This window comes from Vulpes lagopus, chromosome 4 (assembly GCF_018345385.1).
Source record: "Vulpes lagopus strain Blue_001 chromosome 4, ASM1834538v1, whole genome shotgun sequence".
NCBI classification, from domain to species: domain Eukaryota; kingdom Metazoa; phylum Chordata; class Mammalia; order Carnivora; family Canidae; genus Vulpes; species Vulpes lagopus.
In genome coordinates, this window is record NC_054827.1 from 59,487,873 (window position 1) to 59,604,842 (window position 116,970).

Here is a 116,970-nt window from a genome sequence, read left to right on the forward strand (position 1 = left end):
GACACTTCATTTTATTCATTTATTTATTTAAAAAGATTTTATTTATTTATTTGGGACAGAGAGGGTGGGGGTGGGGACAGAGAGAGAAGCAGACGCCCCGCTGAGCACAGAGCCCACATGGGGCCCAATCCCAGGACCCCGAGATCAGGACCTGAGCTGAAGGCACATGCTTCACCAACTGGGCCTCCCAGGCGCCCCCTAATTTTATTCTTTACTCTCCCTTAAAAAGATTTTATTCTTAAGTGATCTCTACACCTAATGTGGGGCTTGAACTCACAGCCGTGAGATCAAAAGTCACATGCTCCACCAACCCCGCCAGCCGGGCACCCCAAGACCTCACTGAAATCCAGCATCTGCATCCTGAGTGGCCCCTCACAGCCTCGTCCTGCAGATCCGAGGGGGCACCAGCGTTGCTCAGAACTTTGCCCCCAGTTCTGAGATGTGCATTTTCCAAGTTCAGGAACACACTTGGGGTCTTCTTGGCAGACACAGACATCAGCAGACCCCCACCCGCAGCCCCTGGAGCTGTGCCTGCCGCATCTCTTGGTGAACGATGAAAACCCAGGTTGAGTGATTATATGTGAAGCCCGTGAGGAGCACCACACATTTAGGCACCGGGAGAGCCTCCTTTACCGGGGAGGACACCGAGGCTCAGGAGTGAAGTCACTACCCAAGCCCCCCAACCCCCACCACTGGCCTCTGACCCTCACGCAGCAGGTGCTCCCCCACCAGTCCTGCCTGCCTCTCTGGGGGGCCCAAACTTTCCGTGTGCTCAGGCTGAGTGGATATTTCCTTAAGCAAACCCTTCATAACCCGTTTTCTTCTCAAGGATTCAAGTATTGAGTGTTCATGAGCCCAGAAAGCTGGGTTTACAGAACCCAGTTATGACCACAAGAAGTCCTGGGTGGGAGGAGGGAGCTGAGCAAACTCCCCGGACAGGTTTCTGTGACATTTGCAGGCGGTCGGGTCCGTATTAAGGAAAATCAGGTCTTCTAAGTATCTCCTAAGATCGCCCGCAAACTGGCAAAGTTAAGGGAAGAAGTAGGAAGATAATCCACCCTTTTGATGGCTCCCTGTGTCCTAACTGTCACTGACTCGCAGGACACACACACAAACCTCCCTGAAAGCAGGGGCCACGGGCGCCGGCGTGCCAGCCTCCTCGGCAGACCCACGTCCACAGTCACGAGGACCCCAATGTGGAAAGTGAGTGTGGATCCTCCGCGGTCACACCGAATGCCCAGTGTCCCTCCTGGCCTGTGAGTGCTAAGGAATTAGCACTTCTTTGTAAAAAAGGACCAAACCCACTGGGGCAGACTATAGCCTGAGGCCAGGGTGTTTCTGACCTTCTGGATGTTCCTGCCTTACGTAGCCAAATTCATAAAGGTGAATCCACAGGAAAATATGCAGGAAAAACTGCTCTGGCATCTCTCACTTGCATCGAAATTTCAGTGGCCTGGCCATTCCCGCAAAGCAGGTGTCCTGGGGTGGGGTGGCAACGGGGCTCACACATCAGGAAGAATTAAGAATTAAGAATTTGGGGGCAAAGTCCTTCTGCTCAGCGAGAAGCACCGCTGGGGTGCGGCTCTCCCCGTGGGTGGATCAATGCAGCCGAGGCACCCTGCGGTCGCCACGCGGGGGCGAGAGGAGTGCAGAGTGGGGCAGCCCCACCGCATGTCGCTGCACTGACTCACCTGGAAAAGACAAAGAACAATGTGATTTGTAGGTGGTTCTGATAGCTCCAGGCATCCAACTCTTCCAGTTTACGATACAAATCTTAATCATTAATGGCTAAGATGAAAAACAGCTGCCCCGAAGTTAGGAAATTCAAATGGGTTGTTTCCTGAGATCACATCATACAAAAGGGGTCTGTCCTGTGAGGTCCGGCCCCGCCTGCTCCAATGCTGAGCACCGTCCTGGTTCTCTCCTGCTCCGGGCCAGCTGGTCAGGGTGCAGGAAGCTCCCACACCCAATGTGGGGTTTGAACTTGTGGGGTTCAGACTTGTGACCCTGAGACCAAGAGTCGCTCAGTTGCTGACTGAGCCAGCCAGCATCTCAGCAAGATTACATTCTTAATAAAGAGGATGACCTCCAATCATGATGGCATTCTTCTGAGGAAATGCTAAATTCCTAAAGTCCTGTTTTATGATTTCTAGAAACCTGCTTCTAGGGAATCAGGATCAGTATGCACTTGGCATCACGTTGGAAGGCAGCCTCACTGCCCTGTTCACTGGACACCACCAGCTCCAGGAGGAGGGGTAGGAACGTCCTCTCTCCACGGTCTCCACTCACCGTGCAGGATGCTCAGCCTATTGAGCATAAATGTTGGTCGAATACTTGCTTGTTCATCTTATGAAAGTGATCTATTGAGTCAACCCTTAACTTGCTCCATGTATTTTAGAAATAAACTTGATTTATATGCTTTTCAAGATTCTCATGATAAAGAAGTTGGATGTGACTCAGCAACTTTGTGATAGAAAGCCACCTGTTCTATCCAATTCTCTGGCAATCCAGGGTGTGAAATGAGATGTGAAATGTGGTTAAAACCACAGAGCTGCACGTTGCCCACCTTCCTCCGATCGAGAGAGGAGGTTCCATATTTTGGGCCTGGTTCCCTGGAATCCTTGGTTTCATGAATAGGGCTCGTTCATTTTATGGATTTAGGTATTCTGGTATCAAAATCAATAAGGCCTGGCATGTGGTTGTTTTCTTTCTGAATTAGAGATGTTGCTGCCCGGTTTTGACGTCAACACATCACTTAGTCCCACAGAAGCACACCTGGAAGCTCTCTCTGTCTCTGCACTCTGGGACCGTTCAAAGGACATTTTGAACTCAAGTGTCTCGGAACAGTTTGATCCTATGTCCCCTGTGGGACCATCTGAGCCAAGATGCCTTGGAAAGGACAGTCTTCACACAGGGCTTGCAGCTTTGGTCCGACGAGTCACCTGGCACATAAGGAGCATTGAGGGCTGTTTTCATGTTCCAAATATTTTTTTTTAATTTTTATTTATTTATGATAGTCACAGAGAGATAGAGAGAGAGGCAGAGACACAGGCAGAGGGAGAAGCAGGCTCCATGCACCGGGAGCCTGACGTGGGATTCGATCCCGGGTCTCCAGGATCGCGCCCTGGGCCAAAGGCAGGCGCCAAACCGCTGCGCCACCCAGGGATCCCATGTTCCAAATATTTTATAGTTCATTTAATTCCCCTAACTTTTGCTTTCTCATTTTTATTCTGTGCATTTCTTGTACTTTCTTCCATCATATTTAGCTATATATTAGCTAAGAATTTATCCATTGTTATAAGGTTCCTCTCAGGTTATTTTTAGCTGATTTAATTAAATTGCATTTTCATCTTACAAATTCCTTCCTTCTAGCTTTACTTAGTTTACGTGTGCATGCATGTGTATACATGTGTGTGCATGAGTATGTACGAATGTGCGTGTACACGCGTGTGTGCGTGAGTGTACGTATGTGTGTGCATGTGCATTTGTGCACGTCCACGTTTTCCTGATGATTTCAGTTGAAGACACATTTACTTCACTTTCATCGGCTGCTACTCCATAACATGCCCTATTTTCCTCTGAGCGCTAAGTTAGTGGTATGCATTGTCCTTTGTTTTAACTCTATAATCTAGAAATAATATCATTGACCTCACGGTGTGAATGAATACAAATGCACAGAATCATCTTTCTTCTGAAATTTTGTATTGAGCCTTTCCATTATTTCATGTTACAAAGATAGTAAGGGGCACCTGTGCTTTTTTTTTTTTTTAATAGATTCTTTCTCTTCAAAGTTCCCTACACAACTGGATGCCATATTTCCTATTCTGTAACAATTCTGTTTTTCCTATCATTTGCCCAATTTTCTACTGGCATATACATTTAAGTAGTTTCTCATAACTTAAATAGTAATTAGTAAATAACCGTTAAATAATTTTAACTACTTGGAAGTGACTTGATTTTCGGGAGGAGGGAAGGCATCTGGATGTCAGTAAGATATTTCTTTAGTTACTTTATTAGGATTGGTTCTTGTTTTAATAGATTGGAATCCACGGAATCCATTTCTTCCCTGGGATACAATCACTCTTTAAATATATAGATCTATATCTTTAGTTCAGGAAAGTTTTTGTGAATTATATCTTTAAATATTTTTCTTTTCTGCTCAAACTTCCTTCTCTATGAGAGGGAGGCAGACACTAGTTACACACGCCCTTTCTTTGACTTCTTTTTTGTCTGACTTCTATGTGTATGATTTCCCCTAAAATCAATTTTAACTTTTTGTTTCTTAGATCCCATTTTGTGGAGTATTCTCAAACTTGCCATCCATATCCTCCACTCTCCGTTTTGTGACTCGGTTATGTTTTCCTTTTGCTCAGCCTGTGTTTCTGGCATCTGTTCCCGTTCTTTCCTCGACTCTGTCAATTCCCCTTTGTGCTCCCAATCCACTCTTTAGCTCTGACATCTTGGCTCTGTACTCTTATTTCAGAGAAGTGACTTCTCTGTGCATTTAGTCTTGTGTGTGGAGAACATCATGCCTATGATCTGACCTGTGTGTGGCAATCCTTTTTAGGCCTGGTCCTCCTCATGGTCATCTTTAACGACTGCTTCTTGGGTAGCAGGACGCATCATCCCATGATGATTTGAGTTTGATATGAGTGCCCACTTCTGCACGGAGGGGTCCATCCCACAGTGGCCAGGGAGCACGCCCATGACACTGGGTTTTTTGACTGTGGCTGGTCTGGGCTCCACAGAGTCTCTCTGGATCTCAGGGAACCCCCTGAGAACACACTGGAGCCCCATGCTCACCTGTCTTTTCACTGTGTGGCTACCCCAGCGTGTGTGTCTGTGTGGCTCCAGGTCTGTGGGCCACCAACAGCCTTTCTCTGGCTACCACATCAACAGATGGTTTCTTCAACAGATGGCTGTGTCTTCAACACTTGTGTTCCAAGGGGTTCTTTTAGCTGTTTTGTGTTGTATTCTCTTTTCTTCCAAACCAGGGGCCTTTGTGTGCTGTTGAGATTGGAGAACTCTGTGTGCTCTTGGAAATGGCAGGGTCCTCTCTCCTTTTGGTCTAATTTTCTCTGCAGTGGCCCCCACTTGGGGGCTTCTTGGTCATGTTCTGGGGCATGGATATTTCCTGGTGTCCGGGAAGATGGAATTCCCACTTCTGTTTCTCAGTATTTTTGTGGATCCCAGCTGTAATCAGAGGTAGGGAGCACAGAGATATTTCTGCCACCTTTACAAGCTGGAAGTCATGTGACACCTTTTCCATTATTAAGTAGTTCTTTAGTTCTGGCCAGAGCACACCTGCCTACCAGCTTACCTCCCCAGAGGAAATATTTATGCAAATCGACCTCATGATTTGGAACAGCAACCAGTTCATACCTTCCTTAGAACTTAAAAAAAACATTCTTGCTACAAAGAAGAGTGATAAAAATAATTTCTCATTTGCTTACCCCAGTGGCTTGTTAGGCAGAAATACCTGCTGAGGAATGACCTTTTGCCCTGGCCTCTTGCATATCACAGAATTGCTGCTTTGGAAGAGGAAGCTGTAGGCTGTCAGACAAAGCATGAATCTTTGACAGAAGTTCATCCAGCAGATCAGAAACGTCATCCAGGTAGTAATTCTGAAGCAAAGAAAATCAGATTAGTGAATGCCTTCAAGAAAACTGTTTTATTTTTCTTTTCCCCTCATTTTCTGAAGTATTTTATGATACTGACTTTAGATGGCATTGTGCTTTGTTAGAAAGCTAACTGGATCCTGGAGTCAGAGGCCTGGGTGCTGGGCCGGAATTCTAAGCTCTCTGTTCCCTGATGCCCCAGGTCACATACAGGTGTGCACACTAGTCCCTGACTCCCCAGGTCACATGCAGGTGAGTGCTGGGGTTCAGAATGCCCATATGAGGACTGTCCCGTGGATTTAAAGGCAATGAGGGATGGTAAAATATACGATAAAGAGTGAAGCCCTATAAAAATGCCCAAGATCACAATCGCACATGATTGGCTTTGGACCTGTACTGAGTGATGCCCAAGTATCAGTCACGGAGGAGTAGCCTGGCCTTCAGTGTGCTGCGGTCTGCTTTGATTTGCTTACATTCATGTTGGGGTGACTAGGCTCAGACCCTGTGCTAAGTCCTCATGTTTGGGGAGAAGTTTGGCCCTGGTGGCAGAAACCGAAAGCAAATGGTTGCTCTGCAGGGACAGAGTGTGGGGCGGGGGGGTCTGTGTTAGCAGAGGCCAGAGTCCTAAACCCCATCTTTCTAACCTTACAGGGTCATCCGAGGATATCATGAGCTAATGGAAGAGAATGTGCTTCTAATCTGCTAAGTGCTTTAGAATTTCAACTGGAAAAGCCACGGCTTTGCAACACTTGGCAAAGAAGCACAATCACACTTAAATAACCAGAAGCAACACTGTGCAAAGAAAGCATCGTCTGGATGAGCCATCGCGCTTGCCGGCCCAAGACCCACAGCTTACATGACTCTCAACCATCTCGGTCTCTTCCTGCTGTGGCCTTTCCAGTCCCAGCCAGGCCAGGGCCTCTGTCCGCACATAGGCAGTCACGTCTGCCAGTCTCACAACAGATTGGCTTTGAAAAGATTTCCTTTTTCGAGCAAGAGTCGTGAAGGAACCTCTCAGCTGGGGAGAATAAAAAAAAAATAGACAAATTTCACATTATCAACCAAAACATGGCTTTCCTAATGTGATAGACTATAAAATGGAGATTATAGCTGATGATGCTATTCTACCACCTTTTAATAAGATGGTAAGTGCTTAGCAAAAAAGTCAGGAAACATCTCTCATGCATTGAACTAAATTGCAACAAGATGAATTCAGTAATGAAAATGGATCTTATGGGCACCCGGGGGGCTCAGTCGGTTAGGCTTCTGCCTTCGGCTCAGATCATGATCCCAGGCTTCTGGGAACGAACCCCACGCCAGGCTCCCTGCTCCGTGGGGAGCCTGCTTCTTCCTCTCCCTTTTCCTTGTGATCTCTCTCATTCTCAATCTCTCTCAAATAAATAAATAAGATCTTAAAAAAAAAAAAAAGAAAGCAAAAGGATTTTTCTATAAAGGGTGTTTTCAGTGTCTAACAGTTGAGGACAAAGATGGTCAACACGTGGACATCTCCACAAGCAAACTTGGCTTCAAGGTGCTCTGCAGCCCCGCCAGGCTGGGGGCAGCTACCCCTGCCCCCTACCCCACGAGGCAGGGAAACGACCTCACGGGGCCTCTGCAAAGCAGCCCAGCTTGTTTCTTTCTCGACTGCAGGCTGAGACCTGTTAGGTCAAAAAGCCTGTGGGCACAAAACTCAAAGTTGTATGCATTCAACTGTTGTAAAAATAGTCCAAACAAGCAAAGTTTGAGCCATTTTGAGCCTGATTTGCATACTCTGCAGAACCTCAGGGACAGCTGTTTCCCAGGACTCCAAGACGCTGCTGCCCCTGGGCGCTCCGACTCAGCCTTCCCACTTGCTGCCGGGCGCCATCTACCCACGAAAGACACGCACGCTCCCCTCCACATCCCCCTGGCCTTCTCCCCCTTCTTCTTTTTTTTTTTTTTAATTTATTTATGATAGTCACAGAGAGAGAGAGAGAGAGGCAGAGACACAGGCAGAGGGAGAAGCAGGCTGCATGCACCGGGAGCCCGATGTGAGATTCGATCCCGGGTCTCCAGGATCACGCCCTGGGCCAAAGGCAGGCGCCAAACCGCTGCGCCACCCAGGGATCCCCCTTCTCCCGCTTCTTGATGGTGGCCCTGAGACACAGCCTCTGGATGGTCTCCTGCCACGACGCCTGTCAAGATGTGGCCACATAGAGCTCGTGTGGGTTACTGTCTCTCGTGGTCATATCTTTTTCCTGCATCAGCCCTAAATCCCTGAGCCCTGGCAACGGGTCAGAACCCCGCAGGGACGCCTAGGTGCTGAGCACAGGACACTGTCCATTCAGACAGCATATGTGGGCAGCAGGCTTCCTGCCCTCCCAGCCACAGGAGCCTATGGTAATGCGTCCCCGCTCCTGCACTCAGAGACGCCGGGCACCACCGCCCTCCTGCTCCTGATGACAAAGTCCAACACCTCATGATCTTAGCATGACATTCAGTGCCCGCCACACCTGGCTCCAAGCATCGTTCCCCAAACGACATCTGCTTGACCCTAAGCTCCATCATGGGCTTCACCACCACCTTTGTTCTTATGCTGCACCCCCAGCCCCCCACCCCAGCCTACAGATGCCACTCCCAGGCGTCTCCATGGGCTGGTCCCTCTCATCCGCCAAAGGCCACCTCAACTATCCCTTCTGCTGTGTGAGGATGTCCTGGTCTCCTCAGGAGGACGACATGGTCGCTATTTCCCTTGCTCTTTGAGGAAGCTTTAGTTAGGGTCTAAAACCACAGACAATTTGTGGAGCTCCTGAGTGGTTCAGTTGGTTAAGCAGCCAACTCTTGGTTTCAGCTCAGGTCATGATCTTGGGGTCGTGGGATTGAGCCCCATGTGGGGTTCTGTGCTCAGCAGGGAGCCTGCTTGAAATTCTCTCCCCCTCTCTCTTTCTCCCCTGCATGTACACTCTCTCTCTCAAATAAATATAATTAAATCTTAAATAAAGTAAAATTGCATACAATTTGCTAAAAACTACTGAACACTGGAGAAAAACAACAAAGACCTAAACAAATGAAGGTACAGGGATGCCTGGATGGCTCAGTGGTTGAGTGTCTGCCTTTGGCTTGGGTCATGATCCAGGTCCTGGGATCGAGTCACACATTGGGCTCCCCACAGGGAGCCTGCTTCTCCCTCTGCCTGTGTCTCTGCCTCTCTCTGTGTCTCTCATGAATAAATAAATAAAATCTTAAAAAAGTAAAGAATGAAACTAAACAACTTCCAAGAGAAACATAGGAGAAAACGCATGTGACCAGGAGGTTGCCATTCATTTTCAGATAGGACACTAGTAGAACTTATAAAGGAAGAAATTGATAAATTGGCCTTTATAAATATTAACAACTTCTACAAAAAAACCTGTTAGGAGAATGACAATGACAAGCCACAGAATGGGAAAAATATTCCCAAATCACATATGCAATAAAGGAAATGTATCAAAAATCTAAAAATTTCTATAATTCTTTGTTTATACACGTGTCTTCCTCTATGGACTGTGGACCGTGTCTTCCTATGTTTGTTTCACCATTGCCTAAATAGGTGTTCTTTAAGTAATTGTTGAATGGGCGCATGATTGAACAAATGAGTGGATGGATGGATGGATGGATGGATGGATGGAGGATAGGTGGATGGATGGAGGATAGGTGGATAGGTGGGTGGGTGGGTGGGTGGGTGGATGGGTGGCTGGATAGATGGAAGGAAAGATGGATGGATGGATGGATGGATGGATGGATGGATGGTAGGTGGATGGGTGGATGGATGAATAAGTCTATGGATAGATGGATGGATGGTAGATGATGGATGGATAGATAGGTGGATGGATGGAGGATAGGTGGGTGGGTGGGTGGGTGGATGGGTGGCTGGATGGATGGATGGAAGGAAGAATGGATGGATGGATGGATGGATGGAGGATAGGTGGATGGATGGAGGATAGGTGGATGGATGGAGGATAGGTGGATAGGTGGGTGGGTGGGTGGGTGGGTGGATGGGTGGCTGGATAGATGGAAGGAAAGATGGATGGATGGATGGATGGATGGATGGTAGTTGGATGGGTGGATGGATGAATAGGTCTATGGATGATGGATGGATGGATGGTAGGTGGACAAGTGGGTGGATGGATGGATGGAAGACTAGGTAGATGGATGAGCAGTGAGCAGGAAGCTAGGAACACTGAAAGAAACAAAGGGCTCAGGTCTGAACATTGTCAAGGTCTGAGTTTATGGTGTGTGTATGTGTGTGGACATGACTAGATTTGCAAGTGACGGATCAGTAGGAGGCTGGGAAACAGGGAGCCCCATTCCTAACGCAGCCCTGACCCAGAGAACCTGTCCAGTGAAGGCTAGCCGATAGACTGCAACCCTTATAAGGTGGGAAGATTGAAATAATAAGGCAAGTTAGCAGCAAGTGTGAGAGGAGGTTGGGAAAGAGACAGGGTGTGGCTCGGTGCCTAGAGGGCCGGGGGCTCCCTGGAGGAGGCAGCTCCCTGGAATGCTTGGTCTTGCTGGACCTGTTCAGGTTGCAGCCATGTCCAGCCCCTGCCCAGCACAGGGCAGTGGCCTCGGGGAGCCATGGCCACGTGGGAATGTGCACACGGACCAAGGAGAAGGTCAGCCCGACAGCAGGTGGATCCCAGGCACACCCTGACTTCAGAGTCTGGGCAACAGGCACGTACCATTCCCAACCATGCGGTGCTCATCACCATGAAGAGGGCCCCGCAGCACCAGGCTGGGGCCTGCAGGTCAGACCTGGAAAGACGGGACCGCGGGCTTCGGGAAAAGTCTGTGAGGGTGCCCGGTGGCACCGCACGCAAGTGGCTGTGCGCGGCCAGTGCCAGGACGCCTGCCAGCTGCAGGGAGAGAGACCGTGACCCCGGGCCCTGGGCCCACGGAGCCTGAGACAGGCTTGCAGGCTTCCAGGGCTTTACAGTAAAAGGAAGTTTGGAGAAGCAGTTATTGGAGAGTTGGTCATGTCATCCCTCGTGGCCTGGCTCCGCCTGGCACGTGCCCTCTGAGGCCCTGCTCACAGCCCCTTCCTCCCCGCCCCCTTCCCCCCTCCCCTGACCCTCCCCCAGACCCCCCCACCCTGCTCCTCCTCCATCTCCAGTGGGGAAGGGTGCCTATCCCTCCTGCCTCTCCCTGCCCTGTGCCCTTGCTGCTGGCAGCCGTGCTATCCCAGGGGCTGGCCCTGTCACCCACCCCGTGGCCCGGCGCCCAGCAAGGCCCCGGTAAAATAAACCACTTACGGAGCAAAGAGAGTTCAGTTTAGCTCAGGTGACATTTTATGGTCGGTTGTTGGCCTGGGAGCCTGGGGTTGAACCCGGGGCCCAGTGCGTGTGCACACGTGTGTGTATCTAATGCACCGGCACGGGACGGCCCCGGTGGGCGGACCGGCCATCGCAGCACCCTCCTCGGCTGCACCCCCCAAGCCCCTGCCACTCCCATTTCCCAGCTCCCTGTCCCGGCCCTGCACCCAGGGCCTCCCTACGAACACGTGGGCACTCCCTTCACTCGCCATTACTCCCCCGGTGGAATCGCGCGCCGCCAGCATCTGGACCAAGCACGTGCTCTCCCTGCATGCCCGTAATTTCTGGACAGTTTGGATTCTCTACTTAATTTGGACAAAATTTATTCATGACGTTCTGAGCTTTTTTTCTTAATTTTTTTGCACTGCTTGTATTGCTAAGGACTATAATACAGATGAATTTAATAGATGAGCTCCTCACACGTAACCTTTGGGCCTGGGCAGCCTCCAGGCACACACCTTCCATGCACTTCTGGAGGGAGAGCTCGGGGAACCGGCCCGCGGGTGTGACAGTGGGTTCAGGAGAGGTGCAGCCGGGCTTGAAGCCAGGTCTCCAACTCTTGTGTCAGCTTCTCCTGCCCCGGCCACCGAGCGTAAGGCCAGCGGGGTCTGGGGACCTGTGCTTGGTGCCCCGGGAGGCTGACAGCCAGACCACCTCATCAGGCCAGCTCGCCTGCACCCTCGTCCGCCTGACGACAACCTGGCTGTGGGGCAGGGTCGCCGGGGACCAGGTCGGAACCACCTGCACCCCAGAACGTGGCTAGCATCCCACGCAGGGCCCTGGCCCTCCTGATTCTGGGTATCAGCAGCCTGCCAGCGCGGGGCTGAACCCTGGACCCCCCGGGCATGGGAGCCAGGCTCTCCGAGCACCCACGCCTACAGGTGTGTTTTCTTCGGAGGCCCACTGAGGCACGATTCCGTGGGGAAGGGGGAGTAAGTAGCTCGCAAGTCGGCTTCGGGCAATCACAGGGGCGACTCTGGGTGCAGGGCCAGAGTCGGGAGCATCACTGGCGTTAGTGCCCCGCTCCTGCCTCGAGGAAGGACCCGGCCTGCCACACGGGGTTGTGATGATTTGGGGAGGGAATCACGAGAGAGCCCTGCGTAGGCTGCGTCCCGCTCGAGAAAGTGCCAATGAGAGGGCACGGCCTGCGCCCGCCTCCCGGGGAGACCTCTTACCGCTGCCGCGAAGGCGCCAGCGAGCGAGCGCCGCATCAGGAAGGAGCAGGACGCCGTGGTGCCCTGGACGCTGAAAAGGTGGATGCACTTCAGGGTCAGGAGGAAGGAGAGGGTCCCCTGCAGCCATGTCACCCTCTGAGACAGAAGGACAGAGCCAGTCAGTGGGTCACCCCAGCCAGCGAGGGTCCACGACGCCCGAGCACCTGCCAGCCCTGCTCCGGGGCCACGTCCCACGGGTGGGTGTCCACTGGGTGTGACATCTGCGGGATGGGAGGCGACTGTCTGCACAGCGGGAGCAGGACGCGGAGTAAGGACAAGTCGCTACGCAGCTGCCAGCCCGGGACCCTGACCGGGCCAGCTTGATGCAGGTCTGCACGGCTCAGACCTGGCCGGCTGCCCTGTCTGGGCCTCAGTTTACCAGGCTGGGAAAAAGCAGACACAAGAAGGGCCTCACGTCCCCAGGCCGCAGTCGGGGAGCACTGTGCACCGTGTGGGGGGCCGGCAGATGAGACCACGCTCGTGTCGGTCGGCCCCACGCTGTTCATGCCCCTGCCCACGTCAGGGGGGTCGCTCACGGACCAGCGCTCCGGTCTTTGTACAACTCCTTCCTGGGGGCCAGGCCCCCTCTCTGCATGGGGACGTGGGTGTCGGCCACCAGCCCATGGTCCCTGGAACTCAGCCCGGCCTCGCAGCCACGGCTCTGGGGTGGAGCCCAAGGAAGGCGGAGGAGCCATGGAGCCCACCCGCGGGGGGTGGGGGCCGGAGCAGGAGCCCGAGGGAACCCTCCCGGCAGGTGAGCAGCAGAGCATCCGCCTCCCTGCCCCCTGGAGCCTCCAGCCCCAAGGAGAGGCCGGGCTCGGGAAGGCCCGGAGGGGCTGCACCGCCCCCTGAACCTTCGGGGATGTGCACGAGTTGTCCCCTCGGGTGGCGTCATGGGCACGGCCCACAGAGTGGCCCCGGATGCCCCGCCGTACCTGGTTCCATGATGCCGCGAAGCTGAGGTCCATGGACCCTCGGAAGTGTCCTCTGTGGAGGCGGTCGGTCACTGCGCCCGCCACGGTGGCCAGGTGGCAGGAGGCAGCATAGCGGGCGAGACCAGCCCCAGCGATGGCGAGCTGCGAGGGCGGGAGAAGGTGCCTCAGGGGGCGCCCGGGGGGGCCCACCACGGCCCCCGAGGCTCAGCGGGCAAAGGGAGCGCGGGGGCAGCGAGGGGACGGACAGCGATGCCGTGCGGAGGGTCAGCACGCAACCAGAGGGACTGCCTGACGGCCGGAAGGACCCAGCACAGCGGGTGGCATGTCCGGGTGGGGCTTTACTGTCCAGCTTCTCCTGGGGAAGGGGACGGGACCGCTACCTCCAGCCAGCTCCCGGGTTCGCCCCAGTAGCTGCGGACGCCCTCCTGGGCCGCGCGGTGCAGCTGCAGGCACGACTGGGTCAGGCTGAGCACCAGGAAGGCCAACTGCTGGAGGAGCGGCAACGCGGGGGGAGAAGGAGAGGGCGGCGGGACTCGCGGGGGCCCACGCTCGGCGCTCCCCGTGGCCTCCCCACCCATCACCGCTGGGCGATCTGCCAGGTGTGAGCGCGCCTGGGTCAGGCGCACACACAAACCCTGAGTGTGAGCCGGAGGGTCCCCAGGGCCCGTCCCCAGCAGCTCCGGAGATCAAGCCGTGGCTTCTCAGCCCTCGGCCAAGTAGGGCCCTCGAGGCTCCCGAAGCCCGGCTATGCTCCCCTCCACGCCGTCGGGCCGTGCCCTCCCTCTCCTGTGTCCGTTCACTGAGCTGGGGGTGGGGGACACGGGGCACCCGGGAGCCTATCCTGTGGGGGTGGTGAGCTCCCCGGGACCCCCAGCTGGGGCTCTGGGGTAAAAACCCCTTCAGGACATCCGTCTGCCTCCTGGGGAGCAGCGGGGCACGGGCCGAGGTCTACGAAAACCAACCCGCTATCTGGGCGCCCACTGTGCCCAGCCGCTGCAGGGGAGCCCTGTGAGCCCCGGTCGGCGAGGGGCGAGAGGACCCACCTCGGGAAGCGCGAGGCGGTGCCACAGGGCCGAGTCACTGTGGAAGGCCACCACCGACTCCACCAGCGGGGCGAGGGCCAGGCCGCCCGCGGGGAGCAGCTCAGCGTGCAGGGCCACACTGGACAGCAGCCGCGTGGGACAGTTGTAGAGGACGAAGTGCACGGACACGGCACTGGTGCTGCCGTCGATCCACCCACCGGCCCTGAGGCCGCTCAGCGCTGCGTGGGCTGCCGGCCTGCAAGGTGGCACATCAGGGGGCCCGGCCGCGGCTGCGCACATGCCCCTGCGGGTGCCCGCCTCCCGCCGCGGCCTGAGGCTGGGGCCTCCCCTGCACACGCACATCTGGGGAGGTCTGGCCCTCTGCCTCCCGTCCTGGGTGCACCCACCCTGGCGCCGGACTGAAGCCCCCTGACCTGTCAGCACCCAGCTGCGGACCACGGCTGCAAGGTGGGTGGCTCATCAGGGCCACGTGGGAGAGGCCTGCCCTGCTCACGAGGCCCCTGAGGACCGGGAGGCCCATGAGCATCCGCGAGGCATGAAGCCAACAGGACGACGCCCATTAGGCTCTCTGAGCACCGGCCTTGGGCGGATTTGGGAGGAACGTGGCTTGCTGCTTCCGGTGCTCAGGGCCGAGGCCCGTCTCCGCCACCGCCTCCCCGCCCTGCCTTGCCCTGCAATGGGCCTGCCGCTGCCGCAGCGATGGACAAACGGACAGATGGGGCGGAGCCGAACTGAGCCCACCGACCTTGTGCTGCCCAGGCTGAGCTCCCATGGCTCCCTGGCCCTGCAGCCTCTGGAATCCCCAGGGGTCGCAGGCTCGGTCACCGGGGCGCCGTCGGGGCCGCCAACTTCGGGGGGAAGGTCTTCAGGGAGCACCGGGGCCCGGCTGGGCAGCTGCAGGAGAAACCACTGGTCGGAGGGAGAACCAGACGCTTGGCCCTGTGGCCTGGGGTGCCCGAGCCCCGGCGCCGGCTCCCGCACGGCCCACCCTCCTGTCCTGAGCTCCCGCTGAGCCCAGCGGGTCAGGGCTCGGACGTCGGGAGGGCCGCGCAGTGCAACACGACACATTAGTCCACTTTGAGGAAGCCGATGCCTGAGCAACAAGCGAGCCCGGGAGAAGGGAACCCGAGCGGAGCAGCTTACCTGGCCCGCGCTTCCGGAGGGCCGCCGCAGCTGTCTGATTACCAGGGAGCCCAGCAGGTAGCACTTGCCGCCAAGGGCCCGGGGCTGGAGGGAGAACAAAGGCGGGCAGGTGGGATGTCGCGCGGCCCCCACGGCGCTCCCCGCCAGCCGCCGGGTCAGCAGCCCCCCCCACAACAGGACGCTCTGCGGGATCTCAGCTCCCCTACGGCCTTTGCATCACAGCTGAAGGGCCACCTGGCCTGTTCCCCTAGACCGTGCCCAGCGCCGTCCCACGTGATGACACGGGGGCCTGGAAGCCCACGGGCCCTTGGGCAGCACGGGTCCACTTGCACATGCATTTTTTTCCGATAAATACAGGACAGGACTGTAGTCGTATTTCCTCTCCCTTAGGATCCTCTTAACCACACGTCTCGTCTCCAGCTTCCTTCATCGGGACAACACAGCAGATGGCACGTCTAACACCCGCGGCGTGTCCAGCGACGTGTCCTCGCTGAGGCTTTGGGTCCCTGCCCACCCCCCCGCTGGCTGCGAAGAGCCCGGTTCTGGGGGGAATGGAAAGTGCCACGGAGGGCGGCAGCCGCACCCTGCGCTCCCCAGAGGTCGCTGCATGGTGTTTGGGGGATGCAGGACAGAATCATTTTATTATTTTTTAAAACAAGGTAGAAAATGGAAGATAAGCAGGGAATAGGGCTCTATTCTCTGAAATGTGTAACTGGTCGCTTTTTCTCAGAATTTAGGGCAAGCCTGGCCTCTTGGTGGAAGCTTCCTGGATGCTCCCCCTTGGTCCTGGGCTGCCCTGTACCCCCGTGCCACAGCACTCTGTGTGTGGATACAGCTCTCTGTCCCCGTGGCCCCAGAGCTCCTGGGGACCCGCCGAGCCCTGCGCCCAGCCCGGCCTGGCACCTGACGAGGGTGTGCTGGGATGCAGCAGGGCCGCGCTGGGCCGAGAAGCAGCCAGGTGACCCACGGCAGGCAGCCGCTGGCCTACAACCTCGCGGTCACTCGGGAATACACACGGCAGGGGCACCGGGGGTGACATCACTCGAACGTCTACCTTGGTTTCAGCTCGGGTCTCGACTCAGCATCTGCTGGGGAGCCTCTCTCTCTTCCCTTCGCCCCGCCCTGTGCTCTCTCTCTAAAGCAGATAGATCTTTCCAAAAAAAAAAAACAACCACCCCAAACCAGAGGGCAGCCGGTGCTGCACGCTAAGCGCCCTCCTCTACGGCCCGGGTGCAGGCGGAGCCCACCTGAGCGCCCGGCGGGTCGGCCGGGGGAGCGCCGCCTCCATGCAGGCCGTCCAGCAGCGTGGTCAGAGTCCAGCCCCACCAGTCCGCCACACTTCCCAGGCCGCCCGAGGCGCTGCTGGCACCCCTGAGCACGAGCAGAAACAAAAAGCGATTATTTTTTCTCGCATATGGATTTGAAGTCCCTGCAGGAGTGAAAGTGAAGCAGCGTGAGGTCCAGCGTGACTCCGGGGAGCCCTTTGCCGGGAGCACCGCCCCGGGTGATGCCTCTGCCGCTTGCCCTGCTCCCTCGACCGCCTCTGCCGCGCAGGCACGGGGTGGCCAGTGCAGGGTGGGCACAGGGACAGGAGCAGAGGGCGGGGGCCGGGACCTCAGCAGGGACACGGCTCATTCACCACCGCCTGCGGGCACAGCATCGCCCTGCCTCTCCCCGGCCAAGCACCCGGAACAGCCGCCGACCCCGCGGCCAAGACGGCACGAGCGTCGGCCAAGGGGGCGCAGGCCAAGCAGGGGCCGCGTGCGCTGGGAGTCCGTGGGTGCCGGCCGCTTTCTCTCCAGCTCATTTCCGTTGCTCCCGTCAGATACCCGTTTCACCTCCCAACCGGGGGCTGCTTTCGGGAGCACCGAAGCCATTTCAGACTTGCAAAACGGATCATTTTTGCTCCCTGGGACGATAGGCTGGGGCCGCGTGCCCCCGGCTGCGCTGCATGCGCACGTCAGGAGCGCCAAGCCGCAGCCAAAGGGAGGACGAGAAGGCGAATCTTTAGAGAGCGGACCCGTGTCACCTCCTGGCACGCTCCCTCCCACGCGGCCTCTTGGGAAGGACCCGTGGTAGAGCCAAGGACGCTGTGCCCCTAACGTGTCCCCACAGCAAACGGCAGCAGGTCCCCGTGGGGGGGGTGCGGGCAGGACCTTCTCGGGGGAGCTCACAGCGTCGGAAAACAGGACGTCAGGGGGAGGTACGCACTCAGGTCAGCCCAGGTCACAATTCTCATTGTCCTGCATCTCCCGGCAGCCAACCCATGAAGGATACGCGGACTGTGAGCTGCTCCTGCAAGGGCTCCATCCAACAGGGGGAACGCGCCACCCTGAGCACCGGAGATGTAGACCCTTAAGGCCTTTAAGGCTACGTTGAGGCGGGGGTGGGGGGGTGGGGGGGGTGGTATTATCGCTTCCTGACACTCGCTCTCCACTGGAAGGAAGTGAAAGAAACGAAGGCTTGAAGGGAGACCCGGTGGGGGCCCCGGGGGCCCGTCGGCGAAGCGCCCGACTCTTGGTTTCAGCTCAGGTCGTGACCTCGGGTCGTGGGATGGAGGCCTGTGTCGGGCTCTGCGCTCGGCAGAGTCTGCTTCCCCCTCCCTGTGCCCCTGCACCACCCTGGGCGTGCTCTGTCTCAAATAAATACATAAATACGATTTTTAATAGGAAAATAAAGACCTGTGTGTGACCGGACACCACTGTCACGCCCAGACGGTGCACATCTCACGTCTCGGCACGTGCGGAGAGCAGGGGGTGAGCCCAACCCCCCAAGAATGTTCTCACTTTGTATTAACTAGAGCTATTAAATGAAACGGGCCTACAGAGCAGGCAGAACATTGCAAAAATAGAGTCGGCCGTGACCTCTCACTCGCGGCCCTCGGGCAGAGCGACGACTGCGTTCATTGCTGCTCTATTCGGTGGTTAATTTCTGCTTTACTTGGACTTTCACGAACACTTGATGGAGTCCAGGAAGACCTCAGAGGAAACTTAAATATGATAGAATCCGATATCGGGATCTTTTTTTCACAAAGACATAAGACATCAAGCGGCTCCACCACCTCACTTTGCAGAAGGGGATACGCAGCCCGGAGTCGACGGACTGGCCTACATCACCTGCTAATCGGATAAAACCAAGCGGGTCCCTGAACGACCCTCCCTGGAAGCCGACGCACTGTAAACCCTAAGGTGCGGTCGAAGCTTCAGGGTTCAGACCCAGGAGGGTGGAGGGAGCGTCGTAGCCCCAACCAGGACGCGCAGGTACCCCTGCCTGGTGGCCGGCACACCCAGAAGGATGGGGATCTCACATCGTGGTAGGAATTCGGGCCCATGCGCACCCAGGGGCAGCACCAGAGCGGCGGATCTCCGCACAGGGGGCGTCGCACAAATATTATCTCAGCTGCGGTAGTTCTGATCTGAGCGCCGAGGGGCCACGCTCTGCATGAGAAGTACGTCAGGTGGTGCTGACTTACGAAATAGGAGATAAAAAAAAATAAACGCTCAAAGCCCAGAAATAGCTCAGGTTCTCATTTCCGTTTTGCAGAGCCAGCGACCCAAACGGTCGCTTTGCTTTGTGCACGGTGCCCCCTGCTGGCCCGGGCCACGCCTCACGGGGGTCGGGGCAGGGCGGTGAGAGCTCACAAGGGGTCTTGGGTGGGAGGAAGAGCTGTGTCTGCAGAGGGGGAGGCAACGTCACCGCTAGGACGGTCCCCTGGGAGCAGCCGCAGCACCGGCTTCTGCAGAGAGTGCAGACTCCCGAAGGCGACATCCGGCTCCCACTGTGCTGTGGGGCCGTCCTCTGGGTGACTACGGGTCACCAGCCCTCTCGTGGGAGATGAGCAAATACATCCTAGGGGCCCCCGGGGGCTCAGCGGGTGAGCACCTGCCTGCAGCCCAGGCCGTGACCCCACGACCCCGGGATCATGACCTGAGCGGAAGGCAGAGGCTTCACCCCTGCCCCGAGCCGCCCAGGCGCCCCAACACCTACTACTAATACACGTGGGGAGAATCAGATGAGCTCTTGAGACGTAGGGACGTCCAGGGGCACCGCCCCTGCTTGAGCCGCGAGCCGCTTCTGTGACTCGCGGTCAAGAGCCCAGATCGCCTCCACAAAAAGGCAACTGCGACGAAATGACCCGTTTTGGCAACCGGACCTCGAAGAGCCTCCGAATTTTACTCTTAATCACTATTTCACTGCGATCAAGGGGAGACGCTCTGCACCCGCCCGAAGTCTGCAAAGCGAGGCCTCCTGTTAAGAGCTGGGGAGACGGGCCCGAGGTGACCTGACCACGTTGTCCATGCGTCACGCGGGGCAGTGCCAGAGCACCTCCCCCGGGCCTCAATTTTGCAAAAGTTAAACGTCGTGAAGGAGCCGATTAGATGACCCGGAGGGTCCCCGTCTCTGCCAGATTGTGTGCGACAGCAGACGCGCGGTTTGTTCCAGGCCAAGCGGCCCCCGCCCTGGACCCGTCTGCGCCGTGCACAGGCCTCTCCCAGTGCCGCGGCCCGGCCTGAGCAGCTGCCAAGCGTCCTACCTTGTAAACTCGGTCCGGATGGCGTGATGCAGGGAATGCGCATCCCGGGAGCCCGTCCCGCAGAGGATAAGCAAATGCAGAAGCAGCAGGAGGGTGAACATGCACATGTCTCTGAGAGAAACGAATTTTAAAATCAGCTGTGCGGCCAGACAAAACAGCAGGACCTGTTTCGGACCTGGCCTTTCAACGCCTTCAAAATCCCTGCACGAGTTTTTGTAAAAGGATCTTTTTTTTTTTTTCTGCGCATCAATGCCCAGGTTCCCTAGCACCATTTTAATTAATGAATTTATTTTTTAAGATTTTTTAAATTTATTCATGAGAGACGCAGGCAGAGGGAGAAGCAGGCTCCGTGCGGGGAGCCCGATGCAGGACTCGATCCCGGGACCCCAAAGGCAGATGCTCCACCACTGAGCCCCCTGGGCGTCCCTCATACAGGCAAGACCACACCACTTGGGGTCGGGTGTGCCCGAGGCATAATACCCGCTTCTTCCTCTCTCTCTCTTTCCGTTGGCCTTTGTCTAGGATCAACGCTTGCACTCGTTAGTTCATCAAAGGCTGCAGAAACGGCCCGGGCCTAATTCCAGCAGTTTGTCTTCCTCCAGGAACTCAACACGTCCTTAAGGAGAAATGTTCCCTCTCTCGGTACGTGATTTCACGGGGCTCGGTTCCTCACCGCCAGCTTCGTAAGAGTCGGTTCCCACGCATCTCCCGACACCTGCCGACCACATTTCTGGTGTCGCTGCGAACTCAGGACTTTGGGGACGTAGGATGAGCTCACGGTCACCACGGTCCCCGATTTCAGGTCGCATCGCCAGTGTTTGGCCCCGTGAGCCTCTCCAAAGGGGCCTCCGCACAGCTGGTCATTATTCCCTCGCTCACGACGTGTCCTAGGCTCCCCTTGTCCGTTTCCTGCCACAGACCTGAAGTCGCGAGGCCCAACGGCGCCCGTTTCTTTGTGGTGGAAAATGATATTTGTGGACCAGAATCTAGGTGCCACGGTTGCCAACTGGCCCCGGGCTTCTTTCTAGGCCTCTTCTTGGGGGATAGATGGAGGAAAATAATGGGTTTCCCTTAAAAACAAAACAACAGGGGCACCTGGGGGGCTCAGATGGTTCAGTGTCTCCGGCTCAGGTCAGGATCTCAGGGTCCTGGGATCGAGTTCCACGTCGGGCTCCCTGCTGGGGGGGTGGGGGGCCTGCTTCTCCCTCTCCCTTCACCCTTCCCCGTCCCCCGCTTACACTCTCTCTCTCTTAAAATAAAATACTTTTAAAAACCCAACATGATTTCATACCGATCCTTCTGATTCCCACTCAGGACTACAGGGTTCTGACTTTCTCGGACTCGAGTCTGCGCCTCCGCCGTCCGGCACCGAGGGCACGAGGAAGGCAGGCACAGACCCTCACCGGCTTCCTCCCATGTCAATGACCAACGCTTCCAACAGGAAACAGCTTTATGACTTTTTCTCTGTCCTTAGGGACCAGGCTTGTAAGGTCAAAGCTTTTTTTTTTTTAAGGTCAAAGCTTTTAATCTTAAAACAATTTTTTTCAGATTAAAAAATAATAATAATTTTATTTATTCATTTGCAAGGGGCGGGGCAGAGGCAGAGGGAAGGGGTGTGAAGCCGGCTCCGTGCTGCTGAGCGTGGAGCCCGACGCGGGGCTCGGTCCCATGACCCTGAGGTCATGACCTGAGCCAGGACAGGTCGGACCTCACCCACCCCAGTAACCGGGGGCCCAGGAGGCTCAGCTGCACCCGCGTGGGGCCGAGCGTGGGGCTGGACTCACGACCCTGAGACGGAGACCCGCGCTGATGGCACAGAGCCCCGGGTGCCCCAGTGTTAGGCTGTCTCTATCACAGGAGGCCCGGCGCCCAGGGCCTGTTGCGGGTTTGCAGCTGGCTCCCCGGGGCAGGTGCACCTGTGACCGTGCTGGGCCTCCCCAGGTCCCCACGGGAACAGCGGCGCTCACACCCGCTCCGCGTATGGCACCTCTTCTCCGTGAGCTCCCGCCCCGGCACAGGGCCAAGCATCCAGATTCCGGGGCTTTCAATTAGCGATTCCTCATCACATCCGCGTTAACTTTTTCTATGAGCCGTCCACTGGCTTCCTGAGTCCAGTTTCGTTCTAAAGACATTGTTGGTCTTTTTCTTTCCAATTTTTTTTTTGAGCCTCTTTGTACCTGAAGACGAAGCACTGTCGGCTACGATATTTCCCCGTCCTGCAACCGTTTCCTTACCCTACGTGCAGCCTCCTTTGTGACGCAAGGCGTTTGTTCCCTCCCAGGACTTGTACGGTTTGGTTTTCACGTCTAAACGGTTCTCATTCAGAATTAACCTGAGTATTTTGTGACAAAAACCTGCACTTGTTGGGTTTTCCCCGCTCCCCTCATGACCGTCTGCTGATTCCTCGTGGAAAACTCCCTGCTTTCCCCAGAAGCCGAGACGGCGCCTCCCTCGCTCACGGCGCTGTGACGTTCGGGTGTGGGTTTGGGTCGGCCTCGGGGCTCGTCTTCTGCTGCGTCCCCCGTGCATGCAGAGCCGCCCTCCCGGGGACGCCCACGGCCTAGGTCACACGGCCTAGGTCACACGGGGCCCCTCGCTCCACCTCCCGGCTCTTCCTGGCCGGCCCTCGCACTCGTCCCCACCGAGGGGCCTCAGCACCGACCAGACCCCGCCAAGGGCGAGCTGGGGGCGGAAAGTCGAGGGGTTGAGTGTGAGGTCGCACATGGAGTTCAGAGCTTGAGAGGACGCGGCGTCCTGCCGTCCCGCACAGATGACCCTGGGCCTCCCGGGGCCGCTCACGCTCCCTGCACAAGCTCTGGGCGACAGCCCCTGCCGAGCCCGCGTGTTCGTGCTGCCGTTCCTCCCCCGCGCGAGGGAACCTCTGCTGCCTTCTCCGCGCACTCGAAGCCGCTGAGTCTTGCGTTTTAGGGTTGCAACCTGTCACCTTACTAGGTTCCCATCGGTCTGCTCTTCTCGTTTCACTTCTGTGGGATGTTCTGAGCGCCAGGGAGCGGCTTCGCCTCCCGCCGGATCTGCTGTCACTGCCGACCCGGCCCCGCTGGCCCGTTGCGTCCCCTCCCCTGCGCCTGGGTCCCCATGTGCGCGCTCAGCTCCCAGGGGCTGCCACCCACCTCAGCGCCCACCGCGTCCGGGTCTGTCGCTGTAGCTTCTGTCTGACGGCGCTGAGCTGGGCAGCGGACGGTGGCCGTGCCCGGCGCAGGTGGCGCGCTCGCTGCCGGGCCGCCAACACCTGCGGACGACAGTGCGGTGAGCGGCGTGGATGTGGGCAGGGCTGCTCCCCTGAACCAGGTCGTGGGGGCATGTACAAACCCCTGCCCTGGGCCAGCCCTGCGGCCCATGTCCCTGCACAGGACAGCCCGTACCAGGCTGGGTCGGGGGCCCACACGCCTAAGGAGTCAGAAGCCCGTGTCCCGGGAATCACAGGTGCGGAGCCCGGGGCCAGGACACTCCTCCCTTGCAGCCCATGCAGCACCCTGAGTCCAATAGGGACAGGAGCCCGCCGCTGGGTGACGCTGGGTGTCGCAAGGTGCCACAGGGCCACGGGCGTCCCAGGCTTGCTGACCTGAGGATGCGACCTCTGTGAGAGACCAGCAAGGAGCAGACCCGGCCCCCACCCCCTGCACCAGCTACGGGGCAGGAAGGGGAGGAAAGCCCCAGAAGGTGTGAGGAAGTCAGAGCAGGGGTGTGACCCCAAAAAGGCTACACACACAATAGGAAATGCTGATGCCCCACAGCAGGGGCGGGGGGAGGGGGGGGGAAGCGGTGAGTTTCTTGTGAATCTACTGAAATGTAAATGACTTAGAAGTTCTCTAAGATCGTGGCCCAGAATTCTATTTCTCATTTATTTGCTTCCATATTTTAAAATAAGCTCATGTTCTTGATACTCTGGTGTCTTGGGGGGGGGTGTGGAGGTGAGGAGGTGGGTCCCGTGCATCCCCCATCGCGAGGCACATGCGAAGGAGCATCAGAAACTAAATGCACTCAAAGATGCAATTGAATCTGAGCCCGAAGAGTCAATTCCAAGGGGCTGGGTGAAGCTGGAAGGCGACGTGGACGGTGGCCTCACCTCCTCCGTCTGGCTCACACGGTGGGGCGGGTGGGGCCTCGCACGCGCTTCCAGTTCAGGGCCCAGGTCCTTGGTGGCCGCGTGCAGAGCCTCAGTGAAGAAGTGCGGGTCGTGTCTCCTCCTCCAGGCAAAGCCCAAGGCCAGGAGGCTCACCTGGAGGGAGAGGCCCCGACAGTGCATCCCACCTCCCGCGACCAGTCGGCCCCCCGGGATCTTACACGTGCCAGTGTCATCTGCCTGGGAGTCCCCAGCCGGCCACTCCCCAGGCCAGGCTGGGCCAGAGCCTCTGCTCCCCGTGGCCCTGTGTCCCTGGGTGAAAAATGGGTTGGAGAGGCACCTGCTCCCCACCCCCCGCCCCGTCCAGGGATGTGTGCGAGGACCAAGGAGCGAGGACCAACGAGCAGGCCCCAGGCAGCAGGGTGCAGGCCCTGCCCCCCGAGCTCCTCCTCATGCTCAGTCACATGTGAAGGGATGTAAGGATGCGTCACGCGTGGCCCCCACCCCAGCTGATGCAGCCACTCCGTGGGAGCCCCCCCGGCCCCCCTGCTCACCAGCAGCGGCTGCGTGACCAGCACACAGCACAGCACAGAGGCGGCCAGCAGGTACAGCCAGCGCACACACTGCGTCGGGTCGAACCTGTCCCCGGGAGAGAGCAGCTGTCAGCGCTGCCTGGCTGTGCGCAGGGACGGCAGGCCCATGTGTGGCGTGGCAGTGGGGGGGGGGGGGCGCTGTGGGGGGGGGCGCGGAGCTGGGTGCCCTGTCCGTGCCTCTGTGCAACGGACGGAGTTCTATGGGGAGGGGCGGGAGGGCACGTCACCCCGGGGGGCTGGCCGCAGAAGGACCTGGAGAGCAGAGGGGCGGGCGCTGGGGGCAGGGGCGGGGAGGCTCCAGGGTAATGAGGCTGATAGGGTTTGCATCTGCAGAGCACTGAGCAGGTGCCAGACGCAGAGCCCGGGATTTCATCTGCTTCTCCTAAACCCTGTGACCTGTGAATGTCCCCATTTCACAGCTGAGCAAACCGAGTTGCAGAGAAGTAGGGTTTCTGTTTGTTTTTTAAGTCCCCTGTCATCACGTGAATGACTTCGTGCATTTGAAGAAAAGTAAGAGTCAGGGAGAGCAGGGCGTGTCCCGGTTTTACAGCTGCCCCCCCCCCCGGGGCCCCAGGACACGCGGAGCCTCCTGGGGACCAGATGGAGAGACCACCGTGCGGAGGGACCGAAGCAGAACCGTGGTGCTGGCACGCCTGGCCTGAGCCCGGCTCCTCGGGTGTGAGGGTCCCGCGGCCTCTTGTGACAGGGGCTGCATCTCCGAGCCCACGGCCCAGCGGCCCCATGGGGCCTGTCGACACATCCCCCACCCAGGGCCACGGGAGGGAGACACGGGGACCGAACTGGCAACAGCCATCGGGGCCCTCACGTTGTGCCCCAGACATGCTGTGATTTTTTTACTAAGCACCAGACTCTCCATCCAAGGACCTGAGGCTACCTAAGGCCGTGCACGCTCACCTGTATCCTAGAAACGCCGTCCCTAGGCCACAGGCCACGGACACCATTCCGCAGAGGACCCATGCCGCGGAGCCCGACCAAGGCAGCAGGGCCCGCGGCCAGCGGAGCGCAGCGACTCCTCCAAACCCGCTGCTGGCTGCTGCAGGAGAGCAGGGAAGAGGCGTCACCTCCAGCCACGCGTGCGGCTGGCGCCCTGTCCACGGGCGGGCCATGGGTGTGGACGTGAACGGTTCCTGCGTGGCCGGGAAGGTTTCCAGAGATACGGACCCTTAATTGGCCAGACAGAGTGAAGCGGGGTGCCTGCCCCGCGTGGGTGGGCCGTGGCCAGCGGCATGCAGGCTGCGTGAGCGCGGCCCCACTGCCTCCCGTTCTCAGGGCACGGTGCTTCTTACACCCGGAATTCCCCCTCGGATGCCGACACGGTCTGCGCCCCTCTACAGGTTTCACTGTGCCCGTGAGGGAGGAGGGGAAGAAGGGGGAGGGAAGGGATGGAGGAGAGAATGGGGGGGAGCAAGAGATGGGGAGGAGGAGGTGGACCAGGAGAGGGGCGGAGGATGGGGAGGGAGGAGCAGGGGAGGGAGGGGAGAGCAGGGCCACGCAGAGCAGGCGGGTCGCTGGAGGCAGCCTCCTCTTGCAGGCCCTGGGGGGCACGTTCTGGGGAGCGGAGCACATGGTCACAGGCCCCCCAACATCTCGTGTCTGCAAGAGGAGGCGGCCGGAGCCCCGCCACTCAGGGGAGCAGCCCGGGGCACGCGTGGGGCAGGAGGAGGCCTGCGGCCTGGAGCAAGGAGCACCCGCCGGGAGGCTCCAGGCAGGACGCTGCATGTGCGCGGTGGGGCCGAGCTCAGTGGCTGTCCTCTCCCCGACCTCCACGGCCCACACACGCCCAGCGCACCTGCTGGGCTGCCGGTGCCAGTCGCCCTCCCGGCTCCCCGGGACGGGCCCGCAGACCCCCGCACCTCGGCCACCAGCGCCCCCCGGCTGACCCGTGTCCACACCCGCGCCCGAAGCCGGCACCGAGGACCTCGGGCTCCTGGAGCTGGGGGCTCGCTGCTCCCCCCGCAGGCACCTGCCCCCTCCCCCGCCCCAGGCGCCCGGTGCCAGCGGGGACCGGCTGACCCCCCCTCCCCCCTCCCCCTCCCCCGCGCCAGCCGCAGCTGTAGCAGGTCACCCTGCGGCACCGCCAAGGTGGCCCAGGAGCCGAGGGCAGTGGGGAGTCCCCTCCTGACCCAGAGACGCGACCAACCCACGTGAGCGCCCGCGGGAACGCCCGGGGCCCGGGAACCACAGCCTCGGCTGCCTCGGCTGCTTCGGCGGCGCCTGCTTCACGCGTGGTCCGAGCGTCCGGCCTCCTCGGCTTCAGCTCCCACTGCGGGGCCCCGCGTCTCCCGGGAGCCCTGGATGCAGGAGGGCCCGGCCCTGCACCCCAGCCCGACGTCACTGGACCCCGGCCCTGACGTCACCACGCCCCGCCCCAACGTCACCGCACCCCGGCCCAGACGTCACGCGCCCTGGGCCCCAATGCAATGCCACCTCCGGCCCTGATGTCACCCCACCCCCGGCCCCGACGTCACCGCGCCCCGCCCCGACGTCACCGTCTGCACCTTGAGCCCCGCGGGTCCCCTTCTCCCTCGGAGCGCGCTGGGCGGCGTCAGCTCCCAGGTCCTCCCGCTCCGGGGGCGGACACCCTGCACCGTCCCCCCCGGCCGCCCTCCTGCAGGCCCCGCTGCTCCCGGAGACAAGGCCGCCCTGCAGGGGACGGAAGAGGACGAGGCCGGGCTTGCGGGCTCCCTCCGGAGCTGGGCCGGCGTCTCCCGGGGACTCAGCCCGCGGGGCCCAGGCGTGGGGCGGGCGAGGCACGGGCAGCCCCGGGACCAGCTCCCCCGTGCCTGCAGGGGTGGTGGGCGCCCCAGGCTGTACGGGGTGGCGGCAGCCAACAGGGAGGGACCGGGGCCAGAGAGGAGCGGGGCGGCTGACAGCCCCAGGCGGGGGAGCGGGGCCCGGGGAGGGGGCGCCCGGCAGGCGGGGGGGCTGCAGAGCACAGGGAGCCACGCGCCCCGGCCGGCCCGGCAGGCCCTGAAGGACAGCAACGGGACGCTCGCCCGGCCTCAGAGGCGCCCGGGCCCAGCCGGACCTGCTCGTTGGCACGTGACCCGGGCTGAGCCCCGCGGCCCTCAAAGTGCCAGGCCCCCAAAGTGCCTCTGCCGGTGGGTGCGTGGCCCTCCCGACTCTGGCCCATGGCCCCCTGCTGCGGCCTCCACGGGGCTCCCCTGGGTCCGGCCTGCTGGGCCCTGACCCCGGCTCGCGAGCTCCATCCCCGCCCGGGCCTGGCCCACCGTGTCCAGAGAGACCCGTCAGGACGGCGACAGGACCAGGCAGCTGCCTGTGCTTACCTCGCTCGTCTTCCCTGCCTCTGCCGTTCCTCCACGGGGGTTGGGGCCTGATGATAAAGGGGTCCGATGGCAGTGTTCACCCGGGGACTCCGGGTTCTCTGGGAGAGTCTCCTTCAGGACACAGCCTCCCCGCATCCCCGCCAGGCCGGGCTGGGCTTCCCCGAGACACAGGACGCGCGGCCCGTGAGCCCTTCCCCGTGGCTTCCCGGCCGGGGCTTGGCGGGGTCGCAGCCTCTCCCCTTGCCGTTGCGGTGATTTCCCGGCTGCTCTCCACACCCACTCACCCGGAGCTGCCCCCACGAGTGGGGAGCGGGACCGGCAGGCATTCACGCGGGAAGGTCCACCGGGGTCCTGCACAAGGGAGGTGGCAGTCAGGGCGGGTGCCCCACGATGCAGGAGGACCGGGGAGCAGGGCGCGTGCACTGGCTGCCGTACCTGGCTGAGCCTGAAGAGCAGCGACAAGAGCTGTGCCCCGGGAGAAGCCAGCAGGGTGCCCAGGAGGCCCGTCCACAGGGACCCGGCGGCCGCAGCATCGGGGGCACTGAGGGCCCACACCAGCTGTAGGGAGGCGCTCAGGTCACCAGAGTGTGTCGGTGTCATCGCAGGGGCTTTAAGGTGAGCGCCCCGAGCTCTCTGCTGGATGTGCCGCCGGACGCCTATCTGAGGATCCCTCACCAGGGTCCCAGCAAAGGGGGGGCCCGGGAATGGCCGTGAGGTCGGCATAAGAGGCAAGTGTGAGTATTTCCCACCCCCCAAGAGTCGTGCTGCGCTTCTGCAGGAGAGCAGAGCCCCTAGCCCCCCCTCCCCGCCCCCGCCCGCCACCAGCCGCCCATGCAGATTCTGAGCAGCGTCTGCGTCACATGCGGCGCAGTCAGGCCACATTGCCAACCACAGGTGGGCATCCCCTGGGCAAGTGTGGCCCTCGGAACTCCTCCCTGCTGCTTCTGGCCGGAGGATTTGTAAAATCTGAATTAACTGCCAGCCTTATAAACAGCCCAGCAGCACGTTCTGGGAAGCCCAGGCTGCTGCGCCCCTCGGGGGCCCAGGAGGGCGTGCTGTGCGCTGCGGTGGTCGGGGAGAAGGCCCGCCGCCCAGAGAGCACCTGCCTGCACCCAGGCCAGCGGCCTTGCATCCCCCCTGGGCGCTCGAGGCACAGCCTCCCCCCGACCCCCCACCCCGCTTAGGCCCTCCTCCTAGGACTGTGAGCCCGCGGATCCCTGGGCTGAGCAGGAGTCACACCATGAGTCTGGGAGTCGGAAGCCACTTCCAGAAAACGCGGCGACCCCCACCTGCTCCTGTCCTGCCGCCGTGACCAGGGCAGTGAGACACGCGTAGGCGCACAGCAGGGCAAAGGCCACGGTGAGGCGCGCTGTGGGCGGGAAGCCGCTGGGGGAGGGCCGGCTGTACACGGAGACCCACACGTGGAAATCCTCCAGATACTCCGTGAACTTGCAGTACAAGAGCTGCAACAGACCGCGAGAGGGACGTCCGCTGACGCGGGGGGTTGCCCTGACAGCGGGAACCCCGGGGGGCAAGCAGCCATCCCGGGGTGATGCTGCTAGTCCACCAGCGGGACACTGGGCCGTGCTGGGTGCTCGGGCCCCCAGGCCCCCCCGCCTTGCGCCCGGGCCCTGCTGTGGGCTGGCACCTCCGAGCCCCGGGATGAGCTGTCGCTGGCTCCTGTGCCACCCCCGAGGGTCCACACTCCGTGTGCCCACAGGCCCCCCCGTTCCCAGCACGCTCCCCACGGCCGGGAGCACGCTGGCCACACGGGGCAGATGGGGCCACGGGCAGAGCGAGTTCCATACGTGGCGTTGCTGCGGCCCCTCGCGCTTCTGACCCTGGTCCCACCCTTGCTGCTTGCTGGTCATCCGGGGCCCGGGACACACAGGGCACCCGTCCTAACAGGCAGCCCCCTAGGCGCCGCAGGCCACGCATGGCCGTGAGTTCGGTGAATGTCCTCACGGGGCAAGGTCGGCACCGCACTCAGCGACTGCGGCAAGGGCGGTCCCTCGGCGGCGGGCTGCTTGCTGGGCGCGTCACACTAACCGCAGCGCGGGTCAGAGCGTTGCCGCAGGGGGACGCGGCCCAGCCCCGTGTCGCGCCGGCGGCCCCCCCACTTACCTTCCAGAAGCCGAGGCCCCGGCGCAGGCTGCGCAGCTCCCACGCCGTGTGGCCGTCCCGCCCGCTTGCCGACAGCCAGCACTCGGCGGGGAAGAGCCAGCTGTGCCCGGGCCCGGCCGCCAGCTCCTTCACCATGACGTGGCTCACGTACCAGGCCGGGGTGGGCCCACGGCTGTCGTGCCAGAGGCAGATCCTCCGCAGCGGGCCCAGCAGAGCGGGGACGCTGAGGACACAGCGGCACCAGGTCAGGCCAGGGTGTGGGCGGTGGGGCCTGGAGCTTGGCGATTCCCACCCTCGGGGGTCCTCAGGCATGTCAGCCCACGTGCGCCTCGCAAGGGACCTTTGGGGCCCCTCCAGAGCCTGGGGGATGGGCAGGGAACCCCACAGGCCCCCGGGCCCCTCAAGGCAGGTGCTTGGCTGCGCCGGGCGGGAGCACATGCAGCTCCTGTACCTGCCGGCCCCCCTGAGCCCCATCGCTCCAGGGCCTTCGTGCACCTGCCCCCAGCGTGGATGAGCCTGCAGGAGACCCCTCGGGGGGACAGGACCCTGACGCCCGATGCACCTGGGATACAAGCTCTCCAGGAGCAAGCGCGCCGAGGGTGGCTCCTCCACGCCTCGGGGCCCAGCGGGGCTCGATCTTGGGTCAGCGGCCCCACCCGTCCAGCTGCTCGGGCTCGGCATGGCCACGTGTCCGCTCTCCCCAAGGCAGGAGAGCGGGGTCAGGGCTGTGAGGAGCTGGGTCCCCCCCTTGCCGTGCACAGGGGGCTCCCCTTCGCGTCAGCACACGGGAACGACCGCGTAAACCCACGTGCGCGCTGGCGCTCCCCCCGGACTCCTGCCTTGGCCACCCTGTCCTCACGGGCCTCGCTCACCTCAGGACAAAGGTGTGCCTGGAATTCCTTTCAAACAGGGGCTGCTCCGGACAGTAGAGCTCCCGGGGTCCTGAAAGCCCGTGCTCCCCACATAAGACGATGTAAACCTCAGAGCAGAGACACAAGGGTAGGACTTTGAGGTCCTGGACACCACATACTACGCTGTTCCGGAACCTTCCGGGAAGGCCAAGGACCACAGCGCAGCCCTGCCCCTGGCCACTGCCCCGCGCTCTCCCGGGACAGACCCCGGAAGCAGCGCCTGCCCGCGTCAGCCAGATTCCAACACATTTGATCTAGAAAAGCCAGAGACGGCTGCTCGGGTTCACGGGGGCACATGCAGGTCTCAGAGGGAGAGGGCGGGCGCAGGCGCGTCGCCCTCCCGGGCTCACGGGGGCCGTGGCTGGGACCAGGGTGGCCGCGGGCCCTGCAGCCTCGCATCCCAGCCCCGGGGCTGCCCATTGCCCACTGGGGCAGCTTCTGTGGCCCAGAGACACGATTCTGAGGCCTGCAGCTCATCAATCTTGCCTCCAGGAAAGCCGCTTACTTATTTCCAGTTTTTAAAATCCTCCCCCATGGCAAAGTACAGCTTCCCTTGAGAAGTTTCTAGATCTTGTTTCAATCTGTCAGTCTCCAGTCTCGTGGAGCTGCTTTGGGGCACGTGAGGTGGAGGTTTAATAGGGCTTTTTGTGAATGGTCCCTGCCCCTCCCATGGGACCTCCCCCGTCATGCTCAGCTCGGATGCGCCCCGTGCACCGTCCACCTGCCTCACACGGGGCAGGGCGTGAGGGCTGGATGTCCGGGCTGTTCTCCACGGAGAAGATGGAGAGGGACAGGTGTTCGGGGCGGCCCCGCGGGTGCGGAGGGCTCACACAGGCATGAGCGAGGGAGAGTGGGACGGTGGGAGAGGAGGGGGACGCCGGAGCAGCCGGTCGGGCCAGTCCACCCTGGGCACGTCTGGGGCCATCCCTTGCGCCATCCGCAGCCTTGCACCATGCGGCTCCTGGGGCGACCGGCTCACCTTGGCGCTACAGCGGGTGGGAGAGCGGAAGCCTGTGTCCACGACAACCGCGTACAGCTGGTGGCCGGGTGGAGCATCTTCGTGCAGAAAAACGTAACCGGCTTTCTTTCTCTCATGGCAATCTGCCCGTCTGCTTTTAGTAACCAGAAGCGCATAAAGAATTGTAAAAACTACGATCAAAACACCGGGGAGCAGGTTCTCCGGGTGTCTGTGAATGAAAGGAGAGGAATAAGTAGCGAATCATGAAAATAAACATTCAGGCAAAGACTAAGCAACTGCCCCTACACCGGCTCGCACTCGCACACCCACACACACGCGCCCAGAGGCCCCGAGTCTTCACCAAAGTGTTTGTAGATTGTTGTCCGTTTTGTAACCGGAGAAGACAGTGGATTCTGGCCTGGGGAGGAGGCCAAGAAGGGGAGGGAGCAGGGCATGGCGTGGCCTCTGCATCCCCGTGTGCTTGGGCACTTTCTTGATGACACACGGTCAGAGCACGGGTCCCGCCGCCCACACGAAGACTCGGGTATGACGTCCATAAAGCGCTTGGACATCGGGTGTGATGAACACCCCCTCCCTCCCGCCAGACCCTGCCCACCTGCCCCGTCCCTCCCACCTTCCACGGTCGGGCTGATGCCCCCCACACACAGGCCCTCGCCTCCTGCTCCCAGGACCACAGCTGGCCAGGGGGTCACCGACCCCTCCAGACCCACGGAGCGGGGTCCGCTTCGCGTCCCTGGTGCAGGACACTAACCCAGAGTCTCACGGGCCTCTGACGGGGCTTCGCAGGGCGGGAGAGGGCTGGTGCTGGGCCGATGCTGTGCTGCCCCTGCCTGACTTGGGATGTTGCCCTTTACATGGGGGTCTCCGGGGCTGCCCCTCTCCTTGCCCCCCATGTCATATCCCAAAACACCATTGAACAGCTGTCCCGAGTCCCATCACCAGATGCCTGGTGACCTCGCGGCCCCCACACCTGTGGTATCAGGGATCCACTCACTGGTCTACAGAGTTACAACTCTTTGGTGACTGGTTAAATAATATGGTCCAGCGGGATCCCCATTACGTCAACATAAGGGGGAGGAGTCTGACCCAACGCTCATCAGGAAACGCAGCCTCTGCCATCCGTATTCACTCAGCAAACAGCGCTCAGTGCTGCCCTGAGCCAAGCCCATCCGTGGTCCATGTGGGGGACGAGCAAGGGCTCCTGCCCCCACAAGCTCACCCTCTACTTACTCATGCTTCAGAATCCAAATATGCTTGTTCTGTGTAAAACCATAGCCCCAGAAATGAGCTTGAGTTGCAATCTATTATCTAAAACGGGCCACATTTGGGGCGCCCGGCTCCTCAGTTGGAAGAGCGTGTGTCTGCTGATCTTGGGGTTGTGAGTTCGAGTCCTGCATGGGGTGTAGCGATTACTCCGGTAAATAAACAGGCGTCTGGGGGGCTCAGTCAGTGAAGCGTCTGCCGTCAGCTCAGGTCACGATCCCAGGGTCCTGGGACCGAGCCCCATGTCGGGCTCCCCGCTCAGCTCGTGCTCACTCGCTCTCTCTCTCTCTCTTTCAAATAAATAAAGTCTTTAAAATTTTTTTTAAAAATAAATAAACTTTAAAAATAATAAAGACAGCTCCCTTCTGTTTGGAAGAGAAAGAGGGAGCTACGGACGTGCGTAAACCAGGCTGGGCGCACCACCGTGTCCCTGGCGACAAGAACGGCCCCGTCAGTGTGGACCCACAGGCTAAAAAGGATGCGGACATTCTCACGTTTCTGCGTCTCCTGCCCGTGGATGGAAGGACAGACGCCATATGATATTCACGGAAGATTATCTACTCATGTGGGCCGGCCAGGATGCAAACCAGCGACAGCGACATGGGCTTCGGGCATCTCAGGAGGACACGCGGGCTCCCACGGGGGCAGCGGCGCAAATAAAACCTACTGTTCTCCAGAAAACGGAGCTCACCTCTGCAGCTCGGAAATGTCACTCACTGAGAAAGTGGCGTTCGGGCTTCTTCTTGAGATGGACACGGGCACCAGGCGGTCATGGCTAGGAGGGAGACGCGGGCTGGGGCACCAAGCACGGGCCGAGAGTGGCGTCTACAGCGTCATGTACGCGGGTGGAAGGAGGGCCAGAAGGGGTGCCGGGGGCTGGTAATCGCAACTTCATGCAGATGCCTCAGTGTCCACACCCTGCAGGCTCCAGCCCGGCCCCGCTGGGGGCAGATGCGTGGCCGCCCACCAGACTCTCACTAGCACCCTAGCGCCAGTCCCAGGCTACAGGCCCCCGTCCCGCCACTCCTTCCGTGACAACTGCCGAGAGGCCGATTCTTTAGGTTTTAGTAAAACCTACTTGTCTCTCATTATCCTGGGAGCAGGCCCCATGCGCTGGTCGCTCCCGGGCCTCCAGCCCACAGACCGGTGCCCGCGGACGGCAAGACATAATAGGGGATAAATATGTCAGTGCACTAATGATTGATATCAAACTGAACTTCTGAGCCACGACCAATAGGGTTGATGTGTCACTAGCCAGGACACAGGATAAATTAAAAAACGCAACAGAAGAGCAGCAGCAAGACGTGCCGATATGGGGTAGGACCTGGACCTATCGGGCGCCGCAACTCCCAATTCTTTGTAAGAAGGAAGTGACTATTTCCATTCCTAAACGTGCCCGGTCACTGTACCCGCGTCTGGGGGAGGGGTCACAGCAGCGCCCCTGACGGGACGGTCAGCTCGGCCGCTGGATGATGAACAGCGTCTGCTCCAGCCGTGCGACCCATGCACCCAACTCGCCCGAGGCTGACATGGCCCACGGGCACCGTGCACACATGGAGTTTGCCCCGGCAATCACACGTGAGCTGGGCTCTCCACAGACGAGCAGTGGAGACGGCAGAGGCCGCACGGCTGGAGGGCAGCCACGGCAGGCGCCACCGTCCACCCAGCAGTGCGCTTCGACAGACTCGGGGACGCGAGCCGCAGCCGTCCCCTTGCAGGGGGCACCCAAGAGCACCAGACAGCCAGACCCGGCTCTCCTGGAGGTTCCTGCACCGAGGGCACCGGGCTTGCAGACGGGCAGGGGCACACAAACCAGGTTCCCAGGGACCCACGGCCAGGGAGGCTCCAGGGACCTGGCCCCACGCCGAGGAAAACGTGGTCGGCTTCTAAAAACCTCGGGTTTGTCCGCAGCAGCACGTCTGTACCTGCAGTTCACTTTTCCTGGAGACGCTCCTGGCTGTGGGGAGGAGCTCGCCGGCCTCCACTCTCCGGCTTCCCAGGCGACGCACTGCAGCCAGTGGAAGCGCACAGTGTAGTTCACGGCCTGGGCTGAGTATCTGTTCCGAGGGCTTCTGTCATAGTCAGCATCCAATAAGGATAAATAGCCCAAGCTGAGGTCTAAAAGGAGAAAATAAAATGAAATAAATACAACCTGAAGGTTGCAAGGTGTAATGTGTTCCAAAAGCCACTGGAGGAGTGGGCAGCGGCGCAGGGGGCACTGGGGCAGGGCATGGGAGGCAGGGGGCCGGGGGCAGCGGGGCCGTGGGGCAGGGAGCAGGGCATGGGGGTGCTAGGGGTGGGGGCAGTGGGGCGGGGTAAGAGTCATGTGGCCACTTCCTCTCCCAGATTATTTAAACTGTGCAGCAAACCGGTGCAGACAAGCTCCCCCACCCACCCTCCCGCGGCCAGCAGCGTGTCGGATCCATGCACCTCTCTTCTGGGTGCACCCAGGTCCCTCCCCACCCTGATGGAGAAGGGTGAGGCAGGGAGGCCCCACAGGAGAGGCAGTAGCAGCACCTGGAAGGTGGCGGGGGGAGGTGACCGGCTCGGGCCACACCCAGGTGTGCACCTGCCACTCAATGCCTCCGCCACGACTGAAGCAAGGCGCTGCTATCCACACGAACCTTAGAACAGCCCTTGTCACCACGAGAGCAACTCAGACTGACAGGACGGGGTCCCTGGACGGCTCAGTGCGCTGGGCGCCCAGCTCCTGGTTGCAGCTCAGGTCTTGATCCCCCGGTCATGGGATAGAGCCCCATGTCGGGCTCTGCGCTCAGCAGGGAGTCTGCTTAGACTCTCTCCACCCCCTTCCCTCCTAGCTCATGCGCACGCTCACTCGCTCTCTCTCGAAAAAATGAAAAAATCTCTTTAAAGATTTTTAAAGTAAAAATTAAAACGAGGAGACCTCGCCCACTGACCTCTCAGAGGCCCAGCAGGTATATGCAGGTGCACGGGCTGCTCATCCCAGACATAGACCTTTTTCACAAGAAAAGCAGAAGGAGTGGGTTTCTCGGAGAACCTGGAAGGGAAGACAAAGCCCCAGTGTCCAGTCGTGTTTTGCTTTCTCCCCTCAAAGACCTCCACCAGACGCTTTTGTGCAAAGATCCCTTTGACAACGAGGACACAGGTGGGGATGCAGCTGCGCTCACTTCACGGCACCACTGGGCACCACCCCTCGTGGCGCCGCAGAATAAAAACCTCTGAACAAAACACAGACGTGGGAGGAACACGGCGGCTCCGCGGGCTCAGGAAGGTGGCGGCCAGGCAGCCTCCCCTGCTGGGGACAGTGGCCGTGGCCTCCGGGACGGCAGACGGCGGACGGCGAGCCCCACAGGGCCGCTGGGAACCTGGCTGCAGTCCGTCTACCTGTGTCTGCGTGACTTAAAGAATTAAGTGAAAATGCAAGCGGAGAGAAGCGGCCTGCCCCAGGTAGCGCCCCGCTCACGTGGCAGGATGAGGGCGGAGCCACAACACACACCGAGCCCAGGCAGCAGGCGGTGTGGACGGCGCCCTGCGGGCGGGAGGCACAGCTGGCGGAGGGGCCCCGCCCGGGCAGGGGGGGCGCTGGAGGGAAGCTTTGTCGGAGGCGCGGGGACCCGGCCCTGTGACTGCGGGATGGCAGGACACCCTCCCCGCTGGCGCTGCTCAGCATCCCCTCGCGATCCGCTCGCGAACTGGGCCTACCTGAGCCTCGCAAACTCAGCGTCGTGGGGAAGGGGATTCATTAGCAAACCTCCTCCTCAGATACATCGGTTTGAACACATTTTTTTTCCATTAAAAAAAATAAATAAAAAGTAGAATTCTGACCCAGGTCTACACTGGAGAGAGAACCGGATTCCGCATGGGGCCGCCTGTGCGATAACAGACGCTCAGGTATATCTTCTTCTAAGCTTAGCGGGCAGGAGCCGCACCTCAGAGGAGACAGTGTGCGGCTCCCTCTGTGAGCCAGTGACCACGTCACGTAGGGCCATTGGACGACAGCGTCTTGACTGCGTGCAGAGTGGGTTCCCTCCCTGCTCTCGGAGACGCTCTTGCTGTGGCCTGGCTCCGGGGTGGCGGGTCCCCCCCCGCCCCGGGCAACGCACCTCACCAGCACCATGACCGGGAAAGCTCCTGACGGGGGCCTAAAAAACTCGATCCTTATGTGCAGGGACTCCCGGGGGGTCGCAGCGCCCGTGAACTCATGAACGTTCACTCTGTCCCGAAGCAGCACAAACGCTGTCCTGGTTCTTCCGTTGTCCTGTCACCAAATGGAAAGCTCAGTCAGCAAAATCGGCCTCTGCAGAAGTAGAGGCAGGGGAAGTGGGTCAGCGCGGCCGGCGCGACCCCGGGGGCTTGCAGGGCCCTCACCAGGCCGCCTTCCTCCCCGAACTCCACGGCCACGGGTGCCCTCAGCCGCCAGCCGCCGACAGGGCCTCCTGCTGGAGCAGCCGAACAGGGATGCGGAGACCACCTGGCCAATCTGCGGAGACAAGAGCCCCGACGTCCGGGGTCGCGCTGTGCACCCGCCGGGAACCGGCCAGGACGGCAGGGCTGCGGCGCCGCTGCTTCGCTCGGGCGAGGACCCTCACGACACTGATCATTTCCAAAGCCCTTAAAGCAGTTTTTTGCCCCGACGGGAGAGAGAGGCAGAGGGGGAGAGACTCCCAGGCAGACTCCCCGCCGCGTGCGGGGCGCCGTGCGAAGCTCAGTCCCACGATCCCGAAATCAGGACCTGAGCCAAAATCAAGGGTCAGACGCTTTCCGAGCTGAGCCACCCACGCACCGCGGCGCTTCTGCTCCTTCCTTGAGGAGCAGCAGGAAGGCAGATTGCGGGCGGCCAGGAAGGTGCAGAAGGACGTACAGACAGAGTGGAGCGGCTGGCCTGGATTGGCGGCGCTCGGAGGCCCCGCCGGCCCCGCTGGGGGAGCCACATCGGAGGCCGTGTCCGTGCGCCAGCCATGTACGGGGCGCACACCCAGGCTCCTGGGGTCTTGTGCAACATCTTCCAAAGTCGCCAAAGTTCCCCGGCTGACGTCACTTTATTTGGCTACACAGGGATGATCGGAATTCACTTAAATCATCGGTGAGCTGTAGCTCCCCATTGAACGTTTAGGAACGACTCTACCGGGGTTATCACTAATAATGTTTTGAATAAAAAAAAAAAAAAACATGGTGCTTTGAATGACTCTTCCCTCGCTTCCTCTGGATTCCTGCAAGCACAGCAGCAGGTCCGGCATCTGAAGCTTGGTGTGAGCTCTGCTCGGGGAGCACGCACCACGGACACCTGCTCGCCGCAGCTCCTCGGAGGGGAGTCCCTTTTGGAGCGTTGCACTGCTGCACCTTAAAAAAAATCATTTTGGGATCCTGGGAGGGCTCGGGGGTTTAGCGCCGCCTTCGGCCCAGGGCGTGACCCCGGGGTCCTGGGATCGAGTCCCACCTCAGGCTCCCTGCGTGGAGCCTGCTTCTCCCTCTGCCTGGGTCTCTGCCTCTCTCTGTGTCTCTCATGAATAAATAAATAAAAAATCATTTTAATTTCTATTTCCTTACTGCTTGTTAATGTGAATGGCTTTCATATGCTGATTAAGCATTTCTATTTCCCTAAAGCAATAATAAAACGTCAATGTTTTGTAAGATGAGCATTTTTCACCCAAAGAAGGCATCCGCCAGTAAGTGGTGGATTCATTCATCAGGCATTATTGGGCACTTGCGCCAGGCTGGGGTCCTTCACGTGGGTCCTGGGTGCGGAGGCACCACGTCCCCAACGTCCCCGGTCTGACACCCGCTCTGACCCTGCTGCCCTCCTCTGACAGCCTCCTGGGGACCCAGCGGCCACCCTTGCTGGTCCAGCCGGGCGTGCTCGTGAGTGAGCATGGAAGAAGAGAGGTACGCTCTGGGTGGTCCGAGGTAGCCCCTTCTTAAGTTTCACGGGGCTAAAGTCTTTATTTGGTCACAGAAACGAGTATACCAGGTTAAAACGGCCTCACAGGCACTACTGAGGGGACCCAGACAGCTGGATCCCGGGAGACCTAGTTCTGCTAAAAGTTTCTTCCAAGAAAAATAGAGCCAAGGGCACATTCCACGTGGGCCCTCTCTTGGCCCTGAGCAACACGTGCCACCTGCACCCTCTCCTCGTCACCAAAGCTTCCTTACCGCAGGTTGGAGGTAGTTGTGGGAAGGGACTGGTCACCTGCCATTTCGTACCTGCCCAGGACCTCGTCCCCACGGATACAGGTTCTTCTTGAAGAGCATGAGCTGGCTAATGTAGCACGGGCCCTGCACGGCCCCCACAGGACTCTGCGCAGCCAGGTCTGCAGGCAGGTGCACCTGGACAGAGCCCAGGCTCTGCACGGAGCTCTGCAGGTCGTGGTGAAGACGCGTGCGGAACTCCATCTGCCCAGCGCTGACATGGAGCTGGTGCTCCATGCTTGCAGAGAGGCCGTCCTGAAACAAAGCCCAGGGTCAGCGCCTGCCGTGCCCGTGGGTCAGGTGTCTCGGGCCAGAAGCAGGTGAGGGACGGCGAATAGGTGGCCCATCTCAGGGTGCTTGAGATTCGGTGGCCTGAGCAAGCGCTGTGACATGAAGACCTAAGCACCGAAGGACAATACTAACACACAAACGGTTTTCTTTGCTTCTGACGCGTCCTCCCGTGATTTTATGCATTTTGCAACAAGTGTTATACTTTCGTTATTCCTCTGGGGGTTTCATAGCTTGCCCAGAAGCAGCCTGAACACTGCGTGGACCTGGCAGTTGACCTCAGCACAGGGCCACAGGGCTCAGCGAGGGGAGGGTTAGGTGTACAGTGCACAAATGCGTGACCACTAATCGCAGTTCCTCTTACGAGATTCAAGTGGGAGCGTGTTTATTTTCGGATTTCCCAAATGTAAGCTAAACCAGTAGGTCTGGGCAGGAAGGAGGATAAATGGGTAGGGGAGGAGAAAAAGAAGCCTGTCTATGAACTCCTTACAACCTGGGGCCATTTCCTACGGGGGGGAAATCTGGTAAACCCCGCAGTTACTACAGCAGAGACAAACGTCAGTGGATTTTTTTTGTAGTTGAATAACAGAGGGTTGCTTTTTGCATGAATGCACATTAGGAATCCTTTGCATTACTTCAGTTTGCTCCTCGAGAAGAACGTGTGCTCAGAAATGCTGTCTCTGAGGCTGGTGGCACCGCAGACATCCCAGAAAGAAAGCTACCAAAATGTGGACGGAGGGAGCAGAAGCAGCTTTTCATGGGAATATTACAATATTCCCATGAAATACTGATTTTTTAAAAGATTTTATTTATTTATTTATTTATTTATTTATTTATTTATTTATTCATGAGAGACACAGAGAGAGAGGCAGAGACACAGGCACAGGGAGAAGCAGGCTCCATGCAGGGAGCCCGAGGCAGGCACTCGATCTTGGGACCCCGGGGTCACGCCCTGGGCCGAAGGCAGACGCTCAACCTCTGAGCCCCCCAGGCGTCCCAGTACTTGGAATTCAAACCAAAAATTTCCAAGGGCCCCACGACCACCCAGAACAATCAACACAGTACTTGAAGAGCCAATTCTACTTTTTGGTTTCTAGAAGCAGCTACACGAGGGGATGGCTGTTACCCGTGGAGAGAAAAGTCTGATGTACCAACAAGAGATCCGAGATGATCTTGGTCCCCTCTTCTTGCAGGAAGCCCGAATTCCTGGGTTTCTCCCAGTCCGAGGCCTCCAAGACTTCGGATATGAGTAGGATGAGCTCAAGCATCAGCCCCTTGTCCACTGCCAGCCTCCCCGACAGCGGGCTCTGAGCGAGGGGTGCCCGGGCAGACTTCAGGATGAGAGCCGCGCTCCTGAAGCTCAGCTGTGGGAAAAGAGAAGGTGTAAAGGGAGGTCTCCCCATCTCCCCATCCCCGCTTCTTCCATCACTATGGGAAATAAAGCCACTCCAGGGCTCCAGGAACTGGGGATCGAGCCTGGGCTTGGTGCCCAGCGCATTATTGGCCAACTTCATTGGCGCCAACGTCTTCTCTCGTCTTCAGTTTCCTGACCCATGAAACAACCACAGAAAATAAAGGTCCCATGGCCGTTTATGCTAAGACACTACTTGGTTTGAACCCAACAGCTGCTTTACAAACCCTTCTGAAATGGCCCCCACCACCTGCTGCAGGCATCTCGAGCCCACGGAACTCTTAGGGCTCCCAAAGGACCGAGGCCTCTCCCTGCAACGCCCTCGCCCTGTGTCTGCCGGCAAAATCCTACTCCTGTCCTTCCCAAGCACTTAAGAGGGACCATTTTCGAACACGTGTGAAAGTAGAATAATACAGTGTTCCAACACGCCCCCCTCCCAGCTGTGGCCCTTACTCATTGGCAACAGATTTTCTATCCCTCCTTGGATTTCTTTTTTTTTTTTTTTTAACGATTTATCCATTTATATGAGAGAGAGGTGGAGGAGGGGCAGAGGGAGAGGGAAAACCTTCGGCAGGCTCCTTGCTGAACGCAGAGACCAATGCAGGGCTGGATCTCACAACCCTGAGATCATGACCTGAGCCGAATCCAAGAGTCAGGGGCTCAACCGTGAGCCACCCAGGCGCCCTTCCCCCTCAGATTTCTAGGACAATATTTTAAAGGAAATTTCAAGCATCATTTTTATCCATCACACATCAGTGTGCATTGCTGACAGATGAGAAGTCTTTCTAAAGACCTGGCCATGACGCTCTGGTCGCACAGAACAAGATGAATCGTGGTTCTTTCCCACGTAGCTTTTAGAGCCAATTTCTTTTTCTTTTTCTTTTTTTTTTTTTTTTTAGAGCCAATTTCAAATGCCCACCGGGCAGAGTGCTCTCCACACTGCCTTTCTGGGACACTTGGGCACCCTCCTCCTTAAAGGACCCCACATGTTTACCGAAGTAAGTCTGGTCCCACATTTAGCTTCAGTCATCCGGCCTAAAAGACAAAACCAAATGTCCTCCTGCCTTGTGCCTTAGCAGCTCCTGGCAATTGCTAATAAATGCATATTGATGAAATGGAATTAAGATTCTCCTTTCTGACAGCGTGCTTGGTTAACCAAAATGTTAATGTTTCAGAAATACTTCCTGAAATCAAACTCTTTCACCAGCAGTAAAATTAGCTAGTCTGGAAATACCCAGAAACCGCTACGAACAGCACCATACAGGAAGGAACTCATCATCCGTGTTTTCAGTGTTTTAAAGAACACACTATGACCATTTGTCATACTGGATGCTTTTCAACCAAAACTATTGGAAGCGGTTTCTGGAAATGAGAGCCACGGTCAGGTTTATCGGAGCACAGTCAGGGGCAGGGAAAGGGGCAGTCTGGGAAAGGGAGGACAGTCGGGAGGCAGGGAGCACAGTCGGGGGCAGAGAGCACAGTCGGGGGCAGAGAGCACATTTAAGGGATAGGGAGCACAATTGGGGCAGAGAGGACAGTCAGGAGGCAGGGAGCACAGTCGGGTCAGGGAGACAGTCGGGAGGCAGGGAGACAGAGGGCAGGGAGACAGTCAGGGGACAGGGAGCATAGTCAGGGGGAAGGGAGCACAGTCGGGGGCAGAGAGGACAGTTGGGGGGCAGGGAGCTCAGTTGGGGGCAGAGAGGACAGTAGGGGGCAAGGAGCACAGTCAGGGGGTAGGGAGGACAGTCGTGGGGCAAGGAAGACAGTCAGGGGCAGGGAGCACAGTCGGGGGCAGGGAGCACAGTCGCAGGGCAGGGACGACAGGCAGGAAGTGGATGCGAGGGCGGGGGAGGAGGTGCGGGTGCAGGAACCAGTGGGTGGCTGCAGTGACAGGCCTGAGCCCTGGGGAGGTCCGCGTGGAGGCCCCAGGTCAGCGTCACTGTCACGCAGACATAACGGAGAAGGTGGTGATGAGACCCCCGTCTCCCTCCCGGGGAGGAGGTGCAGAAAGCATAGGGCCAGGGATGCTGCCCTGGGGCACAGGGCACCGAGCAAAGAAGGGAGGAGCCCACAGCAGTCACAGCCAGGAGACTGTCCCGACCTGGCGGGGGGGATCCCGACAGGACGAGAATTGGCCAGCGCTGGGACTGGACAGGCTCCCTGCTGAGGCGGGGACAGCAGCCAGATCCCCTCAGCTAAAGTGTGCAGGTGCCACAGGCGAGAGCCCGCTTCCTGCAGGCCTGGCTCTGAAGAGGGGCCAGAAATGGGGTGACGTCCAGAAGGATTGTAAATAAGTGACATTCTGAGCAAGCAGGGGATCATCCCGCAGAGAGGGAGAAATGGGAAAGGCAGCCAAGAGCTCCGACCCAGAGCCGGGGGGGTTGACAAGAAAGAAGGGTGGGGGCAGGGGGTCAGCGTGGGCTCAGATCGACATCTCGGGGTTGCAGAATCGAGCCCCATGTTGGGGTCTGAGCTTGGCAGGGAGTCTGCTGGAGATGCTCTCCCCCCTTCCCACTGTGGGCTCTGTCTTTCAAATAAATAAATAAATAAAATCTTGAAAGGAAGGAAGGAAGGAAGGAAGAAGGAGGGAGGGAGGGAGGAGGGAGAGAGGGAGGGAGGGAGGGAGGGAGGGAGGGAGGAAGGAAGGAAGGAAGGAAGGAAGGAAGGAAGGAAGGAAGGAAGGAGAAATCTATAAACAACTTATTTTTTTTTAATTTTTTTATTTATTTATGATAGTCACAGAGAGAGAGAGAGAGAGGCAGAGACACAGGGGAGGAAGAAGCAGGCTCCATGCACCGGGAGCCCGATGTGGGATTCGATCCCGGTCTCCAGGATCGCGCCCTGGCCAAAGGCAGGCGCCAAACCGCTGCGCCACCCAGGGATCCCCTATAAACAACTTATAAAACTGAACACCCATAAACCAAATAATCAAGTTAAAAATGGGCAGAAGAGGGGTGCCTGGGTGGATCAGCTCAGTCGGTTGAGTTCAAACTCTTGGTTTCAGCTCAGGTCATGATCTCGAGGTTGTGAGATCGAGCCCGTTGTGCTCAGTGGGGAGTCTGCCTGACATTCTCTCTCCCTCCAGCGCTCCCCTATGCCCGCTCTCTCTCTCTCTCTCTCTCTCTCTCTCTCACACACACACACACACACACACACACACACACAAAGACATTTCTCCAAAAAAAAAAAAAACCCACTCAAACAGCAGAGACATGGAGAGATGCTCGACATCACTGGTCATCAGGGAAATGCAGAGCAGACCCCGATGAGGTCCCACCTGACACCTGTCAAAATGGCTAAAATTAACACGGGAACAACAGGTGTTGGTGAGGATGAGGAGAAAGGGGCGCCCCACTGCTGGCGGGGACACAAGCTGGCGCAGCCGCTCTGGAGAACAGCGTGGACGGCCCTCGGAAAGTTCCATTGGAGCTACCCTAGGACCCAGCAGTAGCACTGCCAGGTGCCTACCCAGAGGATACAGGACACTGATTCCAAGGCCCGTGCACCGCAGTGCTCACAGCAGCAAGGTCCTCCACAGCCCCACCGTGGAAGGAGCCCAGGTGTCCACCGGCCAAGGAATGGGTCGGGGAGCGGTGCTGTGCACGCGGTGGAAGGTTACTCAGCCATAAAAAGGAATGAAATCCTGCCACGGGCAACGGTGCGGATGCGCCGAGAGCTTATTACGTGAAGCGAAGTAAGTCAGTGAGAGGAAGACTAGCACCGTGTGGTCGCGCCCCCGTATGGAATTTAAGGACCAGAGCAAGCAAGTGAATGGGAAGGAACCAAGGAACGGACTCTGCACTCTAGAGAACAGGCTGCTGGTGAGCAGGGGGCAGGGGGGGGGGGGCAGGTGACAGGGACGAAGGGCGCGCGAGTCGTGAGGAGCGCCCGGCGTACGGGAGGCGGAGCCGCTGCACCGAGCACCTGAGGCTAACAGTACCCTGCAGGCTGGTTACACTGGAATTCAAATAAAAACTTGAAAGAAAGAAGAGGAAGCTGGAAAACCCTGTACCCGGGTTCGTAACAGAGAGCGACCCCCTTACCCGGAGCATGTGTCGCACGGATGATACGGCCGGAACCTCTCTACTTGGGGTTTCCTGGCCTCTGTATTGGGGAACGAGCTCATCCCCGGTGATCTGGGACAGGTGGCCCTATTCACGCGAATTCTCAGGGCAAGTCCCGCGTCTAGTTTAAGTGTCAAACCATAGCCTGCGCTGTGGGTCCTTTAACAACTGACCGAGGGCCTCCCGATTATGCAAAAACAAACAACAACATAGGAAAGCACACTTGGGAGGAGACGACTCACCTTACGAGGGAAGCGTAGGAGGCCCCTCAGCATGAGGACGGAGTGGGTCATGTCTTCCTGACCGGGACAAACAAGCAAACACATGGGGACGGAGAGAGAAGGAAAGTTCGTCACGGTCCCAAGTGGCGTCGCTCCCAGCATCCTCCCGCACGCAGAGCACATCCTGGTCTCTGAGCCGAGACGGTGGAGGAACCGTCCCCTGGACCCACCTGGCCTGCTAGGGCCCTGTGTCCTCCGGGCGTCCCCTGGCCTCTGGCCTCCCCCAGCCCAGCAGGGTGTGACCAGAAGGGCCGGAGAGAAGGCCGGAGCTTGGGGAAGTTCGGGAAAAGGGTGAGAGGTGCCGAGGGGGAGAAACAGAACTGTGCGGTTCTTGGGTTGGGGCTTCAGCGTCACAGGGCCCCGGGCATGTTCTGAGACGCAAGCACCCTCGGGTGGCCGCCGGCGGCGGGAGGCGCAGACGTGTGCTCATCGGGCACAGAGGCGTTTGCACACGCGCCCATTTCCTTCCAAGCCCAGATCATCATACACTTGACTCGGTCATTTCGTGGTTGACAAGTCAAGTCAGGCGGGATTCACCCCCCTTGGCTTAGAGAAACACGAGCAGAGAGATCTGCAGTGATACCAGGGCGCACACCCGGGCCACGCGGGCTGGCCTCCCCACCTCCCTCCTTGACCGTGTTTCACAAGCTAGACGATGTGCTGGTGAGCCCGCCGGCCATGGGCCTGCCACAGGGATGCCACTGGGGACACGGAGCCCACCCTGCTCCCCCCGCACCTGATCTGCCACAGGCAGTCCGCACGTGGAAGAAATAAGCGCATCCTGTATCCGCGACCACTGGCCACACGAGGGACTTCGGTCCTCCACGGCCCAGCGACTCAGGACCCTGGTGATCGTGGTGATATAGTTCCTGATCTCGGTGTAACTGCCCATCAGCTGAAGAGTGGACAGGTGCTTCAGGCTGGAGTTATAACTGAAGGGAACGGAAGACTTGTCGGGATTGCTCCAGCCTGCTGCCAGCCTGCCCCACCTGCGGCCCGGAGGACTTCTACCTGGTATAGAAAACTCCTTGGGGGGTCAGGGCTGATGGGGAATGGCTCGGAGGGCAGGCAGTCGGTGCAAGAGAAACTCAGAAAAGGCCGTGAGGCCTAACATCGGAACTCCGAAAGACCCCTGAGCAGAGCTGAAACGGGCCCAGTGCCAAGCACAATGGCAGAGCTGCATTGCAGCGCACGACGCAGGACCAGCCTGAACTAGACAGAGACAGCAACGTGGCCACAGCTGGCTGGAGGTCCCCAAGCATCTGAACCCCGCACCCTGGTTACGTGGGGTTTGTGCCAGGAACGCAAGAGCAGCCCAAGTATGATAATCAGTCAGGGTGATAGCCCACGGTAACGGACCGAGGGACACAACCCACATCATCCTCTCCATGGAGCCAGCGAACCGCTGACAAAATCCAACACCCTTTCATGATAAAAAAAATACCCTAAATCTAGGAATGCAAGGGAACTTCTTCAACCTCAAAACAAACACACCTATGGAGAACCTACAGTGAACACGACACTAAGTGGTGAACGATGAAAGGCTTCCCGGCTTAGACTGGAAGAGAGCGAGCCCCACATCTCCATACTCGCCACTTCTATTCACCTTTGACTGGAAGAGTCCAGCCCAGGTGAGTCAGCTAGGGGGAAAAGAAAAAGTTATCCAGGTTGGAAAGGAAGGAGTAAAGCTCTGTTTGCAGAATAGAAAAATGACGTGAAAAATCCCCAAGAACGCACTAAGAAGCTACGAGAATAAATGAGTGTGCAAGGCCGCAGGAAACAGGATCGATAACATAAACACCGACTGTATGGCTACACAGTAGCAATAAGAATCCAAAAGCAGAATTTAGGAAAAACAACTCCATTTACAATAGCATTAAAAAGAATAGGATGCTTACAATTACACTCCACCAAAAAATTCGATACCTGTACCGTGGGAACTATAAAACATTGCTGAAAGAAATTAAAATCTAATAAAGGGAAAACCGCAGATGGGTGGACTTCATGTTCTCAAGATGACGATCTTCGCAGAGCGATCTACAGACTCCAGGCAGTGCCTGTCGAGATCCCCGGGGGCTTTGTGCTGACGTTGCCAAAATAACCCCCAGGAGACCCAGAATAACCAGAACGGGCTTGAACAAGAAGAACAAGGCCGGTGGGTTCGTGTTTCCCAATTCCAAAATACACTAGGAAGTTACAGGAGGGAAGACGGCGTGGCTCGGGGTGAGGGGGACACGGCAGACGGAGCTGCACTGAGGCTCCGCAGCATTCCTGGCCAATTGATTTTGACCAAGGGCCTGGGACAGGTTAATGGGGAGAGATTGGCCTTTCCGACGCACGATGCCGGAAGAACTAAATATACCTGCAGAAAAATGAACTTGGAGCCTTACCTCACGCCACACACACACTGGCCCAGAGGGGCTCACCGGGCGGCCCTGCGGCCCAGCAGCTCCCCCTCAGGCATCCGCCACACCCCGCATCTCTGTTCCTAACAGCATTATTCCTAACAGTCAGAAGCAGAAACACATCACACGTCCACCAGCTGATGAACGGATGAACAGGTGGCGGGCCCACAGCCGAGCGCCACCTGGCCACACAGAGGCAGGGTCGCGACAGCCCCGCAACGTGGATGGACCTCAAAGACGCCACTCAAGCGAAGGAGCCAGGCACAAAGGAGCACACGGGGCGTGACCCTGCTTGCAGCCACGTCCAGGACGGGCAAATCTGTGGGCAGGACGTACGTAGGGGAGCTGTCGGGGCTGCAGGAGGGAGCCGCGTGGTCGGGGAAGGAGAGGGACGGTGAGCGAGCCCGAGGGTGTAGGGGACAATGGCAAAGCCCCAAAGCTAGGGGTCGTGATGTTGGCGCTCGGCTGTGTCGTGCACTGAACCCAAGGGGCCAAGCGTGCGCAGGTGGGATCCCAGCACGGTGGGCACCCTGCGGGCTGCAGCCACCTGGGCGCATCGCACACACCTGAGTCAGGGCCGCGGAGGCAGAGCCCTGGCTGCTTCTGTTCTCGTCCCCAGAGGACGGGTCCCCGGGAGCCACCACAGACCCCACCTGTGGCTATCGGGGGACACCCTGCTCCCGAGGAGGCGTGGGCCGGCCCGAGGGCGTCCCCGCACAGCGCACTCACGTGTCCTCGTCCAGGCAGAGGCTCCCGTGGAAATGGGGCAGCACGGTCACTGCCACCGCGCATGGGAGCGTCCGGGAGCCCACGCCGTCCATGATCTCCGTGGACACCATGACTGGAAGGGAACGTGGGAGGAGGGTCACTGTGGAGACCAACCGCCCAGCATCCAGAGTCTCTGGGCGGATCCATGTGCCCGGGAGATGACGTCACAACACAGCAGGCCTGGGCCTAAGCGGGGGGCCACCCCGCAGGGGTTCCAACAGTGCCACGCGGCAGTACGGAGCCCTGGGCACCGGAGAGCGGCTGGCAGGAGTGGCCGTGGGCCTGGAGCTGCAGACGTGGCCGCCACGGGCCTCAGGAGCCTGGCAGCATCGCTCACACACCCAGGCACTCCCTCGTCCGTCCTGCCAGCCCAGCATGCCAGCAGCAGCACGACACAGCAGTGACGGGCCTGGCCCCCCAGGAGACAGAGGCCACCCAGCCTCGAGGATCGAGGGCACAGTGATCGTTTGAAGCAGCTCCTGAGCGATGCACGGAGAGGGCAGGTCTGGGGGCAAAGCTGGGACATCCGCACGCAGCCCTGGGAGCAGCCCGGCCGACGGCTGAACAGGCCCGGCTACAGGCCCGTGACCAGGGCTTTGCGGGAGGACCTGAGAGGGTGCTGCTGCCATGGGGGCCACAGGGCCAGCCCGGAGCTTCGCCGAGGCGCAGACCAGACGCAGGCGGCCACGTAAAAGCCTTCGCAACCAGAAACACAAAGCCAAGGGTCTGGCACTTGATTTTGAAGGTCGGCGTTTCTCCAGACGTGGCCCCTGGACCCGGGGCCACCCAAACAGTCCAGGCACATGCCCAGCGGGATGCTGAGCCCGCAGGCAAGGGGGCAGGTCCTGCAGTGAGAGGGCTGGTGCTACAGGGACGCAGGGCTTCCAGGGCAGAGCACGCGGCCCCCGGGGAGGCGGAGAAGGCGAGAGCACCAGCGGGCAGGTGGGCAGGCTGTACCCAACCACAGCCTGGGGAAGCTGCTCGCAAGAGACGGGTGGGCGTAGGCCCAAGGGTGCAGCGCGCTGCACCTGTTCCTCTCGCGTGCCCCTGCCCCCATGACCCTGGAAGTCAGCTCTTCACAGGCATCCATCACCCTGGTGTGCACAAGCCTCCTGCGCTCCTCGGGGTGGGAGTGGGGCCTGAGTGACGTCACCACCCCCCCGACCCGCTCGGCGGCCGTGGCCTGAAGTCTAGGTCTGCAGATTCTGACATCAAGAAGCCCTTTAGCCTGACAAAGAGTCGAGGCCCTGCCCCGACGTCCTGCGGGCGTCTGCCCGGCCCTGGGGTCTGTAGGCCCTCAGATGGGGTCCCACGTGGCCACAGGGGGCGTGGGTGAGGGGCCTGTGGGCTGCGGACCAGCGAGGGCTGCATGGCCAACGCCAGCGGGTGGGGGAGGCGGGGGAGCATCCGCGTGCAGGACCGTTTCCAGGAGACACGGGGCATGCGCAGCTTCACTGTGGAGGAATTCATGACCCAGGCCACACGCAGAGGCCCCTGCGGTCGGAACGCCCTTGCCCAGCGTCACTGACCTGGGTCCCACGCGGGGCCACCTCACACCCCGTGCTTTGTGAGTACGGGCGGAGGCTGAATTCATGAATGCAGGTGTTCTTGGGCATTGTGGCCCTTGCATATAGTTCAGTTACAACCTCCAGGTACAAGAAATGAATCGACTTACAGTATTGCTAATGCTCTGTTTCGAGCTAAAAAATATAGGGGATCCAGCTAATCTAAAAAGCACAAGATGTTTTAAGATGAATACATAACAACGGTAATTTCTAGACACATAGTTTGAAGACTTCCTAGGTTAGGGAGGCGGGGGAAGGTCTAGGGCCGTCAGCGAGCACTGCCAGCGCCCAGACCCACGCCCGACTCACCTTTGTAATTGTCCGAGGGCTCGCCCGCCGGCAGCACGAAGTAATACTGGGTGTCTCTCCCATGGTACAAAGTGTGTTCAGAGGCATTTCCTATCCGGTAACTAAATTTGTAACGAAAGTCCTAGGATCCGTTCCATATAGGGGCAAAACACAATGTTGAACAAACCGAATTAGATCCCCAGTAAACACACGGCCCTGCATCCCTCACTCCACCCTGGACCCTTGTTGGCAGACGGGCCAGGGCCAGGCAGGGGCTGCTCGCACGGGGGTGACCACCGACCTCCGGGACCCCTTGCCCAGCGCCAAGAGGGCCCCACGCTGTGCTGTCACTCAGGGCGGTGCGCTCCCCAGGCCTGGGAACCCCAAAAGCCACAGAGACACAGATCTCTGGGCCTCCTGGGGGTAAGTTCTCTTTCAAATGAATAAATAACATCTTAAAAATAAATAGGACTTAATAAGGAAAAAAAAAGAGCAGGGCACTTGGGGCCTGCAGGAGGCCAGGATCAGCCCTGGGGCCGCGCGTGGTGGGTTTGTGGGAGGAGCAGGCCTGGCACCCGAGAAGCTGGAGGGCATCCCCACGGCACCCCTGCGCCAACCCCGGCGCCGAGCTTCACACCTACAGCACTTCCCCGAGCACCTCCTCTGCCCCGGCCTCTGGGACGGACCTGCGTGGCCACGCGTACCGGTCTCACCGCCATGCAGAAGACGCTGAAGACGGTGTGAGCTTCGAGGCCGCGGTGCGGCTGCACCTGGCAGGCCACATCCCGCGGGGCTGGATGCAGGGTCACGTACAGCTGCGCCCTCCCCAGCAGGCCGCGCGTGGAGGCTACAGTGGAGGACGAGGTGTGAGGGCCGCGCCCCCTGTGGGTGCCGTGTGCGAGGGGAGGGGACAAAGCCTCGCAGCCCATCCCAAGGCCGAGGCCAGCCTGGCGAGCGTGGGAGTGGGGGGGCGGGGCGAGGGCTGCTGGGGCGTACAGGGACACAAGCGGGACGGCGGGGACGACCCAGGCCTCAGCGCTCAGGCTCTGAGTCTCCCCACCCCGAGGCAGTGACCGGCCAAAGCCAGCAGCCCCCGTGTCCGCACTTGGACAAATGGCAGTGGCAGTGGGAGTGAGGTGTGGCCGCAAAAGCAAAGGTCTCCCATGTGCCTGACGCAGGCGCCCGGGGGTGCATTTCTGGACGCACCGAGTGAGGGGCTGCAGGACGTTTGCAAAGTCATCAGGCAGAGACGGGGCATGGGCGTGACGGCTGGGGACCCCTTGGGCTTCGGGAAGGGAGGCCCATCGGGCTACGCGGCTGGGGACGTGGGCCCAAGGGGCGGACTGTGACCCTAACCCGTGCACACGCATAAGCCATCAGGTCATATGGAATCAAAAGCCTCGGGAAATGGGGCAGAAAATGTAAAACTGCCCCCGAAGGGAGATGTGAGAGCAGGTTACGGAGCAGCCAGAGGGGCGCGGAGCAGGCGCCGTGCGAACAGGCGGCTCACAACCCAGGCTGCGCAGAACCACCGTCACCTCCTAGGGGACTCAGCAGGCGTACAAGTCATCGGTCAGTTTGCGGGGAGAGAACCAACGTACACAGTTGTCTTGGGGGAAAAAAACCTAATGCACACGTCGTTTTCTGTCTTCCTAGAGGCAAACGTCTCCACCTTTACCGTGACCTAAACACGCTGCTGACCCCATACGGCCCAGAAGCGCGGGGGGAGGTACAAGGGGCGGAGGGAGCTCAGCGGGCTCCGGAGCTAGAGCCGGGGGCTGGACGGGGCTGCAGCTTCCAGAAGCCCCATGAATCACGACAACCCGCTTCCCCGGGCGCCTGGGGGCTCAGGTCTCCCCGGGCTGCCTCTCCCCGCTCCTGCTCGTTCTCTCTCTGCTCTAATAAAGAAAATCTTTAAGAAAAAGCAAACCCTAATGGTCCCCGCAGCAGGGCCAGCGGGCAGTGGGACATACCCACGGAGGCTTGCACGACGTATGTCTCCCCGGGGCTCAGCGAGAATGGCTTTATTGTCACTGCGTGTCCCGTGATGCCTGCGGACAAGGGGGCGTCAGTGGGCTGCGGACACACAGACCCCAGCCCCGGAGCTGCCTGCGGAGCATGCTCGCTGCCCCCGCCACTGCCCTCGGGGTGCGACCCGCCTGGCTGCAGGCCTGGGAGCCCCCTGCAGCCCCCCCTGCCCGAGCACCCTGAGCAGGGGCCTGGGGTCACATCTGGATCGCACTCAGCTCTGGCAGTGAGCGGACCCTGGCGGGAGCCCACAACACACTCATGCCAGCTGGGGCATCCACGGGGTCCCACGGGACACATGGGGTCTGCCCATGGCGCATGATTAAGGCATTTCAAAGCGATGTTCTCGTCTCGAGGGCACCGACTGGGAAGCATTTCTTAAATCTGGGTGTGACTACTGCCCACTGGTGACGGGTCCCCTCCTTAGCGGCCAGAGGCTGACCCCAAGCGCGGGCTGGTGGTCTCAGCAGGGAAACCCTGGTTTCCCGAAATGTGGCAGGGGACTGGGAGGAGACAGCCATGTGATGTCAGGGGAAGCCCGGGGCTCCAGGGCGGGAGTGCAATCCCACACGCAGCACCGCCAGCAGAGCCCCCGTGCCCACGTCACGCGGTGGCCGCCCCCAGGGAGGACGTCCGGGTCCCCGGCCTTGGAGGGCTGCCTGGCACAGGCTTGGCGGCCCCTGCACCCCACGGCCTGCAAACGGGGCTCCCAGCGGGCCACAGAGGAGCCCCCCCACCTTGGAGTGGAGCCTCTGCACCCTGTCCACAGAGGGACACGCGAGGAGAAAAGGCACAATGAGCCCTCAGGCTGCTCTCTTGAAAGGAAAACTTGCAGAGCAAACTGAGGTCTGGTCCCCAACCCCTGACCAGCTGTGAACCCCCAGACGTGAAGCGAGTGCTCCTACCAGAGGCCGTGTAGCTGCGGAAGAGGGCGCGGCCCACCGGGGCCTTGGGCCAGTCCACCATGAGGGCCGGCCCGGCCGCAGGGCGCAGGGGGCCCAGCAGGTTATCCCCATCCCCCTGGCCCCCACCAGGACTCAAACTCGGGTCTGCTCCCAGGAGGCTGGCGCCGGACCCTAGGAAGACAAACCAAGGTGACGGATGGTCAAGAGACAAGTCCCAGTGACGTCCCGGAAGGCCAGTGCCCCAGCTGAGCCCAGCAGAGCAGACAATGCTGGCCACCGCCTGTCCTACAGGCTGGACCAGGGCGAGTGAGGACAGACACGGGTGTGGGGTGTGGAGGGGACCCAGCAGGTGGGCCGTGGCCAGGCCATCGCCTGGGGCAGGTGCAGACACAGGCCGGAGCCAGCTCTGCAGTGAGCACCCGGAGGAGGGGGGGAAATGCGACTTGAGGGGGTGAGGAAGCAGGAAACGAGGTGGGAGAAAGTGCCAGAAAGCCACTGAGGATGGCCTGCGGGGGGCCTGGCCGCACCCTGAAAGCACCCGGGCGCGGGCTGTCCAGGCAGCGGGAAGGGAGGCGGAGACAGAGGAAGAGCTCACGGGTGCCCGGGCACGCGGCGGTGCCAGGATGCCGCGGAGGACAGACAGACTGACTGCAGGCTCACGGTCACCAGGAGGAGACGCCGTGAGAACACGACCCGCGTGGGGCTCGGAACCGACTCACAGGCAGGAAGGCGATTCCATCAATACTGTGCTTTCCCTTCATTCAGCCTTATTTACGGGGCACCTGCTGTGAGCCCGGGTGAGCCCTCACACACCTGTGTGGACACGGGGTGGAGCCAGGACAGGCCTAATGACACCGTGGAGGCAGGGGAGGAGGGCGCCGACAACACCGGGCAGGACAGATGGACAAATCCTCCATGACCGTCTGGCTGTCCTGACACAGAGGGACACATCGCCCCCTGAGCTTCCAGCCGTCCCGTCCAGTGATGGATACGTCATCCACCAAGCACTATCTGTCTCTCGAGCCAGAGTCCAGGGACCGTGATCATCTGGATCGAGGGTCCACACTGGCCGCAGAAGCACGCCCGAGGGCAGGAGCAGGGCCGCGGGGGGAGAGCTGGCGAGCACCAAGAGCTTCAGCAGCGGCAAGGACGCGGGGCTGTCACAGGAGCGGAGCTGGCGGAGACGGAGGGGGGATGGCCCAGCAGGAGGAAAGCACCGGCGGGAAGGAGGCCGTGCTCCACGGGGACACCTCGGGGCTCTGGCCGCCAACACCCGTGGACCAAGGTAGGGGCCATGGACGGTGCCTCCGGGAGCCTGGGGCTACCTGGGGCTCTGGAGCAAGGGACCCCGAGTACAGAGGAGGCTGAGCCAGAAGATCGGGGTGGACAGTGCCCTGCAAAGGAGTCTCAGCTTTTCCCTGTGCCTCTGGGAGCTCTCGGTGCTCGTGATGCCGGGGCAGAAGGGGAGCTCTCGACTTCAGAGACTTCAGAGCCTGGGCTGGCGTGGGGACACAGGGACACGGGGAGCCCCAGAGAGAGCAGACACCTTGGTGCCTGGGTTGGCGTGGGGACAGCGACACGGGAACCCCAGAGAGAGGGGACACCTTGCAGCCTGGGCTGGTGTGGGGACAGGGGGACACGGGGAGCCCCAGCACGGTGACAGTGACGACTCACAGTGGGCTGGCTGTCTCCCTGTGGGCGGCACCGCCTCCTGGATGTCCCCGTAGTCGGCTTCGAAGTCTATGGGGAGGAGCAGAGCACTGCCTGTGACGTGCACAGGCCTCCCGAGGCGCCCACGGCCGCCCAGGCCTCGTGCAGGGTCCACCCGTGGCTCGGCAGTGTCACCCCATTGCTGGGGCCGTGGAGGGGCAGGTAGCTGGGTGCGTGGCTCCCCGGGATGAGCCGCCGTGGGTGCAGGGCCGAAGCCAAGCTCTCGCTCCCCCCGCTCCCCTGTCCCTTCAGAGAGCCTCGTGCCCCTTCCCCTCAGCAGGACGGACGTGGACACATCCCCTCGGCTGTCCTGTCCTGGGGGCTGGGGGTGCAGAGGCCCCCCACCCGCTGGCCTGAGGCCCAGGGCCCCTGGGGCGGGGACATCTGCCAGGCTGCAGCCCAAGGAAGGTGCACGTCGGTGGCATCACGAGGGGACGGTGCTCCCCAACAAAGGGTCCCCTCTCCACTTGGGAGGCACAGAAATGGTTTGGGTGCAGCCTGGAAACTGGGGGGAAAGGGAAGGGCCGGGGCACCGGGACGGAGTGGGGGACGGGACGGCCCTGAGCCTGACACGGCCTCGCTGGGGAGAAGGGACCTGAGCACAAGCGTCCTGCAAGCTCAGCACTTACCAGAGGGGGACGGCGACAGGCTCCGGGGCGACCAAGTCCCAGGGGACCCCGCGTCCTGGCGAGCCAGTCCAGGGAACGCGGCGTTGCCCGCAGCAGGAAGCGGGTGCGTGCCGACGGGCCCCGAGGATGGTGTCCCCGGGGGTGATGGTCCCGGCTGCACCCAGGGCTGTGGTGACTGCTTCCGCGAGGACGCCACACCCGTCCCGCAGGGCTCCGGGCAGCTCGGCGCCGTGGACGGTGCGCTGGATGGCGGCAGCGTGGAATCGGCCCCCAGGCCGGCAGCACCCAGCAGCCCCACCGCCCTGCAAAAGGGACCTGGACCAGACGGGCACCAGGGTCAGACGTTGGGGCAGGAGCAGTACGCGTGTCACCCTGCGGGCACCGGGGCCCAGGGGCCTGAGCATCTGACCATTCATTCTGTCTCGGGTCGTGATCCCAGGTCCTGGGATCGAGTCCCGCGTGGGGCCCCATGCTCAGCGGGCGTCTGCTTCTCCCTCCCCCTCCCCCTGCTCACGTTTGCTCTCTCTCAAATGATTACATAGAAAATCTTTTTAAACAAACAAATAAAAAGAAACAAAACCACGTACGGCCGTCATCGGCATGCCACCCTCACACACGTGACCCCCACCTGGGAGGGACTCGCGCAGGAAGTGGCAGGGAGCTCGGTTCCCCAGGGGCAGCAGGGAGGTAGGTGGAGGAGCAGAGCTAGTGTTCGTGTCGGTCCGCCTGCACCTGCCCTCCCCCGCACACCTGGCGCAGGTTAGTCCCGCCTCCTCTAGACACGCTCACCTGTGCACCCCCCCCCATGTGGTCAATCTAAACGGCGCTGCCGTGAGTTATGAGAAAGGATTTCTACGGGGTCACTCGGGGACGCCTCACTGCCGTCACAGCGAGACTGTCGGGCGATAGAGGGAGACACTCGCTGCTGTGCTGCGACCCGCGCGCAGGCTGTTTGCCCGTCAGCCCCTCCGCGTCCCCCCCCACCCTTGGTTCTGAAAAGCCCACAGGGCGTGGGAAGGGCCCCTGCAGGAGGGGCGCCCGTGTGGTCACGCCCGCCGGAGGGCACGGCCCGGACACGGGTCCGGGCAAGTCCGCGTCTGCCCCAGGACCTGAGGCCTCCGCCTCCCCGGGTGGGCGAGGCCAAGGCGGCTGGGGCCTTACCGTCCCTTCGGGTCCCTTCCGTGGCGTTGACCAGGAACAGGTCCCAGGAGTAAGACAGGCGGGGCCCCGCGGCACACGCGTCGCACTCGGCGCGCAGGGAAAGCTCTTCGTTCCAGTTGACAAGCGCGTCCTTGAAGCTGCCCCGGGAGATGCGGACAAACCTGCGCCGCGCAGACAGGGTGGGGCGTTAGGGGAAGCCCGGGGGGGCTTCGGTCTCGATCTCCTGGGGGCATGTGGCACCGGCAAGGCCGGCACGACGGAGCCTACGGGTTGACAGAGCCCGCACAGGCTCCCCCAGCACCGCCTCGGGCCCCAGGCCGTGCACCCTGCCCGGGAGGCCGCACAACCCCCCACGCTGCACGGAGCTCAGGCAGGGCCGGGCTGGCACCCTGACCCCCACCCTGGGCCGTGCACCCTGTCCGGGAGGCTGCCCAACCCCCCACACTGCACGGAGCTCAGGCAGGGCCAGGATGGCACCCTGACCCCCCTCAGGCCACGCACCCCGCCCTCCCTGCCCAGGGAGGCTGCCTTCCCCCACCCCTGCTTTCCTCACCTCAGAGCCCCCCACCCCCGCCACCCGGAGCCTGACCTGGGTGCCCCCATTGCCAGGTGCATCCTTCATGCCCACGGCCCCGCCCGCTCTCGGCCGCCTGCTGCCCCGACCCCACACGTGGGATCCCAGCTCCCTCAGGCCTGCGGGCCGAGCCTCCTCCCCTCCTCCAGGCCCTGCTGCCACCCAGGCTCACTCGCCATCCTGCGGGACATGATGCAGTGCCCCGGCCCCCAGGCCCGCTCCAGTGGGGTGTTTGCTTGTGGACGCGGGGCCCTCAGCAGGTCAGGGTGGGGGAGGCCCCCGAGTGGGTGCGTGGTGCCAGCATCTCCCACGTGAAGGCGCTGGTCCGCGCGGGTCTCAGACTGCAGCCCGTAGGTGCAGCTCCCGGCGCAGGAGGGGTGGGGCGTGGGGAGCGCGCAGCGCACAGGCTCCCCGGGGCTCAGGCTGGCCTCTCCCTCTGTGTGCGTCTGCCCATAGGTGCTCACACGTCTCCCGCAGGGGTGCACTCGGGCCAGGAGGGGCCCACCCGGCCCAGCCCGGGCCTCACGGCAGGCGGTGTCCACCCTCCTCCCTCACAACACAGTCCAGGAGGGTTTCAGAGTCAGCGCTTTGTCTCAGGGCCCTCGGGTGGCTGCCTCGGCTCAGGTCCAGGTCCCAGGGTCCGGGGATCCAGTCCCGATGGGCTCCCTGCTCAGCGGGGCGACCGCTGCTTCCCTCCGCCCCTGCCCCTCCCCCCATGCATTATCTCTCTCTCTCTCTCTAATACAAAAATAAAATCTTGACAATTAGTACATTTGGTATCTTGTAAGGAGCAGAATTACATAGTGCTTTGTATTTTTTAGAACAAAAGTGTCTTATTTATTACATAAATCGTCCGATTTATGGCCCGAGGTTTGTGACCCTGTACGTCCCTTCACCTTCTGTCTCTAATTTTTTTTTAAGTAGGTCCCACACCCAACGTGGGGCTTGAACTCAGGACGGCGAGATCACAGCCTGTACCGACCGCGCCAGCGGGCACCCTGATTCCCCCAGTTTGACTACATGTCAGGACTCCTGAGAAAGGCAGGTGGCCTGGCCTGCGTGGACCGTAGGCAGGTGCCCCATCTTGTCCACCTTATTTTTCATGGCCTCAGGCCTGAGCTCCTGGGGGGCATCCCCTCCAGAGCGGTCTGAGCTCGGTGCCACGGCTCACGTCCTCTCCCTCGCATCGGTCCTGCCAGCACAGCTAATTTGCTTCCTCCTCCAGGAAGCCTCCCAGGACCCACCCAGTTCTGCACACTTTTAACCACGGGCTGTCTTCACATCAAGGTGGTGACTGCCCAGGCCCCTCGCAGGTCCGTGTACGGAAGCGGCCCGCCCGTCTGGGCCCGTCCAGGTGGCCTGCTTGCCCCCGGCCCGCTCCCTGATGACCCAGGCCCCCAGGGGTGACGGGAGCAGCTGCGGCTCATGCATCCGGGGTCTGGCCTGCTTGTTGCAGACCCGGCTGCCATCGGAGCGCTTCCCTACCCTCGCGCCCTACGCTGCCTCGACGTCACACGTGGCCCAGCCCCATGATGCCCGCAAGGCCCTGAGGCGAGGCCCCGGGTGCCTCAGCCCCGAGCCCCAGCGCAGGCCTCTGCCTCGGGGCAGCTGCCGGGCTGGAGGGGCGCCTCCTCCTAGGAGCCCCCCACGTCAGCAGTAGCCTGTACGTGCGTCCCCAGGCCCCAGCCCTCGTCAGTCGGGCCCCTTGGCCCTCAGCACAGGGGTCCTGTGTGGCCCCAGGTCCCGGCGACCGCCCCCATCACCCCCAGGCCCAGCACGCAGGGAGCACGGGGCACACAGTACCTGAGTGCCGCATCGGGGCGCGGGGACAGGAACACCTGCGCCTCTGAAGAGTTCCGGCCGGCGCTGGACACGGTCAGCGTCACGAGAAACTGGTCATAGCTGTTGCTGAGAGAGCTGGCGGGAAAAGAAAGGGAGGGGGCCCCGGCACGCAGGCTGTGCGGAGAGGAGGCGGTGAAGCAGGGCTCCCCGGGGGCGCCGGCCGCAGTGCACGTCCAGTGGTACCTGTGGGAGAAGCCGCTGTGGGGCGACCTCGCCGGCTCACTAAATGGGCTTCCCTGGGCCCGGGAGCAGGCGGGGGGAGGCCCTCGGGGGGAGCGCTCCTCCTCCTCCAGGCCTGGTGGGCGTGGTCCCCGCCCCCAGGGAGCAGACGCAGGCTGGACTCGAGCTCGTGGGCACCACGCGGGGCTCACACGGGGGGCGCAGAGTGAACAAGAAGCACGTCTCCTGAGGCCGGGCGCCGGACGTACCCAGAACACAAGCATGTGATTGGGGAGCCCAGTGGCCGCCTCTCGCCTCCACCAAAGCCCACACTTCACCGCTCACGGGGTGAAGAGACAAAGTGACTCCTCTAGCTGTTCAGGAATAGTCGTGGAGGACCCACGCTGTGCCAGCCACAGCCCTGCCCTCCTGGAGTGGATATTGCAGCGGGGACAGAGCACTGACGGTGCCTGCAGCGAGTGAGTGAATATGGGATGTCACAGGCAGAAGGAGCTATGGACAAACCGCAGACAACACGGGACAGTCATCCCTGCAGACGAGGTCATTGGAAGCCTCCCTGGGCACACGATGTCTGACGGAAGGAGATGGGTGGTGACAGTTCAGGGGCAAACTGAGGCAAGATGCAGAAGGCGCCCCCACTGCCAAGGCACCAAGGGAGAAGCATAGTTGGGTGTCTGGGAACCGCAGGGCAGGGTGAGGACTCGGGGCGCAGGTGACGGTGGACGCTGAGGCACGGAGAACGCTCTCGCTCTCGCTGAGCACAGAGGCAGTGCCACAGGGTTGGAGCAGAGCTTGACAAGACTCCGTCCACCTGCTCTGTGAGGCGTGGTCTGATGATGGTCACAGGGAACATGGGGGCTGGGGAGGAGACCCCTGAAAGGAGCCCAAGATGCCACTCGGCCCGGATGGGGCCAGTGAGTTTTCCCAACAGACTGGCCAGGAAGCGGGAGAGAAAAAGAGAACTGCTTAAGGTTTTTGGCCTGAAAGACTGGAAGGATGCCTCCGTCGGCAGAGATGGAAAGGCCGCAGAGGGACCAGGCCAGGAGATGGCAGGACACCCAACCTGAAGGCCAAGAGCCGTCTGGACAAAGGATGCATGCTCCAGGTGACCGGCACATGGATGGTGTCCATGGAGGATGCGTGTTCCAGGTCATGGGCATTGGGTGGCATCTGTGGAGGATGCGTGTTCCAGGCCATGGGCACTGGGTGCCATCCGTGGAGGATGCGTGTTCCAGGCCATGGGCACTGGGTGCCATCCGTGGAGGATGCGTGTTCCAGGCCATGGGCACTGGGTGCCATCCGTGGAGGATGTGTGTTCCAGGTCATGGGCACTGGGTGCCATCCGTGGAGGATGCGTGTTCCAGGTCATGGGCATTGGGTGCCATCCGTGGAGGATGCGTGTTCCAGGTCATGCGCACTGGGTGCCATCCGTGGAGGATGCGTGTTCTAGGTCATGGGCACTGGGTGGCATCCGTGGAGGATGCGTGTTCCAGGTCATGGGCACTGGGTGCCATCCGTGGAGGATGCGTGTTCCAGGTCATGGGCACTGGGTGGCATCCGTGGAGGATGCATGCTCCAAGCTATGGACATTGGGTGGCATCCGTGAAGGATGCGTGTTCCAGGTCATGGGCATTGGGTGGCATCCGTGGAGGATGCGTGTTCCAGGTCATGGGCATTGGGTGGCATCCGTGGAGGATGCGTGTTCCAGGTCATGGGCATTGGGTGGGATCCGTGGAGGATGCGTGTTCCAGGTCATGGGCATTGGGTGGTATCCATGGAGGATGCATGCTCCAAGCTATGGACATTGGGTGGCATCCGTGGAGGATGCGTGTTCCAGGTCATGTGAACCCCTTCCGCCCTGTGAGGACCAGCTAGGAACCAGGTCCTCCCCAGACACCAAAGCAAGGAATACCAGAAGAGCCTACTTGCTGAGCACTGAATGACCCATAAGATGGGGAAACCTAACGCCCAGGATGATGGCGGGGGAAGGGGGCTGTCTCAGGCAGGGACACCTGGTGCTCCTATAGCAGAGCCCATCGAGAGCCCCCGAGCCCCTTCCGCCCTGTGAGGGCCAGCTGGGAACCAGGTCCTCCCCAGACACCAAAGCGGCTGGCATGTCCATCTGGCCTTCCGGCCTCACGTCCACACAGAGAAGTGTCCACTGTTTACAAGCTCACAGGCTGTGGGGTTTGTTAGGCAGCCTGCACGGACGGAGACGATATTTAAACTTCATTTTTCAAAATGTGCCATAAATGCCAACTTCCAAAGCTGCTCCGGGTTTCCTCCCGCCCCTCCCCCACGCTCCCCACGCGAGGGTCCTGAGTGAGACGTTAGCTCAACAGATAAAGGCAGAGGTCCCAACAGGGTGCACATGATGCCAGCGGGATTCTACAGCCACCCGTGCCGGCGTTCTGAGCCCTGGCTGGGAGGGGGCCACGGGCGACCAGAAAGGCTGCCCCCACCTCGCCAGCGGTCCCACAGCCTTCCCGCGCTCACCTGAGGGTGGCCCTGGGGTTGTCTGGGTCATAGGACTGGGAGCCGCTGAGGACGACGGTGACTGAGGGGGCCCTGGAGATGAACAGGTGCGTGCCCTCGGAGATGACGCTGACGGGGGCCCTGGCCCGCACCTCCACCCCGACGCTGTAGTTGCTGTGCACGACGCTGCCATCCACCTGAACCTGCAACATGACGACAAGGGGGCATCACTCAGGGGCCCAGGCAGCCTGCTCGCTGGAGCTGACCGCCCTCTACCGCTGGAAGGACATTGGGGTGCCCGCCGGCTCTGAGTGGAATGTGAGACTCTTGAGCTTGGGGCCGTGAGTTCATGCCCCACCTTGGGTGCAGAGATGACTTAGATAAATCAAGTTTTTAAAAAATACGACAAAATTGGAAGGAAGCTGGTGAGCGTAAACGTGCCACCGGGTCCCGCAGCAGCTCCAGAGCGGCCCGGGTACCGGGAACCCAGCACATCACCTGTGTCAGAGGAACAGCCAACTGTGCCCTGAGTGGAGCCACGGTGGCCGGAGTGCAGGAGGGCAGGGGTGAGCGGGCACAGCTCCCGCCTCTGTGACTCGGCTCCCCGTCATCTGCACACGGTCCTGAGCCGAGCCTGCCCTCCGACGGGAAGCCCGTCCACGGTCTTGGCTGGCAGAGCTGGCTTGCCCTAAACTGCATTCCTACGGCGGCTGCGTGAGCGTCCAACTCCCGGTTTCCGCTCAGCTCACGATCTCAGGGTCATGAGATCGAGCCCCGCTTGGGGCTCCACGCTCAGCGCAAAGTCCACTGGAGATGCTTCCTACCTCTCCCACCCTCCCACCCTCTCATTCTCTCAAATAAATAAATGTATAAGTAAATAAATAAAATCTTAAAAAATCAACCTACACTTGTGGCCTCCACGTGATGGTCTTGAAGCAACGTAAATGAACTTCAAGACACATACTTGGAACCTCGGGAATCCTGGAATGTTTGATAAACAGGATGTCCCAAAGGGCTCTTTGAGGACTTTGACGCAATTTGGAAACCAAAGCAAATGGGAGCACAACACTCGCTGCTCGCTTCGTGGGCTGCGCCTGGTCCTCAGTCTCCTTCAGAGGCGCTGCGGCTCCCTGCTGGTGGCTCCCCTAGGGCGACCTGGCAGCCGTCGAGCCCCCTGGGATCACACTTCCGTGTCTGCTGGTTCAGCCAGGCCAGCCCAAGGAGTGTTGCGCTATCCCGGGATGGGGACGTGCAGGTGCGGGAGCTGCCCGTCAGCATGGTGGGATGGCAGGACCTCTGACGGTGCGACCCCCGAGCCATGCGACGAGCAGCTCAGATTAGAACGAAAACACCTCAAAGCACCTCAAAGGACCTCATCGAGGCAGGACCTGGAGGGAGACACGGCCGGAGCCCGCTCCCCGGCGACGAAGTGGCCCATGAGTAAGTGTGCCAGGCAACGGGGGGCCCTTGAGCGTGGTGACTTCACCCCTCCCTTAAGCCGTCCCTCGTGGGCAGGAGCAGTGCCGTGACCCCGCTGGCCAGAGCCTGGGGAAAGGGCGTCTCGCAGCCCCGGACACACCAGCCCACGGCGCTTGGTCCCCTCAGCATTGCAGTGCCTGTCTCTGCGCACCTTACACAGCTGCGCACTTGCTCAGAGCCACGGAGGGAGAGGGGACCTCGTGGGCACGCTGTCCTGTCCCCTCCTCTCTTTGCCAGGTCATCATTGTGTCCTTACACAGTAGGAACCAGGTCCTGCACTATGACCCCCCACTAACCTCCAACAGTATGTGTGGTCTGCATAGTCTCGGGCCGGAGAACCACCGTAGACGCCTGGCCTCTCAGGAGCGGGACAGCCACCCAGCATGGGATCATGCCTGCACCTCATTCCTGCCCCCCTAGGGACACCTGGAGTCAGGCTGGGAGGGCGGCCACCGCAGCCACAGGGTCTGCTCTGGGCCCCAGTAGCCCAGCTGCAATCTACCCTCCTCCCCCACTGCTCTGCCCTCCTGCTCAGGGACCCCAGCACAATCCCCTAGACCCCACATCCACCTGAACTCCCTCCACCATTTCCAACATGGCCCATAAGCACTGAAGCCCGACCCCTTCATTTCTGACTTCCCCTAGTCTTCAGAAGAAACCCACACACTTGTGCTCAGACCCATATTCCGTTGCCCACCCTCTCAGAGCCCAAGAGCTTCCATGGGGCCATCCACAGCCTAGGCCACCCTGGGTCCTCTCCTGACCTGGCTCACAACCCACCCCGGGCTCCCCGTCTCATGCTCTCCCTCCCCCGAGCTCCGGGGGGCTAAGGCTACATGGTCCTCCCTGCATCCTTGTCTCCCTGGAGCAGAGCCAGGCACAGACAGCCTCTTGTCACCAGGAAAACAGGGAGTGGTCTTGCTCCGCTCCACGCGCTCAGCCTCAGACCTTCCTTTAATTTCCCAGGTCATTTTTACAAGCAGTCAGCAGGGCAGGTGGCTAAGGCCAAGTCCACCTATGTCCACCCACGCTGCCACTGCAGAGCCTGGGTGGCAGGGGGTCCCGGACGCCCCCTCCAGCCTCTGCTCCCTGCCTGCTTTGCCAGCCTGCACCCCGGGCATGAGCCCCAGTCTCTGCCTGTGAACAGACTCTGCTCCATGAAGCCAACTCTCCTAGAAGGGATCATGACACATTTTCACCATTTTTCCAGCCACAATACACCAAGTGCCAACAGCGGCCCTGTCACCAGGGTGCCCTCATGACCTCAGTTCTCCAACAACATCCCCTCCCTTTCCAGGTGGAAGCTCTGTGATGACACAGTTTTCCCCTGACATCCCGGGACTACCTCAGAGACACCGTCAAAGCGGATGCACAGGAGGCTTTTGTTAGAAGAACAAGTTTTTCACAGTTAACTTTGCCCAAGTTCAGACATGAAATTTGCTCTCTCAGGGGAACTGAAGCATTTCTCAGGAGCCCAGCGACACTTGTGTAACCCTCCTTGTCTTGGATAGAGCAGGCTGGGGGGACAGGGGCTGAGCTCTTGCTCTGAGGCTGGCGGGAAGCCTGTGAGCCGGTCACGCACCCTGGCGAGAGCGGTGTAGTTCCCAAGCTCCAGGAAGTAGCTGGGGACAGTGATGGTCTGCCTGCGTGTGCTGACGCCAGGGGGCAGGGGCACTGGCCACCCCTCGGAGGTCCGGATGGTCCAGGTGTAGGAGAGGCCTTGGGAGATGTCACAGAGGATCGCAGACTCGAATGTGACGCCCAGAGTCACAGGCTGAGACCTCCACACCTGCGGGTTAAGGAGAAAGAGATCTCGAAACGTCCATTACGTCTAACGCCACAGAGAAGCACCAACACTTACTCTCAGCAGGGTACACCAATTGTACACATTTGCACCATCACAGGTGGGATCCTTACAGTTGTAATATAAAGCACGGAAACAAATATATGTCCTTTCTACAGACAAAAGTTAACAAGTTGATATAAAAACAAGAAGAAGTGACTATTTATACTTAAATGATCATGAGAAAAAATCCTAAGCATAACGTTAATGGGAAAATACAAAAGTAGAGAGTTAAGAGATTTGATTCCGTTAAAAAATAACTTGAATGTCAAAACTCATTTTAGGGGTGCCTGGGTGGCTCACGGGTTGAGTGACCGAATCAAATTCTTGATTTTGGCTCAGACCATGAGACCGAGCCCCATATCAAGCCCCACTCAGCGGGGGAGTCTGCCGGAGAGTCTCTCCCTCTGCCCTTCCTCTGCTCGTGTTCTCGTCCCCCTCCCTAAAAAAATAAATCTTTTTTAAAAAATCATTTTAAAAAGCAATCAACAGAGAAAAAGAAAAGCGTTTGCAAAATACATGACAGTTAATTTTGTTTAAAGTCAGTAAGACATTTTCAACATCTCCAATAGAAAAAATGGGCAAAGACATACGTGGGTAAATCACAAAATGAAATTTACACTTACATTTCATTGTAAGCTTTTGGCTATGAAATCACATAAATGTTGTATATATTCAAAAATCAAGTCAAAATGCAAAAACAAAGCCAAAAGAAACCAAAAATTTATTTGCTAACCGGGAACCCAAACGAAGGAATGTAACCATATTTCAAGGAAGCAAGAGAGAAAAGAGAAACGTTTCAAGTTACTTCAATGTACAGCGTCTTGAGGATATATTCTAAGGGCCAAAGAACAAACCACAGATAAATCTGAAAACTCACAAAGAGGTTTCACTTCTGATATTGTTACTTTGAAAACATTTCCCATATATATTAGGAAAAGTGCTAATAATTAATGATGTTGATGTTATAGACGTAGAGCTTTTAATAGGAGAGAATTCAAGCATAAAATGTCTCAAAAACATGTAAATTCTGCATACGTAATGTTTCTGGATGGGAAACAGCAGGTGAAATCATGGCCTACTTTATGCTGAATGTGTGACTCCCTGCCATGTGCTCTACGGAGCTGGCACACGATGACGCCCCAGGAACACCGAGCACCCCCTGCACCAGATTTCCGCCCCCCGTCACCCTATGCGAAAGCCTGGGGCTCCATCGAGAGATGCCACTTCCAGGCGAAGGCAGCTGCCTGTGGGCAGGGCAGGAGCTTTCCAAGACCAGTCGGGGAGGCAGAAGGCCTGAGCCCGGAGCGAACCCGACGGGCCCCAGACAGGCCACCCCGAGCCTTTTACAGAACATGTCTGCAACGACGGAAGAGCTAACACGACGTCGATCACGCTGAGAATCAGCGGCCCCTGCCCCCGTCCTCCCACGAAGCCCGCACAGCTCCGCTGTCACCATCAGACGAGGCCGGCGCTCACCCTCCCTCTCCGAAGGCTGAGAATTAAGGGAAAGATTCCAGCGCTATTTTCTCGCTTTTTTGAACTAACAATATTTTAGGGAAACTTACAGATCTAGCTGGGGAAGAAAAGCTTTTTTTCCCCTATTCTCTCTCTATTTTTTTTAAATAAGAAATATTTGTGCATCCCACATCAAACAATTGCATTAAGAAATTCTGGAGACAGAGCAGTGGGATAATGAGCTAGGGTTAGGTTACCTTTAGAGATCACTGCCGGAGCACCTGGGGGCTCAGCAGTTGAGCATCTGCCTTCCATTCAGCTCAGGGCATGACCCCGGGGTCCTGAGATCGAGTCCCGCATCGGGCTCCCCGCAGGGAGCCTGCTTCTCCCCTGCCTGTGTCTCTGCCTCTTTTTTTTCTCCAGGAACAGGATGGAGGGTGGAGGATGGAGGAGGACTGAGGGCTGCGGGATGGAGGGAGGAGGACTGAGGGCCCAGGGATAAGGGAGGAGGGTGCAGGAGGGATGAGGAATGAGGGTGGAGGGTGGAGGGTGGAGGAGGGCAGAGGGATGAGGGTGGAGGGTGGACACCTCCCTGGACCAGGCTCACCGGGGAGAAGCCCCGAGCCCTGGCTGCACCCATGGTCAGGATTTAGGCCCAGACCCCTGTCGCCCTGGCCCTGGCCGCTTCCAGTCTCCACACTGGGGTCCCCCTGGACGCTTTGTCCCTCTCCCCGACTCAGCCCACCGCCCATGCAGAATGCCGACCGCGTGGGTGCACGCTGGCCTAGAGGCGCCTGTGTCTCGCCTGTGGGGGGCCGTCACGTCCCACAGGCCCCACGTGCCAGGACCACCAGGGCCTTGCCCTGGGGACGCTCTGTGTGTCCCCCCGGTCTCCACGCCTAACCCCACACCCCGGTCAGAGGCCCAGCAGGTGTCTCTGGGGCCAGAGAGCCACAGAACTCATGGGCGAATGCAGCGGCGCCTCGGGCCGTGGGTCGCCTGTGTCACTGGGCACTTCAGCCCCAGGGAGGGAAATCAGCTCCAACCCGGAGGCTCGAAGGAACAGAAAAAGCAGAAAGCTGCCCGGCGCTTCCTAAGCCCTGGTAAGCACTTGGGAAGGAGCGACCGTGTCCCTGGGTGTTGACATCACGTGAATCCAAACATCCCTTTCTCCTGAAAATGCTCACATCTTCGCGCAGCCATGCCTTAGTGATTGATTGATTTGGGAGACAGAGTCCCCACTGCCCAGGGAGCCCCACGTGGAGCTCGAACCCAGAACCCTGAGAAGGCAGAGGCTCAACTGACAGCCCCGCAGACACCCCTGCACAAGCAACCTCTCCAAGCCCCTGAGAACAGGCACACGGGGGCCAGGATGGGCCCTCCCTCGGCCGAGGCACCAGGCCCCAGAGGCCCCGAGATGCGCCCTCCACGTCCGCTGCAGCAGCTCCAGGTGCCAGAGCTCCTCTCCGCCCCCGGTTCCCCATGCCGCGATGACCACCAGGCCCGGCCCTACCTGCACCTTCCCCGGCCCCATGTTCTTCACGGGGGGCGGCTGGCACGGCTCCCGCACGACGAACAGCTGCTTTGCCAGGGAGACAGCACTGACGTCGTTGAAGGCTCGGACCTGGACGGTGAATTGTCCTTCCCTGGAAGGGCCGCAGCCACGGGAGTGAACACATGCGGCCTGGCAGGCGTCTGCCGCTCCCTCCTCCTCCAGAACACCCTCCACCCGCATGAGGACAGGACTCGACGGCCAGACGGCGCATCCGTGAGGACAGATGTCCACGTGGGCCACCTGCCGTGCGGGGCGGAGGGGGGAGCCAGGTGCCCAGCTCCCAGACCGACGTCACCCGCTGACGGAGAAGCAGCCGTTCGCGTGGGGACCCCCGGCAGCCACGGCCTGGCCCCTCCACGTGCCACTGGCTGACCTCCATGCGATGGGCACAGTGGGCCCCCGACCGGGATGTCAGGGCACAGTATTCCTACCCAGCTCCCCGACCCACAGGGCCGGAGCCCCCTGCCTTCGTGGTGTCAGTATGGAACACATACTGCTCGGGGTCCTGCTCGGGGTACAGGGGGTCGGGGAGCCTGGGGAGCTAGACAACAGGTAGGGGCACGGGGCAGGAGCACACTGCCAGGAGCCGGGGCCGGGTGCCCATCGGGTGGGCCCACCTGGGCACTGTCGCCCACTCCTTCGCTACGTGAACACCCACCTCCAGAGGAGAAGGCACCGGTACATCGAGAGCTAGTGACGCGGCCCTTCGGGCATGTCCTTGCGCGCGGCAAGGCCAGGGGCTCTTGAGGAAGTCCTGCGTGGAGGAAGGACTGCCACCTGTCCCTGCTGCTGCTGGCGCCCCGGTGTCATGCCAGCCGAGGCTCAGCTCCACCCGGAGGCCTCCCTGGCCTCAGCACCCGGGCACCCGTGCCAGGGCTCGCCCTGCAACGCACACCCCTGGCCTCCCGTGGGCATGCCTGCCTCCCCCCAGTGGTCCCACTATGCCGGGGTGTCCATAATGCTCCAGTCCTCCTCTAAACAGGAGGCGCTCACTCATGCTGGACACTCTCGGGAGGATGGTGAGCCCCTGGCGGTCCTACCCCTTGTCTCCCCGCCCTACCCGTGCATCTGGCACTGAGGGGGTCAGTTTTCCTTCCTGCCGTGCCTGGGCCCCAGGCCGAGCTCCTGGAGAGCAGGGGGTTCATCTGAGTCTCCCCAGTATCCACCAACTGCATGTGCTGCTAGGTGGGCTGTGCAGAGCTGGGGCTCACGTCTCCAGCACCACCTGCAGAGCTGCACCTGCACCTGTACCTGCACCTGCGCCTGCACCTGTGCCTGCACAGCTCACCTTTGGTAGATGTGATGGGCAGAGCTGCCCCCCGGGCCCATGGTGCCGTCCCCAAAGTCCCACAGGAAAGCCACGTTGGTGCCAAAGTTGAGTCTGCATGTGAAGGTGACGCTGGCATTCAGCAGAGCTGAGGGGGGAGACACCAGCCGGTTGGCGACGATTCTCCTCTGCGTCCTGACGCGGCGGGGCTCCGAGGCCACCCTGCCCAGCCCGCTGGCCGCCTGCACTGTCACGCTGTACCTGCAGTGGGAACCATGGACAGGGCCAGGGGGGTGACAAGAGCGGGTCAGAGAGGTCAGAGGTAGGGAGCGGCCCTCTTACCCCAGAGAAGGGCAGGGGGTGCCTTTCATCCACAGAAAAGGGCCTCCCTGACCCCGCGGCTCCCGCTTACCAGGACAGGTGGCAGGGACGCGGGGCCCGCCCCTGTCATCGTGTCAGTCACTGGCAGAGCAGCGGGGTCAGCACTGTGACCCCTGCTTGGATGGGGATTGATTTAGGTGGAGAGGGTTGGATCTGAACCCAGGACCGCTTGGTTCCAAAGCCCCAGGCCCGCCCCTAGTTCACGCAGAGGGACCTCCTCGTCCTATAACATTGAATGTGAGTCCCTCCCACTCGCCGAAGCGCTCCGGAGATCATCCTGGGGCAGCCGGGGGACCGACACACGACTAGGCCGCCAGCCCGTCACCACACTCGTTCACTCACCACTGGGGGATGCTGAGTCTTCTCTTAATGCTCCTGGATGTTGTCCTCAGGGCTGGACCTTCTCCAAAGGACCACACGAACTCCAAGGGGGTTGTTTCCTCCGTGACAGCCAGGAAAGTGATGTCGACGTCAGTGGCAAACACGGTTCCGTTTGTGTAGACAGAGATGGCTGTGAGAGCAGGGGAGGCACAGAGCTTTGGCGCGGAGGGCGGGGGCCGTCCAGGGACGCAGCATCCTCACCTCCCGTGCCCTGGGGCCGGGAGCGGGGTCCCCAGCCTGCCCACCCGCACGTACGGCTGCGATGACAGCCCAGCTGGGTGGTTCTGGCCACCAAAGCCACAGACCAAAGGCCACCAAAGCCACAGCTCATCAAGTGACAGGGCCAATGCATAAGCATCCCTGTGACTTCTCCTCGAAAGGTCACGGGACAGGCCCGGGGGCTTGCAGAGGGTCCTGCTCCTGGACCCACCCCATGCCTTCAGGTCAGAGGCGCCACGTGTGTGGCTTCTAGAAAGCCCTAGAACGACCTGCAGGTGAACACAGGGCTGCTTCAAGGGCAAATATGAATCTCAGCAGAGCGAGTCACGGATTCCAGGGCGTGCCGGGGCCCCCGTGACCTCGACGGACCCAGCAGTGCAGGGTCAGAGTGGAGACGTACGTTGCATCCGATACTGGACAGTCACGCTGGGCCAAGCCTGGCCGCCGGCCGCACAGCTCTGACATGTGAAGGACACGTTACACGGGGGACCGGCTGCAAAGTGATGTGTGACAACAGTGCCTGAACAGAAGACAGAACGAAACCCGTGCAAGGGCCCTGCAGTCGCTCCTTCGTCTCTTGTGGCGGTGACCAGTGTCTCCCATCCGTTGCGTTCCCTCTCTGAACCCCAAGGTCCTGCTGGGTCCCCGAGGGCTGTCGTGCAGGGAAGACTCCCAACAGCTCACCCATCTTTATGGGGAAAGGAGGCGGGTCTCCTCTTTTTTTTTCCCCCCCAAGTACTGCTGTTCTGTGCACTTCCTCCATTTATAGCGAGAAAATGCTCATTTATAACAGTGATAAGACTCAGTGGGTGTTTCGTTCATTGGTGCTTTGGAACTTCTGCAAAATAAGTGTCCCATGACTCAGTGATGTCATCCCACTAAGAGAACCTGAAGCTTCATCGTGGTTGCGACGCGGCAGTGACCGCGGGTGGAAGCTTGTGTTTGATTTGCACGGGACTCCCCGCTTTCCTGCCTGTGCCCGAGCTTCCGCCTCCCGCTCCCGGCACAGAACCCAAGGGCGGCGGCTAAAATCCCCTCCCAGCCGTGCTTTCTGACTTCTCGGACAGGAGGCTCCGGGAGACCGACTGCCTGCGAAGTGTGCGTCAGTGCGTGGAACGAGCTGCGTGGGCACCTCCGGACACGGCCCCCAGCGCATTCCCCTCTCCCAGTCCTGGGAAGTGAAGCCCGTAACCCCGTCCCTCGGGCCGAGCACTCGGGTGCTCCTTCCTTCCACCACTGCGGATATCCAGCTGGGGTTCTCCGTCAGCCCCGCCGGCCCCCGAGGCGGGTTCCTCTCTACGATGCTGAGCACAAGGGGGGCCCCTCATGGTCACTGTGGGGCCTGATGCAGCGACGCGTGAGTGGAGCCCCCAGCGCCCCGTGAGTGCTCCTCCATCCCTGGTGCCCGCCAGCCGAGCTGCGGTCTGTGCTTGGACTGGACCCAGTCCCCAGGGTCCGTGGGGACCCCCTTAGAGCTTCCTCATCCTGCAGCCACACCCCCCGAACCCCCCGGGCCCTGGCCATGCCCAGGAGAGGCCACCCCAGCTCCTGCTCTTCAGATGCACACCCTTGCTAGGCGGCCAATCCCAGGGCCAGGATGTCACATGACTTCACCCTCACATGCCCCTCAGGGCACAGGACCAGGCAATGATCGTGTCCTGGATGAGGCAGGTGGGCAGCGAGCGTGCATCTGAGCCGGGAATCGCTACGGCCTGGACGCTCACCGCCAGCAGGCTGGTGTGGGCCCTCAGACTCCGGATGCGTCGCTTACTTTTCTGATCCGCGTGGGAGCCAGCAAAGACCAGAAGCTCATCCCTGCGGATGCTGCTAGAATTCATGAACACCGACACGGTCGCGGGGCCCATCTCCACGTAATAAGGCCCGAGCTCCCTTCCGGGTCCACAAAGGTCGTTGTAAATAAGTGCCTTGAGCACATAGACTCCTTCTGGAAAAAAAAGCGAGAATGGCCAGGTGGTCAGCTGTTACCTGCGGGAGGGCGATGATGGGTGAGTCTGCTGGGAACCGACTCGGCGGAGGTGGCCCTGTCTCGCGGGGGGCCACCCTGTGGGCCGGGGCCGGGCACGTGACGCCGGCAGGGTGCAGCATCTCTGTGATGCTCCATGGTCCCGAGCGTCTGATAATTCTTGTTCACAAAGGGCGCCGCGTTCTGACATTGCCCTGGGCCCGAGGGGATGCAGTCGTGCATGCTCACGAGGCTGGAACACACCCTGGCCGTGCCGCGACGAGGCGGACTGCCATGGCTGTGACCATCACAACACACATGTGACACGTGCACACAACGCCCTTCTATGACGTGGGGGGTGCCACGAGGGGTGGGGTGAGCCGGCTGGCGGGAGCGAGGGAGACCCCAGCTCGCGAAACACATCACGCTTAGGACGGGAAGTTCAGTAGCAAGTCATAACCCACGAAGGACACCGCCCACGGGAAAAGATCTCCGGGATTTCACGTGAAAGAATCAGGAGCTTCCACGACACGAGACCACAGGGCAGAAATGCAAGAAAGGAGGACGACATTGCAAAGAGAATCGCGGGAAGCAGAAGCGACAGAGCAGGACAGGAGGCGTCTGGAGGCGAAGCGAGGGGCGTGAGCAGATGAAATGAGCAGACTCGAGACGCAAAGGCCCCCGGCACGTGCGTGGCCTGTCTCCCAGAGAGCGAGCGGAAATGCCAGCAAGGACGCGTATTTCAAGACATAATTAAAAAAAACAAATCTTTGCTGAAATGAAGGAAGACGAACCGTGTCTCCCTACTGGAAAGGCGCACCGCGTGCCGGAGAGAGTGGACTCGGGGCCACCAGCGCTGAGGCTCGGGCCCGGAAAGCTACGGGATCCCAAGTATAATCACTTTGAGCCACACAAAAGCATCAAGTCAGCTCTAAGGAGGGAAAGGGAAGCGACCGCAGGGCCCCCCCGGCAGGGGCGCGTGGAGGATCACGAGGACGGCTCCCAAAGCGCGGAGGATCCGCCGTGCACCTGCACTCGGCCCACACGTCAGAGGTGGGTGAGGGCCGTGCAAGGTGCACCAGGGCCGCACTAGAGCGGGGCAGCTCCGCTCCTTGAGACGGGAACGTGCGACCACGGCCGGAAGCTGTCATTGAAGTACAGCACCCCTGAGAACCGTGAGAAGTGACGATCTGATTCCCTGAATCTTCCTGACGCATTTGTCCAAAAGACCATCTGGTAACGACTGCCCCAAACACAGGAAGGCTCTCGGCACTCACCCCACACGCTAGTGGGTGGCCTGACTAGTCACAGCACGGACACGCGTCACCCAGGGAAACGGGGACTGGGAGCAGCACACGGCGGGATGCTCGGGTCACGTGTCCGGGGAGCCCATGTGGGAAGCACGGGCACGAGGACATGGACGGCCGGGGTCAGCCCCAACAACAGTGCTGGGAGCAGGGAGCAGGGAGCCTGACAAGGGACTTGATCCCGGGACCCCAGGACCCTGACCTGAGCTGCAGGCAGATACTTCACTCACTGAGCCCCCAGGTGCCCCAAACACCAGTTCTTCAACTAAACCAATGAAAAAAGTGGAGAAAGCACATCATTAGTCAGCTCTAAGCCCAATGTGGGGCTTGACTCAGGACCCCATGGTCAAGAACCACGTGCTCCACTGAATAAACCAGTGAGGTGCCCCATGTCTCCGGATAATAAAAGAAAAAAAAATCCTGGGACACGTGGAGTGTGAGTGCCTGGCTCTTGATGTCAGCTCCGGTCGTGGCCTCAGGGTCCTGGAGTTGAGCCCGTCACGGAGTCTCTCCCTCTGTCCCTCCCCCTGCTCATGCTCCCTCTCTGTCTCTTTCAAATTAATTAAGTAAGAAAGTCAGTCCTGATAAAAGGGGAAAGATGAGAAGTTCCTCAACATCCGGCAAGTTCTATCAACCTCAAAGCTGGTACCAACTGCAGTGGGCACCACTGAAGCGTCTCAAGACGAAGCCGCCGCCGACCATGGTCAGCCACAGCCCCGCTGAGCAGGGACACAAGGAAAGGACAGTGGCAGGTGGGGGCTTGGTGACGGCGTGTCCCGATCCGTGGCGCTGAGGGCCGCTGTGCACCTGGAGGGCAGGCTCGGCCGCCAGGACCCCATGTGTGGACGCGGGCGGCGGCAGGGAGCGGGGCTGGGTGCTGCCCTCGGCCGGGATCCTGCTCGTAGGGCGCACGGGGCATCGCGGAGGTGGAAGCGGCGTCACCCAAGGTAGGAGTCACACCTTCGAGAACGAACCACACTCAAAACATGATGTAAAACAATGAATGGAAAGCCGTGAGCTGCCGCTGCAGAGCAGGGAAGGGTCCGGATTCGCCCCTGCCCCGCCCCCGCCCCCGCCGGCGGCCCTGGGCCCGGGGCCTTGTCCAAGCAAGTGGCTCCAGCACCGAGATGCCCGGACGAAGACGTTTGGCGCCACTTGGCCAGAACGCAAGTGTTGGACATTTTATGCAAGTGACGAAGCGTGCAAGGTGCGTGCGTGCGATTCTCAGCGGAGCTCAAGCCCTCCCTCTGGCGGAGTCACGTGGCTCCGCAGGCCCGTGGCCTCAGCACACCCCCTGCCCCCCGGACTGGGGGTGCGCCCCAGGGCCCCCAGTGGGAGTGAGCGAGGAAGGGCGTATGGGGAGCGGTGCGGCGCAGGCCCCCGAGCCATCTCAACCCGGCAGGCGTCGCGGGGCCGCGGGGGGTCTCCTGCCCGCCCCAGGGTGGCCGGCGCTCCCTCCGGGGTCTGCCTCCCTGCGCCCCGCGCCCGTGTTCTGATCCTCCCCGCTGAGCCCCCTACCTTTCCTGAACTGGTGGTAGGCGGTGACTGCGATTCCCCGGGACACATTGTAGATCGTCACCTGGACCCCGGAGCTGTCCCCGAAATCCACCCGCAGACACAGAGCTGCCTTGGGAGATGCCCAGACCCGGAAGCCCAGACTCAGAGGGGCCCGAGCGTCCGTGTCGGGGAAGCCATGGTCGGCGGCATCCAGCGCGTCGGGAGGACTGTGCATGGACACGGCTCCGGGGTGACAGCGAGTGGGGGGACGAGGCCAGGACGCTGAGCCACCGTGGCCAAGGGAGCTGTGGGGAGAGGCAGGACAGCTTCAGGGAGTATAGGGGTGCGGCCCACAGGGGCGGAGGCACAGGGGGGCTGCCCGCCCAGAAAGCAAGCGTGGCAGGACCTGATGGCGGGGCTACTCTCCCTGGTCCCCAACGTGGAGTCCCAGGGCCCGTGGCGCCAGCATCACGTGGGCACTGGCGCCAAGTGCAAGGCAGGCCAGGAGCCCACAGGGACGCTGACGGCCGCCAACATCTCAGAGCCACCGTTCTGGCCCTTAGTCCCAGCAGCCGCGGAAGCCCCTGCCTCGTCGCTGAAGTGAGGCCCACACACGTGTCCCTCGGATGTTTCTGAGGAAACGCTCAACATGGATGGTGCCACTTCCCACAGCTCGGGCGGCGGCTGCCAGCTCGCAGGACGTCTTGGGCGATCATCGTTCGCCTCGGTGGCTGGGCCCGTATACCAGGGCAGAAAGCCCGCCAAGCGCAGAGAGAAAACTCTGACAACGTGGAAATGTCGAGGTGCCAGTGCCCACGTCCTCGCTCCCTGCGGTGTCCCTGCCCTGCCGTGCGCCCCGCGTGCCCGCCAGGAACACGCAGTCATCACAGCTCCGGGCTGGGCGGCTGGAGGACCGATCTGAGACATAAAGCACCCGCAGCAGCGTGGGCTCCCGTGGGAAGCAGTGGCCAGCTGCGCAGTCGGGCTCCCGGGGGCCTAGGCACTGGCCACACACACAACCACCACGAGTGACGTGGCCAGCTCACCAGCCGTGGCTCCGGGATTGGGGTACCGGGTGGAAGCCGGCCTCCCCGCCACCCTCACCCTACCTTCTGGGCAAGGTGGGAGGATGTGCAGTCGGAGAGCTGGTCGGGGCGGACACAGCCGGCCTCACGGGGACCCCCGGGGACGTAGCGGTCGAGGCGACGTCAGTCCCTGGAAGCACGTCTGAGGCCACATCGTCTGCAGACGGGCAGGAGGGGATCCTCACCCTCAGGCGGCAGGGCCCTGCTGGGGGACAGCTGCGCTGCAATTCAAGAAGTGGAGGAGGGGTTGCGACAGGGCCAGGGCCGGGGTCGGCACTGGTTTCTGGACGGTCAGGAAGCCCTGGGGCCCAGCAGGGCTGAGGCTCCCTCCTCCGGGGCTACAGGTGCAGAGGGCCCGTGCGCTGCAGATGGGCTGCAGGGGCGCCAAGGGAGATCAGCAGCCAGCACCAGGAGCTTGGGGGCCGCCGTCGTCCCCCAGTCATGCTGCTCCCTGGCTCAGCTGCTCCGCATGAGGACGTTTACAGGGTCAGCTACACACCAGAGCACCCAGCCGGGCCGTGGTGCTCCTGCAGACGTCAACGATGCGGTGTCCTTGGTCCTTTACGGAGGCCCCGAGTCATGGCCTGCTCTTGGGCCCCCCAAGCAGCATCCTGGGGACGGGCCTCAGCCGTGGGCCCCAGGGCCACCTGACCCCAGCGGCGCTCTGGCCACGGTCACCCGTGCCGGGTGGGCACCCACCTGGAGAAGGCCACAGGGCACACTGCTCCCTGGCCCGACCGCACATTTCCGTGGGCGACAGGGGTCCGGGCCACTGCTGTTCCAGAAGCTCGTGATTGTGATGGAAGGTCCCCAGGAGTCTCTGAAGATGAAGGGGGAAAGGAGCAGGACAGGGGGGCTGGCGGCACTCGCGGCTCACGTGGCCCGTGGGCCCAGGACTGCCTCCCCAGACGGCACTCCGGAGCACACCCCGGCCCAGGAGGGTCCCCGGAGGCCCGTATGCAGGGGCTCCGTGGGGGCTCGCTGACATACCTGTCGGCGTGGTCACCCGGGTCCGGAGCGGCCTGCGACCTCCTGCTGGTGGCACTTAACGGTGCTCTGCTGGTGGCTTTCACAATGTCCTGCGAGTGGGGCAAACAGTGCTAGTTTGAGAGCTGCTCACAAAACCCCAGTACATTTGGGAAGGTAAGACTGTTTCATTCACAGGATGGCAGCTGGCCCCGCTGGGCCGCAGAGCCCCGGCACCGGATAAAGCAGGCTAGCCTCCCGTCCCCACGGGGCCACGTCCTTGGGGCCACGGGGGGCAGCTGGAGGGCAGGGAGGTCAGTCGGGGTCTTCCGACCTGGGCCTTTGCATGTCCCTCTGAAGGGCGCAGGGGTGTGGGCACCAGAAGGCCACAGCCTGGCCACTGTTTTGGAAGCACCGGCCTGGCTGCCACACTGGAAGCATCTGAGGGAGGCAAGGATCCCAGAGTGGATACGAACTGGCTCTCAATTCAGACACTGGATTGGCTCTACCGACTCGAGCAGCTCTGTTTCCAGCGCTGCCGTGGCCACGGAGCAGCCCCGGTACCCCTGAGGGAACCCGCACTGAGGCAGGGCTCCGTAGGACGTTTCTGTCCAGCAGAACACCGCACGTCTCCCTTGATTTATGACAGGGTTGTGTCCAGATGGACCCATCGTAAGTCAAAAATACTGTTAAGTGGCAAATGCATTTGACACTCCCAACCTCCTGAACGTCAGAACTCAGCTTGGCCTGCCTCAAATGTGCGCAGGACACTTCCAGGAGCCTACGCCGGGCAAAACCCTCGCATACGAAGCCTATTTTAAAGTAAAGTGCTGACTCCCTCCTGTAACGGATGGATGCTGTGCAGACAGGAGGAAACGGAGTAGCTGTGTGGGCACAGAAGGGCCGTTGGGGCATCGGCTGCGGACACTTGCGACCGCGAACCTGCCTGGGAGCTGCTACCCAGCACCCGTGAGAGGATGAACCGCACGTCGCCAGCAATGGGAAGGGATCTACATTCAAAGCTCCAAGTACGTTTTCTACTGAACGTGTATTATTTTCATGACATCGTCGAAAAGTTGTAAGATGAGCGATCGTCAAGCCAGGGACCGTCTGTGCAAGACCGTGCTGCTCCTAAGTGTGCTGGACACAGTAGGGAAAGGAAGGATGAGCTCAGGGATTCAAGGGGTCTCTGTCGGCCCCACGGAGTGCCCTACCTCCTGGAGCCGCGGGGCAGGGCCTGCGAACCAGGGGACAATGCCAAGGGCCTGGGTGGGTGCAGGCAGGGCGCCTGGAGGGGACCCGGCCTTGATGCCGTCACCCGCCTCGGCTGTGCCCTACAGCTGTGGCTTCCGCGACAAAATCCAGCCCCTGAGACAAACAGGAGGGAGCAGCTGGCAGCGGGGGTGGAGGGTGCGTCACAACTCTCCGGGGCGGCCACCGCCTTGTCCCACATGCACGAGCCCCCAGCGCCCCCAACAGTGCTCCCCTATGCGTGTGTGCCTTAAAGGAGCCAGCACCCTCAGGTGGAGGAGGGTCCACGCGTTAGCTGGTGCTCGACATCCGTTTCAGCGCCAGTGGTTTCGGCCAATGATGAATGAGGGCCCATCCCCTCTGGGGGACCCACTCATGGGCACTCGTGGGACTGCCCACGCGCACCCCCCTCCTGCTCTGAGGGCCGGGCTGGGCTGGGCGCTCACCCCCCAGAGGAAGGCGCCTCAAGGGCCTGAAAAGGCCACAGAGCAGGCCGACAGACACCTGGCCCCGCTGCCCCCCCCGCTGCCCCCATCCCCTCTGGAGGATAGGAAACCCGGGCTAAGGCAGCCCCTCTCCTGAGCCCTGGCAGGTGCTGTGAGCCGTGAGCACCCAGAGGCAATGGGACGGGGGCAGGGATGAAGCCCCGGGCCCTGTCCCCAAGGATCCCCCACGGCCACCAGCCCCGAGGCCTCCCTCCCATGAGCACACCGGTCTCCGCTCACCCCGCACACCCCACTGCTCCTTCCTCACCTCTGCCCTCCGCCCACCACGCACATTCCATTCCGCCCTCTATCAGCTCCCTGTAGCTTCACGTCTTGCCCATAAAGCCTCCCCCAAGCTCCCTGGCACCTGGGTCGGCATCACTGCTCCCGGGAGGCGGCCTGCCCTCCCCGCCAGGCCTCACGGCCCAGGCACCCAGCCGGGGCGGGGAGCACTCACCTTCAACCAGCAGGACTGAGGACAAGCAGGAGCCCAGGACACGCGTATCCCACCGGCCGGGGGGCAAGGCCAGGCCCACGGATGCCCAGCGAGTGTCAGCAGTGCTAGGGTCACAGGGACGCTAGTGCCGGGCGTTCCCTAGCATTCGGCCGGGGGGGGGGGGGGCGCAGCTCTCAAGCACCCCCCAGACGGAGAATTCAGGAGAACCCCACCCGCTGTCCTCGGGTCCTCCCACAGCAGCTGATGCCGCTGCCGAAAAGAAACCACAGCTGACCCAGGAAAATGCAGCTGCAGCTAATGAAATTTGGGAAGCGATATTCTAGAAACGTAGTCAGCTTGCTGAAGGTACGTCATCCGAGCAAGTACCGACAGACCACAGAGTAATCCAGCAGGTGCAGCTCTGAACTCTGCCTGCCTCTGAGCAGCGTGAGATGCGCAGGAACGTCCGGTGCGTGGCAGGGCGGCCTCCTACCGTGGCTCGCCCGAGAAGGCCTGGCTGCCCGTCTCTCCCCAGAGCGTGGGTCTCGGTGATCATTCACCTGCCGCGCTCTCCCCTGGACCGAAGGGTTTTCTGGGCGGGACTAGGGCTGGGGACACAACGACCCGTTCAAACGGCCGTGCTGATGCTGAGCCCAAGACAGCGAAGAACAACAGGGAAGCAGATGGGGAGGCCTCCGGCTGCTGGGGCTGGCCTGCAAGACGGGACCACGTGGGGGGCGATGGCCACCCTCCTCCCGTGACCCCAGGGCCGCCCTCACCTGAGCCCCCAAGGCTGCGGGAGGCAGTGCTGACTACCCGACAGACGTTACTAAAAGCCCCAAATATTTTACCTCGCAGTCACGAAGACATAATTCCCATCGGGGCCCCAAGCTCTAACGGGGAACAGTTTTTCAGAGAACGGGGCATCCTGAGAACAGAAAGCGCCAAGCTAGCTCTTATGTTCTGAGCCGAGACAGTGGGCGCCTTCCCCTCCTCAAAGACCCGGGATTCACCAGGGGTCGGGGCAGGGTGAGGACGCAGCTCAGCCCCCCAGTGCATCCCGTCGTCACTCTAAACTCAAGATCTCCAGGTCTGTTTGCCGAAAATCACCCCCAATCTGCCAGCTGAACTATGGGAGTGGGTTTTATGATCTTAACCACCCCTAAGATTCACTTGGGGGAAGGAGCTGTACTTACTCATTTGTGTTTGTTCTAGGAAAACAAATTTGGTTATCAACTTCTTATGTAACATTTAATCTACCAACTGTGATCTTTTATGGCTCCCAGATCCAACTCTGGAATGGGGGGTGGGATCCTCCCTGCAACATCAAGCAATGCTTTTTTTTTTTTTTTTTTAATTTTTGTTTTAACACCAAGCAATTCTCAGATTCTTGCTGGTGCTCTGGAATTCTCAGATTCTTGCTGGTGCAAGAATTCAGCTGACTTCTGGCACCTTCTGCCCAAGGCAGCGTCAGACCCCGCAGGTGACGGCCTTGGGTCCCCCCACACTTCAGGCCCCAGCCGTGAGCCCCAGGCTGTCCCCTCTGCTTCTGACCTACCTACCACTACGGACGGCAGGTTCCAACACTCTCCTCCTTAGGAGGAAGCCCACAGCCACCTTCACCTGGAAGGGATGTGATAAAGGATGCGAGTCTAGGGCCAGACGGGAGGGAGCAGCGCCTGGAGCTCCCAGGCCCCACGGGCCCACCAACCCCAGTCTGCACGTGAGCACCTGCCCCGGGAGCTCTGTGATCCCAGGTCGGTTCCCCTGGCAACCAGCACCCCCAGCCCTGGGGAGGGGTCCAAAGTCTCCATAACAAAACATAACAAAAGACACCCCCTGGGCCCTTTACTGCCTGCAAGTCCTAGGGTCCCCAGAGCTGTATGCCACTAGCTCTGGACCATGACCGCACCCACGTGGGAAGTTCAGCGTGGGCGTCCCCACGACCAAATGTGTATTTCTTCTAAATCCCAACGTGGCAGGTGACTTTTTCCAAATGGGGTGTAGTCGGCTCCACCGGCCTATCCTCCTCAAGTCAGGCCTGCCCTCCTTCCCGGGCAGCAAAACCATTTTACAAAACGAAGAGTCTGGAGTTGCCCAACGCGATACTACGCAAACGCCTCCTCATCGAAGCCGCCAGGGCCCTGGTTTGCAGCCCCAGGTGGCCATGGGGGGGGCGGGGGGGCTCCAGGGAGCAGGGCCCTGGGGGGCAGCAGGAGGTCCAAGGCCTCAGGACGCGAGGCTGAATACACACCCTCTTGCCTGTGCAGACCGCAGAGCCCCCCGGGGAGGCTGGGTCACCGAGCAGGTGCCGATGGGGTGAGCAGCCCATAGCCCCAGGGCAGCAGGGGTCTGGCAATGCAGCCCCGCGTGAACCCCTGGCCACCCCTGCTCCCAGATCATCACAAGGGCACCTTGGCTGACAGCCTTTCTCGTTAACCTGGAAACCCCCCCAGCTTTGAACTTTCCTAAAGTGGCGCGTGAGCCTCGAAGAGCTCCCGACAGGAGCAGGCTGGACAGTGAGATCCCGTTAATCCTCAGACACAAATGCCCTGAGGTACTGTGTGCACAACTGGGGACGTCTGTGGGGAATATGGGAACACCTGTGAGGAGTACTGGGGACCCCCGTGACAAGTACTATGGACCCCTATGAGGAAGGAGTACTGAGGACCCATGAGGAGTACTGGGAATCCCATGAGGAGTACTGAGGACTCCCATGAGGAGTACTGGGGATCCCATGAGGAGTACTGGGGATCCCATGAGGAGTACTGAGGACCCCATGAGGAGTACTGGGGATCCCATGAGGAGTACTGGGGACCCCATGAGGAGTACTGAGGACCCCCATGAGGAGTACCCGGGATCCCATGAGGAGTACTGAGGACCCCATGAGGAGTACTGGGGATCCCATGAGGAGTACTGGGGACCCCATGAGGAGTACTGAGGACCCCCATGAGGAGTACTGGGGACCCCATGAGGAGTACTGGGGATCCCATGAGGAGTACTGGGTTCCCCATGAGGAGTACTGGGTTCCCCATGAGGAGTACTGAGGACCCCATGAGGAGTACTGGGGATCCCATGAGGAGTACTGAGGACCCCATGAGGAGTACTGGGAATCCCATGAGGAGTACTGGGTTCCCCATGAGGAGTACTGAGGACCCCATGAGGAGTACTGGGGATCCCATGAGGAGTACTGAGGACCCCATGAGGAGTACTGGGAATCCCATGAGGAGTACTGGGTTCCCCATGAGGAGTACTGGGGACCCCATGAGGAGTACTGGGGATCCCATGAGGAGTACTGAGGACCCCATGAGGAGTACTGGGGACCCCATGAGGAGTACTGAGGACCCCATGAGGAGTACCGAGGACCCCATGAGGAGTACCGGGGACCCCATGAGGAGTACTGGGGATCCCATGAGGAGTACTGAGGACCCCATGAGGAGTACCGGGGATCCCATGAGGAGTACTGAGGACCCCATGAGGAGTACTGGGGATCCCATGAGGAGTACTGAGGACCCCATGAGGAGTACTGGGGACCCCATGAGGAGTACTGGGGATCCCATGAGGAGTACTGGGGACCCCATGAGGAGTACTGGGGACCCCATGAGGAGTACTGAGGACCCCATGAGGAGTACTGGGGACCCCATGAGGAGTACTGGGGATCCCATGAGGAGTACTGAGGACCCCCATGAGGAGTACTGGGGACCCCATGAGGAGTACTGGGGATCCCATGAGGAGTACTGGGAATCCCATGAGGAGTACTGAGGACCCCATGAGGAGTACTGGGGATCCCATGAGGAGTACTGAGGACCCCATGAGGAGTACTGGGGACCCCATGAGGAGTACTGGGGATCCCATGAGGAGTACTGAGGACCCCATGAGGAGTACTGGGGATCCCATGAGGAGTACTGGGGACCCCATGAGGAGTACTGAGGACCCCCTTGAGGAGTACCGGGGATCCCATGAGGAGTACTGAGGACCCCATGAGGAGTACTGGGGATCCCATGAGGAGTACTGGGGACCCCATGAGGAGTACTGAGGACCCCCATGAGGAGTACTGGGGACCCCATGAGGAGTACTGGGGATCCCATGAGGAGTACTGGGTTCCCCATGAGGAGTACTGGGTTCCCCATGAGGAGTACTGAGGACCCCATGAGGAGTACTGGGGATCCCATGAGGAGTACTGAGGACCCCATGAGGAGTACTGGGAATCCCATGAGGAGTACTGGGTTCCCCATGAGGAGTACTGAGGACCCCATGAGGAGTACTGGGGATCCCATGAGGAGTACTGAGGACCCCATGAGGAGTACTGGGAATCCCATGAGGAGTACTGGGTTCCCCATGAGGAGTACTGGGGACCCCATGAGGAGTACTGGGGATCCCATGAGGAGTACTGAGGACCCCATGAGGAGTACTGGGGACCCCATGAGGAGTACTGAGGACCCCATGAGGAGTACTGAGGACCCCATGAGGAGTACCGGGGACCCCATGAGGAGTACTGGGGATCCCATGAGGAGTACTGAGGACCCCATGAGGAGTACCGGGGATCCCATGAGGAGTACTGAGGACCCCATGAGGAGTACTGGGGATCCCATGAGGAGTACTGAGGACCCCATGAGGAGTACTGGGGACCCCATGAGGAGTACTGGGGATCCCATGAGGAGTACTGGGGACCCCATGAGGAGTACTGGGAACCCCATGGGGAGTACTGAGGACCCCATGAGGAGTACTGGGGACCCCATGAGGAATACTAGGGATCCCATGAGGAGTACTGAGGACCCCATGAGGAGTACTGGGGACCCCATGAGGAGTACTGGGGATCCCATGAGGAGTACTGGGAATCCCATGAGGAGTACTGAGGACCCCATGAGGAGTACTGAGGACCCCATGAGGAGTACTGAGGACCCCCACGGGGAGTACTGGGGATCCCATGAGGAGTACTGAGGACCCCATGAGGAGTACTGAGAACCCCACGGGGAGTACTGGGGAGTACTGAGGACCCCCACAAGTACTGGAAGTTGAGCTGCAGCATAATTTCTCCCAGGGGTGGAGAAGTTCCAGAAGCCTCCACAGGACTGGCTCCTTCGTATCAGGACCAGGACACACAATCTGGCCTGACCGCACTTGTGCACGCGGAGTCGGAGCTCTTCCTTCGCAGCAGTGTCACACGCAGGCAGCTCTGTTCTTGGGACCCTGCCCCCTGATTACCCCCGCAGCTCACTAACACTCTGCCTTGCTCCTCGAGCCACCGAGACACCTGTCCCCCCCCCGTCCCCCTCGCTGTCGGCCGTTCTGATGGCCACACACAGACGCCTTTGCTCCGACGCCCGGCAGTCCAGTCTTATTAACCAAGGCCTTCCGAGAGCCCCTCGATGCCCCAAAATAGGATTTCCGTTCCCTGGGCCGCCGGAAGCCTTGCCAACGTGGGAGCCCCCGGGGTGCAGGCCACCCGCACTCATGCCTCTGGTCTGCACCCCGGCTTCCCACAGCAGATTTGGGCTTTGCAAGTGAACCGGGCCTCAGGGACGCAGCACCAGGCTGAAAGCAAGTGCGATCCGCTCCTGCCGGACTAGGCAGGCTTTCCCGGGCTGCACGGGCCACGCGTGCGTCTTCTGGAAGCAAAACTCGAGCTCCCCAGACACGTGGGGGTGGCTGCTCTCAGGACATACCTGGTCCCAGGACGCCAGCGGGGGCGGGTTCTCCAGAACCTGGGCTTCTTCCCCAAATGTCAATGCACCTGGAGGATGGCTCACCTTCGCGGGGCTCGTAAAAGGCACAGGATTAGCGTGGAGCTCTAGGGAAAAAGGGAAAACAAGGCCTGAAGACCAGGAGAGAGGGGATCCCAGGAGCCGTGAGCAGAAGTCCACCCAAGTGAACACCCCTCCCGGGCGGGTCACGGTGCCGGTGCCCTTGGGACCCGCCTCTGAGTGGGCCTTGTCTGCGCCTGGTGTGGCTTCTGACTCACAGACACAGTGAGGTGTCTCGGAGGTAAGTCCGTGCTAGGCGACGCCGGGAGCCCCGAGGCCGGAGCCCACGCTCCCACCCAGCCTGGAGGGCTGTCCTCCCTCCTCCAGGGCTTCTCCATCAGGAACATGGGACACAAAGCTGGGGAGCCCCAGCCCTAAAGTCTGGGCGGGGATTTGCTGGGCGAACGTGAAGACCAATAAGATGTGCCAAAGTCTCAAAGCCAGGACGCTCCCACACAAAGCCTCCCTCCGGAGGCCCCCGCCCCGCCCCCGGCATGGCCAGGCCAGCTTCCACCTGCCTTGGCTGACGGGGGGCAGACGGAACATGCATCCGAAGGAAAGCCACAGGCTGCAAAGGGGACCCTCCGCCACGTCGGCAAACCAGGGCTCCGCATGTAACCTGACCAGCTTCCAGCCTCGCCCAGAAACCCCCAGTGAGGAATTTCTGGGTGAGCATCAGTGACGGACTCTGTTTCCCCCGAAAGGGAGGTGGGGAGACCCACTAGTGAGACCTCTGCCCTTCCCCTCAGGGAAGGTGACCTTGCCTGGAAGGAGCCTTTCTTTCTCTTCCTAGTAATTTCCTTGTCCTGCCTTCCTGTAAAAATCTTCCATTTTGCGCAACTCCTGAGAGCGCAACTCTACCTGCCCAAGCATGAATTGAACTTACTCAGTGGATTTTTTTTTAAGTGATCTCTACGCCCAACATAGGGCTCGAACTCACAACCCCGATACCAAGAGTCGCCGCTCCACTGACCGAGCCAGCCACAACCAAGCCACCCAGGCGTCCCTGGAAGTTTGATTTTTAAGAATTGCACACGGTTTAAAGCCGTAGAAGCTGGTGCCGGTTCGAGGGTGTTTGCGATGCCCTTTTCTCTAGTCCTGGAGATGCTGGCAAAGGTGCGGCCCCCAGGCAGGTCCCCAGGGCGGTGCCCAGATGCACAGGTAGGAAGAGGCGGTGCTCTAGTTGGATTCCCTCGGGCTCCTCCCACACCCAGCTCTGCTCCAGGGGCTGCCGCAGCCTCGCCTGGAGGCCAGAAGCCAGGATCCCCAGGACCAGCCGTCCCCAGCACCGCCCAGCCCGTGACACTGGCCTCCGCCTCCCCCAACCTTCCAGGACAACGTCCAGCTTGATTTAAATATTTTGAGTCAACACCACTGGATTCGAATCATGCCAGTAAAAGACGACCCAAATTAACCCACAACCATGTTCCCGAGAGTCCTTTAAAATAATGCTGTGAGTGTGGCGACCTGCCACCCACGGAGCAATATGCCAACCTGGGTACGAGGTGACTCCCCAACTAATATGTCCCGGAAATGTCTGCGAATGAGCTAGGGTGATAAAGCGACTTGTGTTCTCTGAAAGCAAGCGAGTCCCAGAGTTGCCGCGCTCAGGCTATGAGAAGGAAACGCAGTGGAAATGTCCCGGGCAGCAAAAATTATATGAAAAAATCTTGAAGACACGTGGTCACAGAATCACATCAACAGAAATCGCTAGGGGAGAAATGGGCTGGATGAGGGACATCATTCCCCACGACCTTCACAGAGGAATGGGAGCGCTGCTTTGGCCTTGGGTTCAGTCCAGATGCGGAACCCACCCCACACGTGCGCCTCCTGGCGTCTGCAGGCCAGGTGCACCGGGTGGGTGGGAGCCGGGTGGGAGCCGGGTGGGAGCTCAGATACGCCTCCCCTGCAAAGGAACACTGGAAATTAAGCAACCATTTGGGATTTCTATTTTCTAGGATCAATAATGGACGTCCCGTCCTGCGTTGGTGCAAGGAAACCTCAGCCCTGTGGCCGTGAAGCAGCCCCCGTAACCTGGGCACCCTGTCTTGTGGCTCCGGCATGGCCCCCAGACTCGGGGGTTCTCAAGGTGCAGCCCCTGCAGAAGCAGCAACCCCCAGGGCCCCTGAGGCATAATGGCTGGGGCGGCCCCAGGATCTCAGTGAGCCCCCGGGGGGCCGATGCCCTGGAGTGAGGAGACTCCAGGAGGGGTGGTGGGAAGGCTCTGGGCCACACGGGGCTTCCAAAGCCCAAAGCCTCGCTGACGGGCAAGCCCGGGGCCAGCTGCCGAGTGTTTTCATTCCCTGCCCTCACCTGGCCACAGGGTTAGGATGGCCCCTCTGGAGGTGGCGCCACCAGGCCCTCGGGGGCCAGCTGTCTTCCCAGGCCCTAAGGAGCACCCCGCCCGAGGCCGAAGCCCCCGCGCCCCTGGCTCCTGCCGGGTGGGAGTCGGCCACGGGTGCCGCAGGAAGTCCCACGGTTTTAGTCACAGCCACCCTAGGCCCACTCTTCCCTCCGGGTCCGTGCGCCCCGCATCCAGTAGACAAGCACGTCGGGGCCACACACGGACATAAGCGCGGGGCCAGTTCTCAAATCATGACTTGAAACGGATTCCTCGTCTGACTGTTAAGTAAGCTCTCCGGCTTCAGCTCAGGGAGCAGAGCAGGTCAGGTTCGCGCCCCCCTCCCCGTCGTGCCCCCGTCCCCCCGCCACGTTCACCTCTCCGGGAACCTGACCCACGGGGAAGGGAAGGGCCAGACCAGCAGCGACGCGGTGCCGGGGTCTTTCCCGTGTGCCCCTACCGCGGAGCAGGGGCCAGGTCAGGGAGACGGGGGAGAACAAGCAGCTTGGCCTGGCTTGACCTTGAAGGTGATGCTTCCAGCTCCAACCGTCCACGGCACCTTCCCACGTTCCCCGAGGGCGCCCACCGAGCTCAGGACGCGGCTCCGGGGCCCTGTGTACAGCGGCGGTACGTGCCCCTCGGGGCTCCCTGGGCCCACCGACCTCTGCTCTGCTGCCCAGCGGGGGCTGGAGGAGGCACTGGTCACCCCCCTACACGCTCTGGCCTCTCGGGGCCAGGGGCACCCACCCCTGTGTCCAGGGGGCCGCCAGCCACCCAGAAAGATCCATGTGCAGTGAATCAAATAGGCCTGAACCAAGGTGTGGAGTCCGGGTCTTGAGCAGACGAGGGGCGCCCTTCGGGGTACCGGGCTGCGTTGTGTCCGGCGGCTGTGAACCCCGCCCCGAGGCTGGGCTCCCCTCCCCGCGAGGATGCACGCACACACGCAGGCTCGCCAGCGGGTCTCCTACCTCCGGGTGTGCCTGTGAGGCCGGGCAGCCTCCTGCTGAGAGAGACGAGGTCTTCTCAAAACTGGCTTCTGGAGGCGAGGGCGCAGCCGGGGCCGCCCGGGGCGGCCAAGCACCCTCTGCAGACCGGGGGCTGACGGGGGGACGGTCTGGGCTGGGGCCTCTGCCAGCCGCCCCGTGAGCCATCCCGGCGTCTCCCTCCAGCCTCAGCCTCACCAGCTCCCACAGGCCAGGGCCATGAGGAGTGAAAGAACGGGCAAGAGACCAGCTGGAATCGCACACATCACAGGGCACAGCTACAGGCGTTTCTGCAGGGCCAGGGGCAGGTCACATGGGCAAGGCCCCTGGGACCCCAGGCCTGCCCCCATCTAAGGCCAGAGCCAAGGGCTGCACCTGGACGACGTGTGACGGCAGCAGCCCCCCTGAGCAGTGCTCTCAGGGTGCAGACCATGCAGGTGCAGGTGCCCCGACGAGGCAAAAACCCTTTCTCCTACAAACAATGGGGTGGGGTGTAGAGAGAGGGATGTAAACCTGGGAGAGACTCACCCAGCCCGGGGGGCCCCCACCCAGCTCTGGTCACGCTCCCAGAGGATGTGTTCCTGAAGCTGCCCCCCACTCCCCGTGGGACGGCACTGCTCACACTCCAGGGAGGGACAGGGCTCCTGTGCACCCTGGGGTGCTGACGGGCACCTCAGTATTTCCAGCACCAAGAACGAGACTTTCCTCTCCAGGGCCAGGTGGGCCCAGCTGAGCCCAGGAAGGACCCCGATGCTCCCCCACACCTGCCGGCACCTTCTTCTTTCCCTGAGACTGGGGGATGCAGAGCACTGGAGGGACTCAGGACACCCTCCTCAGGGCCACGGCTTCACGGTAGGTGGTATGGGGGGCACTACCTGGGGCTCAGCTCCATCAAGGGAAACCTGCACCTAAGTCGCTAAGACCCCCATGTGAACAGACCCAGCAGGGGGAGGGCGGGGACCCCCATGTGAACAGATGCACCAGGGGGAGGGTGGGGACCCCCATGTGAACAGACCCAGCAGGGGAGGGCAGGGACCCCCATGTGAACATATGCATCAGGGGGAAGCAGGGACCTCCCATGTGAACAGATGCATCAGGGGGAGGCAGGGACCCCCCATGTGAACAGACCCAGCAGGGTAGGGTGGGGACCCCCATGTGAACAGACCCACCAGGGGGAGGGCGGGGACCCACATGTGAACAGACCCAGCAGGGGGAGGGTGGGGACCTGCCATGTGAAGAGACCCACCAGGGGAGGTCAGGAACTGACGCCCCATGTGAACAGACCCACCAGGGGGAGGGCGGGGACCCCCCCCCATGTGAACAGATGCATCAGGGGGAGGCAGGGACCCCCCATGTGAACAGACCCAGCAGGGTAGGGTGGGGACCCGCCTGTGAACAGACCCACCAGGGTGAGGGCGGGGACCCCCATGTGAACAGATGCACCAGGGGGAGGGCGGGGACCCCCATGTGAACAGACGCAGGGGAGGGCAGAGGAATCCCCCTGGCAGGCCTGGAGGGGGAGCTGTTCTGCCTTCTCTGTCCTGGGGCTTGTCCTTAGAGGCCACTGCCACCGTGTGCTCTGGGCATGTCCCCGCTCAGGTCCTCCAGGGGCAGCAGCTCCCCCTGCGCCACCCCCCAGGTGAGGCTATGCAGCACAGACCCTCCGGGGACGCTGGGCCTCTGTGGCTGTAAGGGGACCTCGGGTCCGGGGGACTCAGACGTGTCCACACGCCGCGGGCTCACACAGGCACTTACGGAGCACGCACACACACGCAGACACAGGCACTCCCGCCTCTGCACACTCGCAGACACGCCAGCACACACACCCAGGACAGGCACACAGTGGAAGGCCAGCTCGGCGCTGGGGTGGGCACAACAGCCAGGAGACCTCCCGTGCCTCCGCGGACAGCCGCCGCGGCTGTGACTCCACTGCTTCGGACACAGGGCTCGGTACTAGTGCCAAGGGGCCCTGCGTCGGTGGAATTTCTCACAAGATCCGGAGGTGTAGGTAAAAAGTGACGGTGACATCCCCAAGCCCTATTTCCCATCCTTCTGGGGACAAAGAGGTGGTCCCACAGAGTGACACAGGGACCACCAAGTGCCAACGGCAAGGCTCCGGGAGCTGCCGGGAGCTATTTGGGATCAAAGCAGAGCGAGGTGATAACAACAGCCAGAAAACCAGGTGATGGCCGCAGCGGGCAGCGTGGGGACACAGCGAGGAACTGGCCCCCAGAACCAGCTGCTCCCGTAAACAGGTGGTAACAAGACAGGCTCAGGGAGCCGAGGCCCAGCCTGCTCCTGGTGAGCTCCGGCTGAGGACAGGGATCCCCTTCACCCTTGAAGCGCCCTGGGGGGCGGCAGGTGCGACAGTGGGGTCACGTGCACTTTCAGGAGAGGCCAGGTGTGAGGAGGGGCAGGGGCGGCCTGTCCTGCACAGGCCCCTAGGATGCGGGGCACACGCAGGCCCCAGGTGGCCACCTCCGCGAACCTGGGCCCGGGGCAGGGCACATGGACTGCGGAGCTCCCAGGGCCGCGGGGCCCAGCACGATGCACACGGGTGTGCAGAGGGGCGACTGGAATGAGGCCTGCGCTCCTGCCCCACGCTCCACCGGGAACCTCGGCACCGCCCTGCCCTGCGCCCCCTGCACCCCTGTGCGCCTCAGCTGCGCACCCCCCTTCCCAGGGCTGGTCCGAGTCCTCCCAGGGCAAAAGTCTCTCTTTTTTTTTTCTTAATCTTTATCAGTTCCCTTAATTATGTCCATGTTCTAATTGAATTGGGATTTTTTTATTATTATTATTAATTTATGAGAGTCATACAGAGAGAGAGAGAGAGACAGAGACATAGGTAGAGGGAGAAGCAGGCTCCATGCACCGGGAGCCTGACGTGGGATTCGATCCCGGGTCTCCAGGATAGCGCCCTGGGCCAAAGGCAGGCGCCAAACCGCTGCGCCACCCAGGGATCCCTGAATTGGGATTTTACAAGAGTTAGTTTTACTCTGTTTCGCCCAGGAGACTAGACCACTTGGGGTGAGCCCTGGGAGTAGACTGGGGGGGCTGCATGTCCTGGGGGGGTGCTGGGTGCCGCACGCTGTGGCAGAGCTCGTTCCCGGGGTGGGGGGGCTCGGAGGACGACCCAGGAGCCCGCAGGTCCCACTGAGGCAGTGCTCTGAGCCTGTGATTTCCAGGTGCAGGTGAGTAAACAGACCCCGAGGCCCTGGGGGGTCAGGCCTCAGCGGGTGCTCAGCACACACAGGCCGCACTCGGCCTCCCAGCCCCCCGCTTCTCCCAGCAGGAAAGTGTGTACTTTCCGCTCCACCAGTCACGGCCTTCACGCGAGCTGTGCACACAGGAGGGATCCGCGGCAATCAAACACCCGCCGGGTGGACAAACAAAACCCCTCTCCAGAGCCCTGGTCACCGTCCTGGCGAATGTGACGGCCCACTTCTGAGCCCCCTCCCACCCCGAGCTGGTGTGGCACCTGCAGTCAGGGCCATCTCCTCCCGTGGGGCCCCGGCTGACACTGAAGACACAGGACTAACCCAGCACGCTGGGACACAGGAGGGGGCCAGCGGGGGCCCCGCACAGCAGCAGTGTCCCTGTGCTGTCCCTCGCGCCAGCTGTGGCCACCTGGGGCCCCTTGAACCCATTCAGGTACGTGGATCCAGCACCTCCCTCCTGTTAGCCACGTTTCCAGGGTCAGTGTGGGCCCGGGGCCACCACCGTGCCGCTCATGAGGACGCAGAGACGCCACAGAGGTGACAGTGTCCGAGGAGCTTCTCAGGCTGCTTTCCGTGCAGGCGCTGTGGACGGAATCGGTTGGTGGTTCCGTTGGTACTGCCACGGAGGCCCGTGGGGAGCCACCAGGAGTCCCCAGGACGGCTCCGCCCAGTCCTGGAGGCGTTTCCCACAGCTTCCCTGTGCCAGGACTGAGCCCCCGGGAGGGCCTTCCTGGACGCAAGGCACCTGAGGCAGCCGTCCAACCCTCCTTGGTTCTTGCTAAACTTCAATGAACAAACGCCACCTCTTCAGACTTGTTTCTTAACCACAAACTCCGTGTTTCGGATCTAACGCCCGGCGCACAGGGCAGCACGGTGCGCACACCCTCCGGCGGCGCGTGCATCAGTCACACGGCGGCAAACAGCCGGACACTGCGGGGTCACCTTCCTGGGCTGTTAGCACAGGCCTCGCTCCCCCGCACCCCACGGAGCTCAGCTGGGTGCACGCGCAGCAGGCCGGCACGCGCGTTCACAGCGGACGCTCTACCGCGCCCTTCTGATCCCCGAGGTCCCCGCGGCCTGGGCGCAGTGCCCGCCTGTGGGTGCCCCCCGCCGCCCCGCAGCACGAGCATCACAGCGGTGGGGGTCGGTAATTACACTGCAGCAAAGGTGAGGGAGGTGTGGAGATCCCGGGGGACGTGCACTCACCTTCGTTCCAGGTGCCCCCAGGAAGCGGCTGCAGCAGGCACAGCAGAGGCAGTGCTTGCACGAGCACCCTCCAGCCCGGCCCCCCGCAGATGGCGCCCATGGGGCCTCTTGCTCACACCCCAAACCCTGGCACCTCCGATGGGCCTCCAGTGGCGGACAGCCGTCCTGTCGCCTGTCCCGTGTCCCAGCGGGGACAGCAAGCCCGGCCCTTAGCACCTTGCCAACCAGCCAATCGTGAGCGTGTCCCCCCTCTCCCTCCCTCTCCCTCCCCCCACCTCTCCCCACCTCCTCCCTCCCCCCCAAGGCCTGGGGCAGCCTCCCCTCAAAGGCGCCTCCTACATGGTGGGAACACGCAGGGGCAAGTGTAGCTCCAGCCAGGGAGGTAACCTGGTAACGTGGGGGAGTGACACGGGGCGGGCGCCCTGCACTCCCAGGGGAGGGCCAGCACGGGACACCCGCACGGGACACCCACTCGGCCCTCCACCAGCTACTCCTGCTGCTGGAGGAGCAACCGTCCCAACACTCACTGTCTCAGCTTCAGGGAAGTTGAGTGTCCACAGATGAGCATTGAAACACCCTCATAGGGGACCATAAGGGATCCCAAATACCTGGGGTGCTCTGGCCACTTGGGCACAGGGCCTCCCTCCTGGTATCCTGATCCTTTCCCTCCACCTCCCCTCCCCCATCTTCCCCTCTCCTTCTGCAAAGTCACAGGGAGCAATCCCACCAGCAGGACACAGATCATCACAGAAGTCACCATTCAGCCCTGAAGACTCCAGTGATCACTTTGATTTTTCTCTTAAAAATACATCACAAGCAAGAAATCACAAGTACTTTTGCCTAATCCTGTTCCAAGGCAGTCTTGGAAGGGCGGGGTCTATGGGATCCAGAACACACGCTGGCCCACGGGAGCAGCGCAGGACCACGGGGCACCCGCCCGGCTCTCACCTTCTTCCTTTGTCCTTTTGCCTCGAGTGGTCTCCCCCTTAAATCCACACCAAGCAAAACTCATGACATAGTTAAATGATAAACCATGACCCAGAAATAAGATCATGTTTGGAAGCCGTTGCCACTTGCGGCCGCCAAGATCAAGTGATGTCAACCTCACACCACGTGTGCTGGAGGTGGGCCGGGGACGAGGGGAGCCACTGCCGACTCTATGCAGGGAGGTCCCGTGTCCCTAGAGGCAGAGGAGCCACAAAACACCCCAAGTCACCCGGATTGTGACCCTCTGGAGACCCGTCCAGGCCTGGGGGAGCCACTCTCTGGGGGCTCTTCCACCAGGGGCTGGAGGTCAGCAGGGGGCACGGCCCCCCACCTCCTCACAGGTCTGCCCCCAGGAGGGGATGCCCCAGCCCCCATCCCGGCCCTCAGTCTCCCCGCCCATCCTGCTCCTCCGACTCACAGAGCAAGCAGTCCCTGAGGACAGAGGCCTGTCCTGGTCACCTGTGCTGGGGCGCGGGACTGTAGTCACGGCGTGCGGGAAGCACGGGCAGGCCCTCCTGGGGGGCCGCTGGCAGGCACCCTAGGACCAGACCCAGGGCTGGTTCCTACCCGGCTGGCCAAGCGCCTGAGGGCTGTGCTCCCCCTGACCCCACAGCGGTGGCCTCCGAGATGCTAAGCCCAGGGCTACACCCAGCACAAGGGTGCAGAGCCGGGGTCTCCCGAGGCCTCCGGGGGTCTCTGCTGGAACCGGGGCTCAGTCAGTGGGGATCAGGGCCCCCCGTCCCCATGCTCCCTGGGGTCGTCGTCTGCTCATCGGGGACGGGAGGCCCCACAGCCTGGGCCCCACCACAGGCCCGCCCACCTTCAATGATTGCGGGAAGCAATCATTCCGCGCTGTGCCGCCACCTGATGCACAAGTCCGCATGGCCTCCTGGACCTCAACATGACGAGTCAGAATTTACTTTTCTATACGGAAAGGACACGCATCAAGGTAAAAAATCTAAAGGCCTCTGGTGAGCAAACGGCCAGAGATGATGGGCTGCATTCCAATAATACATACTACTCAGTCCCTTAAAAAATAATTTATTTTTTCATTACAAAACCGACTAGAAGAGTTTTAGAAAATACTTAAGTTTACAAAGACCAAAATGAAACATTCACAAGTCATCAGGTTTAAGTGCTGCTGCATATTTTTCCAACCTTTTTCTTTTCTTTTAAAGATTTCGTCTATTCATGAGAGACACAGAGAGAGAGGCAGAGACACAGGTGAGGGAGAAGCAGGCTCCCTGTGCGGAGCCCAATGCGGGACTCGATCCCAGGACCCCGGGGTCACGGCCCGGGCTGAGGGCAGGCGCTCCACCACGGAGCCCCCAGGCGTCCCCCAACCCTTTTCTGACACCCACACGTACGTGGCTATTCTCAGACCTGGAGTCCGGTCACACCACCTGTAGTTATGATCATAAACACTGCGCCACGTCAGTACATTGTTTCTGTAACGTTACTTTGAGAGCAGAAACGCTGTCGAGCCATAAGTTATTTAACAGATCCCCTATGAATTCATATTTAGGATATTTCAGGGATTTTGGTACAATACAGAACACCTTTAATTATCTGTGTAAATCCCTATAATAAAAAGTATTGGGTCAAAGGGCACACAGCCCTTTCTAAGGCTTTTCCACACGTAAAAACCCAACCAGAGCCCAGCAGTGGCTGCAGGGTTAACGTCTCTCCCGTATCCCATCCTGATCCACATCCTAGCTCAGGGTTCACGTGGAGAAGCCAAAAAACCCAGCAGAGCTCAGGCTTCCTTTCAGATCTCCCATCGGGACCCCCATAAAAGGCCACGATTCCAAGCGCAGCTCTGCCCTTCTGCCACCCACCGAGAACCGGAAGGCCGCTCGGCACCTGGCCAGCCCCACACGACGGAAGCCACAGAGCGAGTCTCCCGGGTGCAGGACGTGACCGAGGGGCTCAGCGCTGGGACAGACGAGTCTCGAAATATGTTAACTGTTCAAGTTACGTTCACGTTTCTAACCTGAGCTAACGGATCTGCGGTGGTTACTGCTCAGCACAGCAGCTTGCTGGTTTCCCTAAGCGCCCGTGGGAGAGAAAGCCGTCCTCGGTCAAGGCTCTGAGACCCAGGGAAGCACGAAGCAGGGCGTCCTGCCGAGCGGAAGACACAGACCCCCGCGTCCTGACCCCCGGAGACAGCCTGGGTGGCCCTGCCCACACGGAGACTTGGGCCAGCCCCAAAACCATCAACACAACTCTACACGCAGAAGGAAATCACCTGTGGGTTTACGACGCTTTAGAACCTACGTGCAGGGATCCCTGGGTGGCGCAGCGGTTTAGCACCTGCCTTTGGCCCGGGGCGTGATCCTGGAGACCCGGGATCGGGTCCCGCGTTGGTTCCCGGTGCATGGAGCCTGCTTCTCCCTCTGCCTATGTCTCTGCCTCTCTCTCTCTCTCTCTCTGTGTGTGACTATCATAAATAAATACAAATTAAAAAAAAAAAAAAAAAAAAAAGAACCTGTGTGCAAAGCTACTTGACCACAGCAGAGTTAAAATGAAGACGCTCTTCCCAGACTCATGAAGTGACTGGTGGACACAGAGCCTGAAACGTGTAGGATTCGTTACTCCGGACGCACAGCGAAGCCTGGAGAGGGCCACTGATCACGCGTCAGAGGCCTGGATTCGAGTGCCATCCCTGCCACCAGCTCGGTGTACCTGGGCGCACTGCAAGATCCACTCTGACAAATAAAGGATCTCAAGCGTCTGTGCCGCTCCAGCCTGGACAGGCCCTCCAGCAACACCGGACGCCCAAAGGTGGGATGCGAAAATACACACGCTGGACGCCGGAGGAGCCGAGGCGCGGTGGCCACAGGGGGCGGCCAGGAGCCACTGCGCCACCACCTCGTGCTACAGACCAGCACTGTACACTCACTCTGCGCGAAACATCATTTGGATAATCAGCAGTGACCAACTTCCCAGGTCAGTAACTATCACAGCAAAAAAAAGGTTCGTGGTTCATGAACTATCTTCAGGCTGCTTCACTGAACATCGTGACTTCCAAGTCTTACTGCAGCAAGGAGAGAAGAGACGCTTGAAAACTCGAATGATATGAGCTTTAAAGAGTTGCTTGAGGGCAGCCCCGGTGGCTCAGCGGTTTGGCGCCGCCTTCAGCCCGTGGTGTGATCCTGGAGACCCGGGATCGAGCCCCACGTCGGGTTCCCTGCATGGAGCCTGCTTCTCCCTCTGCCTGTGTCTCTGCCTCTCTCTCTCTCTGAATAATTAAATAAATAATCTTAAAAAAAAACAAAGAGTTGCTTTAACAAATGCTACGTCCCACGCAAACGCTCACTGACAAGCATCAGAAACAGCACTCGCGACCCTGGGTCTTACCGCGCGCTCCAACGCGCTCAAGTGGCCGGAAGACAACTGCTCAAGGTTGCAGATTCTTCTTCCGCTTACCCTAACCCCGCACCTCACTTCTCGGCCTTGACATGCCAGTTAAGACCCGTCACGGCGTCCTGTCCCCGGGCAGCGGCCTCCCCACAGCGGGATCAGATGGGGCAGCGTTGGGGGGGAAGCAGGGCCAGGGGGCTCCGCGTGCTACAGCTGGACACCCGTGTGACTGAGGCGGCCACAGGGCTGCCCCGGCTGGTTATCAGGCTCCGAGGACAGAGCCAGGGGAGGGCGGGGTGTAGAAGCCTAAACCTACCTGAAGTCTGGATAAACACAGTCTCTTTTCCTCATTTTCCACATCTTGACAACAAAACAGACACGAGAACAAAGGAGAATAAAATGTAGAGTATGTTTATCCAACTGTCTTTCGTTAACCCAACTTTTAGCCAGAAAATTTCTGAAGGAGAAGTGAAATGCACAGACTTGCATGGCTCTACACGTGGCCCAAGGCCAGCACGGCGCGGCCCTGAGCTCCCGGGCGGGGACCGGTCTATGAGAGGGCCGGGATGAAGTACTGCAGGGAAACGTCCTCGTGGAGCAAATCAAAGTGGACAATCTTGTTACTGACGAGGTCTGAGGAGAGAAGAAACCCTGTCACTGCCAAGAGCCCTGGCGCTGCGGCCCACCTCCCTGGGGACAGGCTGCAGTGGAGGACGGGGCACAGGAGGGGTGCACGTCGCACTGAAGCCCAGGTCAGGCGGCGCACACAGGGCGAGGGGCACATTTCTTGGGAGCCCCACTCGCTTCAATGGCCGCGAGAGGCCCTAGCGAGGGGCAGTGGTGACGGCAGGGCCACAGCCAGCACAGGCAGGGGTGGGAGTGGTGCAGGGGCGCGAGGGCAGGCGAGGGGACCCCATGGAGCCCACGAGGGTAGGCCAGGATAAGTGCCAGGCTGCAGAGGGACCAGTCACAGGGGCCGTGGGTGGGGCAGGTGGAGACCCAGGGTGTGGGGCAGAGGAGTGGGATGCTGCAGGACGCCACCCCGGGCCAGAAACCACAGGCAGAAAAGCTGGTTTGAAAGATCAAGCAAAGGGTAGGAGAAATCCAAGTCGTAGTGTGTCACAATCCCTGGCTCAGCACTGACCTCTGGGGACCCCAGTCACCTTTCTGAGGGCTCAAGCCGCTCAGCTGGCCGCCTGGTGTAGAACCCACAGGCCCGCTGTCCTGAGCGGGCCACGAGGGGGGACTCAAGGGCAATGCCCACCCCCCCCCCCCCCGGGCTTCCACTCTACACAGGGCACGGCCGGGTTGCAATGGCGCCACCCAGCAGCCTGTGCGGAGCCTGTCAGCAGACGGGAGGGCTGGCTGAAGCCTGGGCCGACCCCACACCGAGACGCAGCTCCCATCCTCAGCCCTAGAACCCGTAACAGGCCAGGCCAAGGGCTCTCGGGATGCAGCGCACGCAGACCCTGGTACCCACCCCAGGATCCGGCCATTCCAGCATCTGCAACCATAACCCTGGCCCTCGGTCGCCGTGCCCCATCGCCCCATCTAGTGGACATGCTCACTGCCCTCCCGTGATCTGCTTCACTGGGTGTCTCCTTCTATGGGGCTGCTCCTCCTTGGCAGGCACAGCCACCTACAATTTTCTGTTCCCGTCAGGTGTGCTCCTGGGCCGTCCTGAGCGCCGCTCCAAGGTGGCCGGGCGCTCAGCCTGCCGGCTCCTCTGTGGAAGGTGTGGCTCCCTTTCAGTTGCCCTGATCGGAGCGGCAAGGAGACAGAAAGAGCCGTGGAAAGCTCAGGGCGAGCAAGCCCTTCCTCCTGTGTAGCCAATAACTCCTGAGAGGCGGGAGGGGGGTGCAAACTGAGGAAGACAGGGCTGACCGCGATCCAGGGCCCACAGGCAAAGATCGGGACAGGAGGCAAACGGCCAGGTAGGGGACAAATGTAGGCAACGCTCAGGGTTCGACCCACGAAGGCAGCAGAGGCAGAGCAGGGGAGCTGGGGCCAAGCCCACTTGACGGGGTCAGGGGCTCCTCTCAGCAGGTCAGACTGGATGATCAGCACCTGTTGTCTGGAAGCCTCCCCGGATACAGACCCACACAGCCCCGTGCCAAGCCAGCGATGCTGCAGGCCACCAGGTGCTGCTAAATCCAGGAAACCCCAAACACCCACCTGCCCGAGAACACCGGGTCCCTATGGCTGAGCTGTGTCTGCACTGAGAAGACCGCGTACCGTCACGGGCCTGCCTCTGATTATGGGATCTGAAACGTGGACAACGATCCACACACACACTCACTGCACACAGCCCTCGTAGGGTTCACTTGCTGTCCAGCGAGGAACTGCAGGAGCTTCCGGATGTCTACGTGCACTTCAGCCATCTGCTCGGGGGGTCTCTCCTGAGACGTGTCTTCAGAAGCTACAATGACACGGACAGTGTGGGAGGTGACCGGGAAGCATGGGGACTTAGACGGACGATTCCCGTTGCCACTGGCTGGCACAGCCTGGAAATACAAAGTGTGAACACAGCCGTGGCTCAGCAAGCAGCTACCGAGGCCTTCCCTCTAAAACACTGTGCAAACTCCCAGGGACTCTACCTGAAATATGACCCACTCTCCCCATTTTGGTCCAAGGAAACGGTCCCTGCTAGCCCCCTGCCACACGCTGAGGAGCGGGACCACACAGCTCACGTGTGACTGCTCCTCCTTGGGAACGAGGGGGAAGAAACGGTCCTTCCCCGTCTGGCCAAGCATCACACACCCTTGTTGTAACACATTAAAATAAAGAAGACGAGTAACACGGAAGGCACTCATTTCACACAGCTGTCAGCAAAGCCTCACCAGGTGGACCTCCCACGGCTGGATCAGCACATGCTTCGCTGTAGAGTGGACCCCCGGATGCACCTCTCAACGCGACGTGCACTGACACACCCTAACTATAGCACTGAGGGGCCTATCACACGGTTGAGAACATTGGAGGGGGCCCCAGGGGCTCAGTGGTTGAGCACCTGCCTTCGGCTCAGGTCATGACCTCAGGGTCCTGGGATCGAGCCATGTATCTGGCTCCCTGCTCAGCGGTGAGCGTGCTTCTCCCTCTGCCTCTCCCCGACTCAGCTCTTGCTCAAACAAATAAATAAAATACTTTTAAAACTTTAGAGAAAGAACAAAACACACCCGGGATCGATCCAGTTTCCACATCATCAGTGGACGTCCCAGGGCCCCGTGTGGCACCCGCTCCAGCACCCGCCCTGTGTGCCGCAGGAGCTCTGCAGGCACCACTGGGCCCTCTCTCCCCCAGCGCCCCGTCACCCTGTCACTTGCCGCAACTGAACTGGTCCTGTGGTGTCCCGACACCGCATAGGGGATGAAACATCAGGTCAGGCTAAGAAAGCTGTTATGTGCTAACCTAGTCCATACATACTAGGGACTGCAGCGGCAGGAGGTGAACCCTGTCTACCCGGTGTCGCTATTCCAGGGCAGAAATGGGCAGACACGGGCCCCTAGGGCCCCAGGGACCAGCAGGCGCTGCTCCTCAGGCCGAGGCGGCTGAGCTTCCCCAAGCCTGAGACCCCATCGGCCGCATTTCTCCCGTTCTGCAGGCAGAGATCTGAGCAAGCTGTGCCCCCCGAAACCACGTGTTCCACACACAACACGACCCCTGGCAACACGTACCGGGCGGAGGGTTCCCAAGGTCTTTGAAGTGAGTTGTGATGCACACTAGTTCTGTTTCTATTTTCAAGTTCAACTCTCCACTGAGGTTTGCTTCCATGATCTGCAAATGGAGTATTTTACAGTCTTAAAAAAGAAAAAGGAAACAAAAGGGGGAGAAAGGAGATCAGCTCCTGCTAAACCAGGCAACACAGCGGCCGCCAGCCGCAGCCCCCTCAGGGAGGGAGGCCCACCTGACACCCCACAGCCCCCGCGGTCCCCGCAGGAGGGCCCGTCAGAGCAGAGACCGGGGAGAGGCGGCAGCAGCCTGGCCCCAGGATCTTGGCAGGTGCCCGCGCGGACAGGAAGCCACGGGGGCGAAGCAAAAGGGGAGTGGAACGGGATGGGGGGTTGCCAGGAGGGGAGGACAAAGAGCGAGAAGGGATAGCGGAAGGGCTGCCGTGGAGGCGGCGTGCTGTGACGTGCCGTGGTCACAGCAGGACAGAGCCCTAAGCCCTGGACCTCAAAACCATCTGGGTCCCACTCCCATGCTGAAAATGAGAACCCGTGCTCTAGGGGATTCCTCAAAGGACTGTGGTCAAGCCCCAAAGTGAGATCTTCAGCGAAGACAGCCAGCACGGTGGCAAGAGCGCTCGGAGATGCAGGGTCCAAGCAACCGCGTCCAGCTCCGCGAGGACAAACCACCGGGAACAGAAGGGAGACAGCAGAGCCCGAGTTGGGGCTGGGTCGCTGGTGGAGACGGCGGGGGAGGACACGGGATGGCACGGTGCCCAGCAGCAACACGGAGCCCCAGGCAGCACACGAGGGCCCAGCGGTCCCCGGGAGCCCTGGAAATGGGGAGGGGACGCACCTGCATCCACCTGCGGGGGACGCTGCCCGCACAGAGGAAGGCCGGCCAGAGCGGCCCACGGCAGGCTCCAGAGAAGGCCCCTCGCCACGCCTGTCCCCACCGCGAAAGCCACTCCTCGCAGTGACTCAATCAGAGCGGAAGCCAGCCCGCCCTGGAGAGCACGCAGTACAGGCCAGGGTGGCGGGAACGCCGAGCAACACGACTCCCAGGCCTTCTGTCCCAAGCGACCCTCTGGGAGGCGGCTCGACGGGACCACAGGCGGTCTGCTGCCCCCGTACAGCGCAAGCAACACCCGCGCCACTTACAGAGGAAAGTGGGAGCAGAGTCCTGTGGGAGCGTTTCTGTGCTGTCAACGGGGACACCCTCAACTGCTACAAACGGGAGGGGCATGTGGAAATCAGAAGCTTGTCCACAGCCGTATTTTCTAAGCGGTCAAACCTGTGTTCTAACTACAAATGCAACATAACTACAAAACTTTGAGAATCTCCTGGGAACATAACCCGTTTTTAAAAACCAAGCTCAGGAGTGCCCGGGGGGTTCAGTGGGTGAAGCCTCCGCCATCGGCTCAGGCCATGATCTCGGGATCCTGGGATCGAACCCTGTGTCGGGCTCCCTGTGCAGAGGGGGGCTGCTTCTCCCTCCACCTGCCCGTCCCCCTGCTTGTGCATGTGTGTGCATGTACTCTCCCTGTCAAATAAATAAGTTCTTTATCAGACTAAAAGAAAAAAAAAAAAGGGGTAAAAACCAGACTCAAGGTTGGGAAGTGAGATTTCCAAATTTCGAAAGGTCTGGAAATGCGGCATTTCCGTTTGCACTGCCAGCAGAGTGGCTTGGTGACCTGCGCTGGGGGACAGGCCCCGGCCAATCCCCAGAACCCGCCTCCCAGTCTCCCAGCCTACGCCACTTCCAAGGTCACAGACAGCTCTCCTTTCCAGCTGCAGCCTCCACCACCAACCAGCACGCTTGGGTAACGGGACTAAACCCACCAGTGAGGTTCACAGAAAGATGCGTATGCCGCCGTATAGCCCACGGCCTCGCGGACCCGCCCGTGGCATGCGGTCTCTCTCCCAGGGGTCGGCACCTGCCCCCCTCTAAAGCCGGAGGTCTTCGGGAATCCACAGAGCCGTTTGCAAGTCGGCAGTTTTGGTTACCCACCAAACCCAGAGCTGGTGGGAAACCTGAGACCTGCAGGGAGCGGGGGGGGGGGGGGGGGGGGGGGGACTCGGCCCGCAAGGCTCTGGGCTCGGGCAGCCGCGTCTGTACGCAGCAAGCACGGTCTAATATTCCTCATTCCTGTCCCTTAATACCTGTGAACTCAAGTATTTCTCATTCTAGAAACAAAATTTAAAACCTCTCTGAACTTGACTGAGCGCTTATCTGGAGTTTGTTGCTTAAGATTTTATTTCTAGGTCATCTCTACCCCTGACGTGGGGCTTGAACTCACAAGCCTGAGACCGTGAGCAGGAGAGGCGCAGAAGCCAGGCAAGGACCCACAGGCTCCGAGCGTCCCAGGCGCCTCTGATGACTTGAAATTGAATAGGAAACAGTCCTCCAAAGATCGGACTGTTGCATAATCTTGGAAACATGCCCTCGAATGTTAAGTTCTTGCTGTCAACTCTCCATGTGAACCCAGACACATGCTGCCGCGTTTCTGAGCCCATCCTCCTGGAATCCAGCACAGAACCTGAGCAAAATAACATAAACCAACCTGCAGGTTCTCACTGCCTTTGAAGTGGTTTCATATCAAGATTTCATTCAGGAAAGCAGCCTGCCAGGCTCTCCTAAGCTTTCTTCTGATCCTAAACCGAAGTGATCGCACACAAGCCCGCCCACTGGGGCACCAGCAGGGTCTGGAGTGCAGTGGCCACCAAAATTCAGGGACAGAGGGACAAAGGCCTAGTCCTCTGAGCGCGGGCCACCGAAGGCTGGCTGTGACCATCCTCGGGAACATCAACCGCTCCAACGTTACTCTATTTCTCACGGGGCTGGGAAAGCCCTTACTTCTCTGTGATTTCGCCAGTGACCGTCCCCTACCGCTTCTAAGCGTGACCCAGTGCGCTGGGCGGCCAGCAGGAAGCGTCTCTCTGCACACACAGAGCAGCAAAGCTCCCATGAAGACGTGCCGTCCTGCTCACCTCGGGGGATACCCGGCACGAGGCCAATGGGCTGCACGGTGCGGCCAGGAGGGGCCCCAGGCCCACATGGCCCGAGGACCCCCCCTTGCCACAGCGTCACGATACCATCACCCCAGCTTTAACCACAAAGCTGACGAGTGCAGCTTCTGAGCTGAGGGCAGGCGGAGCAGGACGGGGCTCTCACCTCGGCCACTGCAGGTGGTGCCAGGCCAGGCAGCAGGCACACCAGGCTGCGCATCGGGACTTGGTCCCAGACCCCAACCCACACCTCCTGAACCAGAACGTCAGCTGGCCCTCCCTGCAGGCCTCCCTGCTCCTGCCTGGGACCCCAAGCACGGCCGCACGGGCCCCACCCCGCCCTGCAGGAGGTAGGGAAAGACCAGGGGGCTCAGCCTGGGTGTCAGCACCTCCTGGAGGGGGATCTGCGCAGGCTGAGCCCCCTCCTTTCCCTCTCTCCCCCTTCAGACGCAGACTTCTGGTCAAGCTCACTGAGCTGTGTGCCTAGCCACTCCAGAATACTTCCCAGCAAGAGTTCCAGACTGTAGCAGCCACGGCATGAAATCTGTTTTTAAACATTCCAGAGAGAGAAAAACATCTCTGATGGCTCTGGGCCCCTGTGCTGAGTCATTTCCACTGAACCAAAAGAACACTCAGAGCCCTGGATTAACTGCCCTGCCTGTCCCCCCATGTTCCTCATGGAGCCCCTCAGAGCCTCTTGGGGGTGCCCAGAGTTGCCCCAGAGGAAGCTCCCAGCCTGACAACTGGATCCACGTGAAAGCAGCCACAAGAAAACGCAGACGTTTGGGGGTAGCCTCGTCCCGGGCTAAGTGGACAGGACCCTCCATTCACGGCCAGCCCAGTGACTCCTTAAACAAACACGTGTTAGCAGATGAAACATGGAACATTGTGTCCAACACAGGAAAGAAGGCCCAAAACCGCTAAACACATCCTCACGAGGCCACAGATGCAAATACACGGGACGAGGGCCACGGTGGATGCTCTCCCCGAGGGGAGGCAGCAGAGAAGCCCCAGAACAGGATTCTGCTGGCAGCTGTGAAAGTGCTGGCTCTGCACCCAGGCCAGGTCTCCGGGGAGCCCAGACACCACAGGGCGGGGCGTGAAGGCATCCACACCTCCAGTAGGCACGGCCTTCTCCCAGGGTACGCTTATAAGCGTACAAACCAAATACTTGTAAGATATGCGAAATGCCGTTTTCTGAAGAAGTCACCACTTACAAGGTGATTGCTGATGTTCTTCATTTTTTCCACGATGCTCTTCATCGTCTTCAAGACTGGTAAGTAAATACTAACCTACAAAATCAACAAGGAACATCGAAGGTGTTAGAAACACGACGAGCACGGTCAGGTAGTGACAGGGGCTCACTACCCGTCTGCGATGCGTGTGTGCTTAGCAGCTCTCAAGGCCCGTTCTCTAGTTGTCTGAATAAAGTTCCTTTAAAAACACAAAAAGAAGGACGCCTGGGTGGCTCAGTGGTTGAGCATCTACCGTTGGCTCAAGGCGGGACCCCAGGGTCCCAGGATCAAGTCCCGCGTCGGGCTCCCTGCATGGAGGCTGCTTCTCCCTCTGCCTGGGTCTCTGCCTCTCTCTGTGTGTCTCTCATGAATAAGTAAAATCTTTAAAACACAAAAATATGAAAAGAAAAACAACTTTACCACCCTGCTACCTCCTCCTGCCTCTGGTCACTTGGGCGACGGCGTCCCTGTGGGCATCCGCCTGGGGCCAGGCCGGCAGCCCTTTAGCCAAGATGCCCCTGCACAGCCGGCGGGATGATGCAGCACCATCCTCTGCCTTGCGGGGCCACAGCCACACGCTGGCTCCACCCCACACGGATAAACCCTGCGAGGGAGCCTGGCTCCAGCCCTCAGCCTGGGCTCTGACCAGCGCCTGAGACGGTGCGGTCCCTGCAGGGACCTGCCAGCAGGAGTAAACGGTCTCCCCAGTCTGTGTCAACACTTCTCTTTCCAGAAATTGTGAGCAAGAGGCGGAGGACTCTATGGCACCGCCCTGACTCTCGGGGGCTCTGGGAGGCCCCCCAGCAAGACCGGCTCTTATACACATCCTGGACAGCGCTCCCCACAGATCTGTCCCCCCAAGTGCCCCGTTAAGTTAGTTTTTGACTCCAGCACTACAACCCAAGCACTTCTCTCTCCGTGTGTCTTGTGTGGTGTTTCCGCCACGTGCAGCGATATCTTTAGATATTTTACGTAACCCACAAAAGGCAATTACTGCAATTCTTCTCCTGAAGTATCCTTTAAAAATGACTAGCATTTCCTCTCAAGTACTGTATGATTTTTAAATAAAATAAACTACAAGACCGTAACTGAAATCAGGGAACTGGAATCACAGCACTGAACACGTCACGAGCAAAAGACAACTGGCATCACTCACATCGGAGTCTGGAATGGTAGGTTCTTGCAAATCCTTCCACAGCTTTCTAGGAATAACCTTGACGGGGATGTCGTGGGTCACCACGCGACTGCTGCTCGACACAGATAACTGTCAAGAGAAAAGTTAAAACATATTCTCATAGCGTGAATTAAAAAAACAGAATAACTGAAGGATAAATGGAAATGGGTATCCAGATCTAAGTGGAACGGCCTCAGTTTGTTCACCAAAGCACATTCACCAGATATTTAGTGCAGGCCTGTCTGGCTCTTAATCCTGTAACAGGTTAGATGTGTGGGAAGTAACACAGGGTCCCCAAGTTCCAGGGGCACAGGTAGGTCAATGAGCAAGAAAACCAACACCCACAGGGGCATCCGGGGCTCAGTTGGTGAAGCATCTGCCTGCAGCTCAGGCCATGATCTTGGGGTCCTGGGATGGAGCCCCGAGTGGGGCTCCCTGCTCGGCGGGGGTCTGCCTCTCCCTCCGCCTCTCCTCCTCCCCCACTGCTCAGGTGTACCCATGCTGCAAACATGTGTTTTCTCAAATAACTAAACAAATAATCTTTAAAAAAAGGGAGGTGGCTGCATTGAGGGAAGGCGAGGAGGAAGGGCACTGGGCTGCGGGTCTCAGGGAGCCAGAAAGGGAGACATTCCAAATGGAAGCCCGAGGGCCCCCAAAGTCTGGGAGCTGGGAAAGAAGAGGATGCTCCAGGGGACCATGTGGACGGTGGGAGTCGGTGATGTGGCTCTAAGACAGCTGGGGCCAGGCGCGCAGGGTTCTGGACATCATGGTAGGACACGTCAACCCCATCCTGTGGGCCAAGAGAGCCTACAAGGTGTGCGTCCCGAGGACAGCCAGGCAACAGAGGCTTCTGGAAGCAGCACTGAAAGGTGTGCATTCTGGGAGAACGGGAGGTCACCCGAAGGTGTCAGAGGGGACGCAGGGAAGTCCTCCCAAGGTGCAAACAGACAGAGAGCACGATTTGTGCACGAGGTGACTACACCTGTAATGGGAACACGCAGTTGGAAGCGGGGTGGGAGGGCCCTGGCACGGGGAGAGACAGGGTCCCAGCACGCGGCAGGGGCGCAGCACCACTTACACACGAGGGGGCCTGACTCCCGTGGAAAGCAAGTGTCTGCGTGCACATCCCTCCTCTTTGTAAGCCAACTAGCTTCCCGTGCGCTGCTGGAAAGTCCGGATGCACAGCCACTGGTAACTTGGCTGGGGCCGCCTCGCGCTGCCCCCCACTCACCAGCTCTATCGAGACCGTGAGGCACGGAAAGTGCTTGTTAGTCAGCTTGATCTTCAAGGCTCTGGCGTTCTGGGCCGTTTTCAAAGCTCGAGATAAATTTTCCGCGGTTAGGTCTAAGTAGATGGCGTTGTTCTCCGCAGAGATGCCCTCCATCTGGAACTCGCTGAAGAAGTTCTCCTGAGGGAAGGCGAGGAGGGGACCCTGTGGCCTTTCCCAGGGCTCCCGGGGGAGGCACCCCAGCCACCCGCGCCTCTCACCTGCTCCAGCTCACACCACATGCTCACCCCTCCGCTGGCCACTCTGTCCGACAGCACGAAGTTCAGCTTCTCCGGGCTGATGCGCAGCGTGCAGGTCTTGGCCAGCTTGGCGATCATGGCACTGACCCCTGCGGGGAGCGAGGGCGCAGGGCAGCTGCTTCAGGACGCTGGTGCAAGGGGCCTGGTGCGGCGCCCCGGGAGCACGTGGTGCCGTGCGGGGGGACAGGGACGGGGACAGGGACGGGGACGGGGACGGGGAGGGGACGGGGCAGGGACGAGACGGAGGAGGAAGGGAGGGGACGGGACGGGGACAGGGAGGGGGACGGGGAGGGGGGCGGGGACGGGACAGGGACGCGGACGGGGCGGGGACGGGATGGGGACGGGGCGGGGACGGGGACAGGGAGGGGGCGGGACAGGGAGAGGGAGGGGGCGGGACAGGGAGGGGGACGGGGCGGGGATGGGGACGGGGCGGGGGGGACGGGGATGGAGACGGACAAGGAGGGGAGGGGACGGGATGGGACGGGACGGGGGACAGGGAGGGGGACGGGGCGGGGACGGGGCGGGGACGGGGCGGGGACGGGGCGGCGGCGCGGCCCTCACTGTCATGCTGGGCCACAGGGCTGCAGGCCGGGCCGGGCGAGCCCAGGGCCCCCACCCACGCTCGTCTGACCCAAGGCAACTTCCCCGACCGTCCTGGGCGCCGGCTCGGCCCGCGGGCCCCACCGGCCTCCAGCCCACCTTCCCCCACGTTCCCGGCGGCCCATCACCTGCCCGCCCCGCCGTGACCCTCTGCCCTACGCCCTTCTCCCCATCGCCCCAGGCCCCGGCATCCCCCGGCCCCGCCCCCGCCCCCGCGCCGTCCCCGCCGCCGCTCACGGGTGAAGTGGTTCAGACACGCCGCGTCCACGATCTTGGCCCGAAACTTCATGGCGGGACCCGCGCCGCCCGGGGCCGGTGGGCGCTCCCCACGTCCCTGCAGCCGACAGCCGGACACCGCGCCGCGCCGCGGGGAGGGCGTCGGCGCACCGCGGGGCGGGCTACGGGGTCACATCCGGGGGCGGGGCTACAGGGGTCACATCCGGGGGCGGGGCTCCGGAGACACATCGGGGGAGGTGGGGATGGGGGGGTCACATCCGGGGGGGCGGGGCTACGGGGTCTTTTCCGAGGGGGCGGGAATAGGGGGGGTCACGGTCCCGGGGGTCGGGGATGGGGGGGTCACATCCGGGGGGCGGGGCTCCGGCGGCACATCCGGGGACGGGGCCCTGCCGGCACATCCGGGGGCGGGGCTCCGCGGGCACATCCGGGAGGCGGGGGTGGGGCGGTCACGCCCCGGAGGCCCCGCGGTGTGAGGTTCCCCCCCAGGAGCGGGTCCCTCCCGGTCTCAGTGCGGGTCTCGCTCCGGGTCAGGCCCCGGGACGGGGTCCGGGTCTCGCTCTGGGGTCGGGTGTGCGGGAGAGGAGGGGTCCCGGGCCTCGCTCCGGGTCACGCTCCCGGGGACTGTGGGGTCCGAGGGCTCCGGGGGCTCCGGGGTCGCCGCCCGGGTCACACGCCCGAGACAGGCGGGGTCGGGGCCGGGCGCGGTGGCTGCGGCGCGCGGCGGGCCTGGTGGTCCTGCGCCGCCTGGTCCCGGGGTTGGGCAGTCGTCACCCGGGAGTGACGGTGTGTCTGCGGCTTCAGGCTTTGCGGGGACGTCGCGAACCCTCCTTCCAGCTGCTCTGAGACGCCACAGGTGAGGCCGACAGCTTATTTACAGGGATTGAGTAAATGTCCTTTATTTTCTATTTATGATAGTCACGGAGAGAGACAGGCCGAGACCCAGGCGGAGGGAGCGGCAGGCCCCGCACCGGGAGCCCGACGTGGGACCCGACCCCGGCCTCCAGGATCCGCCCTGGGCCAGAGGCAGGCGCCAAACCGCGGCGCCACCGGGGTCCCGGGATTGAGTGAAGTCGCCCGCCCAGTGTAGACGTCCGCAGCCCGGCGGCTGCGGGCCCTCCTGGCCCCGAGGGACCCGGGACGCCGGCTTCTACTTGTGTTTAAACGGCGGTCGACGCCCCTTCAAAACGAAAGGGTCTTCGGCCACCAGAAATGGGCCTTCCCGGTGAGGCAGGACGAGGCCCGACCGCCCTCCGGGTGCAGGTGCAGCGCACGACCCGACGACGTCAGAGAACAATCTTGTTCTTTTAATACACTCTGATATCCTACATCTTTTTTTTTTAATTTTTTATTTACTTATTCATGAGAGTCACACACAGAGAGAGGCGGAGACCCAGGCGGGGGGAGAAGCAGGCCCGCAGGGAGCCCGACGCGGACCCGGCCGGGACCCCAGGGCCCAGGGCAGCGCCCTCCTCCACCCTCTGCGCTCACAGTGATCATCGAAACAGATGAACTTAGTCCCTTTGTGCTGCCGGTAGACTTGTTGTTTCTGGCGATGTTCTCTGGTCCTTTCTAGTCTTTGTTGGTTTTGGTCTCTTTTCCACCATGAGTCCCCCTTAAAATTCCTTGCCGGACTGGCTTAGCGGCCGTGAACTCCTTTATTCTTTGCCCGTCTGGGAAACTCCTTCTCTCTCCTTCCGTCCTGATTGACGGCCTTGCTGGGGAGAGAGCTCTTGGCTGCACACTATTCCCATTCAGCATGTCGAGTATTTCCTTCCACTCCTTTCTGGGCCGCCCAGTCTGGGGGCAGATCTGCTGCAAACTGATTCATCCTCCTTGTAGGTTAAGGACCCCCCCCCAAACCCCGCCTCCACCACCTTCAGGATTCTTTCCTTGTCTGTGTATTTTGTGAATTTGACTACGATGTGCCTTGGCGACAGTCGGCTTCTGTTGAGTTTAGTGGGAGTTCTCTGTGCTCTCGGTTTCAGTGTCTGTGTCCTTCCTCGGCTTAAGGAAGTTTACAGGGGATCCCTGGGTGGCGCAGCGGTTTGGCGCCTGCCTTTGGCCCAGGGCGCGATCCTGGAGACCCGGGATCGAATCCCACATCGGGCTCCCGGTGCATGGAGCCTGCTTTTCCCTCCCTGTGTCTCTGCCTCTCTCTCTCTCTCTCTCTGTGACTATCATAAGTAAATAAAAATTAAAAAAAAATTTAAAAAAAAAAGGAAGTTTACATAATTTGTTCAAATAAAACTTCTGCCCCTTTTTCTCTCTCTTCATCTTCTGAGTCTCCTATGATACGGATGTTATTGTTTTAATAAGTGGCTGAGTTCCCTACGTCTGCCTCTGTGGTCCGTAACCTTTCTTATTTTTAAGGCTTCCACGTGGGACTGCATCTCAGTTATAGCATTTTTAACGTTGGCCTGACCAGATTTTAATTCTTTTATTTCTACAGTCAGGGATTCTCAAGTTTTCTTCTGTGCTCTTTTTCCAGCCCAGCTGCTATCTTTATAATCATTGTGTTAAACTCTAGTCAGACATCATATATGTGTATTGATGAACTTCCTGGCTGTGAGTACTACCTCATGTTATTCTATGGAGGTGAATTTCTCCATCTCATTATTTTATCCAAAAAGAAGGAAGAAAAAGAAAAAACAAGAAAAACAAAATAACAACAGCAACCGCCACCCCCCCCCCCAAAAAACCCCACTAGATCCGTGTGTTTTGGCCTGCTTGTTAAGAGAATCTAAATTCCAAAATAAGAAAGAAAATCAAAGTGCAATGAAAGTAAACAAAAATAAGTCACACATAAGGTATATACATAAAAATTAAAATCAAGCAATTAATTAAAAAGAATCGAAGAAAAGAAATGAAAATAAAGCAAGCACAAAGTACAGGGGAAGCTCGACCCACTCTCCCCGCGGAGCTCCGCCTCTACAGTCAGTTGGTCCACCTGGCAGCAGCGAGGGGGCGGGGCCGCGGCGCTGACGTCACGTGCGCACCTGCCTCGGGGGCTATGCCCCTGCCTCTGGGCCGATGCACCTGCGGGTCAGAGGCAGGGTCTGGCCTCCCGCGGGTGGCGCTGTGCTGCCCCCGAGCCTCCGCGCTGAGGGCGGGATGCGGGCGGGGGCGCCGGGTCCCCTGGCTGAGCATCCCACACCCCGGTCTGCAGGGGCCTCCACCGCTTCTGCAGACCCTGCGCTCACCCTGCCTGCGGCCCAGCTTCTGTTTGTTTTTTGATCTCAGACAAGTGACTGAGTTTCAAACCTCCAAGTTTTAGGGGCTGCCCTGGGGAGACCCGTGCTCCTCCCGCCCGGGAGGGTCTCCTCCCACTTCTGGCCTTTGCTGGCCCGGCCCAGGGACGCGGCCCCGTGACCGCACAGGGGTTTGCAGTTTGTGGCCACACAGGGCAGACAGCTGGCCCTAGTCCCGCGGCTCTCGGCCGGGGTCCCCGCTCCTGGGCCTGGGAACCGTTGGCGCCACCGTCCTTGGGACCCCGGGGACCCTGACCCCACCCTGTCGCTCCAGGGGCCGCCCCCCACTTCACCTCCCCGAGCACCGTCGAGGCCGGCGTGACCCCCCTTCTAGCAGACTTCTGGAAGTTCTGACTTTGTGCTCTGCTGCTTCTAATACTGTGCGTAGACCCGTCAGCTGGCTCCCTGCCCCTGTGGGATCCGGGGCTGTGTCTCCCCCAGACCGACTGACTGATTTTCTTTTTAAGATTTTATTTTTCTGTCATCTCTACACCCACATGGAGCTTGAACTCTCCGCCCCAAGAACAAGAGTAGCATGTTCTTACAAACCACCCCGAGCGGCCAGGCTCCCTTTGATTGATTGACAGGTAGTAACTGAAGCCGACGTGCTGCCCTGCCGTGTCAGGGCAGAAACTGAGCCCCCGCCTCGAGGTGCGCTGGAGTCATTGGGACCTTGGTCGATGTTTTTTTTTTTTTTTAAAGATTTATTTATTTATTTATGATAGACATAGGGAGAGACCCAAACCTTCCCGGGGCGGCCAGACGCCAGGGTCAGGACCCCGCAGACTCTACTGCGACTCAGCCTGCACCCGCGGCCAGGACAGGCCTGGGACAGAGTGACAGCCGGGGAGCCTCAGGTCACCAGGGTCTGTGCTAAGCGCCCTGGGAGGTCTGTGCCCCCTCTGTCCAGGGGGCCTGGGCTGCCCGGGCTCCGGGGCGCTTCCTCCCCTCCCTGCCCCGGGCCTGTGCGCCTGGGGCACAGAGGGCCCGCGGGGTGGTCAGCGTGGCCCCGGAGCGGACTTCAGGACAGCAGGCCCTTGCAGCTCTCACACCTGGGCCACCCTCACCGGGCGGGCTCAGCGTGCACACCCGGTGCTGCTGGATCCCTCGCACCAGAGTGTGGAGGGCACCCTGCACGCCCTGGAGAGTAGGGGCTGGGTGAGCGTGGGGCTCGGCCTGGGGGCAGGCAGCGCAGGGGACCGAGGGACCCCGGCCCCGTCCCCACCCCGACTCCCACACAGACACACACAGGCAGCCCCAGGGCTCCCCCCACGGGCAGCCGGCCCCTCAGGAGCTCCCCCCAGGGCGGCCCCGAGGTCTGGCTCCCCGCTGGAGAGGCATCGGGGAGAAGAGAAGCGGCCGGCGCTCGGCGGGGACCCGCTGCCACCCACGGGAATGTGGCCAAGCCGGACCTTCCAGCTCAGCTGACCCCCCGGCGGGACGGGACGGCACGGGACGGCACGAGGGGGCCCGGGTCGGCCGGGAGAACCCAGCTAGCCGCCCAGCGCCAGCACCAGAAATGATGGTGTTTCAACCGTTTCGGCGTCAGGACGACGCGGCCCGAGGATCAGATCGCGGCACGGCGACAGACAGGCACACACCCCAAACCCAACAAACGTCGGAATCCCCCGACTGTTGTCAGACAGCAGCCGGACGGTTACAGATGTGACGCTGGGGTCCCCGGTAGGACACACGGAGGATGCTCCAGACCACGGCTGCAGAGGTGCTGGAGGCCCGGGGATGCGCCTGCGGGTGCCCACGGGGAGCGCGGGGCGGCGGGAAGCACCCTACAGAGGGGGGCCCCTCCTGGGAAAGGACGCCGGGTCCCCGCGAAGGCTCCCGATGCTGACAGCTGTCCCCCTCTCCTTCAGCTTCTGGTTCCCCCCCCCCCCCATTTTGCTCTTCCTGATTCTCCGTCGGCCTCCGCCCTGCATCTGAGCCACTGACCACACGGGCTTCTTTAGGACGTCGGGTCCCAAAAGGAGGCCGAGCTCTGGCTCCCGGGATCGGGAAGGACCATCGCTGAGGTTTATGCTGATCCCCCCGAGCTCGTGCCTTCCCGGCTCTTCTGTCCTGCAGAACGAGGGGAGGCACGGGCCTTACGGGGAAGGAGGCCCACTCCCACTCGCGCGGGACCGTCCCTCGTGGGGTTCCCCGTCATCTGGGCCCGGGAGTGCGAGCGGGGCCATCAAGAACAGGTCGCAGGCTAGACATGGTCCGCTCTGAGTTTTGTCCTGAAGCGAGCACTCCCCTTCCACGTCACGCTGTCTTAGTTCACCCATTTATTATTTGTTAAAGGTTTTACGTTTATGTCCTCTCTACACCCAACATGGAGTTCCAACTCACAGTCCTGACATCAAGGTCCCCCGACCAGGCCGGCCAGGCACCCCAGGGCCATGTTTCTCATCTCTTTGCTGGCCCGCCTATCTCTGCACCCAACTGGGACATCGAGGCCACGACGGGGGAGCTTTAGCTACCTCCGTACCCGCAAGAACCCGGAACGTTCTCGCTGTGCCCCCATCCTAGAACGATGGGGACATCGTTCCCAACGTCCCTTCGCCGTTGAATAGCAACTCAAATAAATCGGCAGCCAGCCCAATGACTCCTAGTCAAGGAAATGGCCAACTTGTCACGTGTGTGGGCCCCCGCTCCCTAGGCTCCCGGGGAGGCTCCGCTTTCTTTAACATCGACCAAGGTCCCAGGGGGATCCCTGGGTGGCTCAGCGGTTTAGCGCCTGCCTTTGGCCCAGGGCGCGATCCTGGAGTCCCGGGATCGAGTCCCACATCGGGCTCCCGCATGGAGCCTGCTTCTCCCTCGTCCTGTGTCTCTGCCTCTCTCGATCTCTCTCTCTCCCTATGTCTATCATAAATAAATAAATAAATCTTTAAAAAAAAAAAAAAAAAAAAAAACATCGACCAAGGTCCCAATGACTCCAGCGCACCTCGAGGCGGGGGCTCAGTTTCTGCCCTGACACGGCAGGGCAGCACGTCGGCTTCAGTTACTACCTGTCAATCAATCAAAGGGAGCCTGGCCGCTCGGGGTGGTTTGTAAGAACATGCTACTCTTGTTCTTGGGGCGGAGAGTTCAAGCTCCATGTGGGTGTAGAGATGACAGAAAAATAAAATCTTAAAAAGAAAATCAGTCAGTCGGTCTGGGGGAGACACAGCCCCGGATCCCACAGGGGCAGGGAGCCAGCTGACAGGGGAAGCACGTGGGGAAGGCACGTGGGGAAGTCAGTTGTGTGTGCCTGGCGGCGCCCCCGCAGGGGCTGGTCGGGGCCTGGGCGGCGCCCCCTCCTCCTCTCTGGGGGTGTCTACGCACCCCGTGCACAGAGCTCCGGGAGACGCAGAAACGAGCAGGCCGTGCCCTCTCACACAACACTTTATTGAACTTGCAACAGCAAACGGGCTCAGAGCCGAGGGTGCGCGCCTTCCCCTGGGAGACCTTCCTGTCCTTAGAGGAAAGCGGGAATCCCACAGGGGTGCGGGTGCTGGAGTCCCCCGCCTGGGAGCCTGTGCGGACTCGACTCTGGGTGGGGGCGCGTGTCCTGAGGTCGGGGCGTTGAGAGGCGGTTCTGGGGGCGGCAGGGCTGACGTGGACCTGCGGCCCATGGGCTCCTGCACTGGGTCCCCGCAGGGCAGCTGGACCCCGGCCTCGGGCCCCCTGGGGCCGGGTGACTGACTGCTGGAGCCCCAGCACGTGGAGGAGCCTGCCTCCTGGTGTGGGTGTGGGTGTGGGTGTGGGTGGGGCCCACGGGCCTGCCCCCGCTGCCCTGCCCTGGGGTGTCCCGGGATCCCCAGGGCTGCCCTAGGTCAGCGACCTGGATCTGTGGGGCACGCCCAGGTCCCAGGAGGCCACATCCTGCTGTGAGAGGGCTCGCTCAGCCCGGGGCCAGAACGCAGGCCTGGCCAGGGCCCCGGGGCGCTGGATCCCATTAGCGCTGGGCCTGGGGCAGGCGCTCGAGTCGCCCCTGCCCCCACAGAGCCCGGGGCCAGGCCAGCCCAGGTCCCTCTGGGTCAGGGGCTGGTGTCCCGTGCGGGGGGTGCCGCCCTCCGGGAGGGACAGCGAGACGAGGCAGGGCACGGTGACGGCGGGCCGGAGCCTCCGGGCCCCCGCCCTCACCGCCACGCTCTGCCCCCGAGGCCCGCGAGCATCGAGCTGCCCCGTGGACGCGGGGGGCAGAGGGTCCCGGGCCTGTGCGGGGCCTCGGGGCAGCGGGCTCAGCGCCGCCCTGGCTCTGCCCTGGCTGTGCCCGTCACTGCCCAGCGAGGGGCACGAGCTGCAGTGGGCGCGGGGCAGGAAGGGTGTCCTGGGCCCGACAGCGTCATCCCTAGGGGGCTGGGGGGACCCCGTGATGGGAGTCCCGGGGGTGCTCCAGGGCCCGGTCCGTCGCGGGGCCTCTCGGGTGGCCCAGGCAGGTGCCGAATGGAAGGAGACCCCGTTTTCTGTCTTGAAGCCCGCCGTGTCCTGGGGCCGCCTGCCTGCACCGCCTTGTTGCCCCGGGAGGGTGGGGAGGGAGTTCCACCGCTGGGGCTGGGGGGCAAGTTGGACGATGGCCTGGCCGGGAGGGGGTCCGGGCGGCTCAGGCCGGGCGGCTGGGCCCAGGGAGGCCGGCTCCTCCACCCTGGGCGGTGGCTCAGAGGCCGGAGAAGGGAGGAGAGGCCCGGGCGCCGGGGACACTGGCTCCAGGCCCAGGGGCCTCGTGGGGAACTCCTCAGGTCCCGCTGGAAAGAGGCCGACGGGGTCAGCGTCTCCAGCAGGCTGTGTGTCCCCAGCTGGGGGCCCCGGGGGTCCTCACGGCTCCCGCGTGGCCCCCCCGGCCTGACCCTGTGCTCAGCCCCCCACACTGCTGCCCGGGCCCTGCAGTGGGTACCCGCCCGCCCGCCCGCCCAGCCCTGGCCTGGGGTCCCCGAGGCTGGAGCAGAAGAGGAGAGCCCCAGAGATGAGGACGGGGGCCCCGGGGGCTCTGTCCCCTGTGGGCGGCCCCAGCAGGCCGAGTCGGGAGGGACCGGGGCCCTGAGCCCACCTGGCGGGGGCAGGTC

The 116,970-nt window shown here is 60.8% G+C and overlaps 2 protein-coding genes across 5 annotated transcripts; both read right to left on the reverse strand.

Moving 5' to 3' along the window:
* Window positions 1-212: 212 nt before the first annotated feature.
* Window positions 213-93,085, reverse strand: PKD1L1 (polycystin 1 like 1, transient receptor potential channel interacting). Its single transcript, XM_041751083.1, is given in 58 exon segments — window positions 213-1,691; window positions 5,454-5,624; window positions 6,475-6,636; window positions 10,319-10,492; window positions 12,124-12,258; window positions 13,098-13,238; window positions 13,478-13,582; window positions 14,141-14,375; window positions 14,886-15,034; window positions 15,284-15,367; window positions 16,531-16,654; window positions 19,818-19,928; window positions 22,949-23,067; window positions 23,905-24,057; window positions 24,456-24,540; window positions 25,410-25,531; window positions 25,534-25,548; window positions 26,656-26,828; window positions 27,014-27,158; window positions 27,803-27,849; window positions 28,087-28,153; window positions 28,238-28,360; window positions 29,092-29,265; window positions 29,927-30,149; window positions 30,799-30,905; window positions 31,817-32,024; window positions 33,771-33,854; window positions 35,005-35,197; window positions 35,998-36,098; window positions 37,165-37,319; window positions 37,430-37,481; window positions 37,483-37,541; window positions 39,263-39,502; window positions 40,687-40,899; window positions 45,253-45,309; window positions 46,028-46,223; window positions 48,426-48,537; window positions 50,339-50,459; window positions 51,022-51,164; window positions 52,291-52,368; window positions 53,251-53,421; window positions 54,925-54,990; window positions 55,590-55,904; window positions 56,751-56,911; window positions 59,128-59,349; window positions 61,843-62,024; window positions 64,883-65,089; window positions 68,115-68,247; window positions 69,445-69,684; window positions 70,147-70,315; window positions 70,805-70,924; window positions 72,176-72,349; window positions 75,193-75,476; window positions 76,281-76,477; window positions 76,956-77,076; window positions 77,247-77,335; window positions 85,061-85,185; window positions 92,887-93,085. Coding segments are annotated over 57 exon segments (8,220 nt in total). The 5' UTR covers window positions 92,987-93,085; the 3' UTR covers window positions 213-1,691; window positions 5,454-5,465.
* A 1,813-nt stretch (window positions 93,086-94,898) lies between these two features.
* Window positions 94,899-108,848, reverse strand: HUS1 (HUS1 checkpoint clamp component). 4 transcript variants are annotated; one of them, XM_041752947.1, is made up of 9 exons: window positions 108,681-108,848; window positions 107,832-107,932; window positions 107,548-107,724; window positions 106,299-106,406; window positions 105,125-105,199; window positions 100,908-101,007; window positions 99,536-99,655; window positions 98,880-98,993; window positions 94,899-97,869 (listed from the first exon to the last, which is right to left on the reverse strand). In XM_041752947.1, the coding sequence occupies exons 1-9, from the start codon at window positions 108,730-108,732 to the stop codon at window positions 97,787-97,789; spliced, it is 930 nt and encodes a 309-aa protein (XP_041608881.1). In that variant the 5' UTR covers window positions 108,733-108,848; the 3' UTR covers window positions 94,899-97,786. The 4 variants fall into 4 exon arrangements, with proteins under 4 accessions (XP_041608881.1, XP_041608880.1, XP_041608882.1 ...); XM_041752946.1 differs by having other exon boundaries at window positions 107,805-107,932; XM_041752948.1 differs by lacking the exon at window positions 98,880-98,993 and having other exon boundaries at window positions 107,805-107,932; window positions 108,681-108,847.
* Between the last annotated feature and the right edge of the window lie 8,122 nt (window positions 108,849-116,970).

Coding starts and splice junctions, on each gene's coding strand:
- HUS1 (XM_041752946.1), bottom strand. CDS start 108,732: ATGAAGTTTCGGGCCAAGATCGTGGACGCGGCGTGTCTGAACCACTTC. Junction 107,725..107,804: donor TGTGGTGTGAGCTGGAGCAG/GTGAGAGGCGCG, acceptor GCCTTCCCTCAG/GAGAACTTCTTCAGCGAGTT. Junction 98,994..99,535: donor CCCTACGAGGGCTGTGTGCA/GTGAGTGTGTGT, acceptor CGCTCCGATCAG/GGCAACTGAAAGGGAGCCAC.